The sequence below is a fragment of the Chlorocebus sabaeus genome, chromosome 6 (assembly GCF_047675955.1).
Source record: "Chlorocebus sabaeus isolate Y175 chromosome 6, mChlSab1.0.hap1, whole genome shotgun sequence".
Lineage (NCBI taxonomy): Eukaryota > Metazoa > Chordata > Mammalia > Primates > Cercopithecidae > Chlorocebus > Chlorocebus sabaeus.
Genome location: NC_132909.1, coordinates 68486 through 204804, shown reverse-complemented (window position 1 = coordinate 204804; position 136319 = coordinate 68486). Strand labels below are relative to the sequence as shown.

Genomic DNA, 136319 nt, shown 5'->3' with positions numbered 1-136319 from the left:
CCAGGATGGTCTTGATCTCCTGACCTTGTGATCCGCCCGCCTCGGCCTCCCAAAGTGCTGGGATTACAGACGCGAGCCACTGGGCCTGGAAATCTTTTTTTTTTTTTTTTTTTTTTTTAAAACAGAGTCTCGCTGTCGTTCAGGCTGGAGCGCAGTGGCATGATCTCAGCTCACTGCAACTTCCATCTCCCAGATTCAAACGATTCTTCTGCCTCAGTCTCCCAAGTTGCTGGGATTACAGGCGCGCACTACCATGCCTTGGCTAATTTTTTTGTATTTTTAGTAGAGACGGGGTTTCACCATGTTGGCCAGGCTGGTCTTGAACTCCTGACCTCAAGTGATCCGGCCACCTCGGCCTCCCAAAGTGCTGGGATTACAGGTGTGAGCCACTGCGCTCAGCCTAAAGTCAATCTTAACATTTCACTCTCTCTCATTGTCCCACATCCGGTAATCTATGGCCCAATTTGGGCAGATTCAGAAGCCAACCATCTGTCCTACCTCCATGGGCACCCCTCTGTCCAGCTACCCAAAGCACACATCTGGACCACGTCTGTCAGCTCCTCACTGGCCTTCCTGCTCCACCCTCACCATCCCTCCAGTCTGCTGCCCACTAGGCATCTATAGGGAGTCTGTTAAGACTGCAGTCAGAGCACCTCCTTCCTTTGCTCTAAACCTTCCATGGCTCTCACCACCATCAGAATACAGGCCCAGCTGCTTAGGCTGCCATTCCAGGCCTAACTCTGGTTTCCCTGCTCTGTTTCCACCAGACTAAACGGAGACCTGCAGTCCCTGGAATGCTTCCATTTCATCACAACCAAGCAAGGTGCACATGCTGGTCCCTGTGCCTGGGACAGTCTTCCAGATCTTATTCCACAGGATTCCAGAAATGGGAATCCCTCGATATAACGCCTGGCCTGGATTCAGGATGGTAAGGGTAAGTGACACCCAGGGCAGGGCCCAAGACCCACGTGTGAGGACAGGACACGGCCAAGAGCCCCTGGACACCAACATCCCCTCTATCTGGGCTTCAGGATCCTAAGGGCCGGAATCCCAGCGGGTGAGGGCCTGGGGCACACTCCACTCACCTGCGCCGGGCCCATCAGCGACGCTGGCAACCCCATTGGAACCTGTGGGCTGGGCAGGGCCATACTAGGAGGCGCTAGGGCTAGCCCTGCCGCTCAGCCGAACCCTCACACTTCCACTGAGTGGCGCGAACGCTGGGTGACGGTCGCACTCAGGACCTGTCTTCCCTAATACAAAATGCGCGCAAGGCCTCCGGGCACCGCAGGGACGAAGGCTGGGTATGGAGACCCCTGAGACGCGTGGTGCTGGCTCCACTTTCGGGAACACCTTGGCTCATAAAAGCATAGTAATTAGCCGGGGGTTATGGTGCGTGCGAAGGCGCGTTGTCGGTCCCTGCACCCACTCCCGCGCCCTTGTTTGGCTCCAGAGGCCTCCTGTAGCCCAACCCACCAGCCGCAAAATGAGGACCGCAATGGCGGCGCCGGAAGTCCCGCCCCTCAATGCCGGCTCTGACTTGCTCCTGGTCCGAGCCTTCATTGGCTCCCCGCCGACTATGACGCTATTTTCCTATGCTCGTCACGCTGCCGCTAGGCCGTTGCCAAGGTGATTGAGGAAAGGCGTTTATCGCGTCGCCGCTCCCGCAACGCAAACTACATTATCCAGAAGGACCCTCGCCGTGCCTCTGGGCTGGCCATTGGCAGGCCAGGAGAAGGGCACTTCCGGGCGGGGTGGAAGACGCGGGCCAATCAGTCTGCAAGCGGGACTTCTGCCGTAGTCCTCGGGACATCGCTTTGGCATTTCTTGATTTTGTCTGCATCTGAAGGGACCAGTTGTCAGGCGAGGGACGGAATCTTGGAGGCTCCCTGGGCCTATGAAAACAGGAGTGAGGAAGGCACGAGAGCCGGGGAAGTTTCGCCTCCGTGACATATAAGCGCCCCGACCGCGGCGAATATCACCCCCCGAGCCCCAGTGTTCCCCCCGGCCGTAGATAAAGCCGGCCCAGTAGGACCCTCAGGTCGCACCGCGCGGAGGTGTCCGCCGCTCCCGGGAGTGGTCGCCTTTGGCGTTTACGGAGCGCGAGGCCGGGGCCAAGAAAAGCCACGCGTTGGGAGGTCTTGACCCAGCGTGCGCCCGGCTGCAGGCTTGGAGCGTGTGCCAAGGGTCTCCTGGCACCCACTCGGCTGGACTCAGCACCATTGCCCTAAGTCTCCAATTGAGAAGTACCTTCCTCAGGTCCTCTGCAGCCCCACCGAACGGTGTGGAGCGTTCACAGGTGGGGGGGGTCACCGTTTCAGAATCGAGTTTGTTGAGACGTGGAGGGTACAGGAGGAGGGATCTGCATATGCGAAGACTTGGACCTGAGACTGACCTGAGCGTTCAGGAAGGATCTCGTGCCCCCTCGGCAGTGAGTGGAGAGCGTAAGAGGAGTCCTGCCTCTCCTGGCACACTGAGGGCGCTGGGAGCCATGAAAGGTGTTGGACAGAAAAGGGATGGACATGACCTGACTTAGAATTTGGAAAGTATTCCAGTGGCTGCTGAATGAACACACTACTGGAGAAGGTGGTTGTAGCGGGGCTGGAAGCAGGGAGACTGGGGGGAGGTTATTGTAGTATTGTTCCAGACAGTTATGATAGTGGCCTGTCCAGAACGGAAGCAAGAGAGATGGGAGAAGTGATCAGATTCCCAATAGATCTTCAAGATAGAGCTTATGGAATTTTTTGCTACCTTAGATAAGTGGAATAAGCATGAGTAGGGGTGAAGGACCATCCCAAGTAGTTAGGAAGAATTAGGATGCCTCCTGTGGAAAATAGAGGTTGGCAGAAGGAGGACGTTTCTTGGAAGATTAGTGATGGATTTTGTAGTTATAGGGTCTGAATTGTCTGGAGGCCTTTGAGTGGAGGAGTCAAATGGGCCTCTGGATGTATAGCATTCTGGTGTGGTTTCTGGACCTCCAGACTGCATTATGTTGGTGGCCTGGACCAGGGAAGGGCCTGAGGATAGGATTTGGGAAGGGAGGTTTTAGGTTGGAGTTACAGATGGGCCCTCGCGGTGAAGTGTTGAGACTAAGGACCAGTGGCTAGGGCTCATGCCCAGTGCTTAGATCACGTCTGTCTGCCCATTGACTTGGTGTTGCAGGGCTTAGTGACCTTTAAGGACAGGGTCAGTACATCTTCCAAAAATGTGGGGCTCCTTAGTGAGGTCCAGGGGGGCTTCTATAGTGACATGATGCTACAGAGCTTTGTATTCCTGTGCTCACTAGATAAGGCTACTGTGTCTCCTCTTTCCCCTACACATGAAATCTAGGTTTTCCTCCGCCTTTCCCTTGTTCCCTGTGGGAGGTGCTGCTGGCCCTGGCACTGGCCAGTGTTCTGCTACTTATCCCTGGCTGCTTCATAAACCCCCACACCTTCTGCCCTGGGACCTTGACAACCTTGTGAAGCTGCAGTGACGGCCCCTGCACCCGCTCCCTCGCCCTTGTCCGGCTCCCGAGGTCTCCTGTAGCCCAACCCACCAGCCGGAAAATGAGGACCACTATGGCGGTGCCGGAAGTCCCGCCCCTCAACGCCCGCCTGGAATTATAAGTCTCAAAACCTGCGTAGCATATCACAGGCAGCTGGGTCGTTTCCTGGCTAGGTTACGCTGTCAGGATCTGTCACTTTTCTGTCCCTTCTGCCACATCCCCTCACTCTAGTAGAAGTTTTCTGCCAGCTGTCCCTTGCGAGTCCCAGTGGGCACTGACATGGTCATTGATGGTGGGGTCACTGAGCATTGACTTTGTGAGGTTCAGTTCTTCCCAGCTATATACCTGCACAGGTGATCTTCGCCTATGGTGGTTTGTCACGGGGTGGATCACCTTGACGTGGGGCTGCCTTCTCACAAACCACTTGATCAGAGCTCTATAGGATCACTGCCGCCACCCCTGCCATGTGATCCCCTAACTAGAACTAATGAAGAGACCTGGCTGGTGGACAGGGTGGCTTGAATTAGGCCATGGACAGAGAGGCCCCATGGTGCACCAGTTCTGTTGAATGGAAGACAGCTGTGGGAGGGCTGTTGGCAGTGCCCTGGTGGCTCACCTGGTACTTGATTTGTGCCTTCTGTTGTCCTGGCACCAGGATGTATAGCCATGCCCTTTTTTTTTTTTTTTTTTTTTTTTTCATACAAGAGTTTCACTCTTGTTGCCCAGGCTGGAGTGCAATGGCATGATCTCGGCTCACTGCAACCTCCACCTCCCCGGTTCAAGCAATTCCCCTGCCTCAGCCTCCCGAGTAGCTGGGACTACAGGCATGCGCCACCACGCCGGGCTAATTTTGTATTTTTAGTAGAGATGGGGTTTCTCCATGTTGTTCAGGCTGGTCTTGAACTCCTGACCTCAGGTGATCTGCCCACCTCAGCCTCCCAAAGTGCTGGGATTACAGGCGTGAGCCGCCGCGCCTGGCCAGCCGTGCCTTTTTAAAAAATTTTCCTGATGTTCTTCTGACACTCTATCCTACTTTCCCCGACTCCTGTTCCCTGGATGGCCTCCTCTCTGTCTTCCAAGACTCATTCTTTCCCCTTCTCCCCTCCTCCCCTCCAATGGCCAGATCTCCTACCATTGGCCTCCCTGTAATGTGTCTTGAACTGATAATGTATCTTTAAATAGTTGTTATCTGCGCATGGTGGCTCATACCTATAGTCCCACCTACGTGGGATGCTGAGGCAGGGGGAGCGCTTGAGTCCAGGAGTTTGAGTCCAGCTTGGGCAGCATAGCGAGCGAGATCCTATCTCTAAAATAAATAGAACATAAATACATAGTTTTTGAAAACCTGTTCTTCCATGAGACTGGCTTGTTCCATTTGAGGAGTGTGGGCATAGGTGTCAATGGTTCAAGACCTGGGCTTCGCTCACTGCATGGTACTGGCCTGTCACCAGACACGAGGGCCCTGCAGCTCCACATTTTGCAGAACCTACAGAGAACTGACACTGAAGAGATATCTGATAAATACATAGCATATGGAAAGGTGTTTGAGGAGAAGCAAACCTTTTGTCCTACCAAAAAACTTCACAGTGGGAAAAATTGCAAGTGTGTTATGAGCATGGGAAGGCCTTCACTTTTGTCTTCATCCTGAGAAAGCAGGAGTACACGCACATCTTCGAAGGGCCTTACAAGTGTAGTAACATGGGGAATCCTCCAGCCAGAACTATACCTCCTTGGAGCCCAAAATACTCACCCCAGAGAAAATCCCCATAAGCGCAAGGAGTGTGGCCCAGCCGTGAGCAAAATTTTGCAAAACTCTCTTCTGCACCAAAATGGTCATACCCTATGAAGGACTCCTAAGTTCAGGGAAAGTGGGGCAGTGCCAGCTGTCCTGGTGGCTTCCCTGGTACCTGACTTGAGGTTCATAACTGTTATATTCAGAGCTCTGCTTTCATTAGCAAAAACAAATTAACACCAGAGAATGGCTGTACAAATGCAATAACTACATGAAAGCTTTCAGTATGAAACTTCATCTTGCAGAATTCTCACCAGAGAAAGGCCCAGTGTACGCAGCTAATGTTGGAAAGCCTCTTCGCACAGTTTTAATCCTATTTAGCACCAGCTACTTTACAGCATTGTGAGTGTAGCATGTAGGAGAGCAAAAAATTGCAGCTTCTGCCTTGATGTGCACAACGTGATTCACACTGGAAAAAACCTCTATGAGTGCAGCCAGTGTGGGAGAGCATCAGCCACAGCTCCTACCTTGCTTGGCACCAGAAACTTCACCCTGGAGAAAAGCCTTTTTATTATAGTAAATGTAGGAAGGTCTTCAGCTCCTTTAGTTAATATAAAAGAATTCACACTGGCCAGGTGTGGTGGCTCATGCCTGTAATCCCAGCACTTTGGGAGGCTGAGGCAGGGGGATCACCTCAGGTCAGGAGTTCGAGAACAGCGTGGCCAACATGGCAAAACCCCCTCTCTACAAAAAATACAAAAATCAGCTGGGCGTGGTGGCGCACATCTGTAATCCCAGCTACGCCAGAGGCTGAGGCAGGAGAATCGCTTGACATCAGGAGGCTGAGGTTGCAGTGAGCTGAGTTGGAGCCACTGCACCCCAGCCTGGGTGACAGAGCGAGACCCTGTCTCCCCCACCAAAAAAAAAAAAAAAAAAAAAAAAAAGACACAACTGGGCATGGTGGCTCATGCCTGTAATCCCAGCACTTTGGGAGGCCGAGGCAGGCAGATCACTTGAGGTCAGGAGTTCGAGATCGGCCTGGCCAACATAGTGAAACCCCGTCTCTACTAAAAACAGAAAAATTAGCCGGGCGTGGTGGCAGGCGCCTGTAATCCCAGCTACTCAGGAGGCTGAGGCAGGAGAATCACTTGACCTCGGAAGGCGGACATTGCAGTGAGCCAAGATCACGCCACTGCACTCCAGCCTGGGCAACAGAGTGAGACTCTATCTCAAAACAACAACAACAACAACAACAAAAACAGACCCTACATGAGTAGCCTTCAGCCATGGCTAAACCTTGTGTAGAGGATTCCTTCGTGAGGAGACACTCCATGATGGCCCTGCATGTGGAGAAGCCGACAGAACCCACGTTCTGCAGCCCACTGAGGGACCTTGGCAGAGCTATGACACCACTGGGTCCTGTGGTGGAAGCCATCTGGGTTTGATGGTTACTTCCCAGTTGCTTAATGTAAGTCACTCCCTGTTTCCTGCTTATACTACCTTGGAGGGATGGTAGGGGCCTTGCACGCATTGGGGTGGTATCATACTCACTCGTGATGGGCTTTGATATGGACATGACCCCATTCCAAGTAAGGAGCCTAATTGGATAATTTATTTCTCTCTCTCTTTTTTTTTTTTTTTTTTTTTTTTTTTTTTTTGAGACGGAGTCTTTCTCTGTCGCCAAGCTGAAGTGCAGTGGTGCAATCTCAGCTCACTGCAACCTCTGCCTCCCAGGTTTAAGAGTTCCCCTATAGGCCGGGCACGGTGGCTCAAGCCTGTAATCCCAGCACTTGGGAGGCCGAGGCGGGTGGATCACGAGGTCAGGAGATCGAGACCATCCTAGCTAACATGGTGAAACCCCATCTCTACTAAAAATACAAAAAACTAGCCGGGCGTCGTGGCAGACACCTGTAGTCCCAGCTACTCGGAGGCTGAGGCGGGAAAATGGCATGAACCCGGGAGGCAGAGCTTGCAGTGAGCCGAGACCGCACCACTGCACTCCAGCCTGGGAGACACAGCGAGACTCCGTCTCAAAAAAAAAAAAAAAAAAAAGAGTTCCCCTGCCTCAGCCTCCCAAGTACCTGGGACTACAGGTATGTGCCACCTCGCCTGGCTAATTTTTTGTATTTTAGTAGAGACGGGGTTTCACCATGTTGGCCAAGATGGTCTCGATCTCCTGACCTCGTGATCCACTCGCCTCGCCCTCCCAAAGTGCTGGGATTACAGGCGTGAGCTACTGCACCCGGCCTCTCTGTTTTTCTTTTTCTTCTCTTCTCTTCTCTTCTTTTCTCCTTTTCTCTCCTCTCCTCTCCTTTCTCTTCTCTTCTCTTCTCTTCTCTTTTCTTCTCTTCTCTCTTTCTATTTTTTTTGAGGCAGAGTCTCACTCTTGCTCAGGCTGGAGTGCAGTGGTGTGATCTCGGCTCACTGCAACCTCTGCCTCCCAGGTTCAAGCAATTCTCCTGCCTCAGCCTCCCAAGTAGCTTGAATTACAGGGTGGTGCCACCATGCCTGCCTAATTTTTATATTTTTACTAGAGATGGAGTTTCACCATATATTGGCCAGGCTGGTCTCAAACTCCTGACCTCAAGTGTTCCACCCACCTCGGCCTCCCAAAGTGCTGGGATTACTGGCGTGAGCCACCGCGCCCAGCCCTGATTGGATAGTTTCTGAGGGACTTGTGGGTAAGTTTCCCATTTTCCACAGACATTGTAAAGTGTGCATTTGACATCCATGATGTCTTCATTGAGCTTCATTAAGTACTTATAACAGAGGTTTTATGCATTCTTGTCATCACCTAGCCCTGGTGCCCTTACCTCAGAGAGTACACTGGACCGTGTCATAATGCACTCATCACTCATTGGTTCACCTTTGGTATTGGAGTCCTGTTTAGAGGATGGAGTGAATTGAGCATGGAGGTGTTCTCAGACTGTCCACCCGGAGCCCCTGTGCACTTGACTCAGGGCACAGCAGCAGGGAGCATCTCTCTGTCTAATTGTGGCTGCCCCTGGGAAAGAATGAAAGGCTGTGTTCTGAAGCTTCCGACCTGGAGTTTGCCTGGAGAGGGGAGTGGTTGGTCTGGAAGAAGCAAGAAAGTGGCCTCTCTTCCAAGGAATGTCTCCCCCAGCAATGTCGAAAGCAAGCCCTCTGGAGGCCACCCCTTGGTAGTATATTACCTTCTGGTATTCATACAAGCACTAGGTCAAGTATCATAGGTGGATAAGGAAACGCTGGATGTGAGGAAATAGAGCATGGGGAGCCTAGCAAACTGCTTGGTGACTGAACCCTTGCAGAATGAGGATGTGCAATGTCTTGAGGCCTGTCCACCTGTTTATCTCCCACAGCTCTACTCACAACAAAAGATTTTATGAATTCCTGTCATTTCCTAGTGGGCTGGGTACTTTTGGTTACCACCATGTGGTCAGGAACTCCAGGACTGTGACAAACATCCTCTATACCTCCTTTTTAAAAAACAGTTTAATTGAACTGTCAAATAATATACATATAAAGTTCACCCATTATAAGTGTACAATTTAATGATTTTAAGTAAATTTATACAGTTGTACAAACATCATCTTAGCCCATTCCTATCAGACTCAAAAGTTCTTTTACAGCCTTTGCAACTAAGATCCGCCCCCAGCCCCTGGCAACCACTAATCCTTTTTATGTCTTTTCTGGATATCTCACGTAGATGGAATCATGTAATATGTGGCCTTTTGTGTCCAGCTTTTATCACTTACTGGAATGTTTTTGAGGTTCATACATGTTATAAATCACTTTTTCATTTATTGTGTTGCTGAATAGCATTTCATTGCATGGATATGCCACATTTTATTTATTCACCAGTTGATGGACTTTTGGATTGTTCCCAGTTTTTGGCTATTATAAATAATGCTGTTATGAACATTTTGCCATCTGGATGCCAGACTGTGTTAGGCAGTGTCACTTCCTTGTATTCATACAGTGGCCAAGTCAGTATACTAAATGGTAAGGAAATACGGGTGTGAGGAATTAGGGAGTGAGTGAGACCAGTGACCTGAAGGAACTGTATCTAGTCCATGGGACAGCCGCAACTTCGCTTTGATGGTTGAGTCCATGCAGGGTAAGGTTCTCAGGACCTGCAGACTTGCACATCTATCAAAGCCATACAAATGCCAAAAGGCTTTTTTTTTTTTTTTTTTTTTTTTTTTTGAGACAGAGTCTCGCCCTGTCACCCAGGCTGGAGTGCAGTGGTGCGATCTCGGCTCACTGCAACCTCCGCCTCCCAGGTTCAACCGATTATCCTGCCCCAGCCTCCTGAGTAGCTGGGATTATAGGTGCACACTACTACGCCTAACTAATTTTTGTATTTTTAGTAGAGATGAGGTTTCACCATGTTGGTCAGGCTAGTCTCAAACTCTTGACCTCGTGATCCACCTGCCTCAGCCTCCAAAGTGCTGGGATTATAGGCATGAGCCACCGTTCCTGGCCTTTTAAAGAACCAATTTTTTTTTTTTTTTTTTTTTTGTATTTTTAGTAGAGACAAGGTTTCTCCATGTTGGTCAGGATGGTCTCGTACTCCCGATCTCAGATGATCTGCTCGCCTCGGCCTCCCAAAGTGCTGGGATTACAGGTGTGAGCCACTGTGCCCGGCCACGAAAATCATTTTTATACTTTCCTGTCATGCTCCCTTGGACCAGGCACCTTTTGGGCATCACTATGTGGTCAGGAACTCTAGGACTGTTAGAAAGGCGAGACTCAGCGAGGCTTCCTGGCGAACTCTAGCAGCTGTGATCTTCATTCCTTTCTGGTTACACTCTCACTGAGGCAGGGCTAACCCCAATAAGGAATGGGAAGAAGAGGGTGGGCAAGGTAACACAAGACTGTTGGATTCTCCAGACTTCCAAGAGGAATGGGAGATATGTAACTGTATGTGGAAATCACCTTGTTTGTAAAAGTTCCTACCTATTTACAAAACACTTAAGGAGTTAGGAAAAGGTTCTATTCAGCAAAACCAATGTATAGTCCATGAATGATCCCCAGGCTACGCTATGACTTCCAGATAAGGGTTAAACCCCCTAAACGCACCCCACCCTCAAAAGGGCTGGCCTGAGAAGGATGGAGAGCCCCAAGTCTGCCCCATACTATGTCACTGGGTGAGTGGCAACTGCTGCTGTCTCTCATGCCCTTGTGCCTGTCTGCCCTACCTAGCACCATGAAGAGAGGAAGGAGATGACATCACCCGTGGAAGGACTTATATACCCTGTCCAATCTCATTGTTGGCAAAAACACAGTCAGCCAAGTTGACACCTCCCTGTTAATTCCAGAAGTTCTCTGGACCACTCAGGGTGCTTAAGACCCACCCGTCTAGAAGAAGAAATGACATCCACCCCAAAAGTATGTGCCCTGAAAACATACCTTCTGAAGTTTCTTTCAACACTACTGGAGACAGAGGTCAGTGGAGCCCAAGTAAATGTCCAGGTAAGCTGCATGAAGGGTGGGAGAGTGGCATGGGCCATCAGAGCTTAATTGTACATTGCTTGGGCAGCCACGGTTAGATCTTGAACACCTTGCTCCCATTCTGTGCTCTCATCTCTCCACTTGGGCCATTAGGTAACAGCCATGCTGGGGGTCAGTGCAGTGGGGATGTTTCCATGGTGATGCCAGAACAGCCCATGCCACAGCCTGCTGACCTTATCCTTTGACCTGCCCAGAAGTCCAGAGATGCTGTGAACGCTTACTGTAGCCTCCATGCTGGCCTTATGGGGACACCAAGATTCCTGGATGTGGAATCCACTGAGCACCTCTGCCTGCAGACTTCAGTGCCAGGGGCCACATCGACAACCCCTGACTCTCCCAATACTGTTCCTCTACCCACAAGCCCCTGTGGTTCCCTAAAAGGAGATGATATTGTTTTCCCCACTCCCTGCCTTGATGCCTAGACTCAGGCCTGACTGCAGTCATCTGCCAGGTTGTCTCTGGAAAACCTTTGACACAGGTATTGTGAATGCCCCAGGCTCTGTCTTTATCCTCACCACCACCAAGCCCAGTAATTACCCGTTCTCTTAGGACCTGACCCATCTCCACCTCCTAGGCTTTCTCCTGATCCAAGGCTGTCTGGGAAATCCAGCTCTAAGGTAACAGTTGCTTTTGAGGCTCCCCAAAGGGCTTGTGAAATACTCAGGATTCCTTTTTTTTTTTTTTTTTTTTTTGAGGCAGAGTCTCACTCTGTTGCCCACGATGGAGCGCAGTGGAGCTATCTTGGCTCACTGCAGCCTCTGCCCCCTGGGTTCCAGCAATTCTTCTGCCACAGGCTCCCTAGTACCTGGGATTATAGGCATGTGCTGCGACACCTGGCTAATTTTTTTTTTTTTTTTTTTTGAGACGGAGTCTCGGCTCTGTGCCCCAGGCTGGAGTGCAGTGGCGCTCTCTCAGCTCACTGCAAGCTCCGCCTCCCGGGTTCCCGCCATTCTCCTGCCTCAGCCTCCCGAGTAGCTGGGACTACAGGCGCCCGCCACCGCGCCCGGCTAGTTTTTTGTATTTTTTAGTAGAGATGGGGTTTCACCGTGTTAGTCAGGATGGTCTCGATCTCCTGACCTCGTGATCCGCCCGTCTCAGCCTCCCAAAGTGCTGGGATTACAGGCTTGAGCCACCGCGCCCGGCTTAATTTTTTTTTTTTTTTTTTGAGATGGAGTCTCACTCTGTCACCCAGGCTGGAGTGCAAGGGTGTGGTCTCGGCTCACTGCAACCTCTGCCTCCCAGGTTGAAGTGATTCTCCTGCCTCAGCCTCCCGCTAGCTAGCTGGGACTACAGGCTCATGCAACCACACCTGGCTGATTTTTGTATTTTTAATAGAGGTGGGGTTTCACTATATTGGCTAGGCTGGTCTCAAACTCCTAACCTCATGATCCGCCCGTCTCAGCCTCCCAAAGTACTGGGATTACAGGCGTGAGCCGCTGCACCTGGCCTACACCCAGCTAATTTTTGTGAAATAGTCAAGATTTTAAGATGCCATTACCTAAAAGTAAGATGATTGCACAGCAGGGGACTGAATCTGAGGCTTCTGTGAGGCATCTGAGGAAGCCAGCCACAGTGGCTGGCATGTCAGTTGCAGTGTCCCCTGGAGGTGGAACTGGCTCTGCAATTCGCCTTGGTTCTACCCAAGACCTGGACCTTCGTTTGCCACCCATCCTGCCTTTGAGAGTGCAGAGAGCGTTACCTTTTGGTTTCCAGTTCTCTTCACTGAAGTCCAAACCCGAAAGGGGGTGGGGGAAGGCCCTCCAAGCTTCAATCCTTCCCTTTAACCCCTTGTTTTAGCAGCTCAGCCCACTCAATCCACAGAAGATGCCTATCTAGAGGCCCAGGCTGTTAGCCTCCAGGCCTTAGTTCACATGCTGTTAGGATGGACATACTTGTTCCATACCTTATGACCTAGAAAAACCAATGTACATTGATCAAATAAAAGGAATAGCCATGATGTTAATAACATCAATACTATTATTATTTTTATGCTTATTGAGATGGAGTCTTGTTCTGTCGCCCAGGCTGGAGAGTGCAATGGTGTGATCTCGGCTCACTGCAAGCTCCACCTCCCAGGTTCAAGTGATTCTCCAGCCTCAGCCTCCCAAATAGCTGGGATTACAGGCACCTGCCACCACGCCTGGCTATTTTTTGTATTTTTAGGAGAGACAGGGTTTCGCCATGTTGGCCAGGCTGGTCTTGAACTCCTGACCTCAGCTGATCTGCCCACCTCAGCCTCCCAAAGTGCTGGGATTACAGGCATGAGCCACCACACCCAGCCCCAACATCAGTACTGTTTGCTGACTGCTTATTCTGGACCAGTTATGCTCATGTTCACTTAATTCATATTATTTTATTGTATCCTCCCTACAGTCTTATGAGATAAGAAGTGGAGAGTATGGGCCAGGCGTGGTGGCTCACACATGTAATCCCAGCACTTTGGGAGGCCGAGGCGGGCAGATCACGAGGTCAGGAGTTCGAGACCAGCCTTGCCAACATAGTGAAACCCCGTGTCTACTAAAAATACAAAAATTAGCCAGGTGTGGTGGCACACGCCTGTAATCCCCGCTACTCAGGAGGCTGAGGTTGCAGTGAGCTGAGACCATGCCATTGAACTCCAGCCTGGGTGACAGAGTGAGACTCTGTCTCAAAAAAAAAAAAAAAAAAAAAAAAAAAAGGAAGTTGAGAGTGTGGATTCTAGACCTATTCTGGAGGCTCAAAGCTTGGCTCTCATAGTTTGTCAGGGTAACTTGTAACTTGCCATAAGGGTCAAATCTCAGTCCCTTCTCAGTTCCTGACAGGCACCAAATAGTTCATGCTGGAGAAAGGCTTTATTAATGTGGCAAATGTGAGAAAATGTTTAGCCCATGTGATGCACTTGCTTAGCACCAAAGTTTGTGTTAGAAAAAGGCATATGAGTGCAGTGAACCTAGAAACCCCTTCAACTGCTGTTGTGACCTTTTCAGTATAAAAATGGGCAGGATGCAATAGTATGCACCTGTAGTCCCAGTTCCTCAGGAGGCTAAGGTGGGAGGATTGCTTGAGCCCAGGAGTTCAAGACCAGCCTGGGCAATATAAGGAGACCCTGGCTCTAAAAACAAACATAAAACTTAAGTGACACTTGAGAGCCCTGCTGCTATTATCTTGTCAGTTTAAAAATGAATTACCAGCCGGGCACAGTGGCTCACGCCTGTAATCCCAGCACTTTGGGAAGCCAAGGCAGGCAGATAACCTGAGGCCAGGAGTTTGAGACCAGCCTGGTCAACATAGTGAAATCCCGTCTCTACTAAAAATACAAAAATTAGCCGGGTGTGGTGGTGGGCACCTGTAATCCTAGCTACTCAGGAGGCTGAGACAAGAGGATCGCTTGAGCCCAGCAGGCGGAGGTTGCAGTGAGCCAAGATCATGGCACGGCACTCAAGCTTGGGCACCAGAGTGAGACTCTGTCTCAAAAAAAAAAAAGAAAAAGAAAAAGAAAAAGAAAATAAAAAGTGAATTCTGCAGCACACCAAAAAGCTAATCCACCACCATCAAGAAGGCTTTAATCCTAGGATGCAAGGTTGGTTCAATATACACAAATAAATAAATGTGATTCGTCACATTAACAGAAACTGAAACAAAAAGCACATGATCATCTCAATAGATGCTGAAAAACCTTTCATAAAATTCAATAGCCCTTTGTGTTAAAAGTCCTCAACAAACTAGGCATTGAGGGAACATACCTCAAAATAATAAGAGCCATCTATGACAGACTCACAGTCAACATCATACCGAATGGGCAAAAACTGGAAGCATTCCCTGGAGAACTGGAAAAAGACAAGGATGCCATCTCTCACAACTCCTTTTCAACGTAGTACTGGAAGTCTTAGCCAGAGCAGTCAGTCAAGAGAAAGAATAAAGATTTCCAGATAGAAAGTCAAAGTCTCTCTCTTGGCAGATCATAGGACTCTATACCTAGAAAACCCCATAGTCTGTGCCCAAAGGCTCCCAGAATTAATGAACAACTTCAGTAAGGTTTGAGGATACAAAATCAGTGTGCAAAAATCAGTAGCATTTCTTTCTTTTCTCTTTTCTTTTTTTTTTTTTTTAAAGACGGAGTCTCACTCTGTCACCCAGGCTGGAGCGCAGTGGCGCAATCTCTGCTTACTGTAAGCTCCACCGCCTCCCGGGTTCATGCCATTCTCCTGCCTCAGCCTCCCTAGAAGCTGGGACTACAGGCGCCTGCCACCACGCCTGGCTAATATTTTTGTATTTTTAGTAGAGACGGGGTTTCACCATGTTTGCCAGGATGGTCTCGATCTCCTGACCTCGTGATCCGCCCGCCTCAGCCTCCCAAAGTGCTGGGATTACAGGTGTGAGCCACCGCACTTGGCCAAAAATCAGTAGCATTTCTATACACCAATAATATCCTAGCTGAGAGTCAAATCAACAATTCAATCTCATTCACAATAACTACAAAAAGAATAAAATACTTAAGAATACAGCTAACCAGGGGGCGAAAGATTTCTTCAATGAGAACTACAGAACAGTGCTGAAAGAAATCAGAGATGACATAAACAAATGGAAAAACGTTCCATGCTTATGGATAGGAAGAATTGATACTGTTAAAATGGTCATACTGTCCACAGGAATTTACAGATTCAATGCTATTCCTATCAAACTACCAATGTCATTTTTCACAAAATTAGAAAAAATTATTCTAAAATTCACATGGAACCAAAAAGAGCCTGAATAGCCAATGCAATCCTAAGCAAAAAGAACAAAGCCAGAGGCATCACAATACCTGACTTCAAACTTACACTAGAAGGCTACAGTAACTAAAACAGCATAGTGCTGGTATAAAAACAGACACATACACCAATGCAACATGTTAAAGAACCCAGTAATAAAGCTGCACACCTACATCTATTTCGTCTTCAACAAAGCTGAACCAAATGGGGAACAAACCAATGGGGAAAACAAACCAATGGGGAAAGGACTCCCTATTCAATAAATGATGCTGGGATAACTGGCTAGCCATATGCAGAAGATTGAAACTGAACTTCCTTACTCCATGTACAAAAAATCAACTCAAGATGGATTAATGACAAATATAAGACCTAAAACTACAGAAAACCTAGGAAATATCATCCTGGATGGGGGCATTGACAAAGATTTCATGACAAAGTCTCCAAAAGCAATTGCAAAAAAAAAAAAAAAAAAATGAAGGAGCTTCTGCACAGCAAAATAAACTATTAACAGAATAAACAGACAACCTACAGAATGGGAGAAAATATTTGCAAACTATGTACCTGACAAAGTTCTAATATCCAGAATCTATAAGGAATTTAACAAGCAATAACAAAAACTTTAACATATGGGCAAAGGACATGAACAGACACTTCTCAAAAGAAGACGTACATTTATGAAACAAGCATATGAAAAAATGCTCAAGTTCATTAATCATTAGAGAAATGCAAATCAAAACCACAATGAGATACTACCTCATACCAGTCAGAATGGCAATTATTAAAAAGTCAAAAAATAATAGATGCTGGCAAGGTTGTGGAGAAAAGGGAACACTTACACACTGCTCGTGGGAATGTAAATTAGTTCAGCCACTGTGGAAAGCCATTTGATGATTTCTCAAAGAACTTGGGCCTGGCACGGTGGCTCAAGCCTGTAATCCCAGCACTTTGGAAGGCTGAGGCAGGCGGATCACGAGGTCAGGAGATGGAGACCATCCTGGCTAACACAGTGAAACGCTGTCTCCACTGAAAATACAAAAAAATTAGCCAGGTGTGGTGGCGGGCACCTGTAGTCCCAGCTACTCGGGAGGCTGAGGCAGGAGGATGGCGTGAACCCAAGAGGCGGAAGTTGCAGTGAGCCAAGATTGGGCCACTGCACTCCAGCCTGGGCAACAGAACAAGACTCTGTCTCAAAAACAACAACAAGAGGGCCGGGCGCGGTGGCTCAAGCCTGTAATCCCAGCACTTTGGGAGGCCGAGACGGGCGGATCACAAGGTCAGGAGATCGAGACCATCCTGGCTAAGCCGGTGAAACCCCGTCTCTACTAAAAAATACAAAAAACTAGCCGGGCGTGGTGGCGGCGCCTGTAGTCCCAGCTACTCCGGAGGCTGAGGCAGGAGAATGGCGTGAACCCGGGAGGCAGAGCTTGCAGCACTAGCTGAGATCCGGCCACTGCACTCCAGCCCGGGCGACAGAGCCAGACTCCGTCTCAAAAAAAAAAAAAAAAAAAAAAAAAAAAACAACAACAACAAGAAAACAAGCAAACAAACAAAAACTTAACTACCATTCGACCCAGCAATCCCATTACAGGCATATACCCAAAGGAATATAAATTGTTCTACCAAAAAGACATGCATTTGTACGTTCATTGCAGCACTATTCACAATGGCAAAGACACAGAATCAGCCTAGATTCCACGCCCATCAGCAATGGATTGGATTTTTTAAAATGTACACATACACCATGGAATACTACACATGGATTAAACAAGAATGCAAGTATGTCCTTTGCAGCAACATGATGCAGCTGGAGGCCATTAACTTAAACAAATTACTTGTAATTCCAGCACTTTGGGAGGCCAAGGCAGGTGGATCACAAAGTCAGGAGTTTGAGACCAGCCTGGCCAATATTGTGAAACCCCGTCTGTACTAAAAATACAAAAGTTAGCCAGGCATGGTGCCGGGTGCCTGTAGTCCCAGCTACTTGGGAGGGTGAGGCAGGAGAATCGCTTGAACCCGGGAGGCAGAGGTTGCAGTGAGCTGAGATCCTGCCACTGCACTGTAACCTGGGCAACAGAGTGAGACTCTGTCTAAAAAAATAAAAATTAAAAAACTTAATACAAGAACGTAAAACCAGATATTGCACATATTCGCTCATTAAGTGGAAGGTAAGCATTGAGTGCACATGGACACAAAGAACAGAACAATAGACACCCAGGCCTACTTGAGAGTGGAGGGTAGGGGATGAGGATCAAAAACAAAAAACTTGAGGAAGAGGTTACTATGCTCACAATCTGGGTGACATCATTGGTCAACCAAACTCCAGCAACATGCAGTTTACCCATGTAACAAACCTGCACATGCAACCCCTGAACTTAAAATGAACCTTGGAAAAAAGAAGAAAAAAAATGAATTGCATGTGAGAGACACTATGAGCATTTCTGAAATTTCCCTCAGCCAGATGTGGAATCACATGTCTGTCTCCAGTGGAGGGATATTCTGGGAGTGTCAAGCATGGGAAAGCTTCCAGGAACTTTGGTGTATTTTCTGACCTACTGAGAGACCAGGGCAGAGCTAAGTTTCGGAAAGGATGTAAGTCTATGTCTATATTTATTTAGTTATTTTTTGTATGTGTATGTTAAGTTTTTCCGGGACCATTTGTTGAAAAAATATATTTGTTCCACTGTATTGCCTTTGTTCCTTTTACAAAGATCAGTTGGCTATACATTTGTCTGTTTCTAGGCTCTCTATTGATCCATTTGTCTTTTATTTTGCCTGTACCACACTAACTTTTTTTTTTTCTTTTTGAGATGGAGTCTCGCCCCGTTGCCCAGGCTGGAGTGCAGTGGCAAGATCTGGGCTCACTGTGACCTCCGCCTCCGGGTTCAAACAATTCTCCTGCCTCAGCCTCCAGAGTAGCTAGGATTACAGGCACCCGCCACAGAGACGGGGTTTCACCATGTTGGCCAGGCTGGTCTTGAATTCCTGACCTCAGGTGATCTGACCACCTCGGCCTCCCAAAGTGCTGGGATTACAGGCGAGAGCCACCGTGCCCGGCCCCATGCTTGGATAATCTAAAAAAAAAATTTTTTTTTGTACAGATAGGGTCTCACTTTTGCTGCCCAGGCTGGTCTCAAACTCATGGCTTCAGAAAGTGATCTTCCTGCCCTGTCCTCCTGAAGTGCTGGGATTACAGGTGAGAACCACTGTGCATGGCCAATGGAAACTTCTGAAGCTAAAATGCACACAGGAAAAAATAATAACCGAAAAATGGTGGCAAGAATTTTCTAAAATTCATGACAAACAGCACAGATTCAGGAAGCTCAGATACCACCAATGGTCAACAAGTGCATGAAAAGATCCGCAATATCAGCAATCATCAGAGAAATGAAAATTAAGATCACAGTGAGGTCCTGCCACACACCCACTATAACAGTTGAAAAGTGTTGGCAAATGATTTCACTTACATAAGGTACCTAGAGTAGCCAAATCCATAGAGAAAGAAAGTAGAATGGTGTTTGTCAGGGGCATGGAGGGGGAACGGGAAGTTATTGGTTAATAGGTATACTTTAAAATGGTTAAGACAGTAAATTTTGTGTGTATTTTACCACAATTAAAATTAATAGTTTGGGCCGGGCACGATGACTCATGCCTGTAATCCCAGCACTTTGGGCAGCTGAGGTGGGTGGATCATTTGAGTCCAGGAGTTCGAGACCAGCCTAGGCAACATGGCGAAACCCTGTCTCTACTAAAAATAAAACAAATAAAAAAAAAATTAGCCGAGCATGGTGGTGTGCACCTGTAATCCCGGCTCCTGGGGAGGCTAAGGCAGGAGAATCGCTTAAACACAGGAGGTGGAGGTTGCAGTGAGCCGAGATCACGCCACTGCACTCCAGCCTGGTTGACAGAATGAGACTCTGTCTAAAAAAAAAAAAAAATTTAAAAATATTTTAAGTGTTGGAAAGAATGCAGAGCCACTGGAACACATACATTGCTGGTGGGACTATAAGTAGTAAAATAGCTTTGGAAAATAGTCCTTGGTTTCTTATGAAGTTAAACATATAATTGCTTACTTCTAGTTTTCACCTAAGAAAAATGAAAACCTGTGTCCCAAACCAAAATTTTACACAATGTTCATAGTAATTTCATTCAATAGCTAAAAAATCTGAAAACAACCAAAATGTCCAACCACAGGATGATGGAAAAATCAACTGTCCTACATCCATATAATGGAATCCTACTTCACAATAAAGGGGATCATGGATAACTCTCATTATCAACAAAATGATGAGCAAAAGAAACCAGGCACAGAAGAGTTTGTACTACTGTGACTGCATCTATTAGAAGTTCTAGAAAAGTCAAAACTAATCCATACTGACAAGAAGCTAAAATAGATTTGAACCTGGCTCCCAAACCAGTTTTCTGATGGGGCAGAGGTGGAGTTGTTGACTGCAGGGAAGCACAAGGGAACTGTGAGGGGTGATTGAAATGCCCTATATCCTGCTGCACCCAAGCAAGTATCTTGCACATGTTCACTTACCTAACACGTGCCGCCTCAGCCCCACTGTGGTGGTCAGTGGACTGGCTCATCAGCGAACAAAATGCACAAGTGCCCTTCCCCGGGGAGTTGACTTTCAGTGAGAGAGGTAAGCATGTGTAGAATAGCTCCACCTCCCGGGTACCCACGTGGACCAGGCCACCAAAGGTCTGAGTCATGACTTATTAGACTTAGCAGTTGCCCCCTGATCCTCCCAGAACAGGAGAGAATGGGAAGCTTAGGAGGAACTGCTACAAGGCCATCTCCTGCTTGCCTCTTTGTGACTGTGAGGCTATCATGTGACTGTTTCTGTTTGCCCCCAACCTTCTGATGAGGCATGAGGATACATGCCTTTCCCTCGCCCTCGGGGTACTGGTGCAGACAATACAGCTGCTTAACTGGAGTCTGGAATTGGACTCTCAGCAAAGGGATGTCCCCCAACTCATGTTGCAGTTCTCTGGCTGCCTTCATTTTAGTGTCCTTTTTGGGTGTGTGGGACAGGACCAGAGAGCTGGCACCTGTGGCTACTTTTTAATGCCTATGTAAATCATAAACTATCTAAATCCGTATGGGGCTTATTGTCTCTTTACTGACCGAACCTTTGCTCTGTCAGCAGTGTGTTGACAACATTAATCACATCACACTAGCAAATGTAAACTGGCAACTGTGATCGGGGGTATAAAGGTGGCATCTTTGTTGGATGTTGATCGAGCTCCCCTTGATTCTCTGCATTTCAGGACCTCTGGATCAGTCTTCTTTTCTGTCTTCTGGGGGCTCAGGTGACCACAGCAAACTGACACTCTCCTTTTAGTGGAAAGAAGTCTCATTATGACTGCACCTTCTCTGCAGTTATGACTAAATGCACCCATTTTCCCTGCATTTGCACCAACTGACCGTAGACTGAAAGCCGGAAGAGCAACTGCAATTCCTGCCATGTGAGATCATCCCCCTTCACATTAGTCCCCACATGTTCAAGGAGTCGTCCCTGACTCTTCTCTGTGAGGGACCTTCCCCAGAAGGAAGCTGGCACTCTGGCTTGTGGTGTTCATTGCCCTCAGGTCCTGGCCCTTTTCTGTCCTGGGGCCTCACCTCCACCTAGGATGGCCTGGGAGTCCAGCTCAAGCCAGAGGTGGTAGACTGGATCAAAATTTTCCAGACAACTTATTAAAAATAACACTTAGGAGCTTTGCCAAACGTCAGTGTTTCAGCCCATTGTTTGCCACACTGAAATTCAATCACTGAGACAATGCATATAGTCAGAGAAGAAAGACAAGTCTCAAATCCACCCCTCCCTACTGACTAAAGTTAGAGGTTATATAGCAGGGAAGGAAAACAGGAGGGGCAAGGAAGAGGAGTTGGTCAACATAGGTAGCAGGTGCATCTCACTGTCCAGATGTCATCTCAAAAGCATCAGTTCCCCACATAGGTTGGTTTTCTAAGAAAGGAACTCTCATATGACTAATGTAAATTTCTCAAGCTTCAGTTTTATGAGGAAAAAATCAGATCAGTTTCAATAGGTCCAGTCCATTGCCACAATCTAGAAGCTGGGTGATTTCTCAGCAGCCCTGCACATGGTCTGATGTAGACTGAGAAGCACAGCAATGGACCTCTTGGAGGTTGGTCTCGTGGGGCAGTTTGCCCTGGTCCCTTTGTTGGGTGCCTCTTTGAGTCTCCTGACCTGCACGTGGGACCGGGGAGGGTAACCCCAGGTTTCTTGATTTTCCCTGGCTCTAGGATAAAATCCAAAGGTGTCCAGAAGCCTCTTCCTCAGGCTCTAGCCTGTTCCCTCACTCCCCTGCCTAGGCTCACCCTCCCATTCAGGAAGCCCCATTGGCCAGACATGACCTGTCTCCCACCCTAATGTCCAGCTTCCAGGTCTTTGTTGGTGCAGCTAACACTTATTGAGAGCTAAGTAAATCTCAGGCATTGTGGTTTCAACTTAAACCTTTATTTAGTTTAAAGTTCACAACAGTTCTGCAGATGAGTCCTAGAGACAGCGACATGGTTAAAGGCATAGACTCGAGTTAGACTCTACAGGTTCACATCCCCCCCGGCTGACAATCAATCACCTCTGTGCTCTCCAGCATGTGTCTCCGTTTGTCCAATATTAGAATGGTGCATAATGGCATGACTTTCCCAGTGATAAGTGCAAAGAACATAGAGCCGAGCCCGGCACACTTCAGAATCTTGCAAGAATTTAGTACTATCTCTGTTTTACAGACGACAATGCAGGAGATTTTTTTTTTTTTTTTTTGGTGATGGAGTTTCACTTTTGTTGCCCAGGCTGGAGTGCAGTGGTGCAATCTCGGCTCACTGCAACCTCCAGTTCCCGGGTTCAAGCGATTCTCCTGCCTCAGCCTGCCGAGTAGCTGGGATTACAGGCGCCCGCCACCACGCCTGGCTAATTTTTTTGTAGTTTTAGTAGAGACGGGGTTTCATCATGTTGGCCAGGCTGGTCTTGAACTCCTGACCTCAGGTCATCCACCCGCCTCTGCCTCCCGAAGTGCTGGGGTTACAGGCGTGAGCCACGTGCCCGGCTGACAATGCAGGAGCTTAACCAAAGGACCAGGTTGGCTAGGTTAAATCAGCTGCCCCGCGTGACCACCCTTAGTGCAGTCCTGTGCAGGGTAGGGGTCTGAGCCAAAAAGAGGAGGCTCTTGGCCAGGCGCGGTGGCTCAAGCCTGTAATCCCAGCACTTTGGGAGGCCGAGACGGGCGGATCATGAGGTCAGGAGATTGAGACCATCCTGGCTAACACAGTGAAACCCCGTCTCTACTAAAAAATACAAAAAACTAGCCGGGCGAGGTGGCGGGCGCCTGTAGTCCCAGCTACTCGGGAGGGTGAGGCAGGAGAACGGCGTGAACCCGGGAAGTGGAGCTTGCAGTGAGCTGAGATCCGGCCACTGCACTCCAGCCTGGGCGACAGAGCGAGACTCCGTCTCAAAAAAAAAAAAAAAAAAAAAAAAAAAGAGGAGGCTCTTGTGTGTACAGAAGGCAATTTGGTGCTATTTTTATTTCATGCCCAATTCATTAAGAATGTTTCAAACAGTTAGCATTTTTCTAAGTATTAAGTAATTAACATTTGCCTAAAGAATTACACATTAGATGGATAATGTAAAAATAAAGTGTTTAAGAAGTTAAATGTCTCCAAACATTAAACAGTGCTTGAGATTGGGCATGATGGGTCATGGCTGTAATCCTAGCACTTTGGGAGGCTGAGGCGGGTTGATTGCTTGAGTACAGGAGTTCAAGACCAGCCTGAGAAACATGGTGAAACCCCGTTTCTACAAAAAAAGTACATAAAATTAGTCAGGTGATATGATTTGACTGTGTCCCCACCCAAATCTCATCTTGAATTGTAGCTCCCATAATTCCCACATGTTGTGGGAGGGACCCGGTGGGAGGTAATTGAGTCATGGGGGCAGTTTCCCCCACACTGTTCTCATGGTAGTGAATAAGTCTCAAGAGACTCCATGGTTTTATAAGGGGTTTCCTCTTTTGCTTGACTCTCATTTGCTCTTACCTGCCACCACGTAAGACATGGCTTTCACCCCCTGCCATGATCGTGAGGCCTCCCAGCCACATGGAACTGTGAGTCCATTAAACCTCTTTGTCTTCATTAATTACCCAATGAGTAAGTCCTTATCAGCAATGTGAAAATAGACTAATACAGTAAATTGGTACTAGTAGAGTGGGGCACTGCTATAAAGATATCTGAAAATTTGGAAGCAACTTTGGAATTGGGTAACAGGCAGAGGGTGGAACAGTTTGGAAGCCTCAGAAGAAGACAGAAAAATGTAGGAATGTTTGGAACTTCCTAGAGACTTGTTGAATGACTTTGACCAAAATGCTGATAATGATATGGACAATGAACTCTAGGCTGAGGTGGTCTCAGATGGAGATGAGGAAGTTGTTGGGAACTGGAGTAAAGGTGATGCTTGCTATGTTTTAGCAAAGAGACTGGTGGCATTTTGCCCCTGCCCTAGAGATTTGTGGAACTTTAGATTTGAGGGAGATGACTTAAAGAATCTGGGCTGGGCGCAGTGGCTCACACCTGTAATCCCAGCACTTTGGAAGGCCAAGGTGGGCGGAACATGAGGTCAGGAGATCAAGACCATCCTGGCTAACACAGTGAAACCCCGTCTCTACTAAAAAAGTAAAAAAAAAAAAATTAGCCAAGCGTGGTGGCAGGCACCTATAGTCCGAGCTACTCAGGAGGCTGAGGCAGAAGAATGGTGTGAACCCAGGGGGTGGAGCTTGCAGTGAGCCAAGATTGCACCACTGCACTCCAGCCTGGGCAACAGAGCGAGACTCCATCTCAAAAAAAAAAGAAAAGAAAAATAAAAATAAAGTATCTGGTGGAAGAAATTTCTAAGCAGCAGAGCTTTCAAGAGGTGACTTCGGTGCTGTTAAAAGCATTCAGTTTTGGCCGGGCGCGGTGGCTCAAGCCTGTAATCCCAGCACTTTGGGAGGCCGAGACGGGCGGATCACGAGGTCAGGAGATCGAGTCCATCCTGGCTAACACGGTGAAACCCCGTCTCTAGTAAAAAATACAAAAAAATAGCCGGGCGAGGTGGTGGGCGCCTGTAGTCCCAGCTACTCGGGAGGCTGAGGCAGGAGAATGGCGTAAACCCGGAAGGCGGAGCTTGCAGTGAGCTGAGATCCGGCCACTGCACTCCAGCCCGGGCGACAGAGCGAGACTCTGTCTCAAAAAAAAAAAAAAAAAAAAAAAAAAAAAAAAAAGCATTCAGTTTTAAAAGGGAAATATAACATAAAAGTTCAGAAAATTTGCAGCCTGACCATGCAACAGAAAAGAAAAACCCATTTTCTGAGGAGAAATTCAAGAAATTTACATAAGTAACCAGGAGTCAAATGTTAATCGCCAAGACAATGGGGAAAAATGTCTCCAGGACATGTCAGAGACCTTTGTAGCAGCCCTTCCCATCACAGGCCCAGAGGCCTAGGAGGAAAAAATGGTTTCCTGGGCTCCCCCTGCTGTGTGCAGCTTAGAGACTTGGTGCCCTGCATCCCAGCTGCTCCATCCATGGCTAAAAGGAGCCAAGGTGCAGCTTAGGACAATGCTTCAGAGGATGCAAGCCTCAAGCCTTGGCAGCTCCCACATGATGTTGAGCCTGTGGGTGCACAGAACTCAAGAATTAAGGTTTGGGAACCTCCACCTAGATTTCAGAAAATGTATGGAAATCCCTGGATTTGGACCAGGCAAAAGTTTGCTGCAGGAGCAGAGAACCTCTGGTAGGGCAGTGCTGAAAGGAAATGTGGGGTTGAAGACCCCACACTGAGTCCCACTAGGGTACTGCCTAGTGGAGCTGCAAGAAGAGGACCAAGGTCCTCCAGACTCCAGAATGGTAGATACACCAACAGCTTGGACCATGCACCTGGAAAAGCCACAGACACTCAACACCAGTCCATGAAAGCAACCAGGAGGGAGGCTGTACCCTGCAAAGCCACAGAGCTGCAGCTGCCCAAGACCATAGGAACCCACTGCCTGCATCAGCGTGACCTGGATGTGAGACATGGAGTCAAAGGAGATTATTTTGGAATTTTAAGATTTGACTGTCCTGCTGGATTTCAGACTTTCATGGGGCCTTTAGCCCCTTTCTTTTGGCCAACTTCTTCCATTTGGAATGGGTGTATTTATCCAATGACTGTACCCCAATTGTATCTAGGAAGTAACTAACTTGCTTTTGATTTTACAGGCTCATAGGAAGAAGGGAATTGCCTTGTCTCAGATGAGATTTTGGACTGTGGACTTTTGGGCTAATGCTGATATAAGTAGACTTTAGGGAACTGTTGGGAAGGCATGATTGGTTCTGAAATGTGAGTACATGAGATTTGGGAGGGGCCAAGAGCAGAATGATATGGTTTGGCTGTGTCCCTACCCAAATCTCATTTTGAATTGTAGCTTTCATAATTCCCATGTATTGTGGAAGGGGCCCCAGTCAGAGGTAATTGAGTCACGGGGACAGTTTCCCCCGTACTGTTCTCGTGGTAGTGAATAAGTCTCACGAGATCTGATGGTTTCATAAGGGGTTTCCTCTTTTGCTTGACTCTCATTCGCTCTTGCCTACTGCCATGTAAGACATGCTTTTCACCTTCTGCCAGGATATTGAGGCCTCTCCAGCCACGTGGAACTGTGAGTCCACTAAAGCTCTTTTTCTTTATAAATTACCCAGTCTCAGATATGTCTTTATCAGCAACGTGAAAACAGACTAATACACCAGGCATCATGGCTCCTGCCTGTAGTCCCAGGTACTTGGGAGGTTGAGGTTGGAGGATTGCTTGAGCATGGGAGGCGGAGGTTGCAGTGACCCGAGTATGCACCACTGCACTTCATCCTGGGTGACAGAGTGAGACCCTGTCTCAAAAAATAAAAAATAAAAAATTGCTTGAAATGTTAATAATGTCTCTAAGGATTTGATTAAATCACAATAGTACCTTAAGTGTCCTTAAATTCTTTCAAAGCAGGAAAATTTTAAATAAAAACATTCAAAAATTGTCGAGCTATCTTACACTACAAGGATCTACAAGTAGAATCAATTCTGTGGACAGTTATAGCTGACAGTAGACAGATAATTATAGATGGAGGTGGATTTAGAGGAAGGCAAAATGAATTAACGTACTTGACATCTGGGAACGAAGGGTCCTAAAAACAAGACCCTCACAGGGGAGCAACAAAGAGAGAGCCGTTTATTCTTTGCCAACAACATGGTCAGTCTACATTGAGACTGCCCTGCCTTTCGTTGTTTTGTGTCAAAGACACTTAGATTGGTCCAGAGAAAAAAGGAACAAAGCATCAGTGTTGTGATGTGTGGGGCAAAGCAAGAACTAGATGGTCTAAGGACAGGCAGGGCTGGGGAATTACCTTCTGCTCATCCAAGTTATAAGCAAAACAGAGGTTTTGGGCGAGCATCCAAGGACAATCACAGACTCAAGACAAATGACAAGCGGACAGCATCATTACGGGCTGAGAATTCTTGGTGTAGAAGTTGAAAAACGGATCTTAAACCTTTACGGGACACTGACACACAGAGAGGTCAAACCCGCGCCCAGGATGCACATCAGTGAGAGGCTGAGCTGGGAAGGTAACCCGGAGCTCCAAGCATCGGCTCCTCCACCTCCACCTGCACTACCCGGTGCGTTTTCTCCTTCGTGCTCCCTGCTGGTGTTGCCTTCTGGAACCTCGGCAGTTTCTGCTTTCACGCCTGCAGGGTTTAGTCTCCGGGGCTGCTTAGGTGGGCACCAGGAACCGGGAATCCCTAACGCTGGACAACCCGCTAGGCGACTCCACCAGTGCTACGGAGCCCTTGGAAACCCGCAGCAGCTGGGCTACTCCACTTCCAGGCGCCCCGGGCGGCGGCGCTTGGCCGTTGCCATGGAGACTGATAATGGCCCCGCCTCCACGCCGAAAAACAGGCAGGAACCACATAACCCAGAAGGCTGTGCGCAAGCGTCCGCGCGCGTATTGGGCCAATGTAAACTGTGGGGGCTGGACTTCCGGCGCTGAGACTGTCACTTGGCTGCTCGCGTCAGGCCACACCGGTGGTCTGGGCTGTGGCGCGCGGGTCGGGGCCCGAGACTGGCAGCGAGGAAGGTACTGACCGCGAACAGCTGGCCGCGCCCCCAAGTCTCGGTATCTTCGAGTATGACGTGGGCGGCCTGGGGGCTGTCGGGCCCCGGCGGGAACCACGCATTCTCCCGCCTTGCGGAAGCCCGGGAGGCAGCGCGCTGGGCATTCTGCGCCCATGACTGCGGGGGAGGCTGAGGCGCGGGGCAGCCGCGGGACGCTGCGGGCGGGGATGGCGGTGCCGGGTGGTCCACGCCTCTCTCCCCGCCCAGCTGCGGGATTCGGTGGCCGCGCTGACAGACCCGCGCCGGGGAGGCAGGGGAGCCCTTGCTCCCACAGACCGCGCCCCCACGGAGGGAGGCCGCTTCCTAGACCTCGCCTCGTCGTCTTTCCTCTCCCCGCCCTGGGGGGTTGCGGGGGTCAGTGCAAACCCCCGTGTCCAGGGCACCGGTGGGCTCCCGACTTCCAGCAGTCAGGGGGCTGAGGTCCTGAAGGAAGCTCCGAGGGGAGAGTCCTGCGTGTGCAAAACCTGGGAGGGGAGCCGGAGTCCAGGAGCTTCTGGCACTGAGCGCCCTTGTTGTGGAGCTGGGGGAGAGGGGACGTGTGTGGCTGCAGTAGCAGGCGAGGAGGTGGGTTTTTTCTCGAGGGCGTCGGGTTTTGAACAGAATCAGGACATCCTCTGAGTTGGGATTTTAAACGGTTCCACCGTTTGTTGCGTGGAGAACAGACATGCAGGGGTGTCGGCATGAAGGGAAGACCCGACTGCCACAGTCTGGGCAGCAGTGGAGGTGAGCGGCCAGGTGAATTCTGGTGCATCTGCGGATGCATCAGGTGTGGGCTGTTTGAAGAACGAACTGCTCCATGTTGTTCAGCCTGAGCGCCTGGAAGAAGGGAGCTGCCGTAGACAGAAAGGAGAATTGAAGGGAAAGCAGGTTTCCTTCAGGGGAAAGCTCAGGAGTCTGGGATGTTCCAGGTTGGTCATGTCACTGGACCTGACGTTGTTGGTGTCCTGGGCTGAGGACAGGGCCTATGAACTGGACTGAGGAAGGTGATGAACCGATGAGCAGTCAGGCCTGGGCAGTTACAGCTTGAGGGTAAGACAAACTGGCTGGGGTGCCTGAGGCTATCAGGGGAGGAGTTCGGCAGGTGACTGAGTAGGAGAGGGTGGCGGCAATGTGGGAAAGAAATTGAGGGGGCGCCGAGATCGAGACCATCGTGGTGGCTCACACGGTGAAACCCTGTCTCTATTAAAAATACAAAAAAATTAGCCAGGTGTGGTGGCAAGCACCTGTGGTCCCAGCTACTCGGGAGGCTGAGGCAGGAGAATGGAGTGAACCCAGGAGGCGGAGCTTGCAGTGAGCCAAGATGGCACCACTGCACTCCAGCCTGGGTGACAGAGTAAGACTCCGTCTCAAAAAAAATAAGAAGAAATTGAGGGGGCGCCATGTGGAGGGAGGAAGGGATTGAGTTCCTCTGTGTTCAGGGGTTCTTGGGGCTGCTCCCCTATGACGACTGGTGGGGATCATCCAGTCCCTCAGTCTGGATGAGCAGCCTGGAAATGTCAGGCAAGCACAGCAGGGGAAGGTCTCAGTCATAGGCATGCCTAGGGTGTCCACAGCTGGGACTTACACCGTTACTTATTACAAAAGCAAGAACGGCCATGGGGAGGGTCATGAATGGTCATGCTGAGTCATGAGTGGATACTTGCCGCTGCCCTTGGTGTGGCAGCTAAGGGCCCAGCCAGGGCTTGCTGTAGCCCGCTTGTGTAGTGGGGAAGTCAAGAAGCCATCTGGGGCCTGGACCAGGAGGGCAGAGGGGAAGGGTCCCAGACAGGTGAGGGAAGTGCCACCTGAATATAACCCTGGGGTGGAACCCAGGGAAGGTGAGACACCAGGGGAGGTAACTGTTGGGATGGGGAGCTTGGTCCTGGCTCACAGCCATACCTTAAACCATGCCTACCTCCACCTCTCTGCTATTTTAGGATCTGATGGCCTTCGAGGATGTGGCTGTGTACTTCTCCCAGGAGGAGTGGGGGCTCCTGGACACAGCGCAAAGGGCCCTGTACCGCCACGTGATGCTGGAAAACTTCACACTTGTGACCTCACTTGGTAAGACCCTGGGTGCTCCATGAAAAGTATACTTGGTGACCATCTGACCTGCCAGGACTGCCTCTTCACTTCCCTCCTGATTGATGAGCAGGATCAAATCTTCTGGCCGGGGCCATGTGGAGCAGGGGTCTGGTCCTGTAGACATGCAGTTTGGTTGGGTCAACCACTCCCTGCGACCCTGTCCAGCTGTGGCCTCTCCCATGCCTGAGCTCAGTCCCCTTCCTTTGGTGCTCTGGGCACAGTTGCTGCTCTGAGGACGCATGAGCTACTCCTATGAGCCCCTTGCCCTGTGCCATCTTTAGATTCTCCCAGTTGCACAGATAACTGTCTATTTCCATGAAGCCCTGACTCCTGCTCTCTGTTGAGAGGTGGGCTGTCTTCACCTGGGGCTCCTCTTCACAGGACTCTCCACCTCCCGACCTCATGTGGTCATCCAGCTTGAGCGTGGCGAGGAGCCCTGGGTTCCCAGTGGAAAGGACATGACCCTGGCCAGGAACACCTACAGGAGGCTCAATGCTGGTGAGCAGGAGCTCAGGGTGGGGTGAACTCGGGACCAACCTGTGGCCAAGCCCGTGTCCCTGCATTTCTAACTCTGGAAACATATCCTCCTCTCCTGCCTCCCACCTGACTCCCTTCTCTTCCATCATCCGCCTCTCCTGGAGGCTGCTGCCTTAGTAGGTGCCCTTGAAGGGAGAGCTCCAAGGGCACAGGGGCTGGGTTCACACAGAAGGGCCTACCCTCAGCTGGGCTGTGTGGCCTTGAACCCTCCACAACTAGTAGCCATTATTGATAGGTCATTTATTTATCCCATCATTCATCTTTGTATTCATCAAATATTTCTTGAGGGCTTGCAGGCAGTGTAGACACAGCCTTGACCAGGACACTCATGGTCCTGCCTTCGTGGGGCTGATGGTGCCAGGGGAGAGGCAGTGAGTAAGTAGGGTTCCGGAGTACAGTCTAGAGCACTGGATGGAGGTCATTGCAAGAGCAGGTTTGGGAGTGGGTGCCTGAGACAGGGCACCAAGGGAGAAGGCAGTGAGCTATGGAAAGGGATGGGGTGGAACAGCCAGTGTGGAGACCTGGGTGGCATTCAGCAGCTGCTCAGGTTTTCTCAGCTTCACATCCTGGGTGTCTCGGGGCTGCCACCTTGATCATGGGAGTCCCCACTGCAGTCAGTGCCATACGTGTCAGGGCAGATACTTCCTCAAAACCCCAGCCCCTCCTGCAGGGCCGGCCTCACTTCTACTTTTCTTTTCTTGTTTTTTTTTTTTTTTTTTTGAGGCGGAGTTTCACTCTTGTTGCCCAGGCTGGAGTGCAATGGCACGATCTCGGCTCACCACAACCTCCGCCTTCCAGGCTCAAGCAATTCTCCTGCCTCAGCCTCCCTATAGCTGGAATTATAGGCATGCGCCACCACGCCCAGCTAATTTTGTATTTTTAGTAGAGACGAGGTTTCTCCATGTTGGTCAGGCTGGTCTCGAACTCCTGACCTCAGGTGATCCACCCGCCTCGGCCTCCCAAAGTGCTGGGATTACAGGCGTGAGCCACTGCGCCCGGCCTTACTTTTCCCCTAAGCTTTTGTGTCAGCCCCCGGGTTCCTTCTTGCCTTTCCTCTCAGCCTGCCCTGGTCCTCTCCTAACCGGGATGCCCCCAGCAACCACCGTTGCTCTGCCTTTAGGTTCCTGGAGTTTGGCAGAGGATGGAGATGTTTCTAGAGAATGTCCACCAGCTTTCCCAGATACCCCACCTGGGATGACTACTAGCGTCTTCCCAGTTGCCGGTGCCTGCCACAGTGTAAAAAGCCTGCAGCGACAACGGGGTGCCTCCCCATCTCGGGAGAGAAAACCCACAGGGGTGTCAGTGATCTACTGGGAGAGACTCCTGCTCGGCTCGGGCAGTGACCAGGCCAGCATCAGCCTGCAACTGACCTCACCACTCAGGGCCCCCAAGAGCAGCCGGCCCAGGGAAAAGACCCTCACAGAGCACCCGGTGCCTGGGAGGCGGCCCAGGACCCCTGAGCGGCAGAAGCCATGTGCACAGGAGGTCCCTGGGAGAGCCTTCGGGAATGCCCCGGATCTGCAGGCCGCCAGCGGTCGGGGGCATCATGGAATGGGTCCGACTTGGCAGGAGCCTCAGAGACTCCTCGGTGGCCAGGAGCCCTCGACCTGGGATGAGCTGGGCGAGGCTCTCCCCGCTGGGGAGAAGTCCTTCGAATGCAGAGCGTGCAGCAAAGTGTTCGTGAAGAGCTCCGACCTCCTCAAGCACCTACGCACCCACACCGGGGAGCGGCCCTACGAGTGCGCCCAGTGCGGCAAGGCCTTCAGCCAGACGTCGCACCTGACGCAGCACCAGCGCATCCACAGCGGCGAGACGCCCTACGCCTGCCCCGTGTGCGGCAAGGCCTTCCGGCACAGCTCCTCACTGGTGCGGCACCAGCGCATCCACACGGCCGAGAAGTCCTTCAGCTGCTCCGAGTGCGGCAAGGCCTTCAGCCACGGCTCCAACCTCAGCCAGCACCGCAAGATCCACGCGGGCGGGCGTCCCTATGCCTGCGCACAGTGTGGCCGCCGCTTCTGCCGCAACTCGCACCTGATCCAGCACGAGCGTACGCACACGGGCGAGAAACCCTTCGTGTGCGCGCTCTGTGGTGCTGCCTTCAGCCAGGGCTCCTCGCTCTTTTTGCACCAGCGCGTGCACACAGGTGAGAAGCCCTTCGCCTGCGCCCAGTGCGGCCGCTCCTTTAGCCGCAGCTCCAACCTCACCCAGCACCAGCTCCTGCACACGGGCGAGCGGCCCTTCCGCTGTGGGGACTGTGGCAAGGGTTTCGCCAAGGGCGCTGTGCTGCTGAGCCACCGGCGCATTCACACGGGCGAGAAGCCCTTCGTGTGCACACAGTGTGGCCGCGCCTTCCGCGAGCGCCCGGCCCTCCTGCACCACCAGAGGATCCACACCACAGAGAAGACCCATGCGGCAGCACCAGACTGCACCCCCGGGCCAGGTTTCCTTCAGGGGCGTCATCGGAAGGTGCGCCGCGGAGGGATGCCAAGCCCAGTCCTGAAGCCAGCGAAGGTCTGAGGTCCTAGCTCGCAGCCCCACCCTTTCCTGGCCTTCTGTGAATCCCTTCCACAGCTAAAGGGTCCGTGTGCTCTTCAGATCCACGATGGGAAAAAACCCTGTGCCTGAGAGGGACGAGGGAGACCCTTTGGCTGTGGTTCCATTTGCAGGTGGGGACAGGATTTGCCAGTTTAGCCATAGCTCACACCTCCATCCCCAAAGAGGTAACACTGCAGAAACATCAGAGGGAGGACATGTCAGCTGGAACTCTGGTGGGGCCGAGGCTGCAGTTGGGGCCATAGGGGGCCGACAAAGGCAGCACTGCATGGTGGTGCTACTTCGTGTGTTATGAGAGTGGATGCTGAGGTGAGGGGGATGTGGACATGGGGTAGAGGTGGCCCAGAGAAACTTACCACATCTGCATACAAACTGGCCGCGGGACGGACTCTGAGGACATTTTCCCCCTGAGGCCTCTGTTCAAGGCTTCCTGGGGGCCATCTCAGCAGATGGGAGACTACTGGGGACTGGGGATCAGGGTGTGGCCTGTGAGTGTCAACCTCCTCCTCTGGGAAACAGAAACGCTTTGGGTCAACAGCCTCATGTTTGCAGATGCTGGGTGAGATCCTAATGAGAGTCAGTGTGTGCTCAGCTCCTGGGCTGTGCTCTGGTCAGCCAGGTGTGAGGGCCTGGCCTGCGGTCACACACACAGCCGACTCAGGAGAGGGATGCCCGTGGTTCTCAGCACTGGAAGGACAAATCTAGGATGCTGGCTTTCCAGTGGCACTCGTTCAGGTTTTCGTCCAAGTCTCAGCTTGGCCAATGCCTGTCACTGACTCGTTTACCAAAGTCGATGTGAGGAGCAGACTTTACACCTGTGGGGACAGTGATAGCTTCAGAGCAGATAAGGTGGAGCTGCTCATTTCTGCTGGGTTTGGTGGCCATTCCCCACCCCCACCCCCTCTATCTCACCTTTCCCTTGTTATGCCTCCTCAATTAGAGGCTGGACAGAGAGCCGAATAGGAAGGACTTGCCATTACCTAAGGCAATGTGTAACTGCCCCACCCCAGTGTGATGGGCCTGTATGGCAGAGACAAAAGGGTAGACTGGGGGTCATTTACTTCCTGTGGCCTTAAGCCTACTAGGCCCCATCCCTACCTGGGACCTCACCTCCGAGGAAATTAATGGTCTTTTCAATGGGGGAGAATAAAAAAAACAACTAGCATTTGCAATTTAAAATAGATGTAGTTTCCTTTACAGCCTCCTGTCTGTATTCCAGGGCATGGTTCAGTTGTTTGTTTTTGAGACAGAGTCTCAAGGCAACTCTTGTTGCCCAGGGTGGAGTGCAATGGCGCAATTTCGGCTCACCACAACCTCCATCTCCCAGGTTCAAGCGATTCTCCTGCCTCAGCCTCCTGAGTAGTTGGGATTACAGGCACCCGCCACCATGCCCAGCTAATTTTATATTTTTAGTAGAGACAGGGTTTCACCATGTTGGGCCAGGCTGGTCTCAAACTCCTGACCTCAAGTGATCAGCCCACCTTGGCCTCCCAAAGTGCTGGGATTAGGGGCATGAACCACTGTGTTTGTTTTTTGATACAGCATTTCAGTCTGTCGCCCAGGCTGGAGTGCAGTGGAGCGACTCCCCTTTGCCTCCTGGGTTCAAGCCATTCTCCTGCCTCAGCCCCTCCACTAAGCTGGGATTACAGGTTTGTGCCACGACACCTGGCTAATTTTTATATTTTTAGTAGAGACGGGGTTTCACCATGTTGGCCAGGCTGGTCTCAAACTCCTGACCTCAAGTGATCGGCCCACCTCGGCCTCCCAAAGTGCTGGGATTACAGGCATGACCCACCACACCTGCCTACATACCATGATTTTAAAGTTGCAGCTGTTTCCTACTGCTTGTAACTCAGTCTTGTTTTTTCAATGGTAACCAATTTCTGTTTCAAACTGAAAGGTGCATGAGGGTGAGTTCTTGTATTAGTCTGTTTTGTGTCACTATAAAGGAACACCTAAGGCTGGGTAATTTATAAAGAAAAGAGGATTAATTGGCTCATGGTTCTGCAGGATGTACAGCCACAGCACCAGCGTCTGCATGGCTTTTGGTGGGACCTCAGGAAGCTTGCAATCATGATGGAACATGAAGGAAGAGCTGGCATATCCCATGGCAAGACAGGAAGCAAGAGAGAGAAGGGGGAAGTGTCACACACACCTTTTTTTTTTTTTTTTTTTTTTTTTTGAGAAGGAGTCTCGCTCTGTTGCCCAGAGTGGAGTGCAGTGGCACGATCTCGGCTCATTGCAACCTCCGCCTCCCGGGTTCATGCCACTCTCCTGCCTCAGTCTGCCGAGTAGCTGGGACTACAGGTGCCCACCACCACACCTGGCTAATTTTTTGTATTTTTAATAGAGACGGGTGTTAGCCAGGATGGTCTCGATCTCCTGACTTCATGATCCACCTGCCTCGGCCTCCCAAACTGCTGGGATTACAGGTATGATCGGTAATCGCACCCACCAATTGTAAGCTTCTAGAGAACCTCGCAAGAAGCAGATTCGGAAGCCATGCTCATACAGCCCTCAGAACAGTGATCCAATTAAAGCTCTTTTCTTTAGAAATTACACAGCCTCAGGTATTTCTTTATAGTAATGCAGGAATGGCCTAATATACCTCATGATCCAACACCTCCCACTAGGCCCCACGTCCAACATTGGAGATCACATTTCAACATGAGATTTGGAGGAGGCACACATCCAAACCATATCAGTTCTCTTGTCCCTAAGTGAAGAGGCATTTGCTCCCTCTAAACCCAATTCTAGGTGACTAGAGATTTACGAAGGTGTCGGGATATTTGTTCATGATGTGTAGTGGCCTCATAGGGTCTCCCTACTTCTTCCTCAAGAACACCTTCAGGGACTTTCAGCTCAGCCAGAAGGTTCACATAAAGGTTGGTCATCTGGCACCTTGAGCACTCTGCCAACACAGGTGACCATAGACTCCAAGACACATCAAAGAGTGAATCACAACTCACTGGCGACTCCTTGAAGAGTGATGTTCACAAACCGACGCACGTCGTCTGAATACACTGTACTAACCTTGGTCACTTTTGAAAAGGTATTTCTACAATTATGGGAAACTGCTCATCAAAACTGAGCTTTCCCTTGAGGAGCAAACCACCCACCCTTCGAAACATCACCTGGATTTATGTATAATACCTGTGGAGCTCCAATGTGCAAATACTTAGGTAAATGGACCCAGGTCACTCGAGATGACCCTAAAACGCAGTGGCCAAAATGGAGATCTTTTGAAATTCCTAAATTAATATATTTGTGTGCAAAATAGGCAACTAATATGTTTGTTCTAAAATCAGACAAATTGGATGGGAGCCCTACTTTCTGTTTGTGCAGGCTATACTCTGATAATAAGATATTTAAAGGTTTTTTAAAAAGAGCTCTATAGGCCAGGCACAGTGGCTCATGCCTGTAATCCCAGCACTTTGGGAGGCCAAGGTGAGCGGATCACCTGAGGTCGGGAGTTTGAGACCAGCTGATCAACATGGCAAAACCCCATCTCTACTAAAAATACAAAAATTAGCCAGTCATGGTGGCGTGCACCTGTAGTTCCAGCTACTTGGGAGGCTGAGGCAGGAGAAGCACTTGAACCTGGGAAGCAGAGGTTGCAGTGAAATATCAAACTACAGCAAACTCCAGCCTGGGTGACAGAGTAAGAGTCCGTCACAAAAGTAAGTAAATAAAATGAACTCTTTGGTCAGATGTCAGCTTAATTAAAAGCCAATATTCAGGCTTTTTTTTTTTTTTTCTTTTAAAGAAAAAAATCCCTTTCTGCTTTTTCTCATTTGGATCCTGTTTCTGGGAATTTTTTTTTTTTTTTTCAGTTGACTGAAACTCCTCTTTAAAAATGTCTGATCCTTTTGTTTGCTTCTTTTCTTGTTAGTATGATGAAAAATTTTATTGATCTTCTGAAAAACTTAAAATCTCTCCAAATTGGCTTAGAGTTGTTCTCCCATTTTCTTCTACTCTTTCTTCCTTTAGCTATCTTTGGTACCACATAAAGAAATCTAGAAGAGTCTTCTGATGTCTCTGAGACCCTTTGAGGAACACAGAAAAAAGTGTCACATATACTTTTTATGGAGTTCTGTCTTCCTCATGGAGTCCTAAGAATATCAGGCAGTTTATCTTAGGTCTAAAGCTCTGATCTCTTTTACACTGAGTTCTCTGACCTTTTGGCTTGGGGGGTGCCAGGGGTTACTTTGTTCTATGAAAGAACATGATCTTTGGGTGTGCAGTGGCTGGCAAGTTCCTGGCAAGGGCTGAGTTTTGGTGGTGGCTGGTGGATGTCAAGGGATAAGAATCCTGTGGGAGATGGGCTGATCACAGAGTGGGCTAATGGGTATTGGGTCTCCCACCAGCCTCAGGGAACGTCCATGCAGTGAGGTACGCTGTGGAAACACAGCCCTGTCCTGTGGTATTTCCATCTTGTGGGAGCCTCAGTATTCCATTTAAAAGAGGAATCCGGCCGGCACAGTAGCTCAAGCCTGTAATCCCAGCACTTTGGGAGGCCAAGACTGGCAGATCACGAGGTCAGGAGATCGAGACCATCCTGGCTAACATGGTGAAACCCCGCCTCTACTAAAAAATACAAAAAAAAACTAGCCGGGTGTGGTGGCGGGCGCCTGTAGTCCCAGCTACTGGGGAGGCTGAGGCGGGAGAATGGTGTAAACCCAGGAGGCAGAGCTTGCAGTGAGCTGAGATCCGGCCACTGCACTCCAGCCTGGACGACAGAGCAAGACTCTATCTCAAAAAAAAGGTGGAATCCTTGACTTTTTTTTTTGATACGGAGTCTTGCTCTGTCGCCCAGGCTGGAGTGCAGTGGCACGATCTCGGCTCCGCGCCTCCGGTTCACGCCATTCTCCTGCCTCAGCCTCCCGAGTAGCTGGGACGACAGGCGCCCGCCACCATGCCCGGCTAATTTGTGTGTGTGTATGTGTGTGTGTGTTTAGTAGAGACGGGGTTTCACTGTGTTAGCCAGGATGGTCTCAATCTCCTGACCTCGAGACCCGCCCGCCTCGGCCTCCCAAAGTGCTGGGATTACAGGAGTGAGCCACCGCGCATAGCCTGGAATTCTTAATTTTTTTTTTTTTTTTTTTTGAGACGGAGTCTCGCTCTGTTGCCCAGACTGGAGTGCAGTGGCCGAATCTCAGCTCACTGCAAGCTCCGCCTGGGTTCACGCCATTCTCCTGCCTCAGCCTCCCGCGTAGCTGGGACGACAGGCACCCGCCACCTCGCCCAGCTAGTTTTTTGTATTTTTTTTGGTAGAGACGGGGTTTCACCGTGTTCGCCAGGATGGTCTCGATCTCCTGACCTCGTGATCCGCCCGTCTCGGCCTCCCAAAGTGCTGGGATTACAGGCTTGAGCCACCGCGCCCGGCCGGAATTCTTAATTTTTTAAAGCTCTAGATGCTCTGCCTTTCAACTGTGCCAGTTTTTTACATAGATGGGGTTTCTCTATGTTGGTCAGGCTGGTCTCAAACTCCTGACCTCGTGATCTGCCTACCTCAGCCTTCCAAAGTGCTGGGATTACAGGCGTGATCCACCGTACCTGGCCTATGTTGACTTTTAGGCCACAAAAAATTGACCAAAATTTTTTTGACAATTGCATCTTTAACCATGGCCATTTTAAGTTTTGTCCTCAGCCGGGCACAGTGGCTCATGCCTGTAATCCCAGCACTTTGAGAGGCCGGGGCAGGCAGATCATTTGAGGTCAGGAGTTTGAGACCAGCCTGACCAACATGGAGAAACCCTATCTCTACTAAAAATACAAAATTAGCCAGGCGTGGTGGCCCATGCCTGTAATCTCAGCTACTCAGGAGGCTGAAGCAGAAGACTCACTTGAACCCAGGAGGTGGAGGTTGCAGTGAGCCGAGATCCAGCCATTGCACTCCAGCCTGGGCAATAAGAGGAAAACTCCATCTCAAAAAAAAAAAAAAGTTGGCTGGGCGCGGTGGCTCACGCCTGTAATCCCAGCACTTTGGGAGGCCGAGATGGGTAGATTACAAGGTCAGGAGATCAAGACCATCCTGGCTAACATGGTGAAACCCCATCTTTACTAAAAATACAAAAAAATTAGCCGGGCAGGGTGGCAGGCACCTGTAGTCCCAGCTACTTGGGAAGCTGAGGCAGGAGAATGGCATGAACCCTGGAGGTGGAGCTTGCAGTGAGCCGAGATCACGTCACTGCACTCCAGCCTGGATGACAGAGCAAGACTCTGTCTCAAAAAAAGAAATTAAATTTTAAAAAAGTTTTGTCCTCTTCCTTCTTGGGGAGTTCCTTTGAAGCTTCACAGCAACCAAGGAATCTATTTCACTGATGAAACAATTCAGTCTACTTTAACATATGACTGGTTATTTAGAATTCCCATTTTGCATACTACTCTCAGTCTTCCAGATTGCTGGAATGTACAAATAAGGTAATTAAAAAATCAATTTACAAAGCTTACAGAAACTTTTAACCTTCTGTGGCCTAAGGCTTTTCCAATGGTCCTGAATGAAGGAGCCTACAAACCAACTCTTCTTAATGTGAGCTCCGGGGAGACAAAATATCAAAGATCGAGGGCTCCAACCTGGAGATTCTGTTTATGAGAAATGCCATCTAATAAAGGACTCCCTACAACCATGTTGAAGAGAACTCCAGCCTGGGCAACATGATGAAACCCCATCTCAACAATAACAACAAAAAAAGCAAAAATTAGCTGGCATGCACCTGTAGTCCCAGCTACTTGGGAGGCTGAGGTGGGAGGATGACTTGAGCCCAGGAGGCAGAGGTTGCAATGAGGTGGATTGTGCCACTGTACTCCAGTCTGGGCAAAAGAGCCAGACCCTGTCTCAAAATAAAAAAAGAAGTTGGTGGAGGCACATCAGGTATTCTTTGTTTTTTTGTTTTGTTTTGTTTTTTTGTTTTTGAGGCAGAGTCTCGCTCTGTCCCCCAGGCTGGAGTGCAGTGGCACGATCTCGGCTCACTGCAAGCTCCGCCTCCTGGGTTCACGCCATTCTCCTGCCTCAGCCTCCCAAGTAGCTGGGACTACAGGCGCCGCCACCACGCCCGGCTAATTTTTTTGTATTTTTAGTAGAGACGGGGTTTCACCATGTTAGCCAGGATGGTCTCGATCTCCTGACCTCGTGATCCACCCGTCTCGGCCTCCCAAAGTGCTGGGATTACAGGCTTGAGCCACCGTGCCCGGCCATATCAGGTATTCTTAACCAGTCCTTGTGCAAGCTAAACTCAAAGGCATTGACTCGCAGATTTTTCATTTTTAAAAAATGCAGCCCTGCTTGAGTAGACATCTTCGATCATTCCAAATCTCCAACTGAGGCAGTCCCATTCCCCGAGAAGGAAGAGGACAAAACTTAAAATGGCACTGTTAAAGATGTGATTGTCAAAATGTGATGGCCATTTTATTTTTTGTGGCCAAGAACTCAATAATCATCATTATGACTGATAGCATACCATATACCAGTCATCTTATAGTTCACACCAGCATGAGAAGTAGAAAATGTGTTAGAAAATATCATTCAGGCGGTCGGACATGATGGCTCATGCCTGTAATCCCATCAGTTTGGGAGGCCAAGGCGGGTGGATCACCTGAGGTCAGGAATTCAACACCAGCTTGGTCAACATGGTGAAACCCTGTCTCTAGTAAAAATACAAAAATTAGTCTGGCATGGTTGCAGGCACCTGTAATCCCTGCTACCTGGGAGGCTGAGGCAGGAGAATCACTTGAACCTGGGAGGCAAAGGTTGCAGTGAGCAGAGATCACACCATTGCACTCCATTCTGGGCCACAGAGCAAGACTCCATCTAAAAAAATAAATAAATAAAAAACTAAAAAAGAAAATATCAAAATAACACTCAGGCCAGGTGCAGTGGCTCACACTTATAATCCCAGCACTTTGGGAGGTCAAGGCAGGTGGATCACTTGAGGTCAGGAGTTCGAGACCAGCCTGACCAACATGGTGAAACCTTGTCTCTACTAAAAATACAAACATTAGATGTAATTCCAACTATTCGGAATCCCCAGCCTTGCTTGTCCTTAGACCATCTAGTTCTTGTCTTGACCTACACATCACAATATTGATTCTTTTTTCCTTTTTCCTTGGGACCCATTTAAGTATCTTTTTTTTTTTTTTTTTTTTTTTTTTTTTGACAGGTTCTTATTCTCTTGCCCATGCTGGAGTGCAGTGGCACGATCTCGGCTCACTGCAACCTCTGCCTCCAGGTTCAAGTGATCCTCCCGCCTCAGCCTCCCTAGTAGTTCCAACTGTAATTCCAACTATTCGGGAGGCTGAGGCACGAAAATCTCTTGAGCCCAGCAGGCAGAGATCGCAGTGAGCCAAGATTGCGCCACTCTGCTCCAGCCTGGGTGACAGAGCAAGATGCTGTCTCAAATAAATAATTAAATAAAAAATTAAAAAATGAAACGTTTAAAGAGTTAAAATGCCTCCAAACATGCATATACTGCTTGAAATGGTAATAATGCCTCTTTAAGCATTTGATTAAATCACAACTTTAATACTTCTGTTGGGTTTTTTTTTTCTTCAGGGTTTTTGTTTGTTTGTTTTTTCCTGACACGGTCTCTCTCTTACCCAGGCTGGAGTGCAGTGGCTCCATCATCGCTCACTGAACACTCTAACTCCTGAGCTCAAGCAATCCTCCCACCTCAGTCTCCCATGTAGCTGGTATTACAGGCTTGCAAGACCATGCTCAGCTAATTTTTCTATTTTTTTATACAGATGGGGTCTCATTTTGTTGCTCAGGCTGGTCTCAAACTCCTAGGCTCAAGTGATTGCTCACCTTGGCCATCCAAAGTGCTCAGATTCCAGGTGTGAGCCACTGCACCCAGTCCTGAAATGTTCTTAAATTCTTTCAAAGTAGCAAAATTTATATTAAAACATTCCAAACCTGATGAGCTCCCTTGCTCTACAAGGATTTACAAGTAGAATCAATTAGGTGGACAGTTATAGCTGACATTTGACAGAGAGATAGTTATAGATGGAGGTAGGTATAGAGGGAAGGAGGCAAAAAGAGTTAAGGAACTGGACACCTGAGAACTGTCTACAGGTTCCAAAAACAAGACAAAGAGAGAACCTTTTATTCTCTGCCAAGAGGGACAGTCTCTATTGAGACTGCTCTGCCTTTCGTTTTTATGTGTCAAAGACATTTAAATTGGCCTGTAATCCCAGCACTTTGGGAGACCGAGGCGGGCGGATCACCTGAGGTCAGGAGTTCAAGACCAGCCTGGCCAACATGGTGAAATTCCGTCTCTACTAAAAATAAAAAAATTAGCCAGGCATGGTGGCGCGCACCTGTAGTCCCAGCTACTAGGGAGGCTGAGGCTGGAGGATCACTTGAACCTGGAGGCAGAGGTTGCAGTGAGCCGAGATCGTGCCACTGCACTCCAGCATGGGCAACAGAATAAGACCCTGTCAAAAAAAAAAAAAAAAAAGACACTTAAATGGATCCCAAGAAAAAAGGAAAAGAGAATCAATATTGTGATGTGTGGGGCAAGACAAGAACTAGATGGTCTAAGGACAAGCAAGGCTGGGGAAGTACCTTCTGCCCATCCAAATTACAAAGAAAACAGATGCTTTGGGCAAGAGTCCAAGAACAATCACAGACTTGAGACAAATGTAGGGTTACGGGCTGAGAATTATTGGTGTAAAGGTTGAAAAACTGACCTTAAACCTTTACAGGACACTGACACAGAGAGGTCTAACCCGCGCCCAGGACGCATAGTCAGTGAGAGGCGGAGCTGGGAAGGGAACCCTGAGCTCCAGGCTTGGCCGCCTCCACCTCCACCTGCCCTACCCGGTGCGTTTTCTCCCCCGTGCTGCCTGCTGGTGTTGCCTTCTGGAACCTCGGCAGTTTCTGCTTTTGCACCTGCAGGGTTTAGTCTCCGGGCTGCTTGGGAGGGCACCGGGAATGCCGAAGGCAGGACTACACACCGGGCGAGTGCACCAGCGCCACCAAACCCTTGAAAACCCGAGGCCGCCGCGCGACTCCATTTCCCAACGCCCCGCGCGGCGGGGGCTTGGGCGTTGCCAAGGAGACCGGCAGGGGCCCCGCCTCCACGCAGGGAAACAGGCGGGAACCACAAGACCCGGAAGGCTGTGCGCAAGCGTCCGCGGCGCGCATTGGGCCAATGAGAACCGAAGGGCTGGAGTTCCGGCGGTGGGACTGTCATTGGCCGCCCGCGTCAGGCCATACCGGTGGTCTGTGCTGGGGCCCGCGGGTCGGGGCCAGTTTCCAGGAGGTTACCGGGGCCCGAGGCTGGCGGCGAGGAAGGTACTGGCTGAGGGCCCGCGTCGGGCCCGCCCTGCGCACGCGTCGTGACCAAGGGCGCTGGCCACCGGCCGCGCCCCCAAGCCTCTGTTTCTGAGTGCGTTGTGGGCGTCCCGGGGACTGTCGGGCCGCGGCGGGAGCCATGCGCTCTCCCACCGTGCGGCAGCCCAGGAGGCTGCGCGCTGGGCGTTCCACGTCCATGACTGCGGGGGAGGCTGAGGCGCGGGGCGGCCCTGGGACGCTGCGGGCGAGGATGGCGGTGCCGGGTGGTTCACTCCTTTCTTCCCTCCCAGCTGCGGGTTCCGCTGGCGGCGGCGGCGCTGACAAGCCCGCGCCGGGGAGGCAGGGGAGCCCTTGCTCCCACAGACCGCGCCCCCACGGAGGGAGGCCGCTTCCTAGACCTCGCCTCGTCGTCTTTCCTCTCCCCGCCCTGGGGGGTTGCGGGGGTCAGTGCAAACCCCCGTGTCCAGGGCACCGGTGGGCTCCCGACTTCCAGCAGTCAGGGGGCTGAGGTCCTGAAGGAAGCTCCGAGGGGAGAGTCCTGCGTGTGCAAAACCTGGGAGGGGAGCCGGAGTCCAGGAGCTTCTGGCACTGAGCGCTCTCGTTGTGGAGCTGGGGGAGAGGGGACGTGTGTGGCTGCAGTAGCAGGCGAGGAAGTGGGTTTTTTCTCGAGGGCGTCGGGAGACAGAAGTTTTGAACAGAATCAGGACATCCTCTGAGTTGGGATTTTAAACGGTTCCACTGTTTGTTGCGTGGAGAACAGACATGCAGGGGTGTCGGCATGAAGGGAAGACCCGACTGCCACAGTCTGGGCAGCAGTGGAGGTGAGCGGCCAGGTGAATTCTGGTGGATCTGCGGATGCATCAGGTGTGGGCTGTTTGAAGAACGAACTGCTCCATGTTGTTCAGCCTGAGCGCCTGGAAGAAGGGAGCTGCTGTAGACAGAAAGGAGAATTGAAGGGAAAGCAGGTTTCCTTTAGGGGGAAAGCTCAGGAGTCTGGGATGTCCCAGGTTGGTCATGTCACTGGACCTGACGTTGTTGGTGTCCTGGGCTGAGGACAGGGCCTATGAACTGGACTAAGGAATGGGTAGGAACTCAGCCAGGTGTGGGCAGTTATGGCTTGAGGGTGAAGAAGACCAGCTGGGATGACTGGGGCTATTGGGAAGAGCCTAGCACCCAGCTGAGGAGGGGAGGGTGGCAACAGAGGGGAAGAAAGAGAGGGAACACCGTGGAAAAGGAAGGGATTGAGTTCCTGTGTTCACAGGTTCTTGGGGCTGCTCCCCTGTGGCGACTGGTGAAAATCATCCAGTCCCTCAGGTTGGGTGAGCAGCCTGGAAATGTCTGGCAAGCAGGCTCAGCAGGGGAGGGTCCCACTGATGGGTATGCCTGGGAAGCGCCAGCTGGGACTTACAGAGTTTCTTGTTCCAAGAGCAGGAAAGGCGCATCTGGTCATGCTGAGTCGTGAGTGGATACCTGGGGCTGCCCTTGGTGTGGCAGCTGAGGGCTCAGCCAGGGCTTGCTCTAGTTTGCTTGTGTATGGCGTGGCCAGTGGGGAGGCCAAGAAGGCATCTGGGGTCTGGTCAGGGAGGGCAGAGGGGAGGGTTCCCAGACATGTGAGGGAAGTGCCATCTGAAGATGGTGGGGGCAGAACCCAGGGAAGGAGGGTGAGTGTCTGAGGGACATCATGGGAGGTGGCTGTTGGGATGGGGAGCTTGGTACTGGCTCACAGCCATACCTTAAACCAAGCTTGTCCAACCCACGGGCCAGGATGGCTTTGAATGCAACCCAGAACAAGTTCATAAACTTCCTTAAAACATGAGATGTTTTTGCAAATTTTTTTTCTAGCTCATCAGCTGTCACTAGTGTATTTTATGTGTTGCCCAAGACAATTCTTCCAGTGTGGCCCAGGGAAGCCAAAAGATTGGATAACCCAGCCTTAGACCATGCCTGTCTCCTCCTCCCTGCTCTTTTAGGACCAGATGGCCTTCGAGGATGTGGCTGTGTACTTCTCCCAGGAGGAGTGGGGGCTCCTGGACACAGCCCAGAGGGCCCTGTACCGCCGTGTGATGCTGGACAACTTTGCACTTGTGGCCTCGCTGGGTAAGGTCCTGGATACTCCATGAAGCGGGCAATTGATGAGAAGCTGACTAGCCGGGACTGCCCCTCACCTCCCTCGTGGCTGACGAGCAGGCCCATACCTTGCAGCCAGGGATCGTGTGGAATAGGGATCTGGTCCTGTAGACATGCAGTCTGGTTGGCTCAACCACTTCCTTTGGCCCTGTCCGGCTGTGGCTTCTCCAAGCCTGGGCTCAGTCCCCTTCCTTTGGTGCTCTGGGCACAGTTGCTGCCCTGGGGTGAATGAGCTATTCCTGTGAGCCCCTTGCCCTGTGCCATCTTTAGATTCTCCTGTTGCACAGATGACATTTTCTGTTTCCATGAAGCCCTGACTCCTGCCCTCTGTTTGGAGGTCGGTTGTCTTGAGCTGGGGCTGGACTCTAACGTGTACGTCCTCCTCACAGGACTCTCCACCTCTCGACCTCGTGTGGTCATCCAACTTGAGCGTGGCGAGGAGCCCTGGGTTCCCAGCGGAACGGACACGATCCTGTCCAGGAACACCTACAGGAGGCGCAACCCTGGTGAGTGGGAGCTCAGGGTGGGGTGAACTCAGGACCAACCTGTGGCCACCCACGCCTCTGTCCCTGCTTCCCAGAATCCCCAGAAGCACCCTCCTCACCTGCCTCCCACCTTCCCTTCTATCATCAGCCCCTCCTGGAGGCTGCAGCCTTAGCTGCCCTTGAAGGTGGCGCTCCAAGGGCACAGGAGCTGGGTTGACACAGAAGGGTACCCAGGCTGTGGTGAGACCATCTCAGAGTCCTGCTATCAGCTGGGCTGGCCTCAAACCCTCCATGGCTAGTCACTGCCATAATTTAATTTTATTATTTATTTATTTATTTATTTGAGACTGAGTCTCGCTCTGTCGCCCAGGCTGGAGTGCAGTGGCGCAATCTCGGCTCACTGCAAACTCCGCCTCCCGGGTTCATGCCATTCTCCTGCCTCAGCCTCCCAGGTAGCTGGGACTACAGGCACCCGCCACAGCACCCGGCTAATTTTTTGTATTTTTAGTAGAGATGGGGTTTAACCGTGTTAGCCAGGATGGTCTGGATCTCCTGACCTCGTGATCTGCCTGCCTTGGCCTCCCAAAGTGCAGGGATTACAGGCGTGAGCCACTGCGCCCGGCGTCACTGCCATAATTAATAGGTCATAACTTTCAGCCATCATTCATCTTTGTGTTCAGCAAACGTTTCCTGAGTGCTCATAGTGGCCAGGCCCATTGCAGGCAATGTAGGCACAGCCTCAATCAGGATGATCCTGGTCCTGCTTTTCTGGGGCTCCTGGTGTGGTGGGAGAGGGAGGCAGTAAGCAGGATTCAGGAGTATAGTTTAGAGCACTAGATGGAAGTCATTGCAAGAGCAGGTTGGGGAGTGGGTGCCTGAGCGGGCAGGGGGGAGGACCATGGGTGAGCAATGGACAGGAAGTGGGCGGAATAGCCAGTGTGGAGATGTATGTCAGCATCCGCTCAGTTTTCCTCAGCTTCACATCCTGGGTGTCTGGGGGCTGCCGTCTTGCTCATGGGAGTCCCCAGTGTAGTCAGTGCCACACCTGTCAGGGCAGATGGTTCCTCCAAACCCCAGCCCTCTCCTGGAGGGCCGGCCTTGCCTCTACTTTTCCCCTAAGCTTTTGTGTCAGCCGCCCCCCACCCCCCGGCCCTGTTTCCTTCTTGCCTGTCCACTCAACCTGCCGTGGTCCTCTCCTAACCGGGATGCCCCCAGCAACCACCGTTTCTCTGCCTTTAGGTTCCTGGAGTTTGGCAGAGGATGGAGATGTTTCTGGAGAATGGCCACGAGCTTTCCCAGATACCCTATCTGGGATGACTACTAGCATCTTCCCAGTTGCCGGTGCCTACCACAGTGTAAAAAACCTGCAGCGACAACGGGGTGCCTCCCCATCTCGGGAGAGAAAACCCACAGGGGTGTCGGTGATCTACTGGGAGAGACTCCTGCTAGGCTCGGGTAGTGGGCAAGCCAGTGTCAGCCTGCGACTGACCTCCCCGCTTAGGCCTCCCGAGGGCGGCCAGCTTAGGGAAAAGACCCTCACAGAGCACCCGGTGCCTGGGAGGCAGCCCAGGACCCCTGAGCGGCAGAAGCCATGTGCACAGGAGGTCCCTGGGAGAGCCTTCGGGAATGCCCCGGATCTGCAGGCCGCCAGCGGTCGGGGGCATCATGGAATGGGTCCGACTTGGCAGGAGCCTCAGAGACTCCTCGGTGGCCAGGAGCCCTCGACCTGGGATGAGCTGGGCGAGGCTCTCCCCGCTGGGGAGAAGTCCTTCGAATGCAGAGCGTGCAGCAAAGTGTTCGTGAAGAGCTCCGACCTCCTCAAGCACCTACGCACCCACACCGGGGAGCGGCCCTACGAGTGCGCCCAGTGCGGCAAGGCCTTCAGCCAGACGTCGCACCTGACGCAGCACCAGCGCATCCACAGCGGCGAGACGCCCTACGCCTGCCCCGTGTGCGGCAAGGCCTTCCGGCACAGCTCCTCACTGGTGCGGCACCAGCGCATCCACACGGCCGAGAAGTCCTTCAGCTGCTCCGAGTGCGGCAAGGCCTTCAGCCACGGCTCCAACCTCAGCCAGCACCGCAAGATCCACGCGGGCGGGCGTCCCTATGCCTGCGCACAGTGTGGCCGCCGCTTCTGCCGCAACTCGCACCTGATCCAGCACGAGCGTACGCACACGGGCGAGAAACCCTTCGTGTGCGCGCTCTGTGGTGCCGCCTTCAGCCAGGGCTCCTCGCTCTTTAAGCACCAGCGCGTGCACACAGGTGAGAAGCCCTTCGCCTGCCCACAGTGCGGCCGCGCCTTTAGCCACAGCTCCAACCTCACCCAGCACCAGCTCCTGCACACGGGCGAGCGGCCCTTCCGCTGTGGGGACTGTGGCAAGGCCTTCGCCAAGGGCGCTGTGCTGCTGAGCCACCGGCGCATTCACACGGGCGAGAAGCCCTTCGTGTGCACGCAGTGTGGCCGCGCCTTCCGCGAGCGCCCGGCCCTCTTCCACCACCAGAGAATCCATACCGGCGAGAAGCCCGTCCGGCGATCCAGGGCCGGCTTGCACCCCCAGGCCAGGTCTGTTTCCGCGACAGCATCAGAAGGTGCGCCAGGGAAGGAAACCGAGCCCACTCCCGCCTCGGGCCCAGTCGCAGTCTCGGAGCCAGGGGAGGTCTGAGGTCACAGGTTGCAGCCCTGGCCTTGTGTGAATCCCGTCCACAGCTAAAGGGCATATGTCCTCTGCAGAGCCACAGCAGAGAAAAAGCCCCGTGCTTGCTAGTCAGGGCTTTGGCTGTGATTTCATTTGCACTTGGGGACAGGATTCGCCAGTTCACCCACAGATCACACCTCCATCCCCAAAGAGGTAACACTGCAGAAGCGTCATGGGGAGGATGTGGTGGCTGAACTCTAGTGGGGCCGATACTATTCAGAGCCATTAGGAGGCGGACAGTCACATCACTGCACTGTGGTGCTGCTTCATGTGTTGACAGTGGGTGCTAAGGTGAGGGGGATGTGGGCATGGGTTGGGGGTGGCCTAGAGAAACTTATGACAGCTGCACACAAACTGGCCGCTGGATAGATGCCCACTGAGGGTATTCTCAACCCACCACTGCCTCTGTTCATCCAAGGCTTCCTAGAGGCCAGTCTAGCAGACAAGAGACCACAAGGGACTGGGGATCAGGGTGTGGGCTCTCAGTGTCAGCCACCTCCTCTGGGAAAAAGAAAAGGTTTGGGTCCACTGAACATCATGTTTGCAGACGCTGACAGGTGGGGTCCTAATGAGAGCCAACACGTGCTCACTGCCAGCTCCTGTCCTGAGTGCTGGGAAATTTCTCCTGAAGCCCTGTGAGATGGCTGCTGTGGCTGGTATCCTGACTTGGAAGATGAGGAAACTGAGACACAAAGGGGAAGGTGAGTTTCCCATGGCACACAGTGGAGTCGGTACCCAAGTCCGGGTGGACTGATCCAGCATCCAGATGCCTCATCTCCTGGGCTGCACTCTGGTTGGTCAGGTATGAGGGCCTGGCCTGGCTTCACACACATAGCCGACTCAGGAGAGGGATGCCCATGGGGGAACATGTGACTCTCAGCTTTGGAAGGACAGAGCTAGGATGATGGCTTTCCAGTGGCACACGTTCAGGTGTTCGCCCAAGTCTCAGCTTGGCCAAGGCCTGTCACTGACTCGTTTACCAAAGTCGATGTGATGAGGAGCCTTTACACCTGAGGGGGATGATGTTAACTTCAGACAAGATGGAGCTGCTCATTTTTGCTGGGTGTGGTGGCCACTTCCCCCCCAACCCCTGTCTCACCTTACCCCTGTTATCCCTCCTTATTTGGAGGCTGGACAGACAGCTGAATAGGAAGGACTTGCTATTACCTAAGGCCATGTGTGACACCCTCCTGAGGACCTCCCCACCCCAGTGTAATGTCCCTGCATGGCCAGGACAGGAGGGTGGACTGGGGGCCATTTGCTTCCTGTGGCCTTCAGCAGACCAGGCCGTGTCCCTACCTGGAGCCTCACCTCCAAGCAAATTCATGTTCTCTTTAATGGAAAAAAAAAAAAAAAAAAAAAACCCCGACTAGCTTCTGCAACTCGGAATAGGTGTTGCAGTTTCCTGTACTGCAGTTGGGGCCTCTTGTCCCTACTCCAGAGCATGGTTCAGTTTTTAATAACAGTTCAAAGAGCTTCTCTGATAAAGGTTTCTTTTTAAACGTGTGTGAACGGTAGCAACCTGACACCCATTTCACCCTCATACAATGCAGATGGTATTGAACATACCCTGACATGCCATCAGCGTTTGTCATCATCACAGAAGTTCCTGGACTTGGCTTCAACTTGGGTACCCTCAAGAGGCCACAGAGTAGAGATGCAGCCTGTCTGCGGCCCAGGGAGGGAGTGGGATACCTGTATCCTTTTCAGGGCCAGAGGTGGGTTGAGGGAGCCAGGAGCTGGATGAAATGGATAGAGTGGGGCTGCCTGGAGCAGCAGCTCGGCTAGGAGACGAGTCCTGGTGGATCCTGGCAATGGGAGGATGGTAGGTGGAGAAACCAAGGCAGGGCTGTGTCCCTTCTGCTGCTGATAGAGGGCGTGGCCATGTGGTGACCCTGCAAGGCTGCCTCCAGACCAGTGGGCACTCCCTCCCATGGCTTCCAAAATCTTGCCGCTATCCTGCCCTATACACAAAGAGCAGACTCAGGCCCCACTTACTTGATATTGGGGCCAGATTCTTCCACCTGTGAGGAGACACACAGGACCCAGCTCCCCCAGAGTCTGCAAGACTTGGGCCACCAGAATCCCAGTAGGTCCCTGAACCATTGTCCCCCACTAAGTCTGCAGAGCTGTGAACTGCAGACAATAACCCTTCCCTGCCTGAAAGAGCACTTTTCTGGGGAGCCCATGGGAGTCAGGAGCAAAAGCATCTGTCAAACAAGTAGATACCCAGAGAGTCACATGAAATCATTTCTGTGCCTTTGATAGATGCTGCTTGAACAAAGCTTCTGCCCTGAGCCTGCCTGCCCCTCAGGCTGGGCTCAGTGCCCTACCTTGTCTTCCCACTGGCCTCCTCTCTCCATCAGGCTCCTTTCCACATCTGCTTGTTCCCCTGTTGTCCCTCAGTTTGTCCACCCTCTTCCAATCTCCCCCTCCCCAAACCCATGACTGGTCAGTGGCCCCCAGCCTAGGCTCCCGCCTCCATGCAGGTCTTGGCCCCTCAGCTGACCTCCCTCCAACCTCCCCCTGTGCTCTTACTTTTGAGTAGGTAGTGACTGTAAAAGTATCCCTGGAATTCTAGGTCAAAAGGTCAGACTGAACACCTGCATCTCAGTGGGCTCAGAAATCCACTGAAACCACCGAGGGGAGTCTTTAAAACACATAAACCCACAAGTATGAGAATGGTGAAAGAGGAGTCAGGAGCAATGGCATGCCTAAGCTAGACATGGATGAGAGCTGTCACTACGTTAGGGAAGGCCAAATACTGCGTGGCGACTTGGGGAAGTGGAGAGAGTTCCCACCAGGCTGACTCCAGAACTGCAGAAGGCTAAGAACCAGCAGCCCAGAGACGGGAGACCTATAACCCAGCTGCCTGGGGAACAGCTACTGAAGAAGCCCTTGACGCCCCCACTGCTCTCCCCACCTGGTGGAGGGTGAAGGTTTTTTTGTTTTGTGAGACTCTCCGCATAGTCCCAGAGAAAAGACCTAAGCACCTCATCCCCAAAAACAACCTGAGGCCGCCTCTGGAAAGCTCCAAGTTGACAGGTCTCACCCACGCACATGCTCAGCGCTTCCAATCAGCGATTAAGGGCATTGCTTTTCATCTGGAGCAGGCAGCAGGGGTTCCCAGGTATCCAAAGAAACCAAAACAGGCGGTGTAATTTAGGACTGAATAATTCATGACTCGGCCACTTTAAGTGTGGAAGCAAAACTGACCCCACAGATACAGAAAACTAACACTGCTTATTGGGAGATACTAGTGTCACCCTGTCTAGTTCTGCTCCCCAAATTAAATAAAAGGTAAACAGTTGAGCACGTCCCATCAGCCTGGAGGGAAACTTCCGCCCCCGACTTTGTAGGACTGACATCTGATGTCAGAGACTGCGGTCACAACCGTCGGTACCTCCTCAGGGCGCTTAACAGGTCAAAGAAGGCCCTCGCACCCTCCCGCCGGCAGAAAGCCCAGGCTCAGGGTGGTCTTCCCACACCACCGCCTCTCCCGGGACCACTTGGAAGCAAGCGCCAGCGAACTAGTGGACCCAGGAAACCACTGGGCCGCGACTTCCAGCCTCTTCGGAAGTCGAGGCAACGCGCCTGGAGGTTGCCATGGGAACAGCTGGAGGCGGGCGGCTCTGCCCTGTGTTCTCGGGGCTGCCCGCGGGAAATGGCGTGGGAGCGGCGGGGGCGAAGCAAGCGCCCCTCTGATTGGGTAAAACCTCCTGCCTCTCCCCTCACCTGGCAATAGGAACCGGTCCACTGTACAGACGCGCGGGTTTACAGCATCGGGAGAGCTGCTCCCAGGGCGGAGGGAGCCCTTATAACGCGGACTCTGCGGCACCTCCTAGAGGAACAGAGCGCCTCTCAGGCCTCAGAGGCTGCTGCAAATGCTAGTCTTCGGGCCACGGCCGCGCCTGTCTTGCGGACGCTCATGGGAAACGTAGTTCAAAGGGCGTGGGTGGTGCCTTCGGTGCAGGCGAGCGATTGGTCGGCGCGGCGTCGCCGGGGCAACTCCCGGCTAAGGCTCCCCGCGTTGCGCGGCGCCGCTTCCGGGAAGCGGCCTCCCAGCAACGGCTCCGGGGTAGAGGTGAGCGCAGGCTGCCAGAGGCAGCGCAGCCTTTCCACCCCGTGGGAGGGTTTGGGGCCGCGCTCGGGCCTGCACGGCTCCTGCTCTCGGCGCCCTGGGGGTCCCGCCCACCTCCCGACAGGCCCCGCGCGTTGGCTCAGCCTTCACACGGGCCTTTCCTCCCCCTCAACGCCGCTCCGGGGGGCCGGCCCGGGCACGTCCTCTTGGAACACCTCCCTCTTGCCTTCCCCGTTGGGGAACAGACCCCGAAGTTCGAGCATCCCTCGGGTAGGCCGGGTATCAGGCCTGGTCTCAGGCCCGTCCAGGTGGGCGTGTTTCACTGCAGACCCTCAGGGCCGGGATGCTGTGGCCATCCCTCGACTCACGCAACGTGGAGCGTCGGCCCCGTTTTTCTTGGCGTTTGCCTTTCGTTTTTACATGCACGGGCCCGGGCAGTGTGAGTCATCCACGGTTCGCTGTGGTCGACGAGCAAGGTGTCCACATCGGCCCTTGCCTTGCCCCATAGGCCCCACGTGACCCCTCCCCAGAGCCAGTCCTAAGGGAGGTCCCACCCAGTCAACATCCCCGAGATTGTGGAGGGAGACTTGCCCCCATACTTTACAGCCTGGCTCCACCTTCTAGCCGCTGCCTCCCTGGACCACTCTCCTCCCACCTCGGCTAGGCACTGTCTGTGGCTCCTCAGCCTGGCCCTGGAACTCTGATGACTGTCCTTCTCCACCTCTTTACCGTCATCTCCTAGCAGTCACCTATTGGACCTAACTGTTTGCAATTTCCAGGAAGCTCCTTGGACACTTGCGTCCAAGCATTTGTCCCCGAGACTTCCTCCTGCCCTCATTTGCCATCATTGTTTAGCTCCTGTGACCCTCCTCCTTCCATGCAGCTTTCTTGGCTTTACCTCCTCTGGCCTCAGAGTACACTTGGTCCTGGTCTCAGCTCCCTGGGCGGGGCCTGGTGTCTGCCTTACCCTGGCCAGATTCTCTTGGCTGACATTCTGACCCTTCCTTTTCTGTAGGCCCATCTTGACGATTCCAAGACCACCCCCTTGAGCAAAAATGCCATCCCCTCTGGGTCCCCCATGCCTGCCCCTCATGGACCCAGAGACCACCTTCGAGGAGCCTGAGACTGCCCGCCTCCGCTTCCGAGGGTTCCGCTACCAGGAGGTGGCAGGTCCCCGAGAAGCCCTGGCCCGGCTGCGTGAGCTGTGTCGCCAGTGGCTGCAGCCTGAGGCACACTCCAAGGAGCAGATGCTGGAGATGCTGGTGCTGGAGCAGTTTCTGGGCACACTGCCTCCCGAGATCCAGGCCTGGGTGCATGGTCAGCGGCCAGGCAGTCCTGAGGAGGCCGCTGCCCTAGTCGAAGGACTACAGCATGACCCTGGGCAACTGTTGGGCTGGGTGAGTGTGGCTGGCATCAGCTTCTTGGAGGGATAGACCCTGGCTAGAACCCTTTTGACTTATCTCTTCTCAGATCACAGCGCACATCCTGAAGCAGGAGGTGCTCCCTGCAGCCCAGAAGACAGAGGAACCATTGGGGAGCCCCTACCCCTCAGGGACAGTGGAGTCCCCTGGAGAGGGTCCCCAGGACACCGGAATAGAGGGGTCTGTCCAGCTCAGCTGCAGTGTAAAGGAGGAGCCCAATGTCGATGGACAGGAAATGGGTGAGATTGGGGTCCACCCGGGATGGAAGGTTCCTGGAGGAAGCGTGGACACTCCTGGCTAGGGTTGGAGTCCCAGGAGAGGTTGTGTCAAGGCCGGGACTCCTGAAATGAATGTGGATGTCGCTGTCTGGGATGGGGCCCTGGGAGGCAGGAGCCAAGGGCTCTACGTGCCATGTCACACAGCAGAGGACTTCCTTGTCTGCCATGACTCATGTGGGCAGCCCCTGACACCACCTTTCCATCTGCCCCTCTTTTCAGCACCCTCCAGCCCTCCACTTGCAGTGCAGTCCCCTGAGGGGCACCATGGACACCAAGAAGCAGCCTCCACATCCTTCCACCCTCCCAGGATTCAGGTGAGCGCTCCAGGTGGGAAGCGTAGGCCCCAGGTGTGGGAAGGGAGTGTCCCCATGGCTGCCCTCTGCCCGGTGGTTTTCCAGGCTCCTTGGCTAGTGACTTTTTGCTGCCCAGAAGTGGCATCTGTAACAGCTGTACCCCTCCACAGGCCCTGGGGCAGAGGGACAGACTGGTGATCTATTATTGAAAAGGATTTGGGGCTGGACATGGTGGCTCACACCTGTAATCCTAGCACTTTAGGAGGCCGAGGTGGGTGGATCACCTGAGGTCAGGAGTTTGAGGCCAGCCTGGCCAACATGGTGAAACCCCATCTCTACTAAAAATACAAAAATTAGCCAGAAGTGGTGGCAGGCACCTGTAATCCCAGCTTCTAGGGAGGATGAGGCAGAACAATCACTTGAACCCAGGAGGCAGAGGTTGCAGTGAGCCGAGATCGCACCACTGTGCTCCAGCCTGGGCAACAAGAGCAAAACTGTGTGTCAAAAAGAAAAAAAAAAAAAAGGATTTGGGCCTCAAGCCATGAAAATGCAGTTTAGAGTGGCTGGAACTGGTGGGCTTGGCTTCCTCACCTCCGGAGAAATCAGCTGGGAGGTTTGCTGCTCCCAGAGGTCCTGAACCAGAACCTGGGGATTTGAACGTTTGCGTGTAGCTGGGGAGGGGACAAGATGACCAGCTGTGGCAGGACTCCCCCACACCTGAGACCAGATGGAGACACTCTTCCTGGGACATGCCCAAAGTCCCCTCTCTCCCAGGGGTTTCCTCAGAGGCCACCTGTTGGCCCTGGAAGCTCAGCTTGAGGCCCCTGCTACCTGGATCACTTGGTTCCCAAGTGTGGGCAGCGAGGCCTTTTCTTCTCCCAGCTCCTCTGCTTCTAACAGCTCCACTGGGAGCTTCAGCAGCAGCATTGCTGGTTGAGATGTGTTTCAAGGCTGAGAAGTCCTTCCAGGCTCCCTCCACAGCCCCATAGCACAATCAGAAAGTGAGCCAGGGTGGGTAGGCTGCACTTCTCACAGTGTCCTCACGTCCCGCCAGCACCATCTCTGGCCGTGGCTCCTCACAGCTGCCGCCTTCCTGCGCCTGGACTTGCCACAGCTTGTCCCTCAGGATGATTTTCCCAACCCAGCAAAGCCCCAGATGGTGGGACTCAGGAGGCAAGGAGGGCTGACCCCCAAGCAGGGAGTTCATTCCTTGATAAACTCACTCAGGTCCCTGTAATGCTGCCAGGCCCGCCCTCTCAGCAGGGTGGGGTAGTGGAGGGGGATGAGAGTGCCAAGCCCGTCCTCTCAGCAGGGTGGGGTAGTGGAGGGGGATGAGAGCTAGCAGCCGCACTGGTCGGGTGATCTGAAAGAGGACCCTAGCACTTAACACCCACCTCGAGATCATTCTCAGCAGGAGGGGCAGATGAGGCATAGGTGACCTGCTGACTCCCCCGGGTAGTAAGAATGTGAACCAGACAGGGCAGGGGAGGAGTAGAAGGACGCCTACAGTGATGGGCCACATCCGCAGGAGGAGTGGGGGCTGCTGGACCGGTCACAGAAGGAACTGTACTGGGATACGATGCTGGAGAAGTACGGCACAGTGGTCTCCCTGGGTGAGGACCAGCCAGCCCCACCCCGCCCCTCTCCCTGGGGCCTGCACCCACCCTAGCTGGGCAGGGACTCTCTGTTACCAGCCCTACCCAGCTCTCCCACCTTCCAAAGGAACACCCTGTCTCCTGTCAGAACCCACCCCACCCCTCCTTCATGCAAACCCTGCGCCTGACTGTGCCCCCCACCCGGGCAGGGTTACCGCCCCACCAGCCAGAGGCACAGGCCCAGTCAGAGCTGGGGATGCTGCTCATGGGGACAGGCGTCTGCAGAAGCCTGCGCTCAGGTGAGTGCCCCACACCATCCAGCCTGAATCACCCCTCCTGTATGGGTGGGACCTGAGCCACCCACTCTTGGGGGGATGGGAGCTTGTGCCACAGCCACAAGCCTGAGGGAGGGGGTGCCAAGTGCTGGAACTCACCTGGTTTGCCCCTGCCCCCAGGAAATGAGAGTGAGGGTCCACCCGGCTGCCCAGAGGCCCAGCCGCCCCAGGGCCCAGGGCCTGCAGCCTGGGAGGGCCTGCCTGAGGCCACCACTCCTGCCCCCACTGCGCGCCCAGGGACACCGCCAGTGCCCACTCAGCCCACACCCGCAGAGACGAGACTGGAGCCGGGTGCCACCCCTAGGAAGCCCTACACGTGCGAGCAGTGTGGCCGCGGCTTTGACTGGAAGTCAGTGTTCGTCATCCACCACCGGACACACACGAGTGGGCCAGGTGCGCAGTCCCCAGGGCTAGCCGCCGGGGAAGGCACAGAGAAGCCACCGCAAGGGGAGCTGGCCTTTCCGCACCACCCCCGACATTCACTCACAGGCCCCCAGAGCTACCCATGTGAGGAGTGCGGGTGCAGCTTCAGCTGGAAGTCGCAGCTGGTCATCCACCGCAAGGGCCACACGGGCCAGCGGCGCCACTTCTGCAGTGACTGTGGCCGCGCCTTCGACTGGAAGTCGCAGCTGGTCATCCACCGTAAGGGCCACCGGCCGGAGGCTCCATGAGCAGCCAGATGGCGCAGTCACTCGGGGCCTCGCTGTTCTCGCGGCCTGGATGCAGCCTCTGGGGCACCAGTAGAAGATTCTGGAGGCAGAAGGGGATGCCGGAGTGAACAGGGGGTCCTAAGCCAGTTCCCTGCCCCAGTCTGGTGTCCCCCAAAAGACCTGGGTGCAAGGAAAAGGAGCTGCTCCCTCCCTCCTTGCCCCTGCCTCCTGGAGGGAGGTCTGGGTTCCTTTCTGTGGGTGACCAGTGCCTGTGGGGTGACTGCCAAGCACCAGGCTCCCTCCCTCCCCGCGACATGGCCCGGGATGACAACACTCCCTCTCTGGGACATCCTTGCCTCAGGTGGGTCTTCACAAACTGTGCCTTCCCACCCCTCTGTGCAGAGGCTGGGCCTGAGGTTTCAGTGTGAAGGGCAGAAGACCCAGGAAAGCCCAACTGGCTCCCGTTTCTCCTGCTCCATGTGTGTGTGAGAATTTTAACATAAATTCCACTTTCATAATACAGAGTTTCTGAATAAGAATCCTGGTTTCTGGCTTCTGCTGGTTGGGAAATAGGCAGTTTGTTGTCTCTGCCCAGTAGCTGGAGCCACAGGGCAGTTGGTCCCAGAATGGCCAAACCTCTGTTGCCCCAGAACCCAGGTCCCCAGCCTCCCTTGCTCCTTAGCCGTCCACATCACTCACCAGCCTCACTGGCCTTGGAACTCATCAGTCCCAGCTTGAGTAGACACAAAGGGGATTTCCTTTCCAAGCACGGCTGGACAAGGGGGACCTCTGAGAAGAGGGGCTGCAAGCAGGTGTTGCCAAGGCCATGGTTACTTCCAGGTCAGGTCGCACCCTCCATAGTTAGCTGGTCGTGCAGCAGGAGGGCAAAGGGTCAGCTCCCTGGGAAGCACCGGATCTCTGGGCAGTCACTGGGGACTCGCCAGTGCACTGTATTAGTTTCTTGTTGCTGCTTTAACAAACTTGGCAGCTTGAAACAACAGATTTATTCTCATAGCTCTGAAGGTCAGAACTCTGACATGGGTCCACTGGGCTAAAATCAAGGTTTTAACAGGACTGGTTCCTCTTGAAGGCTCTAGGAGAGAATCATCTGTTTTGTTGCCTTTTCCATCTTCTAGAGTCAGCCCACGTTCCTTTTGTTTTTTCTTGGTCCCTTCCTCCGTCTTCAAAGCCAGCCATGAGTGGTCACGTCTTCTTTAGGCTGCCTAGGCTGCCAGCTCGCTGGCACCAGTCAATCCTTTGGTCTCCTTAAGGACCCTCATCATACCTTGTCCCCTACCTGCACACTTAGTCACACCTGCAGGATCCCTTTTGCTGTATGAGATGTTCACAGCTTCTGGGGATTGCAATGGGGAATCCTTGGGCCCCTTGATTCAGCACTCTCCTTCCTACTCTGAAAACAAGGGGCATTTTCACAGGGGATGGTTTCAGAAAACAGGTGCCCTCTCGGAAGGAGCCCTCACCAGCTGCTGGTTTATGCACAAGTTACAGGTGGATATTGAGGGGAGCTGCAACTGTGGTTACCCCAGGAGGGCCTCCCTGGGACAGGGGGCAGGAACCCTGCTGCAGCCTGAAGCTGCGAGAGCAAGGCTCTCAGAGGCCTATCTTCCCCATCCCCTTTTCTGAGGACCTTCTAACCCATTGCTGCCGTGCTCAGGGCTCCGAAAGCAGGGCCAGTTTGGAGATGGAGCTGTGGGTGGGTGATCTGTGAGCAAGCAGGAGGCGAGAGCTGTGCTGGGGACAGAGAGGAAGAGGACAGAGCAGTACCCAGGGGCTCCAGCCAGGCCCCAGCCCCAGAAGGGAGAGCCAGGGTATAGAAGGCTGTGAAAGGGCCAGATCATGCAGGAAACGCTGCAGGGGGTGAGGGTGGTTTTTTAATAAACGTTTTCACATTTAGAAGTAATTTATGCTCACTTAGAAAAATCTGAAATATACAAGATGGCACAGAAGATCATGAAAATGGCCCCTAATTCAACTGTCTCATGGCAATGCTTACTCTAGAAGTTTACACATCGAAGTGTTTGAATGTAAAGTTTCTTGTAAGGCAACTTATGTTGTTTCACTTCGGGAGACCGGGAGTTCAAGACCAGTGTGGGCAACATGGTGAGACCCTGTCTCCAAAAAGAAAAATTAAAAATAATAGGCTGGGCGTGGTGGCTCATGCCTATATTCCCAGCACTTTGGGAGACCAAGGCAGGTGGATCACTTGGAGTTTGATACTAGCCCGGCCAACATGGTGAAACCTCGACTGTACTTAAAAAAAATACAAAAATTAGCCAGGCGTGGTGACAGGTGCCTGTAGTCCCAGTTACTTGGGAGGCTGAGGCACAAGAATCACTTGAACCTGGGAGGCAGAGGCTGCAGTGAGCCAAGATGGCACCACTGCACTGCAGCCTGGGTGACAGAGCAAGACCATGTCTCAATAATAATAATAATAATAACTACCCAGGCATAGTGGTGCATACCTGTAGTCCCAGCTACTAGGGAGACTGAGGTGGGAGAATCACTTGAGCCCAGGAGGTTAAGGCTCCAGTGAGCTCTGATAACACCACTGCACTCCAGCCTGGGCAACAGGATGAGACCCTGTCTGGAAAAAAAATATGGAAATGGGAGACGGAAGGGTAGGTCAGACAGAGGGATGATGGATAAAGTAACCATAAATATTCAAAATAGGAGAGAGACGGCCCCACCCTATGGAATGCTTCACCAATGTGTGTTTACCCTCGCACAGGGGCCATGCTGGTCGTTCCAGTTTTAGTATATGTGCTATAGAAGTGAGCAAGCACTTAACTTTTTTTTTTCATGCCTGGATGAATCTTCTATTTTCTGGCTAGCACCATCATCTCTACCAAGACCAAAGAATTTCTTGTTCCCTCCTCACCCCACGGTACACAGTCCTATGATTAATTCTCTTGAGTAAACAGTTGGATACTACTGTGGCTATTTCTGTAGGATAAATTGCTCAAAATGGGATTGGTGAGTTACAGGGAACATGAGATTTATTTTTGCCTTAAAACAGCAAAAATTTATTGTGCAATTCTGGAGACCAGAAGTTAGACACCATCTCACCAAGCTAATCCCAAGGTGTTGGCAGGGGCTGAGCACAGTGGTTCACCCCTGTAATGCCAGCACTTTGAGAGGCTGAGGCAGGAGGATCACTTGAAGCCAAGAGTTTGAGACCAGCCTGGGCAACAGAGTGAGACCCCGTCTCTACAAAAAAAAAAAAAAAAAATTTTTTTAGCTGGGTGTGGTGGTGCACAGCTGTAGTCCCAGCTATTTGGGAGGCTGAAGCAGGAGGATCACTTGAGTCCAGGAGGTTGAGGCTACAGTGAGCCAAGATCTCATCACTGCACTCCAGCCTGGACAACAGGGCGAGACTCCATCTCAAAAAAAAAAAAAAGTGTTGGCAGGGTTGCATTCCTTCTGTAAACACTAGGGGGAAAATTGTTCGGTAGCGCATGGCCCCTTCCCCCATGTGGTGGCTCACACCTGTAATCCCAGAACTTTGGGAGGCCAAGGTGGGCAGACTGCTTGAGCCCAAGAGTTCAAGACCAGCCTGGGCAACATAGCAAGACCCTGTCTCTACTTTTTTTCAATAAAAATTTTTTAAAACATTTAAAAAGACAATCAGCCAATTTTCTCCAAGTTAATCTATAAAGTAAATGAAACACAGGTAAAATATACCACATTTCAGCTGGGTGCAGTGGTTCACTCCTATAATCCCAGCACTTTGGGAGGCCAAGGCGGGGAGATTGCTTGAGCCCAGGAATTCAAGACCAACTTGGGCAACATGGTGAAACTCCATCTCTAGTAAAAATACAAAAAGTAGCCAGGTGTGGTGGTGCACGCCTATTGTCCCAACTACTCAAGAGGCTGAGGCAGGAGGATCACCTGAGCCTTGGAAGGCAGAGGCTGTAGTGAGCCATGATCGTGCCAGCCTGAGCAACAGAGTGAGACCCTGTCTCAAAAAAATGAAACACATTTTATATGATCTAAAAAAAAGATTCTAAAATGCATGTGGAAAAGTCCAAGAATTGCTGAGACAATTTGGAAAAATATGACAAGTAGGGAAGAATTGTCATATTGTAAATGAAAACATTGTTAAGTTACATAATATTAAAATAGTGTGGTGGCCGGGCATGGTGGCTCATGTCTATAATCCCAGCACTTTGGGAGGCCGAGGCGGGCGGATCACCTGAGGTCGGAGTTCAAGACCAGCCTGGCCAACATGGTGAAACCCCATCTCTAGTAAAAATACAAAAGAAAATTAGCCGGGTATGGTGGCACACACCTGTAATCCCAGCTCCTCGGGAGGCTGAGACAAGAGAATCCTTGAACCCGGGAAGCAGAGATTGCAGTGAGCTGAGATCGTGCCACTGCACTCCAGCCTGGGTGACAGAGTGAGACTCCATCTCAAAAAAAACCAAAAAAAAAATATTGTGGTACTGGCACAGGACTGGAGAACTAGGTCAATCTGGGAACAGACCTTCTAGAACTTGATATACATGAAATAACTCAACTGATCAGTGAAGACAAGCTGGACGTTCACTGAATATTGGCGAACAACTGAACTCCCCATACAAAAGAAAATGGATATCCACTTTACACACACTCGAAATTAAATTCCAGATTAAATACTAGGATATTTTAAATGATGTTTTCAATATTTTTTTTTTGGTAGAGACAGGGTCTCAATATGTTAGTCTAGTGTCAAACTAGCCTCAAGCAATCCTCCCTTCTCTACTTCTCAAAGTGCTGGGATTACAGGCTGAGCCATGGCACCCAGCCTGATAGTTATTTTTAAATATGAGGAAAATGTAAAACTTTGTTTTGTTTTTTGTTTGTTTTGAGACAGGGTCTCGCTCCGTCACCCAGGGTGAAGTGCCGTCGTGCGCACGTGGCTCACTGCAGCCTTGACCTGGGCACAAGCAGTTCGCTCACCTCAGCCTCCTGAGTAGCTGGGACCACAGGCACCTGCCACTCAGCTAACTTGCTTGCTTTTTTTTTTTTTTTTGGGAGATAGAGTCTTACTCTGTCACCCAGGCTGGAGTGCAGTGGTGTGATCTCGGCTCACTGCAACCTCCGACTCCTGGGTTCAAGTGATCCTCCTGCCTCAGCCTCCTGAGTAGTTGAGACTACAGGCATGTGCCACCACGCCTGGCTAATTTTTTGTATTATTATTATTATTATTTTTTTTTTTTTTTGAGACGGAGTCTCGGTCTGCCGCCCAGGCTGGAGTACAGTGGCCGGATCTCAGCTCACTGCAAGCTCCGCCTCCCGGGTTTACGCCATTCTCCTGCCTCAGCCTCCCGAGTAGCTGGGACTACAGGCGCCCGCCACCTCGCCCGGCTAGTTTTTTGTACTTTTTAGTAGAGACGGGGTTTCACCGTGTTAGCCAGGATGGCCTCGATCTCCTGACCTCGTGATCCGCCCGTCTCGGCCTCCCAAAGTGCTGGGATTACAGGCTTGAGCCACCGCGCCCGGCCTAATTTTTTGTATTTTTAGTAGAGACGGGGTTTCACTGTGTTAGCCAGGATGGTCTCAATCTCCTGACCTCATAATCCACCCACCTCAGCCTCCCAAAGTGCTGGGATTACAGGCGTGAGCCCACACTCAGCTAACTTTCGTTATGTGTGTGTGTGTTTTTGTTTTTGTTTTGTTTTGTTTGAGAGATGAGGTCTCACCATGTTGCCCAAGCCGAAAGTAAAAATTTTATGACCTCAAGAGTTGAAAATGATTTCTTAAATAATAACACAAAGTATACAGACCACTAAAACCCTGCCAATAACAAGTACTGGTTAGGCGGTGCAGAACAGGACCTGTGAATTTGATGAGTTATCACTCCTGTGATTTGATTATGTCGTGTGGTATAGATGTCCTTGTTTTGTTTTGTTTTGTTGATACAGGGTCTCATTTTGTTGCCCAGGCTGGAGTGCAGTGGTGAAACGGGGGGGAAAAGAAAGATCAGACTGTTACTGTGTCTGTGTAGAAAGAAGCAGACATAAGAGACTCCATTTTGTTCTGTACTAAGAGAAATTCTTCTGCCTTGAGATGCTGTTCATCTGTCACCCTAGCCCCGACCCTGTGCTGGCAGCGACATGTGCGGTACTGACTCAAGGTTTAATGGATTTAGGACTGTGCAGGATGTGCTTTGTTAAACAAGTGCTTGAAGGCAGTACGCTTGTTAAAAGTACACAATACGCTGCGGAAGGGAGGTCCTCCGCCTAGGAAAGCCAGGTATTGTCCAAGCTTTCTCCTCATGTGATAGCCTGAGATATGGCCTCGTGGGAAGGGAAAGGCCTGACCGTCCAGTCCCCCAGCTCCACCCAGTAAAGTGTCTGTGCTGAGGAGGATTAGTGGAAGAGGAAGGCATCTGTCTCCTGCTCCTCCCTGGGCAATGGAATGTCTTGGTGTAAAACCTGATTGTATGTTCTATTTACTGAGACAGGAGAAAACCGCCTTAAGGCTGGAGGTGAGCCCTGCTAGCGGCAATACTGCTGTTTAATGCACGGAGATGTTTGTATACGTGCACATCAAGGCTCGGCAACTTTCCTTAAATGTATTAATGACACAGAGACCTTTGTTCACATGTCTTCCTGCTGACCCTCTCCCCACCATCACCCTATTGTCCTGCCACGTCCCCCTCTCTGAGGGAACTCAGACCAGTGCCTGCGCAGTGCGGGTCCTCCGTATGCTAAGCGCCGGTCCCCTGGGCCCACTGTTCTTTCTCTATACTTTGTCTCTGTGTCTTATTTCTTTTCTGAGTCTCTCGTCCCACCTGACGAGAATTCCCACAGGTATGGAGGGGCTGGCCACCCCTTCAGAAACCATAGGTCACTGCAACCCAGAACTCCTAGTCTCAAGCAATCTGTCCACCTCTACCTCACGACTAAAGAAACAGCTGATAAGTTTAATAAATCGAACTTAAATCTCTATGAAAAGACAGTGTAAAAATAAAAGATAAGCAAAATATTAAAGGAAAACATAAACCAAAAAAAAAACCTCAACAAACCCAGAAGGTATTTTTAACTCCAAATAAGTCCAGGCGCGTTGGCTCACGCCTGTAATCCCAGCACCTTGGGAGGCCGAGGCAAGGGGATCACTTGAGGTCAGGAGTTCAAGACCAGCCTGGCCAACATGGCGAAACCCTGTCTCTAGTAAACATATAAAAATTAGCCAGCCCTGGTGGAGCGCGCCTGTAATCCCAGCTACTCAGGTGGCTGAGGCAGGAGAATCGCTTGAACCCGGGAGGTGGAGCTTGCAGTGAGCTGAGATCACATCACTGCACTCCAGCTTGGGTGACAGAGCAAGATTCCATCTCAAAAAATAAATAAATATGAATAGGACTAAAACACAATAGAACCATGGAGAAAGGCTATAAGGCAGGAATACATATCAGAAGAAACTGGGCTGATGAACCAGAAAGAAAACATGCTTAGCATTACATGCCTAGCAGTAATCAGAGAAACCCCAGCACTACGAGGGCAGGGCTTCACCTGCCTTACTTGTGGCCACACACCCTGTTCCTAGCACTGTTTGGTATTCACAGCATTGTCAACAAACGAGATACACATCAATATAACATGATGGATTTCTCAGCCTTCAAAATAGCAATTAAAAACCTTTCCATTAAAAAAAAAAAAAGGCATAAACGTGACTATGATTTTAAAAAAAAAGAAAGAAAAAAAAGGCCGAGCGCAGTGGCGCACGCCTGTAATCCCAGCACTTTGGGAGGCCAAGGCAGGCAGATCATAAGGTCAGGAGATCGAGACCATCCTGGCTAACACAGTGAAACCCCATCTCTACTAAAAATACAAAACATTAGCCGGGTGTGGTGGCGGGCGCCTTTAGTCCCAGCTACTTGGGAGGCTGAGGCAGGAGAATGGTGTGAACCCAGGAGGTGGAGCTTGCAGTGAGCCGAGATGGTGCCGCTGTACTCCAGCCTGGGTGACAGATCAAGACTCCGTCAAAAATAAAAAATAAAAACAAAACAAAAAACCCTGCCAGTAACAAGTATTGGTGAGGAAGTGAATACCAGGTCCTGTGTATATAATGAGCTATTGAAACTGCCTTTGCAAAATTATGACTAAGACAGCAAAAGAGATCTGACTAAATCAGTTCCATCTTGCTTCTAACCTCGAAGCTGTCCTAGTTCATTCGTGGGCATAGGCTGAACTAACTTTGGGAGAAACTTACAGTTCATAACTATATGGTTTATAATTTAAAACAAAGAGGATAACAGCCCTTTCCCAAAGCAGACCTCCTTCTTGCCTGGGGACTAGACGGCCTTTGTAGGACTCACATTAGCCACAAGATTAGAAATGATGGTTTAGGAGTCATGCAGCTGGAGGCTCCAAGATTCTGACCCTCCCTAAACTGCTCCTAAGATCAGTGCTTGGGATAGTTTGCAGACCCTGCACTTGATGGGCCAGCTGGCCCCACCCAGATCCGTAAGCTGGCTCCTCTGAGTCCCCCAGGAACAGACTCCCCACAAGAACACAGCTTCGACTCCCTGTGATTTCATCCCTGACCAGTCAGCACTCCTGGTTCACTGGCTCCCAGCCCACCAAGTTGTCCTTAAAAACTCTGCTCCCTGGCCGGGCGCGGTGGCTCAAGCCTGTAATCCCTGCACTTTGGGAGACGGAGACGGGCGGATCACGAGGTCAGGAGATCGAGACCATCCTGGCTAACACGGTGAAACCCCGTCTCTACTAAAAAAAATACAAAAAAACTAGCCGGGCGAGGTGGCGGCGCCTGTAGTCCCAGCTACTCAGGAGGCTGAGGCAGGAGAATGGCGTAAACCCGGGAGGCAGAACTTGCAGTGAGCCAAGATCGCACCACGGCACTCCAGCCTGGGCGACAGACAGAGCGAGACTCTGTCTCAAACAAACAAACAAACAAACAAAACCTCTGCTCCCTGAATGCTCCGGGAGACTGATTTGAGTAATAATAAAACCCTTGTCTCCCGCACAGCTGGCTCTGCGTGAATTACCCTTTCTCTACTGTAATTCCCCCGTCTCGAGAAATCAGCTCTGTCTAGGCAGCAGGAAAGGTGAATCCACTGGGCATTTGCACTGTTGCTCCTATGATTGGATTATGTCAGATGGCATGGTTGCCCTTTTTTCCTTTTTTTTTTTTTATTTTTTTCGACAGTCTTGCTGTCACTCAAGCCGGAGTGTGGTGGCGCGATCTTGGCTGACTGAAACCTCCGCCTCCCAGGTTCAAGCAATTCTTGTGCCTCCATCTCCCAAGAAGCTGGAGTACAGGCATGTGCCACCATGCCTGGCCTTGGCCTCCCAAAGTGCTGGGATTACAGGCATGAGCCACCTCACCAGCTGTAGTTTTGTTTTCTTGAGACAGAGTCTCACTCTGTCACCCAGGCTGGAGCAAAGTGGTAGAGTCATAGCTCCCTGCAACCTAGAACTCCTGGGTTCAAGTGATCCTCCCATTTCAGCCTAGCCAGTAGCTAGGACTTCAAGCACCTGACATCACGCCTGGCCTTTTTTTTTTTGAGACAGAGTCTTGCTATACTGTCCAGGATGGTCTCAAATTTCTGGCCTCAAGTCATCCTCCTGCCTCAGCCTTCCAAAGCTCTCAGATTAGAGGCATGAGCCACCACACCTGGCCCCATAGCGGACCTTAAAATAGATTATATGATTATCTGGGGGTGTGGGGGGGCTGATCTAGCTACATGATCCCTTTTAAAGCATGGAGCTCTTGGTGGACACCGTGGCTCACACCTGTAATCCCAGCACTTTTGAGAGGCCGAGGCGGTCGGATCACCGGAGGTCTGTCATTCGAGACCAGCCTCGCCAACAGGGCGAAAACCTATTTCTGCTAAAAATACAAAAATTAGCCAGGCGTGGTGGTGCACGCCTGTAATCCCAGCTACTTGGGAGGCTGAGGCAGGAGAATTGCTTGAACCTGGGAGGCGGAAGTTGAAGTGAGTCGAGATCATGCCACTGCACTGTAGCCTGGGTGACAGAGCAAGACTCCGTCTTGGGAAAAAAAAAAAAAAATTACAAAAATTAGGCCGAGCATGGTGGCTCACTCCTGTAATCCTAGCACTCTGGGAGGTCGAGGCGGACAGATCATGAGGTCAGGAGATTGAGACCATCCTAGCCAACACAGTGAAACCCCATCTCTACTAAAAATACAAAAAGTAGCCAGGTGTGGTGGTGCGCGCCTGTAATTCCAGCTACTCGGGAGGCTGAGGCAGAAGAATCGCTTGAACCCGGGAAGTAGAGGTTGCAGTGAGCCGAGATCGTGCCACCACACTCCAGCCTGGCAACAGAGCACGACCATCTCCAGAAAAAAAAGAAAAAAGGAAAAAGAGGCTGGGTGCGCTGGCTCACACCTGTAATCTCAGCACTTTTGGAGGCCGAGGCGGGCAGATCACTTGAGATCAGGAGTTCAAGACCAGCCTGGCCAACATGGTGAAACCCTGTCTCTACTAGAAATACAAAAAATTAGCCAGGTGTGGTGGCGTGTGCCTGTAATTCTAAGTATTCAGGAGGCTGAGGCAGGAGAATGGCGTGAACCCGGGAGGTGGAGGTTGTAGTGAGCTGAGATCGCGCGTCTGCACTCCAGCCTGGGCAACAAGAGCAAGACTCTGTATCAAAAAAAAGAGAAATGCCTAGAAATAAATATGAAAAGACTAAGTGGAGAAACCAAAACTCTACTGAGCGTCATAAAACAGACCAGACCGAAGGCAGAGACATAGTCATCCAAAGCAGAAGTTGCTGATCATTCAAGCCTGTTTGCATTTGTCCCTTCTTGCTTGTCCCCCTGAATGCTACCAAGGGGGACCTAGACAGGAAGACTTGGGCAGGTTCAGAACCTGAAACGTCTGTGAATAAAGTGTGAAGACAGAGCATGTGAGGAGAGACTCCGCTGGGTTCCCCAGTGGCCAACGACCTCCACACCTTTTCCCCACTTCCTCTGCCCAGCCCAGGGAACCAAGGGACCACAGACAGGCCACGGTGGGGAGACACAGAAGGCAGGAGGCATACAGGGCCTCCACTCTGCCTAACCTCATGAGTGGTGGCCCCCTACATTGGTGCAACGTTGAATGAAGCAACCCTCTCTATATCAGACTCCAAACCCAGAACCAGGACACATGGTCTGTGTGAGTTTCCTCTGGCTGCTGTAACAAATTACCACAAACATAGTGGCTTAAAACAATATACATTTATCTTATAGTTCTGGAGGTCAGAAGTCCAAAGTGGGTCTCATGGGGCTAAACTAACGATGACAGCAGGGCTACCTGCCTTCTGGAGGCTCTAGGGAAGAATCTGTTTCCTTGACTTTCCCAGTTTCTAGCGGCTGTCTGCAACCCATTGGCTCATGGTCTTCTACTTGATCTTAGCCAAAAGACCAAGAAGCATGCTCCCTGTACTATCCTCAAAGCCAGCAACAGGCCAGGTGCGGTGGTTCACGCCTGTAATCTCAGCATTTTGGGAGGCCAAGGCAAGAGGATTGCTTGAAGCCATGAGTTCAAGACCAGCCTGGGCAACATGGTGAGAGACCCTAACTCTACAAAAATAATAAAATATTAGCCAGGTGTTGTGGCACAGGCCTGCAGTGCCAGCTACTCAGGAGGGTGAGGTGGGAGGATCACCTGAGCCCAGGAGATCAGGCCGCAGTGAGCCATGATCACACCACTGCACTTCAGCCTGGGTGAGACCTTGTCTCAAAAAAAAAAAAAAAAAGCCAGCCATGCCAGGCCAAGTCCTTTCTCATGCTGTCATCTCTCTGGTTCTTCCTCTTCTGCCTCCCTCTTCCACTTATAAGGCCCGTTGTGATTATGTTGGATCCATCCAGATAATCAACAGCAGCTTCCCCATCTAAGGGTCAGCTGATTATCAGCCTTAATTCTCCTTTGCCATGGAACCTAAAATATTCACAGGTTCCAGGGATTAGGACCTGGACACATCTGGGGTCATTATTCTGTTAAGCACACAATTCAACTGGCTTTCTGCCCAGCTCTGGGAGAAAGGACATTGAAGGGTCTGGGGTATGGGATTTGGACCAGCAAATGTCCAGTTTCCAGCATCTCAATGCATTAGAAGCAGTTCCATTATTTGACTAGAGAGCAGACACTCAATGCAGTGAGCCAACATCGTCCCACTCCACTCCAGCCTGGGCAACAAGAGCAAGACTCCATCTCTAAATAAATAAATAAATAAATAAATAAAGTGTGTGTCACCTGCCCCAGCACATCCGCTCCACAATAGTTGAGTATGGGGTAGGACTCTGCCTGCTCATTTCACCCCAGGAGGCCAACCCTCCCGGATAGCCCAGGATATTTTTTGGGAAAAAAAAAAGGTGTTTTTCCATCTCCCCAAGATCCTCTTGAGTTCAACTAGACATTTCCTATATAAATGTTTTGTTCTGCCTCTTCATTTTGAGGGGTGGCCTTTTCTCCCTTCCCCACCACCCCTGCTCCTTCCCAGTCTGCCCCTGGCCTCCAGTCCTGGGGATCAGTTGAGGTAGGTCCCTGGTGTTCCATTCCCTCCCTGTTTCTTTCTGTCAGTTGTCACTCCTGCTGAATTTATTGCTTTTCAATACCGTACTGAAGGTTTTTTTTTTTTTTAAATAAAATTGTTTGGAAAGTAAAAGACAAAAGGAATAAAGTGTGTGGTACATTGAATAAACAACACTTCATACATCTGTAGGCTAGTGGGGGAATAAGAAAAGGTTTTAATTTTTTTTTTTTTTTTTTTTGCAACAGAGTCTCACTCAGTCGCCCAGGCTGGAGTGCAATCTTAGCTCACTGCAAGCTCCGCCTCCCAGGTTCACACCATTCTCCTGCTCAGCCTCCTGAGTAGCAGGGACTACAAGCGCCCGCCACTACGCCCGGCTAATTTTTTTGTATTTTTAGTAGAGAAGGGGTTTCACCGTGTTAACCAGGATGGTCTCAATCTCCTGACCTCGTGATCTGCCCACTTCAGCCTCCCAGAGTGCTGGGATTACAGGCGTGAGCCACCGCACCTGGCCTAAAATTTTTATTTATTTTAGAGACAGGGTCCTACCTCTGTTGCCCAGGCTGGATGGAATACAGCAGCACAATAATAGCTCACTGTTACCTCAAACTCCTGGGCTTAAGCCATCCTCCTGCCTCAGCCTGCCAAGTAGCTAGGACTAAAGGTGCACAATACCACTCCTGGCTAACGTTTTTACTTTTTAATTTTTTTTCTAGAGACATGGTCTCACTATGTTGCCCAGGCTGATCTTGAACTCCTAGGCTCAAGTGATCCTCCCACCCTGGCCTCCCAAAATGCTAGGATTACAAGCATGAGCCACTGCACCCAGCCAACAATTATTATTATATTATTAAATTTATTTATATTTATTTTATTTATTTTTATTTATTTTTTGAGACGGAGTCTCGCTCTGTTGCCAGGCTGGAGTGCAGTGGCACAATCTCAGCTCACTGCAACCTCCGCCTCCCAGGCTCAAGTGATTCTTCTGCCTCAGCCTCCTGAGTAGCTGGGACTACAGGCGCCCACTACCACACCCAGCTAATTTTTTGTATTTTTAGTAGAGATGGGGTTTCACCATGTTGGCCAGGCTGGTCTCGAACTCCTAACCTCATGATCCACTCACTTCAGCTTCCCAAAGTGCTCGGATTACAGGCATGAGTCACTGCACCCAGTCTCAAAAATTATTATTATTATATTATTATTATTATTTTGAGACAGAGTCTCAGCTCTGTTGCCTAAACTGGAGTGCAGTGGCACGATCTTGGCTTACTGCAACCTCCACCTCCCAAGTTCATGCAATTCTTTGCTTCAGCCTCCCGAGTAGCTGGGATTACAGGTGCACACCACCACGCCCAGCTAATCAAATATTATTTTTAATCCTTGCAAATGTAATAGCAAAAACCATGAATGCCCCAAGCTAGCTAGGGTTTAGGGAGGCATGGATTTGTATAAAGTGCTAGTGAACTTGTAAAGCTGAGGATCCACAGTGAGCTCTTTTTATAACATCCACACCCTCTGACCCCACACCTGCAACAATGGGGTTGGCAAGTAACTCATGGTGAAAGCACCTCTCTTGGCTGGGGCTTCCTTGACAATCGTGGGAGCAACAGGACAACTCATCCCATGAGATGTGGTGAAGATGAGATGAGCTGTCAGTTAAGAAGTATCAGCTCTAGGCCAGGCTCGATGGCTCACGCCTGCAATCCCAGTACTTTGGAAGGCCGAGGTGGGTGGATCACGAGGTCACGAGGTCAGGAGATCGAGACCATCCTGGCTAACACAGTGAAACCCCGTCTCTACTAAAAATACAAAAACTTAACTGGGTGTGGTGGTGGGCACCTGTAGTCCCAGCTACTCGGGAGTCTGTGGCAAGAGAATGGCGTGAACCCGGGAGGCGGAGCTTGCAGTAAGCTGAGATCATGCCACTGCACTCCAGCCTGGGAGACAGAGTGAGACTCCATCTCAAAAAAAAAAAAGTCAGCTCTAGCCTGGCCCCAGGGGGCTCCACGAGGGTTATTCTTCTTAACAAGGACGTGAGGGTTCTTAGACACAAGTTTCTTTCTATTGTTGTTAACAATCCCCTCCAATGACACTGCAAAGTGGGGTCAACATGCCTACTCTGCAGATGAAGACACTGAGGCTCTGACTCATGGCCAGAGCCAAGATGGCAATAGCAGGGACAACAGGGAACCTTTGTGGGGAACTTTCCTTGTACTTTTCCCCACAAACATCCTTCGAGGTAGGCATTTCCATTGGAGAAAACTGAGGCATGAGAAGCAGGCAGATCTAAGTAGATCTCTAGCTTGTAAGTGTCTGCCTCGCTCTCCACACTGCAAGCTCTGGGATCTCCATGCCCACATTCAAATCTAACACATATGCCCACCCTCCCCTGCATTCCCAGCATATCAAGCATTTGACAATCTGTTGACTGAGTGGATTTCTTCAGCCCACATTCCAGATGCTGGCTTTGTCTGATAGAAAACACGTGAGATAGCCCCATGGGCCAGGGCTCCTTGAACTGGCACCAGAGGAATGCAGCATTCCTCATGGGGACACAGTCAAAACTTACCGTCGTGGGCCGGGCGCGGTGGCTCAAGCCTGTAATCCCAGCACTTTGGGAGGCCGAGACGGGCGGATCACGAGGTCAGGAGATCGAGACCATCCTGGCTAACACGGTGAAACCCCGTCTCTACTAAAAATACAAAAAATTAGCCGGGCGAGGTGGTGGGCGCCTGTAGTCCCAGCTACTCGGGAGGCTGAGGCAGGAGAATGGCGTAAACCCGGGAGGCGGAGCTTGCAGTGAGCTGAGATCCAGCCACTGCACTCCAGCCTGGGAGACAGAGTGAGACTCTGTCTCAAAAAAAAAAAAAAAACTTACCGTCGTCCCACTACATGGCATACACAAGAGAAGTGGAGATACCTGGGCTCAGGGTGGCACCAGGCCATGAGCACAGCGGTATGGGAAAGCCTGAGGAACAGGGCCCAGCATGTCTCAAGGGATGGTCACAAGACACAGTAGACCATGGGGCCACAGTAGGGGTGGCCAGTGCCAACCTCTGCTGCTTTGTCTGTGTACTCCAAGCTCCCTTCTAGGCTGGTCTCTGGTCCCAAAGGGTACAAGGGCCTTAACATAACAAGAACCTACTGTGTTCAGGGCAGGAGGGATGGGCCATCAAGAGAGCCCAGGCTCCGGCTGTCACGTGATTTTTTTTTTTTTTTTTTTTTTTTTTGAGACGGAGTCTCTCTGTCGCCCAGGCTGGAGTGCTGTGGCGCAATCTCGGCTCACTGCAAGCTCCGCCTCCCGGATTCACACCGTTCTCCTGCCTCAGCCTCCCGAGTAGCTGGGACTACAGGTGCCCGCCACTGCGCCCGGCTAATTTTTTCTATTTTTAGTAGAGACGGGGTTTCACCATGGTCTCGATCTCCTGACCTTGTGATCCGCCCGCCTCGGCCTCCCAAAGTGCTGGGATTACAGGCGTGAGCCACCGCGCCCGGCCTGTCACGTGATATTGAACCTACTGTGCATCTGGGAAGGCAAAGCTGAAGGAGCAGCAAGGGTGACCAGCCTGACCTCTGCTGCAGTGTTCACGTAACCGCAGGCTCACTTCGTGGCCAGGGTCCTTCCTGAAGGAAATAAGAATGCCACCGAACTTGAGAACCTAATTTGCGACAGGAGGAGGAAGCCCAGATGGGGTCATCCCACAGGGATAGCTGAGGTCCCTGGTGGGAAGGCAGGAAGGACCCCAAAGTAAGGTCTTTGGGGCAGCAGCCCCTGCACTCCTCCAATGTTCCTTCATCCACATAGACACATAGACTTCTGTGAACACATGTGATACCAGGCCTTGGTATCCACTTGTCCCTGCCTATCGTTTCCTTAGTGCCCAAGGAGGTGGCAACGCCTGGGCCTCTGCTGCTCTGTTCACACAGCTCTAGCTTCCTTCCTGGCCAAGGTCTCTCCTGGAGCAAACAGGAGTATGAAGGAACTGAACAACCCACTGTGTGCAGGGGAGGACCAGATGGCCCGGATCCAAGTCCAGTTGTATGAAAGGGCTAGGGCTCTTCCGGGAACACATGGGGCTCCACTGGCCACACAGGGCAGAGAAATGGCAAGTCACAACAACTATCACTTTGCAGAAGATAACTAACGTGCACAGCCACCACCAATGACAAACAGATGCTCCTAGTGGGACCCCAACTGAAAAGGGTACTGTCTCAGCTGGAGGCTGCAGGGCTGACAGGCAGAGCCTCAAATGCTACCAGGAGCTCTGTGAAGCCCAGCTGCCTCACGGCCCATGTGGGGTGCTGCCTGCACTGCTCCCTTCGAAGGCTGGTTCTGTCCTCGACATGGCCCATAGCCTGATGAGGAGGCTGAGGCACGGGAGAGCACAGTATTATGCCAAACCCCTACTGACTCCAATGGGGTGGCACCAGGTTCAAGAGGCACAAGAAGCGACTGAGAGCCAGAAAACAAGATATAGGGTTTTATTGGTGGCTTACGTACCGGGGAGAGTCCAGGGGTGGTGGGCTGGGCAGGAGAACCACTTGCAAAAAGCATGCAGTTTATATAGCATTTTCACTTAATATCCTCCCCCAGCAACCTTCATTTAACTGAAAGTAAAAGGCCAGGATCCCCTGTACCGCCAGCGTTCCATGGGACAGGACCAAGGACCCAGATGTTCCTCAAAAATAAGGAAGGAATCTTTGAGATTCCTTAGCCAGGAACCTGAACTACACTCAGGTGCATCTGCCACACAGGGCCATTTTCAGGTATGCTTAAGCCATTGCCATCGGGTGTGTTTACTAAGCACACGAGAAGGGATGGGCAAGGTCGCAGCCTGCAGCACTGCCCACGGACGGCCCTCTGCATACAGGGGTTACTGCTGTGGGGTTCCTTTTCTCACCATCATCACCCCAGTTCTGCTCCCAAAGTTGACCCACGGACCACCGGCCCGGCACCACCACAACTGTTCCAGCGTCTGTAGCCTCACCTACGGTTCCTACTGCGCCCTGAGAAGCACTTATGGCCTTTGAGCCAGAGGCTCAGCACCCACACACCCCCACCTACATCTCCACTAGACTTCGGGTAGCACGTCCAACTCCTGAGACTGTGCAGACTCCCATTTTCCAGAGGCCTCTGCTCCTGCTGCTTCTCACCTACAAAGCTTGCCCCAGGGCCTTCGCACGTGCCATTCACACTGCCAGGGACACTCCTCGCCCAGTTACTTCCTGCTTACCCTTCTAGCCTCAGTCCAGCAACCTCCAGGCTTTGTCAGATCGTGTATCCACAGCACTTCACAGAAAAATAATCCACATCCACTGGCCCAGCCACCGCCTCAGTGGCCCACTAAAGACCCACAGATGGAATCAGTGTTCTCATCTCTCTACCTTAGAGCAGCTGCGAGGCTGGCCGGCTCCTCCCACACCCGTGGCCTTACACAGACAGGGTCATCCCACCGGGATGGCTGAGGTTCTTGGCTGGGAGACAGGGAAGACCCTAAACTGAGGTCTTCAGGGCACTAGCCCCTGCACTCTTCCATTGCTCCTTCATCCACGCAGACATACAGACTTCTGTGAACACATCTGAGTTTATTCTGCCACTGCTACGGGGCCCACTGTCATTTCCAGCCCACTGAGGTTGAGGGTATGGCCAGACTGGGATTCACGCAGGCCCAGGTTGAAATAATGTGTTGGGGTGGGGGTGTCTGGCTTTGATCCCTGCCCCAGTGGGTTGGCCAGATAGTCAGAGCCTCCAGGTTCCCTCACACACAGCCTGGTACGTTTCTGCCGTCAGGGGCCGGAAGGACTGGGCCTGGTTGTCAAGTATAAACAGAGGGTCAACCACGATCCCCACGTTGAAGCCTTCGCGCACCAGCCGGGTCTTCATCAGTTTGAACGTGCTCGTGACCTCCACGGCGTCCTGCACGGCAGTGATCATGGTCCCCTCACTGTGACACCCCTCACCCCCCGGCTATGATCTTCCACCCACCTTCCCTGCCACCCCGGGCTCACCTGGATGCGGATGAAATGGGGGGTAGCGTAGGCAGGGAGCCAAGCGCGAACGTGCCGGTACAACTTCTGCCCGTCGAAAGTCTGGCCGGGGGCTAGCTGCACGGCAGCCATGCCCACTTTACCCTCACACCCTAGGGAGCAGTCTGGTCACTCTCGGCTGACCCACCTCGAGCGCCCACAGCTGACCCTCCAGCCTCGCCCAGCTCTGCTCACTGGCTGTGAGATGCGGCAAGTTTCTAAACCTCTCTGCACCCTAGAGCTGCCCCACCTGTAAAATCAGAATAACGACCCCTCCACCCACAAAGCTGCTGGAAGTTTAAAATGAGAACTCTCCGCACCTGGCACACACACGCCATACACGTTAACCTGCTGCAGGAAGTCCACCTGCGACAACACGCCCTCCACCTCGTGCGTGGACACGTTCTCGCCCTTCCATCTGCGGGGTTGGAGCCGGCGCTTGTGACCACGCCCCCGGCAAGGAGAGGCCCCGCCTCTTGCCCCGCCCCGCCTGCCTCTTTTGGGGATTAGGAGGCCCGGTCAGCCCCGCCCCCTCTAAAATCGAGAAGCCCCGCCTTCGGGTGGCAAATCCGGACTCCAAGCTCCGCCCTCTTACGCTAGGAAAGTCCCGCCTCTTCAGACTGGCTCCCTCTAGGATCTGAAGGCTTCCGAGGTCCCGCCCCAGCCCCGCCCTGAGAAACCCCGCCTCGGACCGGAAGGTGTCCCCGAGGCGGTCGCGGAAGTAGAGGAAGCCTTCGCGGTCCATGGCCAGTACGTCGCCGGTGTTGTAGTAAACGTCGCCCGATTGCCGCACGTTGCGCACCAGCTTCCGTTCCGACAGCTCTCGGGGGCCGCGGTAGCCCACGAAGGGTTGGTGGCTTACCACCTTGGTCAGCAGCAGCCCCGGCTCCCCTGGGGGTAGGAGCAGGAACAAGAACCCCTGGAGCCCACCAGCCAAATCCCCTGCTGGAGGTTTTCAACAACGGTGGACTCTTCATCATCCAGCGCCCTGCCAAGGACAGACCCAAAGAGAGACAGGGAGATCCAGAGATTCAGAGACAGAGACCCTGAGAGACGGCGACGGGCGACACAGAAAATGAGAAGTCTAGGTCAGGCGGTATCGGGGAGCCCATGAGAAACAGGGAAAGGATGACAAGGGGTGGAGACGGACAGACCAATGGCAGTGAGAATACACATGACCAGGACCTTGCAAGGCCCTGGGAGAAGACACTAAGAAGGTACAGGACAGGGGCCGGGCGCGGTGGCTCAAGCCTGTAATCCCAGCACTTTGGGAGGCCGAGACGGGCGGATCACGAGGTCAAGAGATCGAGACCATCCTGGCTAACACGGTGAAACCCCGTCTCTACTAAAAATACAAAAAACTAGCCGGGCGAGGTGGCGGCGCCTGTAGTCCCAGCTACTCGGGAGGCTGAGGCAGGAGAATGGCGGGAACCCGGGAGGCGGAGCTTGCAGTGAGCTGAGATCCGGCCACAGCACTCCAGCCTGGGCTACAGAGCGAGACTCCGTCTCAAAAAAAAAAAAAAAAGAAGGTACAGGACAAGAGACCAATGGCTGGAATGCCGTCTTCCACAGAAAGCTCAAGAGAACAAATCAAATGGACACCCAGAGACCCAGTAAATCAGAGCGAGAGATCAAGGCAGGGGAGCTGGGCAGAGCGGAGAAGCTGAGGCAGAGGCCCCAGATGGTGGTAAGACAGGCCACTGGCTCAGGGTCCAGATGAAGGCTGCATACCCCTTTAGTGAGCACCAGTGTTAAGGTTTTGGGCAGCTCGTTCCAACCAAAGAGAAGACTGAGGATCGCCACCCCCACCACCCAGGAAAGGCTCCTCAACCCCCATACCTAGCCCTACAGGGATGCAGAAGCCCTGATTATCCCTCACAGGCTCCTCCGCCTCCATGTCGAACTGCACCAGCTCAAAGGGGGACAGCATCTGGGGTAGAGGGTGGGGTGTCGACATAGGTCCTGTGGGCTCAGCCTCAGTCGGGGCAGCTGCACACCAGGCACCCGCACACTCACTCGAAGGAGGCAGTTCATCTTGCCCAGGGCCCCGCGGCGCCCCACATAGTTGACTAAGCCCATGTTGCCTTCTGTGGAGCCGTAGATTTCCCAGATCCGAATGGGACCGAAGCGCTGCTGGAAGGCCTCCCACACATCAGCCCGGAGTCCATTGCCCATCGCCATGCGGACTGTATGTGTCCGGTCCTCTGGTTGCTACAGGAATGTCCCCAGAAGGGTGAGGAGGAGGTGCTTTGGGGCATGCCTTGGAACCTTTACCTAGAGGGGGTGTTATCCTGGGTCCTTACCTTGGGAGTTACCTGGAAGGTGACTACCTAAGGGATCTACCTGGGTTACTTACATGAGAGTAGTTACTGGAGTCTTTTCAAATAGAGTGTTACCTGCAGGGGTGACCTGAGAGCTTTGCCTAGGGGACGTTACCAGAGATGACTGGAGGCCTCATCTGGGGTCTCACCTAAGAGTAGTTACCTAGAACTTTAATTTCATGGAGATTTAATTTTAATTAATTAATTTTTTTTTTTTTTTTTTTTTTGAGATGGAGTCTCGCTCTGTCGCCCAGGCTGGAGTGCAGTGGCCGGATCTCAGCTCACTGCAAGCTCCGCCTCCCGGGTTTACGCCATTCTCCTGCCTCAGCCTCCCAAGTAGCTGGGACTACAGGCGCCTGCCACCTCGCCCGGCTAGTTTTTTTTGTATTTTTTAGTAGAGACGGGGTTTCACCGTATTAGCCAGGATAGTCTCGATCTCCTGACCTCGTGATCCACCCGTCTCGGCCTCCCAAAGTGCTGGGATTACAGGCTTGAGCCACCGTGCCCGGCCAAATTAATTAATTTTTAATGTAAATTCTCACAATAGGTGTAGGGGCTATTATTCCTGTTTCCCAAATGAGGACACTGAGGCTCAAGGTAGCACAGCTATCAGAGAAACCACTATTGGAAGCCTTGTCTGGAACTCCTTATCTGGGTTCTTGCATGAGGTGGATTATCTGAGGGACTTGCTTGAGTTCAGTACCTGAATCTTTACCTGAGATATCATCTGGGATTTCATACTTGGGTGTTCACCATGGAGCCCTAATCTTAGAGCCTCACCTGGGGCATGTTACACAAGTACCGCAGGAGCTCGCCCACATACAGGATCACGGTCACGCCATGCTGCCGACAGTCATCCCAGAAGCAGGAAGCAGAGAACTTGGGGGCCAGAACACAGGTGGCTCCTGGGAGATGAGAGGGGAGGGTGTTTCAGGTCATGCTTCCAAGTTGTTGTAAGAAGCTGCTTTTAGCACCTGTGTTCACCCACCCCCACACCCTGAAATACAAGACAATACTGAGTTCATCTTTGTGTCTTTGGCCCAGCCAGGACTGCTGTCATTAGAAGAGCATAGGCAGGCCTGGGTTCAAATGCTGTCTCCAGGATGCCTGGAAAGCTCCGTGCCTGGTATAAAGTGATCAATGCTAAATAAGGGCTGCAAATATTAAATAATTACTTTTTTTTTTTTTGAGATAGAGTCTCGCTCTGTTGCCCAGGCTGGAGTGCAGTGGTGCAATCTCGGCTTACTGCAACCTCTGCCTCCCAGGTTCAAGCGATTCTCCTGCGTCAGCCTTCTGAGTAGCTGGGATTACAGGCACCCGCCACCACGGCTGGCTATTTTTTGTATTTTTTTAGTAGAGACGGGGTTTCACCATGTTGCCCAGGTTGGTCGTGAACTCCTGACCTTTCAGGTGATCCACCTGCCTCAGCCTCCCAAAGTGCTGGGATTACAGGTGTGAGCCACCACGCCCGGCCACTTATTTATTTATTTATTTATTTATTTATTTATTTATTTATTTTGAGACGGAGTCTTGCTCTGTCCCCCAGGCTGGAGTGCAGTAGCGCAGTCTCGGCTCACTGCAAGCTCCGCCTCCCGGGTTTACGCCATTCTCCTGCCTCAGCCTCCTGAGTAGCTGGGACTACAGGCGCCCGCCACCTCGCCCGGCTAGTTTTTTGTATTTTTAGTAGAGATGGGGTTTCACCGTGTTAGCCAGGATGGTCTCAATCTCCTGACCTTGTGATCCGCCCACCTCGGCCTCCCAAAGTGCTGAGATTACAGGCTTGAGCCACCTCGCCCGGCCCACTCTTTTAATTTTTATTTTTACTTGTCACTGACTCAAAGCTCAAATTACTCTTGATTGTGATAAATGAATGCCCAGCTAAGCAGATGGGTGGGCAGGTGGATGGATATGGTAGATGAATGGAAAGATGAATGGATGGACAGTTACAGTAGTGAGTGAACAGATGGATGGATGGACAGTTAGAGTAGTAAGTAGATGGAGGGGTGGGTGGAAAGTTAGAGTAGTGAGTGAGTAGATGGATGGGTGGACAGTTAGAGTAGTAAGTAGATGGAGGGGTGGGTGGAAAGAGTAGTGAGTGAGTAGATGGATGGGTGGACAGAGTAGTGAGTGAATAGATGGATGGACAGTTAGAGTAGTGAGTGAGTAGATGGATGGATGGACAGTTAGTGAGTGAGTAGATGGATGGATGGACATAGTAGTGAGTCAGTAGATGGATGGATGGACAGTTGGAGTAGTGAGTGAGTAGACGGATGGATGGACAGTTAGAGTAGTGAGCGAGTAGATGGATGGGTGGACAGAGTAGTGAGTGAGTAGATGGATGGATGGACAGTTAGAGTAGTGAGTGAGTAGATGGATGGGTGGACAGAGTAGTGAGTGAGTAGACGGATGGATGGACAGTTAGAGTAGTAAGTAGATGGAGGGGTGGGTGGAAAGAGTAGTGAGTGAGTAGATGGATGGGTGGACAGAGTAGTGAGTGAATAGATGGATGGACAGTTAGAGTAGTGAGTGAGTAGATGAATGGATGGACAGAGTAGTGAGTGAGTAGACGGATGGATGGACAGTTAGAGTAGTGAGTGAGTAGATGGATGGACAGTTAGAGTAGTGAGTGAGTAGATGGATGGATGGACAGAGTAGTGAGTGAGTAGACGGATGGATGGACAGTTAGAGTAGTGAGTGAGTAGACGGATGGATGGACAGTTAGAGTAGTGAGTGAGTAGATGAATGGATGGACAGGGTAGTGAGTGAGTAGATGGATGGGTGGACAGAGTAGTGAGTGAATAGATGGATGGACAGTTAGAGTAGTGAGTGAGTAGACGGATGGATGGACAGTTAGAGTAGTGAGTGAGTAGATGGATGGATGGACAGTTGGAGTAGTGAGTCAGTAGATGGATGGGTGGGTGGTGACATGCAGAGGCAGGGGGTAGAAAGATGGATAGGTGTAAGGATGGATAGATGGGTGGGTTGGTGGATGAATGGATGAGTGAAGAAGTAGGTGAGTAGGTGGATGGGTGGGTTGATGGATGTATGTATGGATGTATTGATGTATGGACACATGGATTAATAAGATATAGGGGGCTGGGCACGGTGGCTCATGCCTGTAATCCCAACACTTTGGGAGGCTGAGGGGGGTGGATCACCTGAAAGATCAGGAGTTTGACACCAGCCTAGCCAACATGGTGAAACCCCATCTCTACCAAAAAATGCAAAAATTAGCCAGGCATGGTGGTGCACACCTGTAGTCCCAGCTACTTGGGAGGCTGAGGTAGGAGAATCACTTGAACCCAGGAGGGGGAGAGTGTAGTGAGCCGAGTTTGCACAACTGCACTCCAGCCTGGGTGACAGAGTAAGACTCTGTCTCAAAAAAAAAAAAAAAGAAGCAGAATCTAACAACACCTCTAGAGAAAGTTTCCAATTTAACAAGAAATGCAGACGAAAGGGGAACAGAGACCTATAAGCAAATACAATGGGGAGACTGTTTAATTATATATTTAAAAAAAAAAACACCCAGCCAATTGGCTGGGCACAGCTTACACCTGTAATCTCAGCACTTTAGGAGGCCAACGTGGTCGGATCACTTGAGGCCAGAAGTTCAAGACCAGACTGGCCAATAGGGCAAAACCCTGTCTTTACTAAAAATACAAAAAAATTAGCTGGGCATGGTGGCCCACACCTGTAATCACAGCTACTCAGGAGGCTGAGGCATGAGAATCATTTGAACCCAGGAGGCAGAGGTTGCAGTGAGCCAAGATCATACCACTGCACTCCAGCCTGGGTGACAAAGCAAGACCCTGTCTCTAAAAACAAAACCAAATCAAAACAGCCCATTGGAGAAATCCGAACATAGTCGACATCATATAACATTAAGGGGTTACTATTAATGTTGATAGGTGTGATAATTTGGTTACAGTTTCTTAAGTGCTTATATATTAGAGATATGTACTGCAATATTTACAAGCATAAAGATAGTGTCAAGGATTTGCTCTGATCTATTCTAGAAAGAAATAGGGAAGTGGCTAGGCACGCTGGCTCACACCTGTAATCCTAGCACTTTGGGAGGCTGAGGCGGGTGGATCACCTGAGGTCAGGAGTTCGAGACCAGCCTGGCCAACATGGAGAAACCTCGTCTCTATACTAAAAATATAAACGTTAGCTGGGTGTGGTGGCAGGTGTCTGTAATCCCAGCTACTCACGAGACTCAGCCTCAGCATAGAATTGCTTGAACCCGGGAGGCAGAGGTTGTGGTGAGCTGAGCTTGCGCCAATACACTCCAGCCTGGGCAACAGAGTGAGACTCCGTCTCAAGAAAAAAAAAAAAAATTATTGAGGCTGGGCGAAGATACATGAGATGTCATCAAACTATTTTCGCTTTTTTTTTTTGCAACGGAGTTTCACTCTTTTCGCAACCCCCGCCTCCCAGGTTCAAGCGACTCTCCTGCCTCCGCCTCCCGGGTTCACACCATTCTCCTGCCTCCGCCTCATGGGTTCAAGCGATTCTCCTGCCTCAGCCTCCCTAGTAGCTGGAAGTACAGGCACCCGCCACCACGCCCAGCTAATTTTGTATTTTCAGTATCACTAAATTCTTTGCCTAGCAAGGAATATTAATATTAAGACCCTGGGAAAGGAATTCATTCCTGGGGGGAGGTTTATAAACGGCCACTCTGGGAATGTCTGTCCTATGCAGTTGAGATAAGGGCTGAGATACGCCCTGGTCTCCTGCAGAACCCTCAGGCTTGCTAGGGTGGGGAAAAATCCCGCCCTGGTAAATTTGAGGTCAGACTGGTTCTCTGCTCTCGAACTGTTTTCTGTTGTTTAAGATGTTTATCAAGACAATGCATGCACCACTGAACATAGATTCTTATCAGTAGTTCTGTTTCGCCCTTTGCCTTGTGATCTTTGTTGGACCTTTATCAGTAGTTCTGCTTTTTGCCCTTTGAAGCATGTGATCTTTGTACCTACTCCCTGTTCTTGCACCCCCTCCCCTTCTGAAATCCTTAATAAAACTTGCTGGCTTTGAGGCTCAGGTGGGCATCACGGTCCTACCGATATATGATGTCACCCCTGGTGGCCCAGCTGTAAAATTCCTCTCTTTGTACTCTTTCTCTGGCTGACACTTATGGAAAATAGAAAGAACCTATGTTGAAATACGGGGGGTGGGTTCCCCTAATACCATCATGCCTGGCTTTTTTTTCTTTTTTAAACAGAAGGCCTCTCACTATGTTGTCCAGGCTAGTGTTGAACTCCTGGGCTCAAGTGACCCTCCTGCCTTGGCACCCCAAAGTGCAGAGATTATAGGCATGAGCAACCACACCTAGCCATGATAAAAGTTTGAAAACACAAAGAGGCTGGGTGCGGTGGCTCACACCTGTGATCCCAGCACTTTGGGAGGCCGAGGCTGGTGGATCACAAGGTCAGGAGTTCAAGACCAGCCTGATCAACATGGTGAAACCTTGTCTCTAGTAAAAATACAAAAATTAGCTAGGCATGGTGGTGCATGCCTGTAATCCCAGCTACTCAGGAGGCTGAGGCAGAAGAATTGCTTGAACCCGGGAGGTGGAGGTTGCAGTTAGCTGAGATCATGCCACTGCACTCCAGCCTGGGTGATAGAGCGAGACTCTGTCTCAAAAAAATAAAAGAGAGATAAAATGGCCGGGTGCGGTGGCTCACACTTGTAATCTCAGCACTTTGGAAGGCCGAGGCAGGTGGATCACGAGGTCAGGAGTTCAAGACCAGCCCGGCCAAGATGGTGAAATCCCATCTCTACTAAAAATACAAAAATTAGCTGGGCATAGCGGTGGGTGCCTGTAATCCTAGCTACTCGGGAGGCTGAGGCAAGAGAATCGCTTGAACCCAGGAGGCAGAGGTTGCAGTGAGCCAAGATCAGGCCACTGCACTCCAGCCTGGCAACAAAGCAAGACTCCGTCTCAAAAATAAAAATTAAAATTAAAATTAAATTTAAAAAAAGAGAAAAAAGAACAAGCTATGGAGAAGTCCCTGTCTAGATTCTGAATCAAGAGTCCAAAGAGACAGCCCTATGGAGTGCTTGAGAGCACTCCTACTCCAGCTCCCCCTGGGGCCATGTCACAAATCTGGGCCAGCATCCCCATCATCTCCTGAGCACCCCACCTTCCCTGGATGCCTGTGACCGTCACTCATATCAGGTCTTGTCACCTCCTGACCAAAGCACAGCCATTAGGGAGTGTGTGGGCGTCCAAGCTTTTGTCCATGGGGCCCTGGTACTCACTGGTGGGTGTCCCTTCTCGAAAGTGAGAACGCAGGGTGCTGGGTAACCTACGGCGTCTTTTTGCCTTGACAGCCCCACCCTGACACTTGCTCCAGTGGTCCTGTAGATTGGAGAGCTCCTCAGAAGTGGGCTTACCGAGCTCTAAGCAGCCGAGGATCCCAACGACAAGTCCCATTGCGTGGTACAGAGGCAGGACCATGTAAACCACGTCATCAGCTGTGGCCCCAAATAAGGACAGCATCTTGCTCATCTGCAGTACCCTCTCATGAGTGAGGATGGCTGGCTTCGGGAGGCCTTGGGATGAAGGCATAGCAAGAAGGGCAGGGTGGTGAAATGACAGCACAGAGAGGGTCCTGACCAGAGGGATAGATCTCTAACAGCCAGGCCTGCATTGGGGTTTGAGGCTCTCAGAGAGCAGTCAAGTATAGGGATCTGTGGTTGGGTTCACAGGCTGAATTTGGACTGAGAGTAATATGTCAAGACCAAAGGTTTCAGTGGCTGTTTACTGGACACAGGAAGCATTCTGGCATTGACCTCTCAAATTACATTGGAGGTCAGAGTTCAGGCCAAATGTCAAAATCAAGGCTCTCACAGTGGCTCACACCTGTAATTCCATCATTTTGGGAGGCTGAGGTGGACAGATCACCTGAGGTCAGGGGTTAGAGACCAGCCTGGCCAACTTGGCAAAACCCTGTCTCTACCAAAAATGCAAACATTAGCCAGGTGTGGTGGTGGGCGCCTGTAATCTCAGCTACTCAGGAGGCTGAGGCAAGAGAATCACTTGAACCCAGGAGGTGGAGGTTGCAGTGAGCCAAGCTCGCACCACTGCACTCCAGCCTAGGTGACAGAGCAAGACTCTGAGTCAAAACAAACAAACAAACAAACAAAAAACAGCCAAACAAACAGAAAACAAATGTCAAAATCAGATGGTAAAGTGGTTTCAGAGGTCAACACTGAGGCACAAGTCAAGTGTGGGGTCAGGTCAGCCTGAGAGTTCAGAGGCTGGTGCTAATGGGCACCCTCACCAGTGGTCCCTGAGGTGTAGATGAAGAGGGCAGGGCTTCTCCAAGTGATCCCAGCACGCAGGTCAGCAGGCACTGGATGGGAGGGCGCTGCATCCAGGGCAGCCCCCAGAGCCCCCACCCCTGGTGTAGGGGAGGTATGACTGAGGTAGAAGCAGCGGATGTTCTCAGCCTGCAGCTTGGGAAGGATCTCCTCCAGGCTCTCCCGGAGGTCTGCAGGGATGGGTCAGAGGAGAAACAGAGGCAAGGCTCACCTTTGAGGTCGCGAGGCGGGATCTGAGACCCAGAGATGCAGGCAGAGTTGCAGCTAGCATAGAAAAGCGTCCATGTTGTTTGGTAAAGAATCCCATCATTAGTATTTTTGGTCAAAAAGGATTGAAATAGCCATTGTGGGAAAATTAAACTCTGGTGACTTGAGAACTACTTTCTGCTCATAAGTCTTGATTATAATTGCCTGAGAAAGTGGGCAGGTGGGGACCAAGGGCCTCTGCCAGTACCAACGGGACCCCTGTCCTACAGTCCCTGCCCTTGCCCCCTTCCATTCTCCACTGGCTCCAAGGCCCTCACCTGGGTCCACCACCAGCACCCGGGCCCCAGAGCTCAGCACAGAGTGCACCAGGGGCATCCCCCGGCTATGCGGGTTGATCCAGGCTGTTGGACAGCCCAGCTTGGCCAGCCCCAGCCACAGACACAGGGCTGGAACGGCCTGGGAAGCCAGCACCAGGAGGGCGGCAGGCTCCCCAGCACACAGGCTCGCACGGCCACCCATCTCAGCCTTCAGGGCCCATGCCGCCTGGCACGCCCGGGCATCCAGCTCGCCAAGGGTGACGGAGCCAACCCCGGGCCCCGTCCACACCAAGACTGCCCTGCCAGACTGAGCTCGTGCTCGCCTCTCGAAGGCATCTACAAAGGTGTCAGGCGGCTGCCGGCTCAAGCATGCCCTGATCTTCAGGCCCACATGGAGGAGCTTAGCCAAGAAGACCACATCAGCCGGCAGCCAGCGTAGCCCTGGGGGCGGCCGTGCTGGCAGCAGGGTTAGTGCCAGGGCCGCAGCTGCCAGGCTCAGCCCATGGGGCACCCAGGGGCTGAGCCAGGGCCGTGCTAGCATGGCCAGCCCAAGTAGCACGCAGCATGTGGGATCCCCTAGGAGCCAGCGCAGGGTCAAGGCCACAGCCACTGGCCACACTGGCTGTCCTAGACCCCAGAGCAGGAGCAGCAGCAGCAGCAGCAAGGCCAACCGTCGCCTGACACCCATGGTACCAGCTCCTCCCTAGGAGCAGCAGCTGTGGAATATTGAGGCTCACCTCTGGCCCCTCAGAGTAGCCCAATGGCTCCTCCCCAGGGGTGGCGGCCCTGGCACTGCTGACAGTGGCTGGTCCTCTCTCTAGGACTTTGCCCCCAGCCCTTCTCCTCTACATGTTTGTTTGCTCTGACTGGTCTTGTGTGTGGCTCCAGCCCCTCTCTGCCTATTTGCCACCCCTATCAGCCCCCTCCTTTGCCAGGTCTGACCCCTTTCCATCATTGGCCTCTGGGTCCCAGGTCTCTGCCCCTTGGGCACCACCACTAGCCTCCTTCCTGCTGTCCTGCTTGCCCCATCCACCCTCCGGGGCTGGCGTCTAACTCCCTTGCCTCCCCTCCCATCCCTGCTGTGTACCAGGTACTCAGAGCACAGAAATCCCTGCCCTTGGGAACACTCCAATCAGGCCAAAGAGAAAAGCAACAGGACAACAAGGTGGACCTCACTGGGAGGTCCTCCTGTGACACCCACTTAAACCCTGGGGAGAGGGCTAAGCCCCTTGTCCCACGATCCAAGGAATCGTAGCCTCCTGCCAGGCATCCAGCAAGTGCTCAGTAAATAGAGGAACAGTTGCATCGCCTGGATTCAAACCAGCTCTGCCCCCCACCCATGTGCTCGCTCTGTGACTCTCTGTCCCACCTCTGGCTTTGATGACGATGGAGTCCTGGGGTTCAGGAGACTGAAGTCAACCCATGATGCACTCAGTTGGATCATCAAAGCCTTGGCATTTCACCTTGAGGAGGCAGTCCCAGAAGGTAAACCCAGAGGAGCTGCCATTGGCCTAGGAGCCTGGCAGGTCAGGCTGGGGCATGGCCCTCCAGGACATACCCCACTCCACCAGCTCGAAATCCTTAGGGCAGGGCACCTAGGCTAGGAGCCACTATTGTGCTGAAGAGGGGAGAGGTGAAGAGTGGCTGCTCTCTCCACTGGATGCAGGGGCCTGGGACATGGCTGGCCACCGGGGTAGTGTCCCCAACTGCCCAGTAGTCAGCCCCCGGATCCCACCCCTCACTGTTTCCTGTCCCCAATACAGCCATCAGAGCCCTCCCTGAACTTGGCCCCCAGCACTAAGGGCAGATATATGGGGGCTCATATACCCTCAGGGCAACCTGGCCCCAAAGATCCCCCTGGGCTCACCACAAGTAAGGTGCTCAGCCATGTCCATCAGAGTGGGGGAGGGGAAGTCTCAAGTCCAAAAGGCCCTTAGACCCTGGCTGGAAGATCTATGGGAGGGGCCTCAAAGGTCGTGGACAGCAGCAATCAGGAGTATGATGGGGCTTTCACATGGCCTCCCTCTCGGAGACCCATCTCAGATGTGGCCTGCCTATCCTCCTGCCCACAGGACTCAGGGATACAAGAGAAGAAAGTGCCGGTTATATATGTAGCACATCTTAGCCCCTACAGAATAGGGGTCCGAGATGGCAAAGTGGACCATCCTGTCCCTGCCTAGGACAGCCTGTGGGCCGCATGGGTGCCGCCCAAGAACAAGGACGCTGAGCCCTGACACCCACAGCTTGTCTATGAGAGCAAGGCACGCACTGATCCAGGTGCTCACAGCTTCGCGGTTTAGGCCCCATGGCCTACAGTCCTTTATTAGAGTGAGAGTCCGGAGGCCCAGCCCCCATATATGATGGGTCCACTTGAGCCTCCTTAGGCGCCCCATGAGGGAGGGATAGCTTGGGTAGGGAGCTAGGGACCTTGAACAGCCTCACACCGGGGCAGGGGAGCGGCCCCAGCCCCCACCCCCACCCCAGGAGAGGGCGGGGCGAGAACCGGAGTCATATCTTGGGCCGGGTCCCAGCGCCTGAGCGCCCGGTTTAGGCAGGAAATGGTCTGGTTCTCAGAGGTGGTCTGGTCCCTAACCAGCCCCAGCTCGGCACCACCTGGAGGGTTCAAGTACATGGAGGAGAGAAGTAAGGCGGACTTAGGCCCCGGTATGGAGAAAGGGTGAAGGGAGAGAGAGGACCTGCGCTTAGGAGGGAGCGTGGTCTAGTGGCGGGAACCACGGGTCCCGTAGCGGGCGTGGCCGACCGTGCGGGCGGCCTCGGATCCACCGTGGGCGAGGCCAGGCCCCAGCCCCATCAGGGCGCAGGGTGCGCGGCCAGGTGGCGCTCCAGCAGCGCGCGGTGCGAGAAGACCTTGCCGCAGGCGGGGCAGGGCGCGCGCTCGGGCCGGTGAGTGCGCATGTGCACGTTGAGCGAGCTCTTCTGCGTGAAGCGCTTGGCGCAGACGGCGCACTGGAAGGCGCGCACGCCGGTGTGCGTGACCATGTGCTTCAGCAGGTAGTCGCGCAGCGAGAAGGATCGCCAGCACACGGCGCACTGGTGCGGCTTCTCCCCTGCGGACGACAGGGCGGGCCGCGAACGCAAGTCAGACTCTACAGCTCCCCGCCGCCACCCCACCCCACCCCACCCCCACCCTGGGCGCCTGGACCTGGCAGGAGCTCCCCTCCCCTCCCAAACCACTATCCCGGGATCCCTTGCCTGTCGGGGAACCCTCCCCTTACTATGGGATCTTCCCGCCCAGCAGGGACACCCCCTCCCCTCTAGGACCTCCCTTCACGTTGGGACTTTCCTGCCCAACGGGGACCCTCATACGCTGTGAGGTACGTCTCTCCCATCCCTTCCTGGCAGGGACCCCCTTTCTGTTATCCTGAGATGCCACTGTCTGACAGGGCTCCCCGAAATCCAGCAAGTACCCTGCCTGCAGGGAACCCAGCCTGTCTGGAACATCTGTTGCTCATCTGGACTGCCCACTGGGCTCTCCCTCTACCCTCAGGGACCCTCCCCCTCAGCCCCTACCCACCCAGCACAGGGAGACACTCGGACCTGGCCCCCCTCGCCAATGCCCATATAGTCTCCTAAACTCAGTCTGACAAGGCCATTGCCCTTTCATAAGGAGGGACCTGGGCACATCTGCCACCTTCCTGCAGGAAGCCCCAGTTGCCCAGAACCCCTGCCCGCTGGCCACTATAATGTCCTTGGTGTGATAGAGAGAGCTCCTCATTCTAGGTTAGGGGAGGGGAGGCAGGCTGAGTCCACCCCTAGATTCATCAGGTATTAACAAAATGCGTATCTCAGCCAGGCATGGTGGCTCCCACCTGTAATCCTAACATTTTGGGAGGCCGAGGCAGGCAGATCGCATGAGGCCAGGAGTTCAAGACCAGACTGACCAACATGGTGAAACCCCTTCTCTACTAAAAATACAAAAAATAGCCAAGTGGCGGTGCACGCTTGTAATCCCAGCTACTCAGGAGGCTGAGGCACAAGAATCACTTGAACCCAGGAGGCAGAGGTTGCAGTAAGCGGAGCTCGCACCACTGCACTACAGCCTGGGCAACAGAGGAAGACTCAGTCTCCAAAAAAAAAAAAAAAAAAAAAAAACACCTCTCTCAGTGGCAGGGTACTGAAAGGCAGTGCCTGCCAGGGGGTACCCCAGACTAACCGGGCCCAGGCACTTGGCTCAGATCACACACTTCACACAGCCAGCAGTACCTTGGGGCCTCTGGCACCACCCTGGAGAATAATCACCCAACTCTCTTATTCCCAGTTCCCTGGCTCCTCCCAGTTGTCCCCAAGGCAGCCAGAGGTGATTATAAACTGACATCTCAGTCACTCCCCAGCTTAGAATACCAAGGCTTCCCCACCACTCACAGTCAAATCCCAAGTTCCAGCCCATGCAGAAAAACCTCCCTCACTACCACTGTGGCCTTCCAGCCAGATTTTTGCTTTTACTGACAATGCCCAGCAGGCTTCTGTTTTCCATTCCTTTGTCCTCCATCTCAGCCCCCAGGGAGCATCGTCACCACATTCCTCAGTACCATCCTCCCACTCTTTACCTCTCCTGCAGCACTGCAGAGCCGCCTGCCTGACACGGCCAAGGTCCAAGGGAACCTCCGCACAGCTTTTCGGGGTCCTCTGCAGCTGTGGGGTCCCCACACTGTACCCATGTTTTCCTACTCCTGCCCCAGTCTCAGGAGTTCCTGGGGCCTTCATCGCACCACCTTTCTGAGGGCTTTCTACCCCTGGGCCCGTAAACCCACCCTCCCTTGCTGACTGCCATGGCGGGACTGCTGGGAACCAGAGAGACACAGGAGGCTCCCTGGAGCATAGTTTCCCAACCTGCCCAGGACCCCCTGCCAAGACTCCATGCCCATCACGTGCATCCTAGGCTGCTAAAGTTTCCACTACCACCCTTCCAAAGGCCAGGACAGGCTCCTGCTTCCCAACCCAGCCTCAGGATCCCCCTCCACAGAAGCCAGTGCCTGCTGCTCCACAGAGTGGGGCTTTCTCCTCCCCCACATACCTTGCACTTGGGGGAAGGCTCAATTTCCAGGTCCCCTGCTACCCAAAAGTAACAGAACAGTTCCAGTGCCCTGTAACTAGTGCGGAATTCCCCCTTAGGTTTAACTCTCCAATGAGAGGTTCTCCCTCTCCTCTCCCGCCCTGGCTCACCCGAGTGGATGAACATGTGCTTGGTGTAGTTTTTCCGGGAGCTGAACGTCTTGCGACAGTGGCTGCACTCATAGGTAGGTGGCTCAGCACCTGGTGTGCGAGCAGGGGTGCCTGAGGGGGCCGTGGTGGGAGCAGCAGAGGGAGCCGGGGCCTCCCCCAGCTGAGTGCTGGGGGCTGCCTCGGGCTGGAGTGTGGGGTAGAAGGCGGGTGGGGGCGCAGGGGCTGGCCCTGATGGTGCTGAAGGGGGTGGTGCGGGTGGCCCGGGGGCACCCAAGTGAAAGGGGAAGAGTGCGACGGGTGGCCCTGGGGTCTTCACACCAGGTGGGCGGGGTCCAGCCAGTATGCAGTCGGGCTGGACAGGGGTCTCAGTGGGACAGCCTTCGGGGACAGGGCCATCCTCGTCGTGCCAAGTGGATACATAGCTGTCTGGAAATACGTCCTCAGCTGCCCCAGCTCCCCGAAGAAAATCCCTCCCGGCACCACTGTAGTCAGTGAGGCCAGTGGGTGCAGGGGGCTCCTCGCAGGCGCTGTCAGCAGCAGCAGTGAGGAAGCCGGCAGCACAGTCTGGGAAGGAAGGAGGTGCCTGGCCCTCGCCCGGGCCGCCACCTTCGCCGTCCTCGCCATCGGTCTCATCGTCAGTTTCCTCGTCATCCTCATCGCCACGGTCGTCAGGGGCCGCGGACAGTGAGGGGTCAGCATCAGGCCCCTCGGCCTTGGCAGGTGTTGGGGGCGCAGGCAGCTGCAAACGCGCGGGCTGGCGCTGCTTACGGCTGTGCGCAGCACCAGGGTGCCCCGGAGGGCGCGCAGCCAGCAGGTGGCGCAGGCGGTGACGCAGCTGCGCAGGTGCGAGTGGCGGGGGCACAGGGGTGGGCAGGGGCGTGGGCGCAGAGGTGCCTGGGGCTCGGGCGCGGGCGATAATCTGCGTGCATTCGTCGATAACTGTCTGTATGCGAAGTACCGACGCGGCAGTGAGCACCTGCAGGGCTTCGCCCTGCGCCACAACGAGCGAACCGCTGTACAGGAACTCGACCAGCTGTCGCACCGTCTGTGCGGGCACCACCGGAGGCACACGGATCTCAGAGTGGCCGAGCAGCAGCTTGTCTTGGAAGAAGGGCGAGCCGGCCGCCAGCACGCAGCGGTGGGCACGCAGTGAAGCTTCACGAATGCGCACAGTCACGTCGCAGAAGTGCCCCCCCAGCCTCTGCCCATTGAGGGTCTCAAGCAGAGAGCGTGAGAAGTTCTGCAGGTGTATGTGGTGCACAGCCTCTGCAGCCGCCATCTGCACAGAACAAGAGGAGGGCCGGAGGAGGTCAACTGAGGACCCCCCTCTGTCCCAACCTCCCTGTCTTTTCACCCCTTGCTGCAGGACGGGGCTGAAGAGTGCACCACACTCCAAGGTGCACTAATCCATCCCTCCCCAGCTGCCCTTCACAGTCCCCATTCCCAACACAGGACACTCCAGCACTCCCTCCTCCTCCCATCTCAGTCCCAGCCAGGCCCTCTACAGCCCCCACCAACGCGGCAAACCTTAGCACACCCCTAGGAGAGGGTGTTGAGGATGTGAAAGGTCTGCCCCTCTCCAGGTCTTGCTTACAGCCCCCGAAAAGGTTCAGGGCTTGGCCTACTCTACATTGACTCACCCACCCACCCCACCCCATCCCAACTCCAATAACCCTAAGCCTCCCCATGTGCCCCTCCAAGAGGGCAGCCCTGTGTGTAGAAGAGGCCAAGGATCCCCATCCCAACTGGCTAACCTGCCTCACCCAGAGCAGATCTTGCTCAGTACCCAGCTAGTTTCCCCTCCACCCCTGCTGGCAGCTCCTTTTGGTTTCCTTTAGCCACATCCCCCCAGTATGAGACCCTGTGCAGAGGCAGGATTGCTGCCTCAGAACCAGGTCACCTTAACGAGTATATACAGAGGCTTTCGCAGGAGTGGGATGGCATGCCCTGCTTCCTGGGCAGCATGCTTCTGGGTGTGCCTGGTCACTAAGGGCTGAGGGGAAAAGGTTGGGCATTACCTTGGGAGATGCCCCAGGGAAACCAGTACATGGTCCCTGGCAGCCCCTAGCATAGCAGGCAGGGAAGTGGCTCCTGCAGCCCCAGCTTCTTGCCATCTCGATGGGGCCTGTGGGGCCCAGGGTGTGGGTGTGGCACAGAGAGGGGAAGTGTGGAATGAGCAGGGGTGTGTGACTGGATAGGTACCCACTGAGCAAGCCGGACGAGGCCCAACATCAGGTACCAGAAAGGGGAGGGAGTAGTCCCCAGAGGACTCTGGAATGTGAGGAGTTCTGCTACTCCGTCCATCAAGCAGGTAAACCGTGATCCTTCGGCCTGTTTCCCCTTCTGTCAAACAAGGGATGAGATACTCAGCTCATCCCGCACCCATACTGCACACACTTCCAGTCTAAGGGAGGAGGGTAGGAGCTCTGGACTCTGACATCCGTATAGCCTCCACCAGCCTGTCTCTCAGAGTGGGCTCGGCTTGATGCTGCCCCTACACCCTCGGGCTCTACTGGGGTCTCAAGATTCAACCCCTCCAACTCCTTACGCCCAATCCGCCGTCCCTTTGCTCAGCCAGACGCCTCCCTTTCTTGCATGCCCAACATTTGACCCTCAGACCACTTCGAGCACCTCCACTGCCCCGTTCCCGCTGTCCTGGACGGATGAAGAAACCTGGCTGGTCTCTCCACGCCCCTCGCTTCCCCTTCTGTTCCCCACATGGCAGCCAGAGGGAGCCTTTCCAGACTACAGATCCAGATACACCACCCCGCCCCCCGGCCCCACTCTGAGCCTCGAAAAAGCCAGGCCTGTGCCCGTGCAAAGGCTAACTCAGCATGCAGCACCCGCCCCATCTGTATTCACCTAGCACCTGAAAGGCTTCTAATCTGTGTCCGGCCGATGGGGACGCATCAACCCCAGAGACTTGAACCTTCCTTTCCCGCCCTGCCCCGCCCCGCCCCGCCGCGGGCTCCATTCCTCAGTCCCGACGCCGCAAAGCCGGCCTGGACACTTCAGAACAAAGGCCAGCCTTCGAGACCCGGCGCCCAGGCCAGCTTCCTGGGTCCGGCGCCGCACACTCCCGCCACGCCTTCGCCGCGCCGTGTGCTTTACCCAGAGCGCGTTCTCCCAATCTCTGCTCCATTGCCCGCGCCCCACCCTAAGCCCAAAGCACCCCTCTGAGCCGCCGCGGCCACCCCGCACCCTGGCCCGCGCCGTACCCCGGTCCTGCAGCGCCCCCTCGCGTTCGCAGCGTGCGCTTCTAGCGGAGCGCAGGTGCCCCTCCCCTGGCACGCCCCAGCCTCCTCGCCCGCCCTGCGGCAGGGGGATGCCCATCCGACCCCACCTCCGACTCCTCTTCAGGCACCAGGCTCTCCTGTGGCCGCCTCCTTCTCACGGACTACAAGGCCGCACTTCCGGGCCCCTACGCCGGCGGAACCAAAGCCCGTGGTCGCGGCGGCGCAGGGGAAACCCTACCGAAGCACATTTCCGGTATTTTTATGGCGATCAGCTCCCGTCAGACTGCGGCTTTCAGTCGGAACCAAAGTCGAAGAGGCTAGGGCTGCCGCGTTGCGAGGAACCTCTGGACCAGAGCACTCTTCCGGCGTCGCCCAGGAGATCAGGGGTGTGGCGGGGCCTGCGCGATCGATCCGCAGGCGCCCTGTGATGGAGAATGGGAAGGCAGTTCCCGGCCCAAGTCACCAACCTGTTCTGACCAGTTTAAACCCCACTGCGAACTGGGAAAGTGGCCTTATTCCTGTGACACGGGTGAGAGCTGAAGTAGGTCTCGGTCCCTGGCCGCCAGGAGGCGCAGGCGAGCTACCCCTACTCCAGGCCCGCCCGCTGTGGGTGGGATTGGGGAGCGGACCCCATCTCGGCCTTGGCACCTTCTACTACAACGCAGACAGGAACAGACAACTGCCTCACCCTGCTCTGGGCCTCTCCTGAGCTAGACTCTGTGAGATTCTGGCACATTGCAAGTCGATCTGTTATGGGGGACAGAATTCTGAAAATGGCCACCTCCAAGATTCCGTGCCTAAATCTTCAGAGCCTGTAAATATGATGATCTCACCTATGAATAGTTACACTACATGGTGAAAGGGTTTTTGCAGACATAACTAAGGTTACTCATTAGCTGATCTTAAAATAGAATATGATTCTGGATTATTTTGGTAGGTCCAAGGTAATCACAAGGGTCCTTAAAGGCAGAAGAGGAAGGTGGAGAAACTTGAAGTAGGAGAAGAGTTTTGTCCATGAGAGGGACAAGTGTCAGGCTGAGAATCTGAGAAGAGCTGCAACAACAGCCAGTAAGAAGACAGACCTCATGGCCGGACGCAGTGGCTCAGGCCTGTAATCCCAGGACTTTGGGAGGCCAAGGAGGGCAGATCACGAAGTCAGGAGATCGATACCATTCTGGCTAACACGGTGAAACCCCGTCTCTACTAAGAATACAAAACATTAGCCGGGCGTGGTGGCAGGCACCTGTAGTCCCAGCTACTTGGGAGGCTGAGGCAGGAGAATGGCATGAACCCAAGAGGCGGAGCTTGCAGTGAGCCAAGATTGTGCCACTGCACTCCGACCTGGGCGACAGAACGAGACTCGTCTCAAAAAAAGAAAGAAAGAAAAGAAAACGGACCTCAGCCCTAGAAGTGCTTGGAGCTAGATTCTGCCCACAACCTGAATGAGCTTGGAAGCAAATTCTTCCCCAGAGCCTCCAGACAGCAACTCAGTCCATACCACACCTTGATTTCAGCCTTTATGAGACCCACAGAAGACCTACTTGGGCTTCTGACCTATAGAATGGTGACCTAATAAATGGATATTGTTTTAACCTATGAAGTTTCTGGTAATTTGTTACAGTAACAATAGAAAACAAATACATCTGGTGAGACCTAGGGCCTCTACACAGTGAGAGTCCGATAAATGCCACTATTTGTTTCCCATCTGATGAACGCATTCCTCACATTTCCCTCCCTGAAAGCTTTATTTCTGTGCCTTCCCAGCCTTTACCAGGCCCCTTCAAGATCTCATTCCTCAGGGAGCAGTTCTCACTTCCCTTATCCCAGAGGACAGAGTGACTCCGAAGTGAAAGCGGGAACCCACTGTCCAAATGTATGACTAGAACAAAGCCTCTAGAAGACAGACAAGGTCAGGATGCCTGTCCTTCACCCAGGGCAGCTACTGGGTGGCTGTGTTGTAGATGTGGTATTTGGAGGTCAGGAGGTTGGGGGTGGAAAATATGTGCCAGGTGGGAAACCCCATTAAAACACAAGCCTAGGCTGGGCACAGTGGCTCACACCTGTAATCCCAGCACTTTGGGAGGCCACGGTGGGTGGATTACCCGAGGTCAGGAGTTCGAGACCAGCTTGGCCAACATGGTGAAACCTCGTCTCTACTTTTTTTTTTTTTTTTTTTTTTTTTTTGAGACAAAGCCTCGCTCTTGTCCCGCAGGCTGGAGCGCAATGGTGCGATCTTGGCTCACTGCAACCTCCGCCTCCCTGGTTCAAGCGATTGTCCTGCCTCAGCCTCCTGAGTAGCTGGGATTACAGGCATCTACCACCATGCCTGGCTAATTTTTATATTTTTAGTAGAGACAGAGTTTCACCATGTTCACCAGGCTGGTCTCAAACTCCTGACCTCAGGTGATCCTCCTGCCTCGGCTTCCTAAAGTGCTGGGATTACAGGCATGAGCCACTGTGCCCAGCCTGTCTCTACTAAAAATACTAAAAATTAGCTGGGCGGGGTGGCGGGCGCCCATAATCTCCGCTACTTGGGAGGCTGAGGCAGGAGAATTGCTTGAACCCCGGAGGTGGAGGTTTTAGTGAGCTGAGATCGCACCATTGCACTCCAGCCTGGGCAACAAGAATGAAAATCCGTCTCAAAACAAAACAAAACAAACAAACAAAAAACATAAGTCTATGCCGGGCGCGGTGGCTCACACTTGTAATCCTAGCACTTTGGGAGGCCGAGGCAGGTGGATCACCTGAGGTCGGGAGTTCAAGACCAGCCTGACCAACATGGAGAAACCCCGTCTCTACTAAAAATACAAAATTAGCCGGGGTGGTGGCACATGCCTGTAATCCCAGCTACTCGGGAGGCTGAGGCAGGAGAATCGCTTGAACCCGGGAGGCGGAGGTTGCGGTGAGCCGAGATCGCGCCATTGCACTCCAGCCTGGGCAAAAAGAGCGAAATTCTGTCTCAAAAAATAAAAAAAAACACAAGTCTAATAACCTGCCATCATCATTGTCTTTGTTCAGACTCAAACCATGGCCTGCTGGACCCACAGGGTCTGCTTTCACTGGGCTGTTTCGGGAAGAGCATAAGGGTAGGTGGGAAGGCATGCATGAGGCCTCTGGGGAGGGAGGATGGCCCTCCCTTGGGCAAGACAAATGCATGAACCTTGGGCTGAGTGGCAAGATTGCAGTGCGTTGAGGCGGGGAAGCCATGTCCCATTAGCCCCATTAGTATGTTTAAGGGGCTGTAGGAAAGACAGTGCACCTAGTGGGGTGGCAAAGGCAGGAGTCCTAGCAGGAAACAATAGCTGCCCTGACAGCAGTGAAGGGCAGAAAGGGACAGATTCAGGATAGGAAGGAGAGGACACGGGTGGCTTTAGAGAAAGTCTCAACCCCAAGGGATGGGGCCTGGAGGATTAGGGCAAGATGGGGGTGGAAGATCCTGCCTAATAGGCTAGGATGAACATAGGAAGGAGAAATCCAGACCCTGACCTCTCTCAGGCAGCCAAGGGAGGTGAGAGCTGCAGCCTCAAGGGTTATTTTCCTTTTCTCTCTAAAAATCTTATGACAAGGCCGGGTGTGGTGGCTCATGTCTGTAATCTCATAATTTCAGCACTTTGGGAGGCTTAGGCATTCGGATCATCTGAGGTCAGGAGTTCGAGACCACCCTGGCCAACATGGTGAAACCCTGTCTCTACTAAAAATACAAAAATTGACTGAGTGTGGGGGCTCATGCCTGTAATCCTAGCACTTTGGGAAGCTGAGACAGGTGGATCACCTGAGGTCAGGAGTTCAAGACCAGCCTGGCCAATAACTGGGCGTGGTGGCGGGCACCTGTAATCCCATCTACTCTGGAGGCTGAGGCAGGAGAATGGCGTGAACCCGGGAGGCGGAACTTGCAATGAGTGGAGATCGCGCCACTGCACTCCAGCCTGGGCAACAGAGAGAGACTCTGTCTCAAAAATAATAATAATAAGAAGAAGAAGAATGTGTATATATGTATACGTGTGTATATATGTATACGTGTGTGTGTGTGTGTGTATAGGAACCCAAAGACCTTATCACTGGTTGTGGGGGCATTTCAAGGAATAAATGTGTACCTGAGAACACAGGTTTGACAAACTAGGGAGGAGGGCAGTGTGGCCTGCAAATATTAAAAACTCCAGGCTAAGCCCGAGGCCTGAGATGGGAAATGGCGGCCATTGAGAGAAGACTCTGTGAGAGCACAATGACCACAGATGTGAAAGGAGTAGAAGAAACTGAGCTCCAGGGTGACTGGGCCTCCTCAGCTGCCTAAGGCAGGGCCCTTCTGACAGCATGGGTCAGAGAACAGACAGCTCCCACCAAGGAGTCTCCCAGGACCTCTTGGCTGTGCCTGATTCCATCTCAGTCAGGGTCCCAACTTCCCTCCATCCTCCATCACTTCCCGGGCAGCCTTTCATCCAGACTTCCCCTCTGTGGCAGTCATACTCAAGTCCTTATGTCCACAAACCTGGCCCCATCCTGGTGGGTTTGGGTTGTGCCAGGTGTGGAATAGAGGTCCCATGATCCATGCACAGTGATTGTGAGGGCATTTCAAGTACTAAATGAGTATACCCAGGAGCAGGCACTAAGCATATACCTGCAGAAATGCTTCCTGGTATAAGGCGGATAGGAGTGGAGGCTGAGGGGTGGTCCCTGGCAAGGCAAATAGCAGCAGTGAAGACTTGAGCCCTTCTGATGGGACAGAGAAGACATGGGAGTCGTGTGAGGTGGTGGGAAGGGGCAATGGCAGGATCCCCTGTATACTCCAGAAAGTCCCCTGAGGAAACTTACAGAGGCGCTGGAGGGAGGCCCAGCCCCAAGCCCTGGTGGAACCAAGGAGGTGGTAGAAGCAATGGGTGGAATTTATCAGAAAAGTAACAGTATCCAGACAGGTATTGAGGGCTGTCAACAAAGGTGGGTGGGGGCAAGGAATATTTACAAGAGAGAAAAGATTTAATGTGCTTTCATATGTAAAATAAAAAGAAGAAGGTACTACCAGCCCTGTGGACAGAGGCCTGAGACCTCAGGAAGAAGGAGACCTAAGCTGAGACAATACTCAAAACAACACAACCAGGAGCACTTTGTCAGGGGCCCAGAACCTTGACCTGTCCTGTGCCTTTGGATTAACTTTGAAGAGTTTAAAAAACCCAAAGGCTGGGCATGGTGGCTCACACCTGTAATCCCAGGATCTGGGAGGCTGAGGCGGGTGCATCACCTGAGGTCAAGAATTCCAGGCCAGCCTGAACAACATGGTGAAACCCCGTCTCTACTCAAAATACACAAATTAGCTGGGCGTGGTGGCACGTGCCTAGAATCCCAGCTACTCAGGAGGCTGAGACAGGAGAATTGCTTGAACCCGGGAGGCGGAGGTTGCAGTGAGCCGAGATCATGCCACTGCACTCCAGCATGGGTGACAAAGCAAGACTCCCTCTCAAAAAAAAAAAAAAAAAAAAAATTGTTGCTGAGGCTCACGCCTGCAATCCCAGCACTTTGGGAGGCCAATGCGGGCAGATGGATCCCGAGGTCAGGAGTTTGAGACCAACCTGGCCAATATGGTGAAACGCAGTCTCTACTAAAAATACAAAAATTAGGCTGGGTGCGGTGGCTCATGCCTGTAATCCCAGCACTTTGGGAGGCCGAGGCAGGTGAATCACAAGGTCAGGAGTTTGAGACCAGCCGGTCGAGACCAGCCTGGCCAACACGGTGAAACCCCGTCTCTACCAAAATTATGAAAATTAGCCAGACATGTACACTCGCCTATAATCCCAGCTACTAGGGAGGCTGAGGCAGGAGAATTGCTTCAACCCGGGAGGCAGAGGTTGCAGTGAGCTGATATCATGCCACTGCACTCCAGCCTGGACAACAGAGTGAGACTGTGTCTCAGAAAATAATAAATAAATAAATTAATTAATTAATTAATTAAAGAAATATAAAATTTCACCGGGCGTGGTGACACGTGTCTGTAGTCCCAGCTACTGGGGAGGTTGAGGCAGAACAATTGTTCGAACCCTGGAGGCGGAGGTTGCAGTGAGCCGAGATTGTGCCATTGCACTCCAGCCTGGGTGAGAGCGAAACTTTGTCTCAAAAAAAAAAAAAATAAAATAAAATAAAAAGCCCAAGAAACAGGCTGGGCACAGTGTCTTCCATCTTTAATCCCAGCAATTTGAGAGGCTGAGGCAGGTGCATCACCTAAGGTCAGGAGTTTGAGACCAGACTGGCCATCATAGTGAAAACCCATCTCTACTAAAAATACAAAAATTAGCCGAGTGCGGTGGCAGGGGCCTGTAATCCCAGCTACTAGTGAGGCTGAGACAGGAGAATTGCTTGAACCCAGTAGGCAGAGGTGGCAGTGAGCCAAGATCTTGCCATTGCACTCCAGCCTGGGCAACAAGAGCAAAACTCCACCTCAAAACAAACAAACAAATTTTAAAAAAACCCAAGAAACACAGGACAATATAGTATAGACTGGAGCATTGATTGTATACAATTCACATTCTCAAATTACCCATGTTCTTGTTTCGTTCTGGTTTTAATTTTTTTTTTTTTTTTTTGAGACGGAGTCTCGCTCTGTCGCCCAGGCTGGAGTGCAGTGGCGCAATCTCGGCTCACTGCAAGCTCTGCCTCCTGGGTTCACACCATTCTCCTGCCTCAGCCTCCCGAGTAGCTGGGACGACAGGTGCCCGCCACCACGCCTGGCTAATTTTTTGTAGTTTTAGTAGAGACGGGGTTTCACCATGTTAGCCAGGATGGTCTCGATCTCCTGACCTCGTGATCTGCCCACCTCGACCTACCAAAGTGCCGGGATTACAAGTGTGAGCCACTGCACCTGGTCTTCTTCTTCTTATTCTTATTATTATTGAGACAGAGTTTGGCTCTTGTCATCCGGGCTGGAGTGTAATGGCACAATCACGGCTCACTGCGACTTCCACCTCTTGGGTTCAAGTGATTCTCCTGCTTCAGCCTCCTGAGTAGCTAGGATTACAGGTGCTTGCCACCACATCTGGTTAATTTTTGTATTTTTAGTGGAGATGAGGTTTCACCATGTTGGCCACGCTAATCCCAAACTCCTGACCTCAGGTGATCCACCTGCCTCAGCCTCCTAAAATGCCTGGATTACAGGTGTGAGCCACCATGCCTGGCTATTATTATTTTTTTGAGACAGAGTTTCACTCTGTCATCCAGCCTCAAGTGCAGCGGCATGATCACGGCTCACTGCAGCCTCATCCTTCCAGGTTCAAGGGATCCTTCCACCTCAGTCTCCTGAGAAGTTGGGACTACAGGTGTGGGCCACCACACCTGGCCACAAAATGTGTTTTGAGTAAAGCTCTAAAGTGAAGGGGAAAGCCCCAACCCCCTATTGTGGGACACCTGGATGGTTCCATCCCGAAAAGCCACAGCGAAGCGAAGCTCCATCACTAGAAGACAACACATCCACTGAAGCCAGGTTAAAGCCATTCTCCATTTAATCCATTTTCCTCTATTGCACCCACTGCTCCTCGATGCCCTGGAGCGAGGAATTCCAGCACCCATGGTAGGTGTAAGCCTGGCAGCTCCAGTTTTACGACCCCAGGGGACAGCCTTTCTCACCTCCAGACACAAACTCTGCCATATAATTTCCCATGTGCACAACTGAGTCATTTTTACTCCTTTATTGTGTTGTGTAGCCTTCACCACTCTCCTGTTCTAGAACATTTACATCACCTCCATGAGATTGCTCATCCCATTTCCGGAGTGTCCCTACCTCTGTCCCCACGAACCTGTCCATGGATTTGTCTGCTCTGGACATTTCCTGTCAGTGGAATCACACAACATGAAGTCTTGGTCCCTACCATCTCCAGCCCTGTCACTTTGTCTCAGGTTCCTGTGCCACCCGGGAGTTGTGAATTTTCTCTGGTCAGATTGTTCAGTGTTTTCCACTCAGGAGTGGCTAGTCTGAGAAGTGCTTCCCGACTAAGGTGGGCAACTGAGGCAGAACAGCCACCCAGCCCCGTTCTCCCAGCCATCTTCCTGCTGGACGCATGGTGGCCAAGGCCATAGTCCAGGAGGGATCAGCCCAGACTTGGCACACCCTGACTTTGTCCCCTCCCTCTTTACAAGGGCTGCTCTCCACCCTGCCTGCTTTGTGTTTGAGACATTGGGCCGGGCATGGTGGCTCACGCCTGTAATCCCAGCATTTTGGGAGGCTGAGGCGGGTGGATCACCTGAGGTCAGGAGTTTGAGACCAGGCTGGTCAACATGGTGAAACCCTGTCTCTACTAAAACACAAAAATTAGCTGGGCCTGGCGGTACGTGCCTGTAATCCTAGCTACTCAGGAGCCTGAGGAGGCTGAGAATCCCTTGTGAAAAATTCTCCCTGGGACGTGAAAGCTTGGGGGGATAAATAACTCCTCCCTTCTCAGGCCCAGTCCCAAGACACAAGGCCATTTGTGCCAGCAGTGTGCATCAGCAAGATAGCAGAAGCAGGAAGAGAGCTGGCCAGAAGACACATACCCCTGAAGATGGAGGGAGAGAAGCCCTGGGTACCACATAGCAGTTACATCGGACTAGGACACTTCCTGTTTACAGGAGACTATAAAACTCCTGCCATGTCCTTACTTGGGGCTGACGCCATTTTAGGCCTCAGCCCCTCTGCACCCAGGCGCTCATTAAAACAGCATGTTGGCCGGGTGCAGTGGCTCACTCCTGTAATCCCAGCACTTTGGGAGGCCGAGGGGGGTGGGTCATGAGGTCAGGAGATCGAGACCGCCCTGGTTAACACGGTGAAACCCCGTCTGTACTAAAAATACAAAAAATTAGCCGGGCGCGGTGGCGGGCGCCTGTAGTCCGAGAGGCTGAGGCAGGAGAATGGCATTAACCTGGGAGGCAGAGCTTGCAGTGAGCAGAGATCGTGCCACTGCACTCCAGCCTGGGCGACAGAGCGAGACTCCATCTCAAAAATAAAAATAAAAATAAAACAGCATGTTGCTCCACACCGCCTTGTGTTGTTTGTTGGCGTGCTCTCGGGATTCGAACCGATACTAGAGCCTTGCAGGTTGAAACAAGGAGGCAGAGGTTGCAGTGAGCCAAGATGGCACCACTGCACTCCAGCCTGGGTGACAGAGTGAGGCCCTGTCTCAAAAAAAAAAATAAAAATAAATAAATAAATAAATAATACTAACATTTAAAAGAGAAAAAAATAGCCAGGTGTGGTGGCGGGTTCCTGTAATCCCAGTTACTTGGGAGGCAGAGGCAGGAGAATTGCTTGAACCCGGGAGGCAGAGGTTGCAGTGAGCAGAGATCACGCCATTGCACTCCAGCCTGGGCAACAAGAGTGAAACTCTAAGTCAAAATAAAAAAGATATTGATGAACTAATCTTTTTTTTTTTTTTTTTTTTTTTTTTTTTGAGATGAAGTCTTGCTCTGTCTCCCAGGCTGGAGTGCAGTGGCCGGATCTCAGCTCACTGCAAGCTCCGCCTCCTGGGTTCGCGCCATTCTCCTGCCTCAGCCTCCTGAGTAGCTGGGACTACAGGCGCCCGCCACCTCGCCCGGCTAGTTTTTTGTATTTTTTAGTAGAGACGGGGTTTCACCGTGTTAGCCAGGATGTTCTCGATCTCCTGACCTCGTGATCCGCCCGTCTTGGCCTCCCAAAGTGCTGGGATTACAGGCTTGAGCCACCACACCCGGCCTAATTTTGTATTTTTAGTAGAGACGGGGTTTCTCTATGTTGGTCAGGCTGGTCTCAAACTCCCAACCTCAAGTGATCTGCCTGCCTCGGCCTCCTAAAGTGCAGAGATTACAGGCGTGAGTCACTGTGCTTGGCCCTACTTTTAGTTATTATGAATAGTGCTTCTATGAACGTTCCTGCACAAGCATTTGTTTGAACACCTGTTTTCTTTCTTTCTTTCTTCTTTTTTTTGAGACAGAGTCTTGCTCTGTCACCCAGGCTGGAGTGCAGTGGCACAATCTCAGATCACTGCAAGCTCCGCCTCCCAGGTTCATGCCATTCTCCTGCCTCAACCTCCCGAGTAGCTGGGACTACAGGTGCCCACCACCTCGCCCGGCTAAGTTTTTGTATTTTTAGTAGAGACGGGGTTTCACTGTGTTAGCCAGGATGGTCTTGATCTCCTGGCTTGGCCTCCCAAAGTGCTGGGATTACAGGCATGAGCCACTGCGCCCGGCCTGAACACCTGTTTTCAAGTTGAGTGGGTATATACCTTGGAGGTGAATTGCTGGATTGTGTTTAACTGTTTGAGGAACTGCCAGGCTGTTTCCCATGATGGCTACACCATTTTGCATTCCCACAGCAAAGTATGAAGGTTCTAATTTCTCCACATCCTCACTCTCACTTGTCATTTTCAGTTATTTTTATAGCCATCCTAGTGGGCGTGAAGCAGTATTTCATTGTGGTTTGATTTGCATTTCCCTGATGAACACTGATGTGGAGCATTTATTGGCCATTTGTATATCTTCTTTGAACCTCGTCTCCTTCTCCTTTTTAAATAGTTGTATTGATGTCTAATTTATAAGTCATAAAATACACACCAGCACTTATAGGGTGGGATCATGTCATCAACCCTAATGTGGGGCACTGACAGCCTGACTCTCCCCTGTCCACTTATGGGTTCCCCATACGCAGCCATGTTGACACCACACCCTCCATGTACCTCATAACATAAGCAGATAATCCTGACCAGTGCAGGGATTTCATTATGAGTTGGGAAATTAGGCTTTTTCAAATTCTAGCATCTAATTATCAGTGGGCATTCTTCGATAAGCAAGAACTGGGGCCATGTGTTCCCCTGAAATACAGTTCACCTTGGAAAGGCAGGATGGATGCCAAGTTCTCAGAGTGAGGGGCTGGCTTAAAATCAGCATCATATGGTGACAGATGGGTTTATTTTTCTGGATCTCTCTTTTTTGGAGAACACTTAAGGACTCATGGGTAGTGTGGATTTATTGTGCATCAGCCAATGACGGTCACTGTTCTGATGCTCCAGTTGTTTGATCAGGTTTGGCATCTATGTCCTTTCAACATATTTCCACCATTCTTTTTTTTTTTTTTTTTAAATTCTTTTTTTTTGAGACGGAGTCTCGCTCTGTCACCCAGACTGGAGTGCAGTGGCCGGATCTCGGCTCACAGCAAGCTCCGCCTCCCAGGTTCACGCCATTCTCCTGCCTTAGCCTCCCGAGTAGCTGGGACTACAGACGCCCGCCACCTCGCCCGGCTAGTTTTTTGTATTTTTTAGTAGAGACGGGGTTTCACCGTGTTAGCCAGGATGGTCTCGATCTCCTGACCTCGTGATCCGCCTGTCTCGGCCTCCCAAAGTGCTGGGATTACAGGCTTGAGCCACCGTGCCCGGCCATTAACATATTTCCACCATTCTTTGGGCACCTCTCAGGCTCAGCTGGGACTTTCCCTGTATAGTCTGTCCCTGCACTGTCCTGGAATCAGCCATTTTTCCCAGGAGCCCTGGTTCCTATTAGCAGGGAAAGGGATAAGACTGTGGGCTCTGAGTGTCTTCTGTCCTCCCCTCTCCTTCCTTTCCGTGGAAGCTACAGGATGCTTTGGGAAGGCAGCAAACAGAAGGGGCGAGGGCACCACCAAGTCCGGGAGTGGGTTGAATTTGTACCGGTCACAATGTGGAGCTCTGAACAGCCCCTTCTACTCTCTGGGAATTGGTTTTCCTATCTGTGAAATTGGGACTGAAGTAACTGAAAATGGCCCCCAATGATATATACATCCTAACTCTGAAACCTGGAAGTGTTACCTTATTAGGAAAAAGGGTATTTGTAATTGTGATTTAGGTTCTCGAAATTGGGAGATTACCTGGAATTATTTGGTGCACCCTACATGAAAATTAACATGAATCGTAAGAGAAAGGCAGAGGAGGAAATAATGTAAGGCTACATGGCGCAAACAACAGAAGATTTTTTCTCACAGTTTTGGGAGGGAAAGTCTAAAATCAAGGTGCAGGCAAAGTAAGTTTCATTCTAAGGACTCTCCTCTTGCTGTGTTGGGGGAAGCGGGGTTGCAGCTCTTCCATACTTTTTCTTTTCTTTTTCTTTGAGATGGAGTTTCGCACTTATCACCCAGGCTGGAGTGCAGTGGTGCAATCTCAGCTCACTGCAACGTCCGCCTGCCGGGTTCAGGTATTTCTCCTGCCTCAGCCTCGGGAGTAGTTGGGATTACAGGTGCGTGCTACCACGCCCAGTTTACTGTTTTGTATTTTTATTAGAAACAAGGTTTCACTATGTTGGGCAGTCTGGTCTCGCACTCCTGACTCAGGTGATCCTCCCACTTTGACCTCCCAAAGTGTTGAGATTACAGGCGTGAGCCACCACCCCCAGCCATGTTTTTGAGAGAAAGTCTCGATCTGTCGCCCAGGCTGGAGTGCAGTGGCGTGATCTCGACTCACTGCAATCTCTGCCTCCCAGGTTCAAGTGATTCTCCTGCCTCAACCTCCCGAGCAGCTGGGATTACGGGCATGTGCCACCATGCCTGGCTACTTTTGTATTTTTTTAGTAGAGACAGGGTTTCTCCATGTTGGTTAGGCTGGTCTCAAACTCCCGACCTCAGGTGAGCCACCTGCCTCAGCCTCCCAAAGTGCTGGGATTACAGGCGTGAGCCACCGCATCTGGCCTAATTTTTATATTTTTAGTAGAGACAGGGTTTCACCACGTTGGCCAGGCTGGTCTTGAACTCCTGACCTCAGGCAAGCCTCCTGCCTTGGCCTCCCAAAGGCATTTTTTCTTTTTCTCTTTTTTTTTTTTTTTTTTGAGACAGAACTCTCACTCTGTCGCCCAGGCTGGAGTGCAGTGGCCGGATCTCGGCTCACTGCAAGCTGCGCCTCCCAGGTTTACGCCATTCTCCTGCCTCAGCCTCCCAAGTAGCTGGGACTACAGTCGCCCACCACCTCGCCCGGTTAGTTTTTTGTATTTTTTAGTAGTGACGGGGTTTCACTGTGTTAGCCAGGATGGTCTCCATCTCCTGACCTCGTGATCCACCTGTCTCGGCCTCCCAAAGTGCTGGGATTACAGGCTTGAGCCACCGCGCCCAGCCAAGGCGTTTTTTCTTATGGGGCATTAGTCCCATTATGGAGCCCCACTATCAGGATATCATCTAACCCTAATTATTTCCCATAGGCCCCATTTCCGAATATCATCACAGTGGAGATTAGGGCTTCAACATATGAATTTTAGGGGACGCAATTCAGTCCATAGCAATGATGCATAGAAGACAAGGCAATATGAAGTGAGAACAGAGATAGGTGAAGCTGTTAGCCTTCAAGATTGGAGTGATGCGGTGACAAGCCCAGACCACTAGAAACTGGAGGAAGCAAGGAAGGATCCTCTCATGGCCGTCAGAACTTTGAGAGAATGAAGTTTTTTTTGTTTTTTGTTTTTTTTGTTTTTTTTTTTTGAAACGGAGTCTGGCTCTGTCACCCAGGCTGGAGTGCAGTGGCCGGATCTCCGCTCACTGCAAGCTCCGCCTCCCAGGTTTACGCCATTCTCCTGCCTCAGCCTCCCGAGTAGCTGGGACTACAGGCGCCCACCACTGCGCCCGGCTAGTTTTTTGTATTGTTTTAGTAGAGACGGGGGTTTCACCTGTTAGCCAGGATGGTCTCGATCTCCTGACCTCGTGATCCACCCGTCTCGGCCTCCCAAAGTGCTGGGATTACAGGCTTGAGCCACCGCGCCCAGCAAGAATAAAGTTTTTTTTTAAGCTGCCATGTTTGTGGTAATATGTTACCAAATCCACAGGAAACTAACAGAGGAATCCTAGTGATTCCAAAGAGCAATTGAGAAGATGTAGTTGAACACTCATCTTTTGTTCTCCATTTTGCTCCCACCCATTACCCAACTGGAACCCTTGAAATGGGAATCAGATCATGCCACCTTCTGCTAAAACCTTCTGTTAGCTCCTCATTACAGTTAAGAAGCACCCAGCCAAAAACCCCATACGGTATTGCCCACTGTAACAGCTGTGTTAATAACAGCCCAAGCCGGAGGGAGAATGCAGTCACGAGAACATGTAAGCAAACTGAAGGATATTATAGCATTGACCCTACACAACAAGGGCCAGGGAGGAACTAAGGTCATACATGGCTGTATAAATGTGCACTGAGAAGCCAGACAGAGAAGTAAAGCCCCATGTGTTTTATGGGTAGGCAAAGCTTGTCTGTGAAGTTAGGTGTCAGCTACAAGGGACATGGACTTCTGGGAGCTGGAGATGTTCTGTTCTTTGCTATCACAGCTGGTTATCTGAGGTGCTCCCTGCATGCATCTCTACATATCATGAGCCTCCACCAAAGAGTTAAAAAGTCCCTAGAGACAGAAAGTAGATTAGTGGTTGCCAGGGGCTGGTTGGAGGCAGACTGTGGAGTGAGTGCTAATGGTTATGGGGATTCCTTTTGGAGTAATGATAATGACTTGGAAATAGATAGAGGTGGTGGTTGCCCAACATTGTGAATGCATGAAATGCCACAGAATGTACACTTTTAAACTGGTTAAAATGATAAATTTCATGTTATGTGAATTTTATTTTATTTTATTTATTTATTTTTTTGAGACGGAGTCTCACTCTGTTGTACAGGCTGGAGTGCAGTGGCACGATCTCGGCTCACTGCAAGCTCTGCCTCCCACGTCCATGCCATTTTCCTGCCTCAGCCTCGGGAGTAGCTGGGACTACAGGTGCCCACCACCACGCCCGGCTAATTTTCTTGCATTTTTAGTAGACACGGGGTTTCACCACGTTAGCCAGTATGGTCTCTATCTGGTCTCTATGGTATCTGTCCTCGTGATCTGCCTGCCTTGGCCTCCCAAAGTGCTGGGATTACAGGCGTGAGCCACCGCGCCTGGCCGAATTTTATTATTATTATTATTATTGTTATTATTATTATTATTTTGAGACAGAATCTCTGTCTCCAGGTCTCCAGGCTGGAGTGCAGTGGCACGATCTCAGCTCACTGCAACCTCTGACTCCTTGGTTCAAGCAATTCTCCTGTTTCAGCCTCCCAAGTAGCTGGGATTATAGGCACATGCCACCACACCCAGCTTTTTTTTATTTTTGAGACGGAGTCTCGCTCTGTCACCCAGGCTGGAGTGCAGTGGCGCAATCTCAGCTCAGGTTCACACCATTGGCCTCCCAAAGTGTTGGGATTACAGGTGCGAGCCACTACGCCCAGCCTTAATTTTTGTACTTTTAGTAGAGACGGGGTTTCACCATGTTGGCCAGGATGGTCTTGATCTTCTGATCCCGTGATCCGCCTGCTTCAACCTCCCAAAGTGCTGGGATTATAGGCATGAGCCACTATACCCAGCCTGTTTTTTTTTTTTACATTTAAAAATATATATTTTAATAATAGAGACGGGGTCGGGCACAGTGGCTCATGCTGGTAATCTCAGCACTTTGGGAGGCCAAGGCTGGTGGATCACCTGAGATCAGGAATTTGAGACCAGCCTGGTCAACACAGAGAAACCTTGTCTCTACTAAATATACAAAAATTATCTGGGCATGGTGGTGTGTGCCTGTAATCCCAGCTACTCAGGAGGCTGAGGCAGGAGAATCACTTGAGCCCAGGAGGCAGAGGTTGCAGTGAGCAGAGATCACATCTGGGCTCAAGCTATCCTCCTGCCTTGGTCTCTCAAAGTGCTAGGATTACTTGCAAGAGCCACCATGCCTGGCCATACATTTTAACTCAATTACCAGAAATAAACAAAAAAAAATTTAAAGTGATAGAAACCAAACCTCATGTTATGGTCTACAAAACTGGCTCAAGATGGTCATCATCTTCATCCATCTGCATGTCCTTTCACACAGTTGCTAATGACTGATCCACCGTGAAGTAGGCTCTGGGCTAAGCACAGTGGATGCAGCAGTGAGTACGATTTGGAGCTAATATCCTTGTGATTCTCTCTAGCTGAAATGGGAAGAAAGAGAGCCCAGAGAATAACATTCTGAGTAGAGGCAACAGCAAGTACAAAGGCCCTGAGTTGAGGACAACAGGTCTCTTATGTGGCTGGAAGAGTGATGAGGTCAGAAGTCAGAGGTCAGCAGGGCCATACCCTAGAGTTGTCACCGGAATCAGATTTTTTATTTTTATTTTTTAAGATGGAGTTTCGCTCTTGTTGCCCAGGTTGGAGTGCAGTGGCATGACCTTGGCTTACTGCAATCTCCATTGCAGTGAGCTGAGATTGCGCCATTGTACTTCAGCCTGGGCAACAGTGTGAGACTCCGTCTCAAAAAAAGGAAAAAAAAAGACAGAAAAGACAGAAGAGGGGCCAGGTGCAGTGGCTCTTGCTTGTAATCCCAGTGCTTTGGGAGGCCAAGGCAGGAGGATTGCTTGAGAGCAGGATTTTGATACCAGCCTGGGCAATATAACAAGACCCCATCTCTACTAAAAAAAAAAAAAAAAAAAAGCTGGACATGGTGTAGACCTAGGTACTTGGGAGGCTGAGATTGGATAATCCCTTGAGGTGAGGAGTTCGAGGCACCACTGCACTCAACCTAGGTGACAGAGCAAAATGGTCTCTATAAATTTAATAAATAAATAGGAAGAGAGGACATAAAGAAAGTCATGTGAAGACAGAGACAGAAATTTGAGGGCAGGTATGGTGGCTCACACCTGTAATCCCAGCACTTTGGGAGGCTGAGGTGGGCAGATCACCTCAGGTCAGGAGTTTGAGACAAGTTTGGCCCAAATGGTGAAACCCTGTCTCTACTAAAAATACAAAAATTAGTTGGGCATGGTGGTGCATGCTTGTAGTCCCAGCTACTCAGAAGGCTGAGGCATGAGAATTGCTTGAACCTGGGAGGAGGAGGTTGCAGTGAGCCAAGTTCACATTACTGCACTGCAGCCTGGGTGACCGAATGAGACTCCGTTTAAAAAATAAATAAATAGGCCAGGTGCGGTGGCTCACAACTGTAATCCCAGCACTTTGGGAGGCCGAGGCAGGCGGATCACGAGGTCAGGAGATAGAGATCATCCTGGCTAACACAGTGAAACCCTGTCTTTACTAAAAATACAAAAAATTAGCCGAGCGTGGTGGCGGGCACCTGTAGTCCCAGCTACTCGGGAGGCTGAGGCAAGAGAATGATGTGAACCCGGGAGGCGGAGTGTGCAGTGAGCCAAAATCGTACTACTGCACTCCAGCCTGAGTCACAGAGTGAGCCTCTGTCTCTAAAATAAATAAATAAATAAATAAAAATAAAATAAAAAAGAAGTCCCGGCGTGATAGCTCACGCCTATAATCTCACCACTCTGTGAGGCTGAGGCGGGTGGATCACCTGAGGTCAGGAGTTTGAGACCAGACTGGCCAACATGGTGAAACCCTGTCTCTACTAAAAATACAAAAAATAAGTCAGGTGTGGTGGTGGACACCTGTAATTCCAGCTACTTGGGAGGCTGGGGCAGAAGACTCTCTTGAACTTGGGAGGCAGAAGTTGCAGTGAGCAGAGATCATGCCATTGCACTCCATCCTAGGCAACAAGAGTGAAACTCCATCTCAAAAAAAAAAAAAAAAAAAAAAAAGGCAAGGCATGGTGGCTCATGCTCATGCCTGTAATCCTAGGTAGGCAGGCAGATCACCTGAGGTCAGGAGTTCCAGACCAGCCTGGCCAACATGGTGAAACCCCCTCTCTACTAAGAATACAAAAGTTGGCCAGGTATGATGGGGCACACCTGTAATCCCAGCACTTTGGGAGGCCGAGACGGGTGGATCATGAGTTCAGGAGATCAAGACCATCCTGGCTAACATGGTGAAACCCGTCTCTACTGAAAATACAAATAAATTAGCCGGGCATGGTAGTAGGCGCCTGTAGTCCCAGCTACTCAGGAGACTAAGGCAGGAGAATGGTGTGAACCTGGGAGGCGGAGTTTGCAGTGAGCCAAGATTGCACCACTGCACTCCAGCCTGGGAGACAGAGCAAGACTCAGTCTCAAAAAAAAAAAAAAAAAAGTATACAAAAATTATCCAGGTGTGGTAGTGGGCGCCTGTAATCCCAGCTACTCAGGAGGCTGAGGCAGGAGAATCGCTTGAACTCAGGAGGCAGAGGTTGCAGTGAGCCAAGATCACGCCACTGCATTCCAGCCTGGGCGACAGAGCAAGATTCCATCTCAAAAAAACAGAAAAAAGAAGAAAAAATAAATTTGAGTGATGTAGCCACAATGCCTCCTCAGAAAGTGGCTTTGGGGGTGACACCTAAGGGTGGGAAGGAGAGCACGCACAGGTGTGGGGTTTGAGGAAGAAAGAGAGGGTAACGATGGCTATATTCAGGTAGGCGGCACAACCAGGCAGTAGGCAGTCCTCAGCTGGCCTGGGTGCAGTCTGAGTGACCTGACCACTGCATATTGCTACACCTGTCTTACGCCCTGTCTGCAAAGCCAAAATATTGACAGTTCCCAATGATCCAGGACTGGGAAGGGAGAGATGCAGTAAAGCGTTGGCAAGGAGCATGGAAGACAGAAGTATAAGGCGACACTGACCTCTCTGCCGGTCCAACTGGGAAGCAGAGCCAACCAAGGTGCACTAGTGTCCTGCCATATACTTATGGACCTCTGAGTGAGGTCCCTAGTCTTATTCTCCTATATACCCACCCTGGCTTGGCCAGTCGTAAGAAGCCCCACTCTGCTGTCCCTGAGTCAGCCTGAGCCTGTTTTCTAGGTAATCTCCCTTCCCCCACTGGTGTCCTGGCACTTCCTGAAGCCTCAGATTCTCCCTGTGGACAATGGGGCTCCACAGTGGTGTGGCACCTGGTGGAGAAGTGATGCTCCAAGGTCTGCTGCTGGCATTGGGTAACACCTGCTGCTTGTGGGGCAGCCTCATACTGGGGATGAAGGTCCTGGGCCCAGGGGTAGGAAAAGGGGTACTCTCACAGTTCCTCTCTATTGTGCAGAGAGAAGAGCATGGACCTTGATGGGCCACTGAAACCCCAAGGCGTGTTGCCAGGGCCTAGGGGAGGGCCTGTTATGAGGGGCAGCCGATGATAGAGTGGCAGGGGTCCAACCTACCCCAGACCCTGCTAGCTGTATAGTAACCTCTCTGAGCACCTCCCACTACTCCTCCCTATTGCCTCCCTATTGCCTCAGGGACCTTGGACTTGTTTCTGCTCAACTGCCTTCCTGCAAGTGTTTGGGGAAGCTCCTAGGAGAGATATTTCCACACTTTGTACCATAGTATTAATATTTTGACCTGGCCCTGGTACCCTTGTCTGCCCTAGAGGCCAGAGGCAGGTGTGGGTCACATATCCTCCTCTCGGGTGATTCTGGGGACAAGTGCAGGATACGGCCGTGGAAAATGCTCACCAAATATTCCTTTTGTTTTTTTTTTTTTGAGACAGAGTTTCACTCTTGTTGCCCAGGCTGGAGTGCAATGGCGCGATCTCAGCTCACTGCAACTTCTGCCTCCCAGGTTCAAGCGATTCTCCTGTCTCAGCCTCCAGAGTAGCTGGGATTACAGGTGTGTGCCACCATGCCCAGTTAATTTTTGTGTTTTTAGTAGAGACGGGATTTCATCATATTGGTCAGGCTGGTGGCCAACTCCCGACCTCAGGTGATCCGCCCACCTCGGCCTCCCAAAGTGCTGGGATTACAGGCGTGAGCCACCGTGCCTGGCCACAGCAAATATTCCTAAAGGACGCCCACACCTCGCCCTGTGCACTGCCAGCACCAACTTTGTTTTTTCTTTCTTTTTAAATTTTATTTTAAAGACAGGGCCTCGCTCTGCCGTCCCAGGCAGGAGTGCAGGGGCGCGATCATAGCTCACTGCAGCCAACCCCTGGACTCAAGCGGTCTTAAGGTGTCAGCCTGTGGCATCAACTTTCCCTGTTATCAGAGGAAGGAAGCCAGAGGCCAGGGCCTCTTCAGGGTGGTGGGCTGGAGGGGGCGGGCCGGCTCGCGAGGCGTGGCCCTATGAAGGGGCAGGCTGGGCGCGGAGGCGGTGACTATGCCGCGGAGGGGGCGGGCCCAGATTTGGGGGGCCGCGCGCCAGAGATGGAACAAAGGCAGAGGCGGGGACAAAGCCCCGCGGCCCCCAGTCCCCATCCGGAACAAAGGCCACACCCGGCCCAGCGGCCGACGCACCCGTGCTGCAGCCACGTGCGGACACCTGGGAGCGGGGCCTGGGGAGGCTGTGCCCCGTTACCCTCACGCCCCGCCCGGTTGCCCACTTTACCTGTGCGCGCGAATGGGTTTCACGGTGGTTCGCGCCAGTCCTCGCGGCCTCCAAACATCCTCCGGAAGCTGTCACCTACCCCGCCCCCAGCCGTTGTCACCTGGACCGGAGACCTCAGGGCCCCAGGGGCACTGCACAGGGGGCTGAGGCCCACCCCTCCCCGGGGGCAGCCTCAATGCACCCACCCAGGTTTTCAACGCGCTGACAGTCTCTAGGCGGGTTCGCCTCTACCTTCAGACCCTGCTCACCCCGTAGACATGATTCCTCTCCCCCGATCCTGCGTCCCTCAGAGTTCTCTCACACACCCCGCTTCCCTCCTCAGACAGGATTCTCCCCACACACCCCGCTTCCCTCAGACAGGATTCTCCCCCCACACACCCCGCTTCCCTCAGACAGGATTCTCCCCACACACACCCCGCTTCCCTCCTCAGACAGGATTCTCCCTCCCACACACCCCGCTTCCCTCCTCAGACAGGATTCTCCCCCCACACACCCCGCTTCCCTCCTCAGACAGGATTCTCCCCCCACACACCCCGCTTCCCTCAGACAGGATTCTCCCCCCACACACCCCGCTTCCCTCCTCAGACAGGATTCTCCCCCCACACACCCCGCTTCCCTCAGACAGGATTCTCCCCCCCACACACCCCGCTTCCCTCCTCAGACAGGATTCTCCCCCCCACACACCCCGCTTCCCTCAGACAGGATTCTCCCTCCCACACACCCCGCTTCCCTCCTCAGACAGGATTCTCCCCCCCACACACCCCGCTTCCCTCCTCAGACAGGATTCTCCCCCCACACACCCCGCTTCCCTCCTCAGACAGGATTCTCCCTCCACACACCCCGCTTCCCTCCTCAGACAGGATTCTCCCCCCCACACACCCCGCTTCCCTCCTCAGACAGGATTCTCCCCCCACACACCCCGCTTCCCTCCTCAGACAGGATTCTCCCCTCACACACCCCGCTTCCCTCCTCAGACAGGATTCTCCCCCCACACACCCCGCTTCCCTCCTCAGACAGGATTCTCCCTCCCACACACCCCGCTTCCCTCCTCAGACAGGATTCTCCCCCCACACACCCCGCTTCCCTCAGACAGGATTCTCCCCACACACACCCCGCTTCCCTCCTCAGACAGGATTCTCCCTCCCACACACCCCGCTTCCCTCCTCAGACAGGATTCTCCCCCCACACACCCCGCTTCCCTCAGACAGGATTCTCCCCACACAGACCCCGCTTCCCTCCTCAGACAGGATTCTCCCCCCACACACCCCGCTTCCCTCCTCAGACAGGATTCTCCCCCCCACACACCCCGCTTCCCTCCTCAGACAGGATTCTCCCCCCACACACCCCGCTTCCCTCAGACAAGATTCTCCCCCCACACACCCCGCTTCCCTCCTCAGACAGGATTCTCCCCCCACACACCCCGCTTCCCTCCTCAGACAGGATTCTCCCCCCACACACCCCGCTTCCCTCCTCAGACAGGATTCTCCCCCCAACACACCCCGCTTCCCTCAGACAGGATTCTCCCCCCACACACCCCGCTTCCCTCCTCAGACAGGATTCTCCCCCCACACACCCCGCTTCCCTCAGACAGGATTCTCCCCACACAGACCCCGCTTCCCTCCTCAGACAGGATTCTCCCCCCACACACCCCGCTTCCCTCCTCAGACAGGATTCTCCCCCCACACACCCCGCTTCCCTCCTCAGACAGGATTCTCCCCCCACACACCCCGCTTCCCTCCTCAGACAGGATTCTCCCCCCACACACCCCGCTTCCCTCCTCAGACAGGATTCTCCCCCCACACACCCCGCTTCCCTCCTCAGACAGGATTCTCCCCCCACACACCCCGCTTCCCTCCTCAGACAGGATTCTCCCCTCACACACCCCGCTTCCCTCCTCAGACAGGATTCTCCCCCCACACACCCCGCTTCCCTCCTCAGACAGGATTCTCCCCACACACACCCCGCTTCCCTCCTCAGACAGGATTCTCCCCCCACACACCCCGCTTCCCTCCTCAGACAGGATTCTCCCCCCACACACCCCGCTTCCCTCCTTAGACAGGATTCTCCCCCCAACACACCCCGCTTCCCTCAGACAGGATTCTCCCCCCACACACCCCGCTTCCCTCCTCAGACAGGATTCTCCCCCCACACACCCCGCTTCCCTCAGACAGGATTCTCCCCACACAGACCCCGCTTCCCTCAGACAGGATTCTCCCCCCACACACCCCGCTTCCCTCAGACAGGATTCTCCCCACACACACCCCGCTTCCCTCAGACAGGATTCTCCCCCCACACACCCCGCTTCCCTCCTCAGACAGGATTCTTCCCCCACACACCCCGCTTCCCTCCTCAGACAGGATTCTCCCCCCACACACTCCCCTTCCCTCAGACAGGATTCTCCCCCCACACACCCCGCTTCCCTCCTCAGACAGGATTCTCCCCCCACACACCCCGCTTCCCTCAGACAGGATTCTCCCCCCACACACCCCGCTTCCCTCCTCAGACAGGATTCTCCCCCCACACACCCCGCTTCCCTCAGACAGGATTCTCCCCACACAGACCCCGCTTCCCTCAGACAGGATTCTCCCCACACACACCCCGCTTCCCTCAGACAGGATTCTCCCCCGACATACCCTGCTTCCCTCCTCAGACAGGATTCTTCCCCCACACACCCCGCTTCCCTCAGACAGGATTCTCCCCCCACACAGATCCCGCTTCCCTCAGACAGGATTCTCCCCACACACACCCCGCTTCCCTCAGACAGGATTCTCCCCACACACACCCCGCTTCCCTCAGACAGGATTCTCCCCCCCACACACCCCGCTTCCCTCCTCAGACAGGATTCTCCCCCCACACACCCCGCTTCCCTCCTCAGACAGGATTCTCCCCCCACACACCCCACTTCCCTCCTCAGACAGGATTCTCCCCCTACACACCCTGCTTCCCTCCTCAGACAGGATTCTCCCCACACAGACCCCGCTTCCCTCCTCAGACAGGATTCTCCCCCCACACACCCCGCTTCCCTCCTCAGACAGGATTCTCCCCCCACACACCTCGCTTCCCTCCTCAGACAGGATTCTCCCCACACAGACCCCGCTTCCCTCCTCAGACAGGATTCTCCCCACACACACTCCGCTTCCCTCCTCAGACAGGATTCTCCCCACACAGACCCCGCTTCCCTCCTCAGACAGGATTCTCCCCCCACACACCCCGCTTCTCTCCTCACACAGGATTCTCCCCCTACACACTCTGCTTCCCTCCTCAGACAGGATTCTCCCCACACAGACCCCGCTTCCCTCCTCAGACAGGATTCTCCCCACACACACCTCGCTTCCCTCAGACAGGATTCTCCCCCCACACACCCCCCTTCCCTCCTCATTCAGACAAGGTTCTCCTCCCCACACAGACCCTGCTGACAGGATTCTCCTCACACAGACCCTACTTCCCTCCTCAGACAGGATTCTCCCCACACAGACTCTGTTTCCCTCCTCAGACAGGATTCTCTCCACACAGACCCTGCTGCCCTCCTCAGATAGGATTCTTCCCACACAGACCCGCTTCCCTCCTCAGAGAGGGTTCCCCTCCCCACACAGACCCTGTTTCCCTCAGACAGGATTCTCCCCACACAAACCCTACTTTCCTCCTCAGACAGGATTCTCCCCACACAGACCTGCTTCCTTCCCTCCTTGGGATTCCCCACTGTTGAGGTTCAGTTTCCCCATCTGGAAAAGCATCAAAGTCAGGGTAGCCACTGACTAAATCATGCGGACGGGACGCCTGGGGGGCTGGATGGGATTTCATAGACTCATTGCTCTGTAGCCTCTTGTAATTTATAGTTTGCGTGTGTGTTTTTGCGGGGGGTGGTAGGGGGGCCGGCGTGGTGGCTCACACCTGTAATTCCAGCTCTTTGGGAGGTCGAGGCGGGTTGATCACCTGAGGTGGGGAGTTGGAGACCAGCCTGGCCAAAGTGGTGAAAGTCAGTCTCTACTAAAAATACAAAAAATAGTCGGGCGTGTGGTGGCGGATGCCTGTAATCCCAGCTACTCAGGAGGCTGAGGCAGGATAATTGCTTGAACCCAGGAGGCAGAGGTTGCAGTGAGCCGAGATCGCGCCACTGCACTCCAGCCTGGGCAACAGAGCAAAACTCTGTCTCAAAACAAACACAAAAAGATTTCTCGGGTTCAAGCGATTCTCCTGCCTCAGCCTCCCGAGTAGCTGGGAGTACAGGCGCCCGCCACCACGCCCGGCTAATTTTTGTATTTTTAGTAGAGACGGGGTTTCACCACGTTGCCCAGGCTGGTCTCGAACTCCCGACCTCAGGTGATCGACCCGCCTCGACCTCCCAAAGTGCTGGGATTAAAGGCGTGAGCCGCCGCGCCCGGCCACATTTTTTTCGATCTGTTGTCTAGGCTGGCGTGCAGTGGCACAATCCCGGCTCACTGCTGCCCCGGCCTCCTAGGCTAAACGGAGCCTCCCGATTCGCCTAAGAAAACGGTGGGATTACAGGTATGAGCCACGGCGCCCGTCTGTGATCTACATTTGATTTACGCAACTTTCTGTGTTTCTCAAACTATAACGTGGTTAAAATTCAAAAGTCAGCCCCTGCTCTCACACAGGAGGTTCCTCCCTCCTGGGATGGAGACTGTCCTCCCCTCTCTCGGGGCGCAGCCCTTTACTCCGTCTTGGCCCCGCCTACTTCTCCATCGGCCCTGCCCCCTATCCCGAACGCTTAGTGACGCAGAGGCTGGAGACGACTCTACGCGAGCGAAAAGACGCGGGTTGAGGAAGAGTTACGGACTGCCCATGCGCTTGGGCGCACAGCGGCCCGCTTCGGTGTGGTCTGGAGGTGGAGCTGAGAGGGGAATCACACTCTATAAAGGTGCGCACACCCCACTGGCGGATTAAATTGCGGCAGTGACGTCACAGAGGGACCGCCCCGCCCCCACAAGACCCCACCGACGTGGGGTTGGCCGTGGTGGAAGGACCCGGAGTGGGCGCGTGCGTACTGGCAGCCTCTCCCGCCCCGACCGGCCTGAGCCCCGCCCCCGGGCGTGCGGCGCCCAATGCGCGTGCGCGGTGGCGTCGGCGCCAGTTATTTCTGTCCCGCCCCCCGGCCTCGGCTCTTTCTGCGAGCGGGCGCGCGGGCGAGCGGTTGTGCTTGTGGCGCGTGGTGAGGGTTTCGGCGGCGGCTGAGGAAGAAGCGCAGGCGGCGCCTTCGGGAGGCGAGCAGGCAGTAGTTGGCGGTGCCGCAGCAGCGTCCCGCGCGCGGCGGGCAGCGGCCCAGGAGGCGCGTGGCGGTGCTCGGCCTCGCGGCGGCGGCGGCGGCGGCGGCCCAGCAGTTGGCGGCGAGCGCGTCTGCGCCTGCGCGGCGGGCCCCGCGCCCCTCCTCCCCCCTGGGCGCCCCCGGCGGCGTGTGAATGGCGGCCTCGGCGGCGGCAGCCTCGGCAGCAGCGGCCTCGGCTGCCTCTGGCAGCCCGGGCCCGGGCGAGAGCTCCACTGGCGGCGAAAAGCGCTCCACCGCTTCTTCGACCGCGGCCTCGGCCTCGGCCTCGGCCTCGGTGTCGTCGCCCGCGGGGGGCGGCGCCGAGGCGCTGGAGCTGCTGGAGCACTGCGGCGTGTGCAGAGAGCGCCTGCGACCCGAGAGGGAGCCCCGCCTGCTGCCCTGTTTGCACTCGGCCTGTAGTGCCTGCCTAGGGCCCGCGGCGCCCGCCGCCGCCAACAGCTCCGGGGACGGCGGGGCTGCGGGCGACGGCGCCGGTAAGTACGAAGTGATCGGGGCCACCCCTCCCCCTACTCTCTGCCTTTGATTCCGACTGGGTGCAGAGATGAGGATGCCACCTGGGCAAGAGGGTGGGGGCCCGGACAGTGCACGGGGAGTACTTTCTGGGTCCTGCATAGGAACGTGGGTTTGAGCTGGCCGCTGAGATGAGACATCTGACTAAAGTTGGAGAAAGGGCTCAGGGAGGGGAGGGGAGGGGCTGGCTTGCTGCGGGATAATGGTCGGGGGCCCACCCAGCACGGGGATGCGGGGGGCGGTAACTTGGGTGGGAACTTGTAACAGTCTCCCACATCCCTGCCTCTTGAAGTGGTGGACTGTCCCGTGTGCAAGCAACAGTGCTTCTCCAAAGACATCGTGGAGAATTATTTCATGCGTGATAGTGGCAGCAAGGCTGCCACCGACGCCCAGGATGCTAACCAGGTGCGTCCAACCGCAGCAACCACAGGGAGGTTTCTGGGGAGGGGGCATCTGCCCAGGAGGAGATTGACACCAGCTCCCAGGCTGTTACTCGACTTTCCCAAGGCTCTGGGTGGGCTGTCTAGGCTGGGTCAAGGGACCAATCTTAATCTTGGGTTGTATTTTCTGGGGTGTAGATGTGGATCTAGCAAGTTGTCTTGCTCTCTCTGACCCTGCCTTTGTCTGGCAGTGCTGCACTAGCTGTGAGGATAATGCCCCAGCTACCAGCTACTGTGTGGAGTGCTCGGAGCCTCTGTGTGAGACCTGTGTAGAGGCGCACCAGCGGGTGAAGTACACCAAGGACCACACTGTGCGCTCTACTGGTACGTGAGGCTGAGGGGGCTGTTGCTCTCCCGTGTGTGCCCTCAGTTGCTTTTATAATGTTGGTTGCATTTGGTGGATGGGTCCTAGAGTTGTCCAGGGGGTGCCGCCCGAAGGGCTGGAGAGCAGAACTCCAAAAGCAGGAAAATTGGGGTTGTGGTGTGTAGTCTCTAGGGCTTAGGTGGGAGGGGGTGGGAAGGGGAGATGGGGAGACCTTAATGTGCTGCAGGGAGGTACAGAGGGTTTGAGGAAGCTTATCAGGGAGTTCTCAGTCCTGCTGTAGAAGGGCTCAGAATATGCAAACAGGGAAAGGCATGGTGTGAAGGGCTTACTGGGTTTGTGGTTCCCTGGCACACATCTGGTATAAGATGCTGTTAGGGAAAATGAGACTTTGTGGGTCCATGGGTTATAAGTGATGGTGATTTCTGGAAGCGTTTTAGCTTTTGACTTGGCAGAGACTTACCCAGAGTTTGGTTTGGCATTTCCAGCTTTTCACAGACACTTGCTAGCTTTGATTTGGAAAGGAGCTTGAGAGTCTTTTGAGTCTGGCCCAGGGTTTGGGCCAAAATCCTCCCATGAGTGGCCTTTTGGTAGCCATACCGTGATTCTTCCCATCCCAGAGGCCAGCATTGGTGGAAGATAGTGGGAAGGTGGCGACTGTGGGGCCTGAGGAGCCAGGAGGGATAGGCAGGGGCTGCAGGGTGTCCTACATTCCAGACGTCCCAAGCAAAGGTCAGGGTGCAGGAATGGGTGGCACTGGGAAGTCAGTTTCCCCAGTGAGCCCTGATGCTACGTGTTTTGGATTTGGTTGGTATGTTGGACCACTATGCTTAATCGGTTTTCTAATGGGAAGCAGGCTTTGAAGGTTATTAATGTGTTGGTCTGGGGGTGGAATTATGCTGAGCACCAAGCTCCTGGTCTAGAGGGGGTGTGACCACCATTCTGAGGGTCCTAGTTTGACATTTCATCTCTCCCAGTATGAGAACCTCTACAGGTTTTCTCTGGGCTCTTGGGTTGTAAGAGACCCTGGTGTTCTCTTGTCATGAAAGAGAGAGGAAGTTAACCATGAAAGGAGAAGAAAAGGAGTCCAGGGTGGTTTGTAGGCAGAATTCTGAGTATGTCCACTTGGAGAAATTTTCAGTAAAGGGAACAGTGTGTGTGGGGGGGTAGTCCTCTTTTTCTGGAGGCTGTCCTTACCTTTACCTTTGTGTCACCTCTAGAAGCTAGAAGAAAGGGATGTGTTTCTCAGCTATGTTGGGGCAGAGGTTTCTGGAAACAAGGAATTGGGCTTGCAGGCCTGTGTTCTTCGCTGGCCACACCCTCTACATCTTCCCAATAAATGGCCCAGTGTCACAGAACGGGCAGGAAATGAGGCCCCAACTTAGTCTGCTTCCTGAGTTGGGGGTGGTGATGGGCAAGGTCCAGCCTTATGATTCCAACTCCCCAGGGCCAGCCAAGTCTCGGGATGGTGAACGTACCGTCTATTGCAACGTACACAAGCATGAACCCCTTGTGCTGTTTTGTGAGAGCTGTGATACTCTCACCTGCCGAGACTGCCAGCTCAATGCCCACAAGGACCACCAGTGAGTCCCAAGGCATAGTGGTTGGGTGGGTGCCACCCCTTCCCTAGCTTAGTGCTCAGGAACACATTTGTCTGCTCTCAGGTACCAGTTCTTAGAGGATGCAGTGAGGAACCAGCGCAAGCTCCTGGCCTCACTGGTGAAGCGCCTTGGGGACAAACATGCCACATTGCAGAAGAGCACCAAGGAGGTTCGCAGCTCGTAAGTGTGGGTTCTGGGGCTGTGGAGTGGCCCAGGGCAGCAAGACCCTACCTAGCCTGACCTGCTCTGTCCCCTAGGATTCGCCAGGTGTCTGATGTACAGAAGCGTGTGCAAGTGGATGTCAAGATGGCCATCCTGCAGATCATGAAGGAACTGAATAAGCGGGGCCGTGTGCTGGTCAACGATGCCCAGGTAATCCTTGTGCCAGTGAGAGGGTCCCTGAGCCCCCTCGGCTGATTGATAATGCTTTCCCGGGTAAGGAGTGATCGTAGTGTTCTCTGCCTTCTCTGCTTACCCCATACATCTTCCATTTGCAGAAAGTTACTGAGGGGCAGCAGGAGCGCCTGGAGCGGCAGCACTGGACCATGACCAAGATCCAGAAGCACCAGGAGCACATTCTGCGCTTTGCCTCTTGGGCTCTGGAGAGTGACAACAACACAGCCCTTTTGCTTTCTAAGAAGTTGGTGTGTACTGGTGGGCTTCCAGCTGGTGGGTTCCAGGCAGGCGGCTCCCAGTACCTCAAATCCCTATTTGTTGTTGGTGTGCTCATTCTTTCTTCCCTTTCACTCCCAACCAGATCTACTTCCAGCTGCACCGGGCCCTCAAGATGATTGTGGATCCCGTGGAGCCACATGGCGAGATGAAGTTTCAGTGGGACCTCAATGCCTGGACCAAGAGTGCCGAGGCCTTCGGTGGGTCCCAGCTCTACCTTGCTCTGCTTTGTTATTACCCCATGTGCTGTACTTGCTTATGTTTTTGTTTTTTTGTGCAGGCAAGATTGTGGCAGAGCGTCCTGGCACTAACTCAACAGGCCCTGCACCCATGGCCCCTCCAAGAGCCCCAGGGCCCCTGAGCAAGCAGGGCTCTGGCAGCAGCCAGGTGAGCAGGAGAGAGGACCCAGGAAGGGGGTGGGCAGGGAATGGGGTCCAACAGGGTTCTTGTCCCACTGAGGCAGAGGGCTCTGCTTTGTTCACAGCCCATGGAGGTACAGGAAGGCTATGGCTTTGGGTCAGGTGAGTGGGTCTGCCTAGTGGGTGGGGAAGGGCCCCAGTGCTGTTTCTACCCCAACCTGCCAGTCTTCTTTCTCCATTTTCTAAGTAGATGATCCCTACTCAAGTGCAGAGCCCCATGTGTCAGGTGTGAAACGGTAAGTGTGGCACCTCCCCTGGGAGTGGAGGTGGATGGTGGGTAGGGGTGTGCTCATGCCAGGTTGCTGCATCTACAGGTCCCGCTCAGGTGAGGGCGAGGTGAGCGGCCTTATGCGCAAGGTGCCACGAGTGAGCCTGGAACGCCTGGACCTGGACCTCACAGCTGACAGCCAGCCACCCGTCTTCAAGGTCTTCCCAGGCAGTACCACTGAGGACTACAACCTTATTGTTATTGAACGTGGTGCCGCTGCTGCAGCTACTGGCCAGCCAGGGACTGCCCCTGCAGGAACCCCTGGTGCCCCACCCCTGGCTGGTATGGCCATTGTCAAGGTAAGCCTGTCCCAAGGAACTATAGCTGTAGGATGAAGCCTGTAGTCCAGGTCTGGACCCTGTTGAACACCCCTCATCACCACCTTGCAGGAGGAGGAGACGGAGGCTGCCATTGGAGCCCCTCCTACTGCCACTGAGGGCCCTGAAACCAAACCTGTGCTTATGGCTCTTGCGGAGGGTCCTGGTGCTGAGGGTCCCCGCCTGGCCTCACCTAGTGGCAGCACCAGCTCAGGGCTGGAGGTGGTGGCTCCTGAGGGTACCTCAGCCCCAGGTGGTGGCCCGGGAACCCTGGATGACAGTGCCACCATTTGCCGTGTCTGCCAGAAGCCAGGTGATCTGGTCATGTGCAACCAGTGTGAGTTTTGTTTCCACCTGGACTGTCACCTGCCGGCCCTGCAGGATGTACCAGGGTGAGTGTGAGGCTGGTGTGGGTCTAGTCTGGGTGTTGGGCTGTCTGGACAGGATCATGTGCAGACCCTTATTCTCTTCACCCTAGGGAGGAGTGGAGCTGCTCACTCTGCCATGTGCTCCCTGACCTGAAGGAGGAGGATGGCAGCCTCAGCCTGGATGGTGCAGACAGCACTGGCGTGGTGGCCAAGCTCTCGCCAGCCAACCAGCGGGTGAGGACTGGGGTTACCTAGGTGGGGTTGCCCATAGAGGCTTTATAGGTGCTACCCAGAGCTGTGACATCCAGTACACTGTTTGTAGAAATGTGAGCGTGTTCTGCTGGCTCTCTTCTGTCATGAACCCTGCCGCCCCCTGCATCAGTTGGCTACCGACTCCACCTTCTCCCTGGTGAGTCCTAGGACGGGAAAGTCGGGGGGTGGGGCGGTGGTGGCTGCCAGGTCTCACCCTCAACCTGTGCATGTATATGTGTGTCTTTGTGTGTGTATGTGTGATCTCTGCCTGTAGGACCAGCCCGGTGGCACCCTGGATCTGACCCTGATCCGCGCCCGCCTGCAGGAGAAGTTGTCACCTCCCTACAGCTCCCCACAGGAGTTTGCCCAGGATGTGGGCCGCATGTTCAAGCAATTCAACAAGTTAACTGAGGTGAGCTAGTGGAATGGAGGGGCTGTGGGCAGGGAGAGATGTGAAGGAAAGAGCTAGGACCCATTCATCCACTGCATTCCTGCTTGGTCCAGGACAAGGCAGACGTGCAGTCCATCATCGGCCTGCAGCGCTTCTTCGAGACGCGCATGAACGAGGCCTTCGGTGACACCAAGTTCTCTGCTGTGCTGGTGGAGCCCCCGCCGATGAGCCTGCCTGGTGCTGGCCTGAGTTCCCAGGAGCTGTCTGGTGGCCCTGGTGATGGCCCCTGAGGCTGGAGCCCCCATGGCCAGCTAAGCCTGGCTCTGTTCTCTGTCTTGTCACCCCATCCCCACTCCCCTGGTGGCCTGACTCCCACTCCCTGGTGGCCCCATCCCCCAGTTCCTCACGATACGGTTTTTACTTCTGTGGATTTAATAAAAACTTCACCAGTTCCTCAGGCCTTGGCTGGTTGGGGGGGCTGTGGTCCTAGGGCCTGGTTTATTGACTGTATCTGCTATTCAGCCTTATCAAGCACTGGTGGCACAAGGGAGGGGGGTCTTGTCCCCAGCCTACCCAAGCCCATGTGTATGGATGCCTAGGGAGTGGGGAAGACTGCCTCCTTGCCCTTTCTGGATATGGGGAGGGCACCCAGGGCAAAGGATGTACACGCTAGAGGCTTGTTTGGTACCCTGTGCGATGGTGGGTGTGACCTGCAGCCCTGTGTAGGCAGGGTTAGCCCCACTCTACTGAATACTTCATAAACTTTGGTGCCGTAGCTGTTTCTCATCTTCAGATGGTACCACAGTGAGCTGAGACCTTCCAAATATGGTTTTTTCCGTCTCCCTTTGCTGAGTCCACGTAACATTATCATTCATCCCTGTGTTATGATTTAGTTACTCTACAGTTGAGCCCGTGTGAATCTCAAGGTCACCCCCTTGCCTCGGTTGGTCTGGACTGTCCTCGAATGTTGTCATGAAACCATCACTGGACCAAACAGTGTTGGGCACTACAGCCTGGCAGATGGAGGACTGGCCTCTCAAGATCCTACCAGGGTGTTTGGGGGAGTCCAGTATCTTGGGGGAGGGGATGGAGCAGGGCCCACAGCTCACCTCAAGCTCCCAACCCCTGAAAAACCCCAGGTGGACTTTGCTTGTCCACCCCTGCCCCAAACCCCCAGCCTTGGCTTTGTACCAAGTGCCTCTTGCGTTAGGTGATACTTGTCCTCCCAGGGACCCCAGCCTGGTCCCACATCAGGCCAAAAGTCACATGGGCCTAGAGACTAGTGTCCAATCTCTTTTATTACAGAGGGGTTAGGGTAAAAGATCCTGGGCATCCACTGGTTATCTTGGAGTGGCAGGGGGCACTCAGTCCCTCCGCAGGTTCTTGAGCCGTTCCTCCAGGTCTGCATCTGCATCAGCTAGGGCTGAGGCTGCGGCCTCTGCTTTTTTCCCACCAGCAGCCACACTGAGCGAGCCTCCAGTTGAGGGGAGGTCTGCAGAGAAAGTGGGGGTTTGAGCAGGGGAGGGGAGTAATGCAGGCAAAGGGAGGGCTTGGGGCTGTGGCTGGGCCTTGGGTGGGAAATGGGGCCCAGGTTTTGGAGCACTCACTTGACAGCTCATCTGTTAGGCTAAGTCCCAGCTCATCCAGGACCTGGGACACAACAGCATCACTAGGGAAGAGAGAGAACTCAATGAGGGCTATGCACTCCATGAGGGCCAGGCAAACACCTCTACCCTCCCATCCAGTTTCCCCATACCTCTCCTCTTCGTCTTCCTCATCACCCATGGCATCATCAATAGCATCATTCATCATCTCCTCCTTCATATCCATGATCTCTGCCTGCCGTTCAAACTCCATCATGATCTTCTGGATCTGGGGCAACTTCAGCTGGAAGTGGTAGGAGTGTCAGTGTGGTCCCCATAGGTCGTGGGAGTGGGAAGGGGGATTGGGAAAAGCGCACCTGTCTGTTCATGGTGCCCATGGCCTTGGTGACACCCTTCATGGCTTGTGCCATCGAGTTGTTGGACTTGAGTGTCTGAATCTTGAGGGACACAGCCTGGATGTTGGCCCGCATCAATACAAACTTGCGCACATAGCGCCGGGTGCGCACCAAGTCTTTTGCCATGATGCGAACGGCATCCTGCAGAGTAGACGGGTATCAAGGACACAGGAATGAGATTATCCTATACTTCTTGACACCCCATTAGTTAGGTGTTCCTCCCCACCACCCCAATTCGCAATTCCACTTGAAGTTTACAGAGACTTTGTGGCTAACCCAATGGTCACTGGTCCCTCCCTCCTGACCTAACCCTTCTCTGCCTCTTGAGCCACCAACTCCCTGGGCTCCTTTGTAAGGTCCTCCTCACCTCTCTTGATTCGTAAATGGTAAAAGAAAGGCCCCAGGCTCACTCCTTAGGGTTCCTTTTCTCTCCATGTTTTCAGTCATTCTTTTGACTTAACAGCCATTGCTCAATTTCTATTCCCAGCCTAGACAAAGAATCTGCCCCTTCTTCCACTTGATACAAACCCACACCTCAAACTATCCAGAATCGCATACAAACCTGAGGCTCAGCTTTTGATTTCCTCTCCAAACATCTTTCTTGCCCATCCCAAGAAATGCTATCTTCTCTGCCTACCTGTTCAGGCCAAAACCCTCTCACCCATCAAAGGCTGTGTTCCTTCTTCATGTCTCCTTACTGGTTTTGGCAGCCTCTTTGCCGTAGCTTATCCTTATCCTTTTTTTTTTTTTTCTTTTTTTGAGATGGAGTCTTGCTTTGTTGCCTAGGCTGGAGTGCTGTGGCACAATCTTGGCTCACTGAAACCTATGTCTCCCGGGTTCAAGTGATTCTCCTGCTTCAGCCTCTCGAATAGCTGGGATAACAAGCATGCACCACCATGTCTGGCTAATTTTTGGTAGAGCGGGCTTCTGCTGTGTTGGCCAGGCTGGTCTTGAACTCCTGACCTCGGGTGATCCGTCCACCTCAGCCTCCCAAAGTGCTAGGATTACAGGCGTGAGCCACCATGCCTGGCCAGCTTATCCTTATAGTTATCTTTTTTCTTTCTTTTTTTTTTTTTTTTGAGACAGAATCTTGCTCTGTTGCCCAGGCTGGAGTGCAGTGGCACAATGTCAGCTCACTGTAACCTCCGCCTCCTGGGTTCAAGTGATTGTCCTGCCTCAGCCTCCGGAGTAGCTGGGATTACAGGTGTGCACCACCACGCCCAGCTAGTTTTTTGTATTTTCAGTAGAGATGGGGTTTCACCACGCTGGTCAGGCTGGTCTCGAAGTCCTGACCTCAGGTGATCCAACCACCTTGGCCTCCCAAAGTGCTGGGATTCCAGGTGTGAGCTACCGCGCCCAGCCCTGTAATCCCTAACCTTTCAACTTAGCTCCCACTTTGGCCCACAGTTCTGAATTGTCTGGTCCATGCCCAACTCTTGAAGCTCACCTGTCATCTCCTGTTTTGTCGAGGCTCTCTTTTAACATTTGCTGCTCTGTCTGCTTGACACATTCCCTGCCCAGATCTGTAGGCTCACTGTCATAACTCAAGCCTTGGCTCTCATACCAGTTCCTTGGAGGCAGCCTTCCAGACCCTCAAACTAGGGAAGCCCTGCTGACCTTTCACTCCACTCATTTTGCTGAAAGCACCTGTGTTTGGTGTCTGGTCTCTCTTGTTTACTGCTGTTACAGCCGTGCCTGATTGACAGCAACCTGCCCCTGACCACCCACACTCACCATCTGGCCTTGCTTGGCCATCTTCTTAATGTCTGCAATGATTTTCTTCTCCTGGGTCTCTAGTTTCTGTCGCTCGCGGTCCAGCTCCCGCATGGCACGGTTCAGGGCCCTCTGGTTCTGCCGCAGTAGCTCCTCTGGCGTCTTCCGGCGCCCGAACAACAGGTCCATGGTGGTAGAAGCTCACTGGCAGGCCTGAGACAGATGTGAGGCCCAGTTGTAGAGCAGGGGGCCCAGAAGGAGGGCAAGAAGCAGAACAGGGTCACGGGAGCCTTGCTAAACGGGAAGGGGCTGAGACTGGAGACAGGAATGAGGGGCCAAAAGGGAACAGCTGAGAACACTGGGATTGTCCCGGGGACACATAAGGGGGACAGGTAGACCTGAAAATTACCCAAGCGCTGGCCCGAGCCCCTCCATCGCCATACCCCCACAGAAGTTACGGCTTCCAAGTTTAGCTTTTCTCTCCAGACCCATGGGTGAGGCCCCGGAGTCCTTGATACGACTGGGGGGGGGGGGGTGGCGACGCGAGTTGGCGCACTAGTGTTTTAGGGACCGTGGGCACTGAGCACAGGGCAATTGTGGGGGTTCTGATAGAGGAGGACAGGATGGGCGGAGACCCTAAGAACCAAGAAAGGTGAATGTGGGGCTGTGAAGCTGAGGACAAGGCATTAGAATCTGGGAACCCTGAATGCTGAGGGAGACGGTTGGGAGCGCTGGGGCATCCTGTACACCGAGGACCGGATGATGCAGGTTGGGTCGCACTATACACCGAGGACAGAGTCAGTGGGCCCGGCACCAAAGCAAGGTGGTGTTGGAGACCTCGATGTTGACGACAGGGTCCCAGGGAGAAGCGAGGCACCGGACACCCGGGCGAGTAGAAGCCTCGTACGCTGCCGCCCGCACGCCCGCCCGGTATCCGCGGTCCAGCAGGGGCCACTCACCGGAGCTGGGACGGGCACCCGCTTCCGCTTCCGGGTCACGCTTCTTTCTGGGTTCCCCGACTTGCCCACCTACCAAGGCCCCTCGATCCTGTCGCCTCCGCCGCCGTTTCCGGATTAAACGACGTGACGTAACATGCCCCGCCCGCACCCGGAAGGTTGGGAGGCTCCCAGGAGCGCGCGTGCGTACGTGCCCTGGAATGGGCCAGCGTTCGAGCGCATGCGCAATAGCTCCCGTTGCCTCTGCGCGTCAGTGTTTCATGTTTGAGTCCCGCCCAAGTGACCCCACCAAGCCAGTACCGGGGTGGGCGCTTTCCACCCAACCTCCACTTGAGGGCCCAGCTTGTCCGTGAGACCCTGACTTCTGGCTGAGGCCTCAGATAGAAGGAGCCTCAGGAGGCTCCTCCTCCTCGGTGGGCCCACCCACACAAGAAAGGGGCAAAGCTAGAGATGGCTTGTTTCTTCCACTGTGCTGCCCTCTTGGCCAGGAACCCAGAGGTCACTGGATCCTGCCTACGCTTCTCATCCTAGAGTAGGCTTCATCCCAACCAACCCCAGGCTCTAGCCTGGTATCCCCACCAACTCGAGAGCTGCCCCAGGCACTGGGCAGCCTGTTGTAGGGTGCTCCAATGCCACCTGTGACCAGACGTTCCACCACCCCAACTTTGCAGGCCCTAATGGACCTCAGCTGCCCCACCCACCCCATAGAAGTAAGAAGCAGAGGCCATGCAGTAACATTCCCCTTTAATAGCCTGGTGCGACCTCCAGAGGTGGAGGGGTGGGTTGCCTGGGCCCAGCTACCCAGGCCCCTTGCCCACCCACTCCACAGCCCAGAGTGGGGGCTGAACAAGCACCCAGCAGGGGGGCTAGACAAGCCAATTCATTTCCCATCGCTGAGTGGGTCGGGGGAGGCAGAGCCGACCTTAATCACATGGTGGTAAAAAAAAAAAAAAAAAAAAAAAAAAAAACTAGGGGCAAGTGGCAGGAAGGGGAGGTAAGGCCAAGGCAGGGAATTCCCCCACGGGCCGCCCCCCAAACCCCTACCGATGGCCCCCAATAAATATTTGCAGGGGATGCCAGGGCTTGTGGCCGTGGCGGGGGTGGGTATGCGCCAACCCTATTTCAGGCAGCGCTCGAAGTAGGTGGAGCCGATGTAGCCACCGCGCATGGAGCGCTGCACGTTCTGCTCAAACAGCCGCCGGTTGTTCTGCAGGACCTCTGCAGCCTCCTTGTTCAGTGGGTCCTCGGGGTTGGGCTCCTGTGGCCAGTACAGGTGGGGGGGTCAACAGGCCAGAGGGACAGAAGGCCAGTCTCCCCAGACCCAACCACCTATTCCTACTCACCAAGAAGAGATACTGCAGGCCATAAATTATGGAGTTTATCGTAAGGACTGGCTTCCAGTCCTCTCTGTGGACAGAGAGCATCAGGGTCAGAGCTTGGTGAGGGGGAGACTGCCACAGGCCCCTCTGGTATTGGGCAGGTCAGATCCAGGGCATAGGAGAGTGAGCATGTGAGAGGCTGGGAGGGAGGGTGTGGAGCAGGCCAGGCCAGGGAGAAAACCAAGGTCAGGCCATGAGGAAGATGACTGGGAAATGAAGAAACCACAAACAACAAAGGGGTGGGAAGGCACAGAGTCTGATGTAGTGCCCACAAGACCATGAGGGGGACCTGGCAGGCAGGGCTGGGGAGGGCAGTAGAGGGCCCGTGCCTTCACCTGAGGATGTTGAGGCAGACGTTGCCCTCGAGGTCAATGTTGGGGTGATAGACCATTGTCTCACACTTCACCTTGGGGGGATCATGTGGGTACCCCTGGCCCACCTGGCTCCAGGAAAAGAAAGGAGAGATGGGTAGGTCCCTGGAAGGGCCTCAGCTGCTGCCTCCTCAGTCCAGGGAGCCATCCCTGCCTGCCTGGGACTCACCTTAAAACTGAACACAAACTTTCCACTCTTGTAGAAGCCCTGGGAGGGAAAGGGGGAGAAGAAAATTTTAGGGTTCCATCCTGTGGGGCCTGATGGGCGGAATATGTCTCCCTCCTCTCAGTGGGGACACGCTTGGTCTGCTCCTGGGAATTCAGCCATATGCACCCTCACCTCATCAGGACAGATGACCAGCTTGAAGTTGAGGAGGTCGTCTGGATCTGAGAAGCTGATATCACACGTCTTGGGCAGGTTCAGCTCGTTTATGTCTGGATTTGGGCAGCAGAGAGTGGGGGTCAGAAAGAGGGAGGGGAAGAGAGAGAGACAGGGAGCCAGCAGGACACTTAGGGCAGGTGTTTGTTAGCAGAACCCCCATGGTCTCCTCCTAGACCCCTAGGCCTCTGTCCTGGGCTGTGCTCCACACCTCCAGCCCTCTCCCTGTTCCCTAGCTTGGCTCTTGTGGATACACATCATACCCCAAACATGCATGTTTAGTTGTGTATGCGTGTCCCAACTCCTGGTCCAGGGTAACCCCCAACTTTTCTGTATCCACAGCTCCCAAATGTCCCCACTCCCAAACATCCTCTGACTGCCCTAAACTCCCGGCTCCCCATCCATGACCTCTACTCTCCAGTATCTACCTGTTCACCCAAACTCAAAGATCCTGCCCACCCCCACCAACCCTCAGTCCTCACTGTCCTTCCTCTTCTCTGTCTCTCAGACCCAGCTTCCCATCTGACCCCTACAATCTCAAGTCCCCAACCCCCACCACCCTGCCCCACCTCCTTTGACTCTGAGGTTCACAGCACAATAGCCTAAATTTCCCCTCACCCCTGTCTCCAATCCCTGGTACTCACTAACCTTCCTTCCTCCACCTGTTACCCCAAAGCCCAAATCCAAATTGCTGTGACTCTCAGGTAGGCCCATGGGTCCCTAATCCTCCAACTTACTTTACCCGTTTGACTCTGAGATTCCCAGAGACCCCAGCATAATACACTAAATCCTCTCCCACTCATATCACCAACCTTTAGCCTCTACTATCCGTCTCTTTTTCGCCTGTCACCCCAAACCCAAGTTCCCGTCTAACCCCCATACTCTCCAGTCCCCAGCTCCTCCACTCCACTGCCTGACTCTGAGATTCCGAGTCCCTAGTACCAGACACCAGGCCTTCCTAATATCCTAAACCACCACATACCGGGACCCATCTCTGACCCCCACCCCGTGACTGCATGATCCCAACCCTCAAGACCTGAACTCCGACCCCCCCCCCCCCCACTCGGGGCCCTCCACCTCTGACCCTCGGCAACAGCATTACCCCCTCCTGACTCTTAACATCACCCTGCCTCAGGCCCTGACCTCCGACCTCCGGCTCCAACCCCATCCCCTGACCCCCTACCCTTCTGGATCCGCAGCTGCGCCGCCGACGCCTTCTTGCTGCTGCCCTTGGTGCCGCCCGCCGACTCCTCCTCCTTCTTCTGCTGCTTCAGCGAGAACAGCTTGATCATCCTGCCGCCGCCGCCGCCGCTGCCGCCGCCGCGGGGCCCGGGACCCCGGCCACCCGGCCCCCCGCCGCCGCCCGCGTCGCCTTCGCTCCTCGGACCCGCCGCTGCGGCCTCCTCCGCTGCTGCCGCCACCCGCCCGGCCTGCCGCGCCGCTCCGCGCCCACCGCGCGGCCCGCCTCGGCTCCCGTAGTCCGGCTCCGGCCTGGCCTAGCGCCTCGGGCTCGCTCGGCAGCTCTCGGCCAAATTCGGCTGTTCTCGGGCCCGCCCGGCCCCGCCCCCACTGCCCCGGGCCGCTCCTTCCTTGCCCTCGCCCACTCTGGTCTCAGGCCCCGCTGCAGCTGCGGACTCGGGGCTCCCCGGACCGTGCCGTATGCCGCTCAGCTGATCCCTCCGCGAAGGGGCTGCGGCTAGGGGTGGAAGGAGGACGCGGCAGCCGCGGTGACGGCGGGTGGGTCTTGGAGGATCGTCTTCCGCGGCAGCAGCGGCTTTAGCGCGGAGGTCTGCAACGGCCTCGGGCGCCCCGCGGCTTCGGATATTTCCGCCGCCTGCCCGCTTTGGCTCTTCCCGCCCGGCCTGCGTTGTGCGCCTGCGCAGCTGCCGCAAACCCGCGTTGCTCAGCGATGGAGTTTGGGGTTCGGCCTCCTTCGGCTGGACTCGGGTATTTCCGTTCATGGCGGCCCTGCGGGTCACTTCCGGCGACTCTCGCGGGGCCGGGCAGGAAGCGGGGTTAGCCGCCATCTTTTAGTGGGGCAGACATGGGCCACTTTGCTCGCGGTCACTTCATCCTGTGTTGAGTATGTGCAGAGCGCGGCGGGGGTGGTCGTCTCCGCTGCTGCCGCCACCCACACGGCCTGCCTTTGACCCCATAGGTCACAGACAAGGCAGGGTGATCGCGGCAAGACCCTGAGACTAGAGGCGTTACCCAGAGGGTGCGAGGTCGAGCACCCTCACTGTCCTGTCGCAAACCCAAAGATCCCCGTTCCTGGAGATTCTGATTGAGGTAAACTAACAAAACATGTATTGTGCCAGAGAGTGGTAAGCACTGTGGAGGGTTACAGTGGTGTAGGGAAAGACCTGTCGGGGTGGACACTTGGGGAACGTGACGTGCGGGCGGAGCGTGGGCGCTATTGGCATGGGCCCCGAGTGCCAGCGGAGACGCACTGGAGTCTCTGCGCTTCCCCTGCTAGCTGGAAAAGGGGATGGAGGCGGGGTCAACTTCCCATCCAATCACAGCTCAGCGTGCCTCGGAGGGCGGGAGGAAACGGAAATCTGGGGGTCTGCGACTTCCGGCCGTCACCACGGAAACTGCCGGTCCCGTGAGCGCATGGTGTGGTGGCCTTTCCCTGCGGAGGGCCCCAGGCGCCACTCCTCTGATTCTGCAGATCTTCCCCCAGGAGTGGCCTCTGGCCAAGGCTGGCTTGTCTGCTTCCCCCGAGGCCAGGCCCCTAGTCTTGGGGGTTAGGGTGACTTGAAGCAGCAGGGGGAAGTCCGGCTGCACCCCGAAAGAAGCTTGGACACACAAACTTCAAGTCTCTGTTACTGGAAATGCCCAGGCCAAGGCTAGCCTGACGTGCCCAGAGCGAGACCTTGAGTGGGGTTTAAGGCTCAAGCTGTACCCTGCTGCACACAGACCCCTTCTTTGAAACTGCCTTTCACCCTGTGTTACCTGCACCCAAGTCATCCATTGGAGGGGTGGGGGAGAGGGGCTGTGTGAAGGACCTGGACAATGGGATGGAAGGGGAAGATGGCTAGGGCAAAAGAGTCAATGGCACTGGGTCCTGGAGATGCTGCCCTGAAGCCTGCAGTATGCTGAACTTGCGCTCTCAGCGTCTGTCCACTTTCACCTAAGCTGCGTTTCCACTGGTTTGCTGCTGGATCTACTCCTGACTGAATCCTTCCAATGTGCCTGGGGCCAGGGTGGGAGAAGTCTTCAGCTCTAGTGATGGGAATGATCACCACAGGGCAGGGAAACTGGCCCAGGGCCTGCAGTCTTTGCTTCTCAGACTGGTTGGGGATCCGTCTGCAGGGTCCTACACCCTCATCACCTGCTGCTTGTAAACATGAGACCAGGAAAGTCCCGAAAAATCTGAATTTCCAGGTAAAATCCTCCAGTTTTAAAACCAGGAAATTGTTTCCTAGGTGTAAAGGAGTTTTACAAAGACATCCTGAGGCAGAATCTGGATCACCAGGTGTCAGTTTGCTCCTGCTGGATCGCATGATCTTGGTTGGCTAGGGAGAATCTGGCCTGTCTGGGTCCTCTCCTGGGGTTTGGCTTGGCCCATGGCCCAGGGGACAGCCATGATAGGGTGTGGAGGGGAGCATGCAGGTTTCAGGCATCAAGTTTAGCCACAGTACCACCCACAAATCTGGGGGTTGGCAGATTCAAGTTGGATCCTTGGCTCCCAGCTGTACGAAGTGCTGTGACCCCACTGGTTCCCTTTGTTCCTCTTGTACTAAGGGTGAGATGCTGAATCTCCCCATGAGTACAGCTCTTCAGCGGGTACTCCCACTGATAGGTGGATATAGGTAGAAAGCCTTGGCTGCTCATGACCACTTCAGGGAGTAGGGTGCTGTTAGGGTAAGGGTGACTGGACAGCTGAGCTAGGGTGGGAGAGGTATCATGGGAATCATCAGCGCTGACTTGGAGCAAGGAGGACTGGTGGGCTCAGGCTGGTAACCTCTCTGAGGACTGAGTGTTCTCCCAACCCTTGGAGGCCCTAGTCTCAGTGTCAAGGGAAAATCCTATGGGATGTCATTGCCAGACAAGGGCTGGGCTCCAGATCTGCCCACCTAGGCATCACTGTGCAGGGTAGAGACTACAGACACCCCTCTTCACCTGCAGCTGTGTTAGGGGCAGGCCGGAACAGGGGTTGGAAAGGGAGAAAAGACTAGGGCAGCAGCATCTCTTCCCCCTGGCAACAGCAGGTCCTTCCAGGAGTAACAGTTTTTACATACCTCCCAGAACCAGGCTCATTGGGCCCCTTGGAGACACCCACACCAGTGCCCCCTCCTCAGGAGTCTCCTAGGCCTTTGGGGCACCCTCCTGAGAACAGAGACCTCCAGAC

At 53.1% G+C, this 136319-nt stretch overlaps 9 protein-coding genes and 2 long non-coding RNA genes across 26 annotated transcripts in view; 6 read left to right on the top strand and 5 right to left on the bottom strand.

Moving 5' to 3' along the window:
* The window catches only part of ZNF132 (zinc finger protein 132), a 7370-nt gene extending 5885 nt beyond the window's left edge, over window positions 1-1485 (bottom strand). For both annotated transcript variants that reach the window (XM_007998442.3, XM_007998441.3), the window contains exon 1: window positions 1086-1485. Coding sequence is in view for 1 of the 2 variants with exons in the window: in XM_007998441.3 (XP_007996632.1) it covers window positions 1086-1148 (63 nt within the window). In the remaining variant the exon portion in view is untranslated. The remainder of the gene's footprint in view (window positions 1-1085) is intronic.
* Window positions 1486-27502: 26017 nt separating this feature from the next.
* On the top strand, window positions 27503-33956 carry ZNF324B (zinc finger protein 324B). Its single transcript, XM_073015779.1, has 4 exons — window positions 27503-27587; window positions 29542-29668; window positions 30071-30187; window positions 31347-33956. Exons 2-4 carry the CDS (start codon window positions 29548-29550, stop codon window positions 32741-32743), a joined length of 1635 nt encoding a protein of 544 aa, XP_072871880.1. The 5' UTR covers window positions 27503-27587; window positions 29542-29547; the 3' UTR covers window positions 32744-33956.
* Window positions 33957-42741: 8785 nt separating this feature from the next.
* On the top strand, window positions 42742-50039 carry ZNF324 (zinc finger protein 324). Of its 3 annotated transcripts, none has more exons than XM_073015775.1 (5): window positions 42742-43073; window positions 45044-45170; window positions 45590-45706; window positions 46925-48274; window positions 48978-50039. In XM_073015775.1, exons 2-5 carry the CDS (start codon window positions 45050-45052, stop codon window positions 49133-49135), a joined length of 1746 nt encoding a protein of 581 aa, XP_072871876.1. In that variant the 5' UTR covers window positions 42742-43073; window positions 45044-45049; the 3' UTR covers window positions 49136-50039. The 3 variants fall into 3 exon arrangements, with proteins under 3 accessions (XP_072871876.1, XP_072871877.1, XP_007996631.3); XM_073015776.1 differs by having other exon boundaries at window positions 48929-49035; XM_007998440.3 differs by lacking the exon at window positions 48978-50039 and having other exon boundaries at window positions 42744-43073; window positions 46925-48874.
* Window positions 48980-57573, top strand: ZNF446 (zinc finger protein 446). 5 transcript variants are annotated; one of them, XM_073015778.1, is made up of 7 exons: window positions 48980-49082; window positions 53478-53859; window positions 53933-54122; window positions 54381-54475; window positions 55983-56067; window positions 56259-56348; window positions 56505-57573. In XM_073015778.1, the coding sequence occupies exons 2-7, from the start codon at window positions 53518-53520 to the stop codon at window positions 57053-57055; spliced, it is 1353 nt and encodes a 450-aa protein (XP_072871879.1). In that variant the 5' UTR covers window positions 48980-49082; window positions 53478-53517; the 3' UTR covers window positions 57056-57573. The 5 variants fall into 5 exon arrangements, with proteins under 5 accessions (XP_072871879.1, XP_007996630.3, XP_007996627.3 ...); XM_007998436.3 differs by lacking the exon at window positions 48980-49082 and adding an exon at window positions 52357-52465; XM_007998438.3 differs by lacking the exon at window positions 48980-49082 and adding an exon at window positions 52475-52732.
* A 16431-nt stretch (window positions 57574-74004) lies between these two features.
* On the bottom strand, window positions 74005-87929 carry SLC27A5 (solute carrier family 27 member 5). Its single transcript, XM_073015774.1, has 10 exons — window positions 85736-87929; window positions 85172-85381; window positions 84282-84440; window positions 78666-78790; window positions 77581-77775; window positions 77404-77494; window positions 76257-76455; window positions 75885-75982; window positions 75547-75677; window positions 74005-75454 (listed from the first exon to the last, which is right to left on the bottom strand). The coding sequence occupies exons 1-10, from the start codon at window positions 86421-86423 to the stop codon at window positions 75278-75280; spliced, it is 2073 nt and encodes a 690-aa protein (XP_072871875.1). The 5' UTR covers window positions 86424-87929; the 3' UTR covers window positions 74005-75277.
* LOC140711788 (uncharacterized) lies at window positions 76283-85591 on the top strand. The gene is made up of 2 exons (XR_012093060.1): window positions 76283-77797; window positions 84219-85591. It is a non-coding gene; the product is annotated as an uncharacterized lncRNA (long non-coding RNA).
* Window positions 87930-88023: 94 nt separating the features above from the next.
* ZBTB45 (zinc finger and BTB domain containing 45) lies at window positions 88024-114524 on the bottom strand. 7 transcript variants are annotated; one of them, XM_073015768.1, is made up of 4 exons: window positions 94263-94339; window positions 93122-93262; window positions 90920-92198; window positions 88024-88803 (listed from the first exon to the last, which is right to left on the bottom strand). In XM_073015768.1, exons 2-4 carry the CDS (start codon window positions 93221-93223, stop codon window positions 88547-88549), a joined length of 1638 nt encoding a protein of 545 aa, XP_072871869.1. In that variant the 5' UTR covers window positions 93224-93262; window positions 94263-94339; the 3' UTR covers window positions 88024-88546. The 7 variants fall into 7 exon arrangements, with proteins under 7 accessions (XP_072871869.1, XP_072871868.1, XP_072871874.1 ...); XM_073015767.1 differs by lacking the exon at window positions 94263-94339 and adding an exon at window positions 93782-94106 and having other exon boundaries at window positions 93126-93262; XM_073015773.1 differs by lacking the exons at window positions 93122-93262; window positions 94263-94339 and adding an exon at window positions 114325-114524.
* Window positions 94578-95751, top strand: LOC140711789 (uncharacterized). The gene is made up of 2 exons (XR_012093061.1): window positions 94578-94684; window positions 95093-95751. It is a non-coding gene; the product is annotated as an uncharacterized lncRNA (long non-coding RNA).
* A 4530-nt stretch (window positions 114525-119054) lies between the features above and the next one.
* TRIM28 (tripartite motif containing 28) lies at window positions 119055-125621 on the top strand. Of its 2 annotated transcripts, none has more exons than XM_007998459.3 (17): window positions 119055-120081; window positions 120411-120523; window positions 120750-120882; window positions 122328-122463; window positions 122545-122661; window positions 122739-122853; window positions 122979-123125; window positions 123239-123353; window positions 123434-123540; window positions 123638-123674; window positions 123760-123808; window positions 123887-124139; window positions 124230-124549; window positions 124636-124759; window positions 124848-124934; window positions 125052-125189; window positions 125282-125621. In XM_007998459.3, the coding sequence occupies exons 1-17, from the start codon at window positions 119742-119744 to the stop codon at window positions 125456-125458; spliced, it is 2508 nt and encodes an 835-aa protein (XP_007996650.1). In that variant the 5' UTR covers window positions 119055-119741; the 3' UTR covers window positions 125459-125621. The 2 variants fall into 2 exon arrangements, with proteins under 2 accessions (XP_007996650.1, XP_007996651.1); XM_007998460.3 differs by having other exon boundaries at window positions 119426-120081; window positions 123763-123808.
* Window positions 125622-126448: 827 nt separating this feature from the next.
* CHMP2A (charged multivesicular body protein 2A) lies at window positions 126449-129984 on the bottom strand. 2 transcript variants are annotated; one of them, XM_007998461.3, is made up of 6 exons: window positions 129840-129984; window positions 128902-129093; window positions 127129-127308; window positions 126925-127055; window positions 126776-126837; window positions 126449-126660 (listed from the first exon to the last, which is right to left on the bottom strand). In XM_007998461.3, the coding sequence occupies exons 2-6, from the start codon at window positions 129067-129069 to the stop codon at window positions 126533-126535; spliced, it is 669 nt and encodes a 222-aa protein (XP_007996652.1). In that variant the 5' UTR covers window positions 129070-129093; window positions 129840-129984; the 3' UTR covers window positions 126449-126532. The 2 variants fall into 2 exon arrangements, with proteins under 2 accessions (XP_007996652.1, XP_007996653.1); XM_007998462.3 differs by having other exon boundaries at window positions 129718-129972.
* Window positions 129985-130563: 579 nt separating this feature from the next.
* Window positions 130564-133257, bottom strand: UBE2M (ubiquitin conjugating enzyme E2 M). Its single transcript, XM_007998466.3, has 6 exons — window positions 133149-133257; window positions 131927-132021; window positions 131756-131794; window positions 131551-131654; window positions 131180-131243; window positions 130564-131094 (listed from the first exon to the last, which is right to left on the bottom strand). Exons 1-6 carry the CDS (start codon window positions 133255-133257, stop codon window positions 130954-130956), a joined length of 552 nt encoding a protein of 183 aa, XP_007996657.1. The 3' UTR covers window positions 130564-130953.
* Window positions 133258-136319: the final 3062 nt, after the last annotated feature.

Coding starts and splice junctions, on each gene's coding strand:
- ZNF324B (XM_073015779.1), top strand. CDS start 29,548: ATGGCCTTCGAGGATGTGGCTGTGTACTTCTCCCAGGAGGAGTGGGGG. Junction 29,669..30,070: donor CACACTTGTGACCTCACTTG/GTAAGACCCTGG, acceptor TCCTCTTCACAG/GACTCTCCACCTCCCGACCT. Junction 30,188..31,346: donor CTACAGGAGGCTCAATGCTG/GTGAGCAGGAGC, acceptor CTCTGCCTTTAG/GTTCCTGGAGTTTGGCAGAG.
- CHMP2A (XM_007998461.3), bottom strand. CDS start 129,069: ATGGACCTGTTGTTCGGGCGCCGGAAGACGCCAGAGGAGCTACTGCGG. Junction 127,309..128,901: donor TGGCCAAGCAAGGCCAGATG/GTGAGTGTGGGT, acceptor TCTACTCTGCAG/GATGCCGTTCGCATCATGGC. Junction 126,838..126,924: donor GAGGAAGACGAAGAGGAGAG/GTATGGGGAAAC, acceptor TCTCTTCCCTAG/TGATGCTGTTGTGTCCCAGG.
- UBE2M (XM_007998466.3), bottom strand. CDS start 133,257: ATGATCAAGCTGTTCTCGCTGAAGCAGCAGAAGAAGGAGGAGGAGTCG. Junction 131,244..131,550: donor GTCTGCCTCAACATCCTCAG/GTGAAGGCACGG, acceptor CTCTGTCCACAG/AGAGGACTGGAAGCCAGTCC. Junction 131,095..131,179: donor GCCTGCAGTATCTCTTCTTG/GTGAGTAGGAAT, acceptor TACTGGCCACAG/GAGCCCAACCCCGAGGACCC.
- ZNF324 (XM_073015775.1), top strand. CDS start 45,050: ATGGCCTTCGAGGATGTGGCTGTGTACTTCTCCCAGGAGGAGTGGGGG. Junction 45,171..45,589: donor TGCACTTGTGGCCTCGCTGG/GTAAGGTCCTGG, acceptor TCCTCCTCACAG/GACTCTCCACCTCTCGACCT. Junction 48,275..48,977: donor TTCCGCGACAGCATCAGAAG/GTGCGCCAGGGA, acceptor GCTCACTGCCAG/CTCCTGTCCTGAGTGCTGGG.
- TRIM28 (XM_007998459.3), top strand. CDS start 119,742: ATGGCGGCCTCGGCGGCGGCAGCCTCGGCAGCAGCGGCCTCGGCTGCC. Junction 120,524..120,749: donor ACGCCCAGGATGCTAACCAG/GTGCGTCCAACC, acceptor TTTGTCTGGCAG/TGCTGCACTAGCTGTGAGGA. Junction 124,935..125,051: donor CCGACTCCACCTTCTCCCTG/GTGAGTCCTAGG, acceptor CTCTGCCTGTAG/GACCAGCCCGGTGGCACCCT.
- ZBTB45 (XM_073015767.1), bottom strand. CDS start 93,893: ATGGAGCCCGCGGCGGGGCGGGGCGGGGCAGGGCGGGAAAGGAAGGTT. Junction 93,263..93,781: donor AGAAGCCTTTCAGGTGCTAG/GTGAATACAGAT, acceptor CTTGTTTGACAG/AAGGGGAAACAGGCCGAAGG. Junction 92,199..93,125: donor GGCCTCGTCCGGCTTGCTCA/GTGGGTACCTAT, acceptor TGTTCTGTGCAG/ATGGCGGCTGCAGAGGCTGT.
- SLC27A5 (XM_073015774.1), bottom strand. CDS start 86,423: ATGGGTGTCAGGCGACGGTTGGCCTTGCTGCTGCTGCTGCTGCTCCTG. Junction 84,441..85,171: donor CTACACCTCAGGGACCACTG/GTGAGGGTGCCC, acceptor CTTCATCCCAAG/GCCTCCCGAAGCCAGCCATC. Junction 77,776..78,665: donor ACTTGTGTAACATGCCCCAG/GTGAGGCTCTAA, acceptor ACATTCCTGTAG/CAACCAGAGGACCGGACACA.
- ZNF446 (XM_073015778.1), top strand. CDS start 53,518: ATGCCATCCCCTCTGGGTCCCCCATGCCTGCCCCTCATGGACCCAGAG. Junction 54,123..54,380: donor TGTCGATGGACAGGAAATGG/GTGAGATTGGGG, acceptor CCCTCTTTTCAG/CACCCTCCAGCCCTCCACTT. Junction 54,476..55,982: donor TCCACCCTCCCAGGATTCAG/GTGAGCGCTCCA, acceptor CCACATCCGCAG/GAGGAGTGGGGGCTGCTGGA.